Below are 144,179 nucleotides of genomic sequence, written 5' to 3' on the forward strand. Positions count from 1 at the left end.
TTGAAAAACCTTCCTAACCCTCTAGAACTTGCATAACTAAGACCCGACTACCTTGCGACCCTCACAAGTAACGCCATGACATGTAACATATGTAAGTTTAGCACGCCGCCTCATTTGACCCGAGGTGGGCCCTTTGTTCCCGGTTTTCCTTATTGATTTGCTTGATTTTCTTTGAAGCTGAATCCAAAAGAAACCTTTGATCCTTATTCCGTTATCAAATGGCAAGTACTATACTTATCCCAATAAGGATACTTCTATGATAATAATGATAACGATGACGTTAGAAAAGAGAATATGCCTACGATAAGTATGACTAGAATGATTCCATGACCAAGATTTCTAAGCGAAGGATTTGATGTGAATGCGAAGGTGACAAACTAGTTCTTGATCCTTATCTCTATTTCTTAGCTATGGCACTATGCTCTAAGGATTTCAACGCCTATGAATTGACGTCTATGATGCCTATGTTTTCATACTACACTTCTTCTAATACCATTCTTCGATGGTAGTCTTGCCTTAAAATACTCGTTCCTTCAAGGTAAGACAACGTGATCACGGTTATTCATAATGCAATCGGGGGCTACCGACCTTACGTCACTCCGACGTGGAACTGGTTTTCTTGGACTCTCGAGCGTGTTGTATGCATGTTATAAGTATATGTATGTGATAAAAGAACCAGAGTGCTATAGACGCTGATGTATGTACATGACACACGTATATGTATATGATGAAAGAGCCAGAGCGCTATAGACGCTGATATATGTACATGATGTATGCTTACATATATGGGAAAGATGGAGATAAGGGCAGCGCGTTATATACGCATATCCACCTGATCAGTTGGCATTATATGACATGATATCGTCCCGGACGCGGGATGCCTGGACGCGGGATGTGTATATTATGGTTAAATGGATCGGCTGCCGACGCCTCGGCAATATGATATGTCTTATTTATATATATATATATATGAACAAGGAAAGATCTTTAAGGGAAAGCTAAGCATGCATAGCGTTTTCCCAAGGGCATATATATATATATATATATATATATATATATATATATATATATATATATATACAGGTTATGATTCTACCCCAGGACATGTGCTATTACTCTTTTATGTCGTTATTTCCGTTCTATATTTTCCGTATGCTATTATTCATGCCTTACATACTCGCTACATTATTCGTACTGACGTCCCTTCTTGTGGACGCTGCGTTTCATGCCGCGCAGGTCAGCAGACAGACGACCTTGGTTCCTAGAAGCCTCACCAGCAGCATTTAGCAGCGCTCCAGTTGTTCCGGAGCCTCACTTCCTTGGTACTATTTTGTGTATATAAATCCGGGCACGACAGTACCCGACCCTTCCTATGTATATGTTTATTATGTCTAGAGGCTCGTAGACAGATATGTACAGTTAGATATGTTGTATTTTGGTATCTTAGCGTCTCTGTATAATGTGATAGCAACGCTTACTAGTCTATGTTTATGATGATGCTACTAACATTAATGTTCAGTAACACAAAAAAAAATAGCACGGTTCATACGGCCGCTGAGAAGTAAAGGTAAAATGATAAGATAAGGGGTGCTCGGTACAAGTATCGGGTACTCGTCACGGCCCCTAGTCGGGTCGTGACACTTATATTGGATTATATTGTAGTTGTTGCTATTGTTGTGTCATGACCCGACCAGGGGCCGTGACGGGTACCCGGGGCTAACCACCGAGCACCCCTCATTCTATTGCTTATCATGCTCATTAAACGTTCTTTTATCAAAATTATACTCAAATTATGAGAAAATCTTCTCTCACTCGGAAACATAAATACTTTTATATGCACAAGCCTTTTGGTCATTGAAATAATATATATATATATATATATATATACATATACATGGTAACAACCTCGTGAGACCATACCACCCACACTGCGTATCTACGAGCCTCTACTGGAGTGCTAGACCTAAGGACGGGACAAGACCCCCGTCATTCCCAAAATACATATACATGAATATACACAAAAGAATCATCATAAGCACCTCCGAACAATGGAGTGCTCTCAATCAGCTACTGGCTCCTACGAATCTGGATCAAGCTCACCTCTCTATATACCTGTGGGCATGAACACAACGTCCAAAGAAAACGGACATCAGTACGAACATTATACTGAGTATGAGAGGCATGAACAATAATGAAACATCAATGAAATGAAGAGGCATCAAATAAGGAGCAAATCCGTAACTGACTGTGAATCATAAAGAAACAAATCATGCTATCTTGCTATTACTCGTCATCATATCATATATGCATAAATGTATAAGTATAAGCTACCTGTCCATGTAGGTACGGTGTAATAATAAGTAACCTGCGTCCATGTCACGACCCAACCTCGTGGGTCGTGACTAGTGCCCGAGCTGGACACTCGTATGTACCTGTTAACTATAATCATCCACAACTAGCATAATACAGACTTATCAATACCAAGGCAAGACGTCGTCTCAAAACTGTCGCATTATTTAGACGTATCACAACAACCTGTCTCCTGGGGAGGTACAACTTTCAACAGACATTATAGTACATAAGCCGACAAGGCTTTCATAATATATAAGGGAAAGGGAACATCCCCGCTATAAACGAGCCGACAAGGCTATCATAACACATTACTTCTCAAAACATTTATATATATATATATATATATATATATATATATATATATATATATATATATATATATATATATATATATATTTACGCAAGCCGACAAGGCTGCCACTACGAATGGGAACGTCCCAAAACATAAGCCATATAGACACAACTGAACAACATCGATACACAACCCACACATATGTCTACAGACCTCTAAGAGTAAGAACAGTATCATATGACGGGACAGGGCCCCGCCGTACCCCTGGATAAAATACATATACACCACAGGAGATTTTGTACCAAAATCTAGGCTCCGGAACAAGGGAGCTCTCCAAGATAGCTGAATAGGACTCTTAAGCTGGCGGGTTACCAACGTGAGCATCTGTACCTGCGGGCATGAACGCAGCCCCCCGAAGAAAGGGGGTCAGTACGGAATATGTACTGAGCATGTAAAGCATAAATATAATAAACAGGATCATACTGAAGTGAGGAGTACAGAAAACCAGTACAATAACCAGAAAACCACAAGGCTTACCTTTGACTCATAAATCATGGTGTCAATAAATCATGGTGTCAATATCAGACTTAACTCGTTATGAAACTTAATGTCACCATTAGAGAATCATCCTGTTCATATGCATATGTATAACGTGTCCCGGCCCTATAGTGAGGGACTCGGTAAATAAAATCATATCATCATCATGTATATATATATAACGTGTCCCGGCCCTCTAGTGAGGGACTCGGTGAATAAGATCATCATGTGTCATCCTGGCCGCCATCCCCATATCATCATATCATCATGTCATCATATCATCATATACATATATATAACGTGTCCCGGCCCTCTAGTGAGGGACTCGGTGAATAATGCAGCGGATCTGTGCATGAAAACATGTCCTGGCCCGGGACTCAGTGAAAGATGTATTGAGGCATGCACGAGCAGAGTAGTGAGAAACCATATGCAAATTAAATCATATCTGAGACTCAATAGAATAATCAAAACGAATCATCATTTGAAAACTAAGACAATAGTCATATCAAATACCTTTCGAATGTCGCTGTGGATTATATAAAAATAGAACCTCAAGGATTATATACACGTATCAAGACATAATAAAATAGTTTCTGGAAATCAAGAACATTAGCCATCCTAGTGGCTCTTTGAATATCATTATGAACTATATTAAATAACGTCTCAGGGATCATAGACAGGTATCAAATCAATACGAGACAGCTTATGAAAGTTAAGGGCATTAGTCATTATAGAGCCTTTAGGAATAGAGACTTATACATACGATTATACTATACAACATATAGAAAGCTCGAGGGCAGTGGCTTAACTACTTTAAAAGTTCTAACATCAAGAAGTGACTAAGAATCATGAATTATATTCGGAACTTATGAATGGGATTACCCCAAAGCTCATGTCATTCATCACTTACATCTAGGACATGCCAAAAGAAAGAAGGGACAGCTTTACATACCTTGTAAGCCTCGTAGAGACTTTATTCCGTAACATGTCTAATGTTTCGACTTATAACAATGGTGATGCCTTTCGCTAGGTCAAGAATACATTGTTGCTTTCCTTTTTCCTTATGCACGTTGCTGACCTTCCATGAAGGGAAAATACGTTGCTGCTCCCTCACTTTTCCTCTTATAGAAACGTCCAAAAAAAATGCTAAGGAATTGCTGTTTCATTTGATTATGAAGTAGCTCCTTCCATTATAAAATTAGAGGAGACAAATATATGTATAGTCTCCACATATCCATAACATTACTGCCCTCACCTAATAAAATATAGGAACATAAATGTCAACTTTTTGCCCTTACACGTGTAAACCATCCTCTCACCTTTACGCCACAGCCCCCTTATGTGGCATGTATATAATTAAATTGCTGCCCACTTGTCCATGAAATATCTGGATTATGTCCACGTAATATTTATCCAATAATCTTAATTAATTTTGTAGTTCTCATCTCACAATTTAACTATGACCTGGATGAATTTAAATAAACTTAGGAGAGAATAACTTTTACCTTATATGCCAAGAACCACTCTTCTTCAATTTTACTTCCCTTCGAAGAAAGCCCGAATTCAACAACACGATGAAATAGAACAATGAGACCTAAGAGGTGTGTGAAATCCGAAATAAAATTGAACAACATAGTTGTGCACGTTCATGGAATAATGTTGATGTGTGCATATTTACACACTAATACGTTGCTGCCTCCGTAGTAGAACGTAGTACCATTATTTTTTTGTTGGAAGGTATATAATTTATGTCAAAAGAGAGATGAAAACGTTGTTGAATTGAGAAAACAAAGCGAGGCCCATTTCTTTTGTTTGCTGGTTCGTTCTTTTCCTTTAATGCAATATACGTATACAGCATCAATGCTGAAGCAAATTGTTTTGCTCTTTTCCATAAGTTATTCCAATATTTAATTGATTAAAAAAATACCACCTCTTAAGCCTAGCTATAATGAGGATGACAAATGTCCCTCCCTAACTCTTCTACTAGCCACCTAAGTTAATTAGTAGCCTATTTGTCATGAAGATTGGACGTGCTGCTCCTTGGACCAAATATTGGTCTTTATCCAATATTATTTATTAATGGTGATCATTCTCTTGTGAGACCCATGCCATTCAAGATATAGATTTATATTAACATCCTTACCCAAAGCAAATCTGCCACCAACTCATCCCATAAATTGTCACGTTCATGTGTTGTCCCTTTGCCACATGGATGAGGTTTTTCCACTCATCACTTATCCATATATGTTATTTATTTTGTTGTCTTGTACTAAAATTTTTCATTATTACACACGTAATTAATTTCTTGATCTCAATTCACTTAAACATGAACCACTTTTAACATACTTCATATATTCATTATTATGCTCATATGACATGGCTCTAGTCCATAGCCTTATTTGCCACACATAAAATATTATTTCCAGTCACCGTCGTCACACTTTTTCGTCTTAAATCATTTCGGGACTTCATTCCTTGTATACACCGAGTTCTTGATTTTTATGCTTGAATATTATCGAATTCTCCGAGTTCGGGTAATTTTACTCATATTGGACGATTCAATTTTCTAGTCCAAAAATACGGGATGTAACAGTCTAGGCCTCCCGCATCCGAGGTATAAGCTGCCCACTCTAGTGGTGTGTATATCTGCCTGACCATATAGGTACGGTGTAATATCATCATCATATGCTCATTATAATATACTCATCATAGTATCCTCATCATAATACATGCATGAAGACTCAAGGATAACTATACTTTATCGAGGTGACGTAAGGCCATGATCCCCCGATTTCATTATGGAACATTTATAAGTATCCTGCCTCACCTTGAAGGAAGGAGTATATAAGGTGAGTGTAAGCAATAAATGACATCATTGACGTTTTAGGAACATCATATCATGAACATCTAGAACTTCACTACTCTAACTCATTACCTTGTGTAGCTATTTATGAACATAGGCTCATATTTTCCGAAACTTAAGAGATTTGTGGAGAAGAAGGAAAGTCATACTATAGGATTCATGCAATAGAAAGAAAGGACTAGCCTCACATACCTTTGTCGTTTAACTATCCTATCACTTGATCATCCTCCAATGGCACATTTATACCTTCAAGAGAGAATTCGCATTAGCGTTAGTTAATTGACGATAAGAACGTTTTACTATTTCTAGGAAAAATTGGGTAGCATTTCCTTTGTTTCTACTACTTTTCCCACATTCTATATCAAATCCCAAACGTACATAACAACATTCACAATATCGCAATTATAGTTATAGCCCATCATCGCGTTTTATAGTTATAGCCCATCATCGCGTTTTCTCATACATAATACTTATTTCGTGGTCTAAGTGTCATTAATAACATATTCACAATCACAACATACCAACATTCATAATTCCTCCCAACTATTGTTCAATAATTACACTATTCACTCATTCATGACCCATTTTCTACCTCCTTCTACAATCCAAGTGTTACAACTTTCAAAACCTTAAATAACATGTAAATACTATAAAACTCACCTTGGATGATGGATGAACAACCTTTGAGTGGAACTGTCCCGATCCAACCCCGTAGGCCGCGACTAGTGTTCGTGCTGGACACCTGAACGTACCCGATAACCCAAACCAGCATATAAGCAAAATATTCAAATGTAAAAGTCAATTGGCGTTATTAATTATCACAGATTAACGGATAAAGCACAAGGAAGCCGATCAGGCTGTCACAGATCATACCAACCCAAATCATATGCAGAACCCACATGTATGTCTACAGACCTCTACAGAACACATCAGAATCATAAGACGGGACAGGGCCCCGTCATACCCCTGAACAACATACAAATGTACCATAGCAAGGACTGTACAAAACATAGGCTCCGAACAATAGAGCACTCCAAGATGGCAGAATATAGTCCTAAACATGCGGATCAACAAATCTGTACTCTGTACCTGCGCGGCATGAAAACGCAGCCCCCGAAGAAAGGGGGGTCAGTACGAAATATGTACTGAGTATGTAAAGCATGGAACGTAGTAAACAAAGTCATAATCGAAGCAGAAGATACAGAAAATGAACGGAATATCCAGATTAGCAAAGATGCTGATCATAAAGCATAAATAGTATTTGCAGAAAACGTATGTCATACCTGGTCCCACTACGGGACAAAATCATAACCGAAACAGAACGTACAGAAAAGTGAGTGTGATATCCAGAGTATCAAATGCATATTTTCAAAACATGAAGAGTGTGTACAGAAACATATGTCATATCATATCCGGCCCCTGCCAAGGGACTCGGCAGACAGAACGTGGCCACCCCCCGACGCTGGTGCCACAACACATAAGGATCAGAAAAGGGGAATAACCCCGTAACATAGCATAACATATTATGTCAGAATAGTGTACATGGCACAACATACTCCACAACCCATGTACATATATACCTTCCCCCTCACATCGATGCACGGCGAACAATGCAGTGGAAGACGCTTGAGAACATATCCTGGCCCGGGCTCAGTGTGGGAAACATTGGGGCATCCACGAGTGGAGTAGTGACAAACTAAATGCAATAAAAATAACACATATATTTCCAGAGACTCAACGAGGCATATCGAATGACAAATCAAATCAATGAAATCGGACGGAGTCACAGTAAGTGAATTTCGGATGTCATAAAGAGTTACGGAGGCATGTTTCTTTCTGAGATCGTTTCCAAGGTCCAAAACAATTTATAAAATTTAACGGGATATTTAAAACAATCTTTAAACAATAGATAGTGTAGTAGTTAAAACGTTTTCTCTAAAAGCCGCTCGAAGACCAGTCCAAAATACAAAAAGGGTAAAATCGGAAATAGTGGGCCCACCTCGGAACAAATGAAGCGGTGGGCTAGAATTACGTATTTTTAGGCTTATCAGGTCACCTACAAAGATCCTAGGGCATTCCATAACTTTCTAGGCAATTTGGGGAAATTTGCATAATTTTCCAACACTGGCTATTAGGGTTCACCAATCGATCAACATAGTCGTAAATGGGGGGTCCTACACATACGTAAATATATCACTACCATTTCTTTCACCATACATCTTCAATCACCTGTTCAAATTTTTACTCCAATTCCAGAGCTGCGCTGCTTTTCCTTCCTTTTTACCAATCTAATCCGTCTCAGCTCACGTGACCCCTATAAGGTTTCTAACCATTCCACACATCCTAATTCCCTTTAGGTTACCCCGAATTTCCTATTCGTCTCTTATATCTATGTTTGCCAAATATTTTGGTACATTTCCCAGGGGGTCACCCATCCCAAAATTTCTCTGGCCCTAGCACGCTTAACCTTAAAACTTTAATACATTTAGGTGCGTTAAGACCGGTATAATCACGTCAACTGCCCCGCGCGACCTTGGTCACGTAATTTAAGGAAAATCGGGGTCTTAAGAACTTTCAAAACGTTCTCGTAGCGGGTCCCACCCCGATTTAGAGGGGATTCTTTTACTTTTCTAACTATATAGTTACCGTGTCGCCCCTGTAAATCCTCAATATTTACCTCCATGCGTGTGTATATATATACTTTTAGACAGCTCACGGGTTTAGGTTTTTATTCCACAGATCCCATCTCCAACCAGTCGATGAGAACTGATAAAATGTTACAAACTAGAATCCGACGAACTTCGCGAAATCTCTTAGCACTTAACTCACATAATTACCTCCATATTTGTGTATATGTATATTTTTGAGTCGTAAACGGACCACTCAATTTCCACTGCCTGTCATACACTTTGTATTCTTCCAATTAGAGGAAACTTAATCGTTGGACATTTTTTGCCCTTCCACATATGCTGTCCTAAAGCAAAATGGGGTCGGAACATATTCCGGTTCGTTTAAATAAATTGCGAATTTGCTACTCATATATGCTTCCTCGAGATAAAATTTTCCAAATACGGATAATACTTCTTACGAATGACACGGAGGGTATCTCTCAAACTTAATCCAACATAATGAATTTACCCTATCGGTATCGACCTTCAAGACATGTTAAGAATTTATATCTCATCTTCCTCTTCGTATTTCTAGGAAAATTTGGGCAGAGGTTCCTCTGTATTTCTTACTATCCCAAAACCTGCCCACAGGAAATACCAACCATGCCTCACAGGGCCAACACATATATGTATATACATATCATATCATATCGCATCATAGCCACACAGGGCTGATAATTTCAAATAAAAAGTATAAATATGCCGAGGCTTACTTCACATGTCCAACTCGAACTGCACCTATTGCACTTTCCTGTTTACTTTTCATTACGATTTTAAACTTTATGTTTCAATCGTGCTTCAAATACCTTACCCAGCGTACGTCTTTCATACCATTGCTTACCTGTGTACTGTGTAGCTTCCAATATCATCAGTCACTGTCTTACGTCGATACCGTTCTCCAGCTGAAATCAGAGGTTAGTAAAAAGGAATTCATTTCCTACAGCTGGCTCTATGGCACGATCTAAGAATCAAAGAAAGGTAACACCCTAAATGTCCTGTAGCCTCCTGTTTATAGATGTGGTGCACAACACACCGATAAACAAGACTCTACGAGACATGGTCTGTAGACACTCCGAGGACGAACCGCTCTGATCCCCCTTTTGTCACGACCCAACCCCGTAGGCCGCGACTAGTGTCCGTGCTGGACCCCTGAACGTACCTAATAACCCAAACTAGCATATAAGCAAAATATTCAAATGTAAAAGTCAATTGGCGTTATTAATTATCACAGATTAACGGATAAAGCACAAGGAAGCCGATCAGGCCGTCACAGATCATACCAACCCAAATCATATGCAGAACCCACATGTATGTCTACACACCTCTACAGAACACATCAGAATCATAAGACGGGACAGGGCCCCGTCATACCCCTGAACAACATACAAATGTACCATAGCAAGGACTGTACCAAACATAGGCTCCGAACAATAGAGCACTCCAAGATGGCAGAATATAGTCCTAAACATGCGGATCAGCAAATCTGTAGTATGTACCTACGCTGCATGAAAACGCAGCTCCCGAAGAAAGGGGGGGTCAGTACGAAATATGTATTGAGTATGTAAAGCATGAAACGTAGTAAACAAAGTCATAATGGAAGCAGAAGATACAGAAAATGAACGGAATATCCAGATTAGCAAAGATGCTGATCATAAAGCATAAATGGTATTTGCAGAAAACGTATGTCATACCTGGTCCCACTACGGGACAAAATCATAACCGAAACAGAATGTACAGAAAAGTGTGTGTGATATCCAGAGTATCAAATGCATATTTTCAAAACATGAAGAGTGTGTACAGAAACATATGTCATATCATATCCGGCCCCTGCCAAGGGACTCGGCAGACAGAACGTGGCCACCCCCCGACGCTGGTGCCACAACACATAAGGATAAGAAAAGGGGAATAACCCCGTAACATAGCATAACATATCAAATGGCCATATCAGATCATATCATATCATGTCAGAATGGTGTACATGGCACAGCATACTCCACAACCCATGTACATATATACCTGCCCCCTCACATCGAGGCACGGCGAACAATGCAGTGGAAGACGCTTGAGAACATATCCTGGCCCGGGCTCAGTGTGGGAAACATTGGGGCATCCACGAGTGGAGTAGTGAGAAACTAAATGCAATAAAAATAACACATATATTTCCAGAGACTCAGCGAGGCATATCGAATGACAAATCAAATCAATGAAATCGGACGGAGTCATAGTAAGTGAATTTCGGATGTCATAAGGAGTTACGGAGGCATGTTTCTTTCTGAGATCGTTTCCAAGGTCCAAAAAAATTTATAAAATTTAACGAGATATTTAAAACAATCTTTAAACAATAGATAGAGGAGTAGTTAAAACGTTTTCTTTAAAAGCCGCTCGAAGACCAGTCCAAAATACAAAAAGGGTAAAATCGGAAATAGTGGGCCCACCTCGGAACAAATGAAGAGGTGGGCTCAAATTACGTATTTTTAGGCTTATGAGGTCACCTACAAAGATCCTAGGGCATTCCATAACTTTCTAGGCAATTTGGGGAAATTTGCATAATTTTCCAACAAAGGATACTTAAGGAGTTCAATCCTATTGAACAAAAATGCGACAATTTCAATCGCGGATTCCGATGGACAGCATATTCCCCGAAGCGTAATTCCAATCCTAGTACATCTAGGACATGCCAAGAGAAGAACCAGGATAGGTTTACATACCTTTTTCGCCTTTTACGTTTGCCAAAACTCAAATCCCGTTTCGACCAAAACCTACAAATGGTCATGTTTACCAAATATTATTTATAAAGCTTAAAATTTCAATCTTAACCAATACTTGCCTACAAAAATTTGGGCAGCATCTCCCCTATACATACAACATCCCCGAGATTTAAACTCGGCCAAAATAATAACAACCATACCAACAATAATACCCACAACATCAATAATCGACTAGAAACGCATTCTAGCATAAATAGTCTTATTTTCCAAATAATGCAACAACTCCCAATCCAACTTTGCACTTATAAATCAATATCAATATTTTCATGTTTACATACTAATTTAGGATCACTCAAACATAAACCAAGAACATTCCAAGCCATATATCCGATATTCAACAATTCCATCAATTTGCATACTTCACCCAAAATTCCTACATGTGCAAAAAAAATCATCTCAACACATTTTCTACTTACTAATTCATCTCCAACAACAATCTACACTTTAACAACTTCATTATCTTAATATCATAAAATCACATTAATGTGTCATAATTCTCTACATTCCATTTTCATGTCAACTTCACTCATATAATCTTCCTTTGCATTGTGAAGATCACAATAACACAACTAACATGTTAAACAAAATAAATCCAACATTATCTCAACAACATATACCACACGGCCAACATGGCTTCTTTCCAATTTCATCCAATTTTCATTCAACTTCCATTTCCAATACAAATTCCACAATAACCACAACTAGTATACAACTTAAAATTCAACTCATATTATCCATACAAAAATATACATATACGGCCACTTACACACATGCACTCCCACTTTGCAAACTTCCATCTTTTCATAAATTCTACTCATTTCCATATACTACCACACAAACAAACCTTCATAACATAATAACAAGGGATTAATTCTTACCTTTTTCTCCTTGATTCTTCACTTGTCCAAAGTGTGAGATTGAAGAAACTAATGCTTAATCTTCCAAAACAACTACATCAAGTTGTAGAGGGACCTTGATTTAGTAGGAATATAACAAGAAAATAATTTTTGGGACATGATTTTGAGGGGTGAATTTTCCCATGGCCAAGCCGAAATGCCTTCTTTTTTTTGTTCTTGTTTTTCTCTTGTTTTTCCTCCTATTCTTTCTCTTGAAAGTTCTATGGAATTTGGATGATTAAGTGGTCTTTTTTTCATTGACCACATGACTTAATTCCATGGGCTTGGATGCTTTATATGGACCATGGCCGAATGGCTCCTATTGGGCCTCTTCTTCTCCCTTTATTTTTCCATGGGCCTAATTCGGTTGGCCCCGAGTTGGCCTAGTCCGCTGACCTTTCTACCTTAAAACGTCCATATCTCCTTGTACCGACGTCACATGGGAACCCACGAACTATGGATGGAAAGCTAATTCAATTATCTACAATTTCTATTTCTTGGTATTTTTCCAAATTCCAAAATTATAATACCGTTTTTGCCCCTCAAAGTCAGGTCCCCCGAAAACGTTTTCTTAAAAATATTCGTTTGGAGGGCTTCCACTTTGATTTGGCCCAAGGGTACTTCATGCGTTGTGTTTAACTTTAAATATGTGATTCATATGACTTTTCATATGTTCAAAAAAAAAATCTCGGTGTGTGGGCCCCACCCCAGCAAATAATCTGACGTTCAAAAATACGGGATATAACAGGAACTTATCTTCTTGCACCAAAACCCTAACTTTCTTCTCTTGAGTTTTCTTAGCTTAGATGAACTTTTAATGGGTTTCATACACCTGATTTCATGGTTTTAGTGTAGTGGATCATGGATTTCCTTTGATTTCTTGTGGATGAATGATGAAGAGTGTTCTAAAATTTTCTTGAAGAGAGGAGAGTGGAATATGGAATGAAATAAAATGAAGGAGGGGTCCTTATATTAATTCATGAAATCAGTCCCGACAGAGATATACGGTACGATCGACAGATCGTCGATCGGATTGACGAGGCGTCGATCTGATCGTCGAAGTCATTAAATTTCTAGTGAGCAATCTGTCATTTCCTCTCATTCTACGGTGAGAAGGACAGTTTGTCGAACTGATCGACAGAGCGTCGACCCGTTCGACGGTATAAAGAAAGACTGTCGAACCCCCCTTTCGCAGAACTGCAGTGAAGTTTCATTTAACGAACTTTTCTCCCTTGCCTTTAACTTCTTTGGAATCTTAATTAGAATTTTTAAGTATCCCTTCTTACTTGTAGGGACATCATGTACACCTTAACTTATGTTATTCCCTTCGTTGCTCAGCAACCAAAAGTTCCGAGGTATAACATTCTTCCCCTCTTTTTGGAACATTCGTCCTCGAATGTTAAGTACTCGGGAATTCTACAAACATTTCACCAGAGTTTCCTCTGTAATATGGCGCTACCGTCCTATCACCACAACCCATAATAATTCTGCCTCACAGGGCTACAACACAATAAAACTCTAAGAAGGACTTACGAAAGCTCCCGAAGATGGGGAATATAATATCAGAGTAATGATGGAAATAGGGGTGTTCAGATACTCTAATTATTACACTTCACTTACTGCATACATACCTTATATTGTTGGTGTTTCATCTTCAACCTCTCCTAAGGGTTGCAATAAATGTGGATACTTGCATTTCATTTTCTCTTCCGCTTCCCAAGTCATCTCTTCTCGATTGTTATTCCGCCGTAAGACCTTAACTAAACCCACTTTTTTGTTTCGAAGTCTTCGTACTTGCCTGTCTAAGATGGCAATGGGTACTTCTTCATATGCTAATTTTTCTGTCACTTGCATATCATCTATCGGAACAATTCTCTTGGGATCTCCAACACACTTGCGGAGCATTGAGACTTGAAAAACTGAGTGAACTGATGCAAGCTCCACAGGCAAGTTCAATTCATTGGCTACTTGGCCCACCTTACGGATAATTTTATAGGGTCTAATGTAGCGGGGACTCAATTTCCCTTTCTTGCCAAATCTCATCACCCCTTTCATTGGCGACACCTTCAAAAATACCCAATCATCCACCTGAAACTCCAAGTCTAGCCGGCGGTTGTCCGCGTAAGACTTTTGGCGACTTTGGGTTGTCAGCAATCGATCTCGGATCACTTTGACTTTTTTCTACCGCTTGTTGAACCAATTTAGGGCCTATTAACTTTACCTCCCCTATTTCGAACCATCCAATTGGGGACCTACATTTTCTTCTATATAAAGCCTCATATGGGGCCATTTGAATACTGGAATGGTAGCTATTGTTATATGCGAACTCAATAAGGGATAGGTGATCATCCCAACTACCACCGAAGCACACATGCTCGGAGCATATCCTCCAAGGTCTGAATAGTACGCTCGGCTTGCCCATCAGTTTGTGGATGGAATGCTGTACTAAGCTTCACCTGGGTACCTGGACCTTCTTGAAAGGACTTCCAGAACTTGGCTGTAAACTGTGCTCCTCTATCTGTAATAATAGATAATGGAATACCATGAAGTCGCACAATTTCCTTGAGATACAACCTCGCATAATCTTCTGCTGAGTATGTGGGCCTGACTGGAAGAAAATGGGCTGCTTTCGTCAATCTATCCATGATCACCCATATAGAATCATACTTGCCTCGGGAACGAGGTAACCCCACAATAAAATCCATGTTGATTACTTCCCATTTCCAAGTAGGGATCTTCATTGCTTGCAATAAGCCTCCTGGCTTTTGATGTTCGATCTTTACTTGTTGGCAATTTGGACACCGTGCTACAAATTCTGCTATGTCTCCCTTCATGCCATCCCACCAATATATTAACTTGAGATCATGATACATTTTGGTTGCACCCGGGTGAATAGAATACCGAGAATAATGGGCTTCTTCTAGAATTCGACGGCGCAATTCTGCGACATTTGGCACACATAGCTCACCTCGGTATCTAAGAATCCCATTCGTAGAAACATCAAATGGAGACTCCTCTTTTTCATAAGATGTGTCTCTATAGTGGCTCAACTGAGGATCTTCATATTGCCGCTCCTTCACTTCTGTATTCAAAGATGAAACTGTAGGATTATTAATGCCAATCCCTGCACTACCCGAATCAATTACATGCACTCCAAGATTAGCTAATTGGTGGAGCTCATGAACCATCTCTTTCTTTTCGGGAGGGACTTCACATAAACTGCCCATTCATCGGCGACTGAGCGCATCGGCTACCACATTTGCTTTTCCAGGGTGGTATAAAATATTCACATCATAATATTTCAACAATTCTAACCACCGCCTTTGTCGCAGATTTAACTCCTTCTGTTTGAAAATGTACTGAAGGCTTTTATGCTCGGTATAGATGTCAACATGTACACCATACAAGTAATGTCTCCACATTTTCAATGCATGAATAACTGCGGCCAATTCGAGATCATGAGTTGGATAGTTCTCTTCATGTTTCCCCAGCTGCCTCGAAGCATATGCAATAACTCTACCGTGCTGCATTAATACACATCCTAACCCAATACCAGAAGCATCACAATACACGACATAACCACCTGACCCTTCTGGAAGTGTTAAGACTGGAGCTGAGGTTAATCTGTCTTTCAACTCTTGGAAGTTGCGCTCACAAGCATCGTTCCATTGAAATTTAGCCAACTTCTGGGTTAGCTTCGTCAATGGGGCTGAAATAGATGAGAAGCCCTCTATGAATCATCTATAGTAACTTGCCAATCCCAGAAAACTACGAACTTCTGTAGGCATTGTAGGCCTTGGCCAAGTCTTCCCAGCTTCAATTTTCTGAGTGTCGACTCGAATGCCATTATCCGAAATAACGTGACCCAGAAATGTCACAGAATTCAGTTAAAACTCGCACTTTGAAAATTTTGCATATAATTCTCGGGCTCAAAGAATTCCAAGAACAACTCGCAAATGATCTGCGTGCTCTGATTCTGTGCGAGAGTACACCAGAATATCATCAATGAATACTATCACAAACAAATCCAAGAGAGGCCTGAATACGTTATTCATTGAATTCATGAACACCGCCGAAGCATTAGTCAACCCAAACGACATCACTCGGAATTCGTAGTGGCCATATCTCATTCTGAAGGTTGTTTTGGGAATATTCGCTTCTGTAACTCTCACTTGATGATAACCAGACCTCAAGTCTATCTTAGAAAACCACTTGGCGCCCTGTAGCTGATCAAACAAGTCATCAATCCTTGGGAGAGGATATTTGTTCCTTATTGTCACCTTGTTCAATTGCCTATAATCGATGCACATTCGTAGGGAACCATATTTCTTTCTTACGAACAAGGCTGGTGCTCCCCAGGGCGATGAATTAGGTCTAATAAACCCTTTTTCAAGCAGATCTTTCAACTGTGCCTTTAGCTCTTTCAATTCTTCCGGAGCCATTCGATAAGGAGGAATATAAATAGGCTTGGTGTTCGGCAACACATCAATAGCGAAGTCAATTTCTCGTTCTAGAGGAAGGCCTGGAAATTCGTCTGGGAATACATCTGGAAATTCGTTCACTACCAGAACTGTTTGGAAAGTTGGCGACTTTGCCTCGGTGTCATGTACTCGGACTAGATGATAAATATAGCCTTTATCTATCATCTTTCTTGCCTTAAGGTAGGAAATAAACCTGCCTTTCGGTGATGCTGCATTACCCTTCCATTCAAACATGGGCTCTCCCAGAAATTAGAATCGAACTACTTTCAATTGACATTAGCATAAAACGATGCCAACCAATCCATACCCATAATTACATCGAAATCTATCATTTCCAGCTCAATTAAATCAGCTTTAGTTTGGCGGTCACATAACACAATTACACAATCTTTGTACACTTGTCTTGCTATCACGGGATCACCAACCGGAGTAGATACCTCGAAAGGTTTGATTGGCTCTGGTTTCACCCCAATACAACCAGCAACATATGGAGTAATATAAGAGAAAGTATAACCCGGATCTATCAATGCATATACATCATGGGAGAATATTGACAATATACCTTTAACCACATCCGGGGAGGACTCGAGATCATGTCGTCCGGCTAAAGCATATACACGGGGCTGAGCGGCACCTGAAGTAGATGCTACCCCTCTTCCTCTACCTCGAGCTGCTGACATCTGGGGAGTCTGGCCTACCGGGCGTACTAAAGATGAACCGGCCGCTGATCCTGTAGGCTGAGTCCCAACTCTACTTCTCATCGATGGGCAATCTCTCATCATGTGCCCAATCTAGCCACAGGCATAGCAAGCATCCAAACCTTGGCGACACCGTCCGCAATGTAATCTACCGCACTGACTGCACTGCGGTACTGGGGTCTCCTCCAGCTATAATCTCCCCCAAACTGAGAATCTGGGGCCCTCGAACTCTGACCCTATCCTGAACGAAAGGAGAGATCAAATATCCTACCCGTAAATCGAGGAAGTGCACTGGTCACTGACTGGCCGGAATGTTGGGAATAAGTTTGTCTCGATCCCCCTCTATAATCGCTACCTGTCGCCATGGATCTGGCCCTCTTGTTTTGCCTTCTATCAATGTCGCGATCACCCCTTCGCGGATGTCATTGTCCTTCTAAATTTTGGGCACGGGCTTGTATTCGGGAAATATCCATCCCGTCTTGCAACGAAGCCGTCAAACAATCTTTAAATCAGTGTGGCCCCAAGCCACTCACAAATCGATGTACCCGATCTCCCATGTTGGCCACCAAAGTCGGGGCATATCTAGCCAAAGAATTAAATTGAAGGCTATATTCCCGAACGCTCATATTCCCTGTCTTTATATTCAATAACCTATCCGCTCAAGCTCAGCGGACCTCGGGTGGCAAATAGTGATGAATAAAAGAATCTCCGAATTCATGCCAAACCGGAGGAGGCGCATTCTCTCCTCTTGATAATACCCAGTTATTATACCATAAGACTGCCACATCCCGGAGTCTATAAGATGCCATCTCTACGGATTCAGTTTCGAAGGCATGGACAATCCTCAATGTTCTTAGTATCTCATCAATAAAACCTTACGGGTCTTCATCCGGCTTTGACCCAAAAAACTCCGGAGGATTTAAACTCATAAAATCAAGAGCTCTGGTACTAGATGACTGATCACTTGGGCCTGCATTCTACCACTGTGCCTCGGTGGCAACCAACTGTGTCAATAACTGAATGGCCTTAGTCACTTGTTGACCCGAAGCAACCGGTTGAGGGATTGGAGCTGAAGCTCCTCCTTGTTCTTCCACGTTAGACGGGATGGAGGGAGTATTAGATAGAGCCTCATTATGTGACTCGCCCTCTTCTACATTCATGGGCGGCTCTCTTTCTACCCGCCTCTTTGTCGTAGTCTTGCCCTTCTGGGCGGCTGTAGCTTTTCCCTTTGGCGGCATTCTGAAATCACAACACACTATTAGGGAGGATAAAATCTTATACACGGCTCTATCGCACGATCTCATAAGAAGAAAGATGGTCATTTTTCCTAAATGCCTTGTAGCCTCTTGTTTATTAGCGTGGCGCGCAACATACCATAAACAAGACTCTACTAGACACGGCTCGTAGACACTTCCTAGGACTGAACTGCTCTGATACCACTTTTGTCACGATCCGACCAGGGGCCGTGACGGGTACCCGGGGCTAACCACCGAGCACCCCTCATTCTATTGCTTATCATGCTCATTAAACGTTCTTTTATCAAAATTATACTCAAATTATGAGAAAATCATCTCTCATTCGGAAACATAAATACTTTTATATGCACAAGCCTTTTGGTAATTGGAATAATATATATATATATATATATATATATATATATATATATATATATACATGGTAGCAACCTCGTGAGACCATACCACCCATACTGCGTATCTACGAGCCTCTACTGGAGTGCTAGACATAAGGACGGGACAAGACCCCCGTCATGCCCAAAATACATATACATGAATATACACAAAAGAATCATCACAAACACATCCGAACAATGGAGTGCTCTCAATCAGCTACTGGCTCCTACGAATCCGGATCAAGCTCACCTCCCTGTCTACCCGTGGGCATGAACACAACGTCCAAAGAAAACGGACGTCAGTACGAACATTGTACTGAGTATGAGAGGTATGAACAATAATGAAACATCAATGAAATGAAGAGGCATCAAATGAGGAGCAAATCCGTAACTGACTGTGAATCATAAAGAATTAAATCACGTTATCTTACTCTTAGGAACATCATATCATGAACATGTAGAACTTCGCTACTTTAACTCATTACCTTGTATAGCTATTTATGAACACACTACCAGAAATCGGACCTATAGCAACAGTTACTTTGCAACAGTTATAGAACTATTGCAATAGACCATCTATTGCAACGGTTATTTGTAACGGCTTTGCAACTGTTGCAATAGATGGTCTATTGCAACAGTTTACTTGCAACAGTTGTTAAACCGTTGCTATAAACGTTCTGTTGCAATGGTTAATTTACAAATGCCTCTGTTGCAACGGTTGACTCCCTCATTTTTGTTTTATTTTACATGTATTTATCTTTTGGTTATCCCTTTTCTTTTGTTTTTTAATTAGTGTCCGCTTCAACCTATCGACGTCTCTCATCCCCATTTCTCCTTTACCTCTGGTCTCTTTCTCTGTTTCCATCTCTCTTCCAGGTAGGAGCCTCTTTGCTTCGGCTTCTTCATAACCGAAAGAGTTTTTCATGTTTCAACATTCAACCAGCCATGGCAGCACTATTCTTTCAAAATTCCCTCCCATATCCTTTCGATTGGTAAAATAGAGTTGTAGATCTGTGCCAGCACAAGTTTTCGCATCATCTCTTTGTCAAGTGGAACAGTTCATCGATCTTGCCAATTTTCAAGTCCTTTTTCCTATTATCTTCCTTTCGTTTGATTTCATTATATCTTAGGGCTTTTGTTTTCTTCACATATGTGATAATTTAGGGTATTTATGGATTCATTTGATTATCTGTTGGTTCTTGGTTACGTTTAGTGTTTTACAGATTTTTGTAGAACCTTTTTAGGTTGGTTGTGCTCTTTTTTTTCACTCTTATTTCAGGGAAAATAGGCCTATGTTATTAGCAGCAACAAGTTTGATTAAGTTATGTTCCCACGTTTTCATGAAAATTGTGCTCCCTTAATTTTGTTTTACTTGACAGGTATTTTAGATAATTTTTAGATGATGTCTTTGCTTCCTTTGGCTGCCTCAGCAACCTTACGTGCTCCAAACTGCTTTTACTTGTTTCCATCCAACTGATAGGTGTTTTTTCTCTTATGCAATAACTTTTGGTTCTAGTTGTATTAGCATTTTTCCCTTCATTTTCTGTTTTAGTGTGTGGAGATTGATTGAACAAATTGAATGGAGGAAGGTAAACATAAGCAGATTCACAGTTTAATAAAATATGAGAATATTGTCTTAGTTGAGCCCAACTAGCTCGTATTGGGACTTAGTTGTGTTATTGGTGGTTTCACCAGATTCTGTTTTACTACATTAAGACCTACCTACTTTTTGCCCGTGATGCCGAGGTCTATTTGTCATAGTATCTTGATTCCATTTTTTTGAAGTTGAGCCAACTGTGAAAATGTGAGGAAACTTTATCAACTCTTACTAGCGCGGTAAAGTTGCTCTCAAGACATAACACTATGGTTTTTTGAGTTATTGGTAGTTTCACCACATATTAGCAAGTTGCACAAGGTCACTATCTAGTCTCTCCTTGGAGGTGAGAATAACCTTGGTATTCTCCTTTAAGGGGTATTTCTACATTTACCTTTCAGAAATACATTTGAACTAATGAAATTTGCGTCTTTTAGAAACCATCGTTTTCCGTGATTTCCCTATCTATTTTCACACACCATAACAGTTTTCAAGACTATTATGTCTATGCTTCACCTTTCTCTTCATCTGAGAACTAAAATTTTATCACAAGGTGTTGCGTACTATTGGGATTCAGGTCTTTTTTGCTACATAACTCATAAAACTTACAGAATTGTTTTGTCTGGCTGCATTAGCCATCTTGTCTCAATTTCTTAATGGTCAGTCCTGTATTTTCATCTTCTTTTCTATGCTTTCTAAGTTAACATGACCTCCTAAAGCAAAAGAATCAGAATTACACTTTTCTTGAAAATCTTAAATCTGGAATTTTGTATACACATGGTGTTTCCCTATTCTTTTCGATTCATAATATTTAATTAGATCAATTTAAGCAAGCTTTAATTACATGTATATAGAAGGGAGTTGGTGCTCTCTGTCTAATACATTTCATGCATTACCCTATCCCCACCTCCTTTAACATGTAATTGTTTTTGCAAATGGATAAAATATGGCAGGAGAACTATGCTAAAACTACACTATCATCAATCATCCATATCTCATATTGTAAGTTAAACTAGCTCTGAGATATTTTCCAGAGTGCCTTCTTATTTCACTCAGTTTGAGTTTTTTTCTTTTCAAGAGCTTTTTGTTTGGGAAAAGAATATGTTAAATATAGTTGAATGCGAAGACAAAGTGATAAAACTGAAGCCAATGCAGGTAAAACTGCGGAAATTAGAATCTATACCAAAGAATTACATGAGAAAAAATAAAAGTAGTCTTTTTGTACTAAGCTTGGAAAAGGTTTCACGAAAAGAACAGAATTATAGGAAGAAATCTTAAGAGTGCCTGCAATAAGCATATGAAACAAGCATTGTGGTAGATTGTGGTAGACTTACTAATCTGTAGTCTATTTGTCAAGTAGATAAACATTCTTATCACATGCAATGCTCTTCCAGGTACGGTCCTCCGAGTGTCGTCATTATGAGCAAGTTTTAGAGAAAACAATTATGACCTTTGGGTCTCTTCCCGTTAATTTCTTTCTTGATTTGCTACTGATTGGAAGCACATGAGAAGGATGTATTTGTGATGTGTACGATAAAGTCATAAAAAAGAGCTACCATTACTTGTGGGCTCGCTTTCATTCTATTATTTGGGACAAGTTCGGACCGAGAGAAGTTTGCCAAAAAAAAGGTGTATAGGTAGCATTTATGAAGTTATCTACCAAAACAATTGTTTGTTACAAAAAAAAAAAAAGGCAAATGGTAGCTATTCATGTCAATTAACAAGCACAAAATATAATGATGTGTAGTTATATATAAAGATACGTACTAGTGTGTGTTTCATTTGCAGGTGTAATTTTGTACTTTGGTGAAATTTGCTTTATTGTTATTCAGAGGAACACCTATTTTAGTTCCATATGTGTGTGTCTCTTTGGTGTACTTTTTATGACCTTGATTCTCGCCTAGACATGCAAAACTTTGACTTGGTTGAGTAAACACTTTGGCGATCAAACGTTTATGAACCAGTAACCGGTATAAATCTAGTTTAGTGTGGCTAGTTTATTGTACTTTATTGTACTTTATTGAGTTTGGTACTACTACTTGTATCACTTTGTCACCTTGTAGAATAGCTTGTTGCTCAAATTGTTCTTATAACAGATGTCTTAAAAACTATTTACTCTAATTAGCATGTAGAATCTATGTAGTGTTATAGATTGTGACTAATGTAGTTTTTTCTACAGAACGAGAACAATAACAAGGCAGAACAAGCCAAAATGTACTCACACTAGTAAGTGCTTTCGTCGATCTTCTTTTGCCTTTTCACCACAAATTTTTAGCTAGCTTGAGTTTAGTAGCTCCTCATTAAATTTTAATGAGTTCAATACTATGTGAAAATGTAATAACCTAGTATAAACAAAATTTCTGTAGACACTTACTTAGAGCTATAACTATTTAAGACAAAACTTCAAATGAATGGACAACAAAGCTATCAATTATTTATTGCTTAAGGACATTAGTATATAACCGTCGTTGTATACATTAGTAGAATCGTTGCAGAAAATTATCAGGAACAAATCTCTTTACCAATGCATTCTTATGTTGATCAAGATTATTAATGACTGCAAAGATTAAATATAGGTGAAAAAAAAAAGGATATGATGAAATACCTTATTTAATGTTAGGAATTTGAGTTACTATAAAGTTGGTTCAACTTCAGAATTTCTCGAATTTTTAGATTCTCATATCATCTTTTTTCTTATCGATTAGTGCAGATATTGAAGCTATAAGTTCTTTCTTCTTCCTATTTACTCATTGAAATTTTTACTTTTCATTATCTGTATTGAAGAAGCAAAGCACTTTCAGAGCATAACTGGACTGTGCCGGACAGGTTAACTTGATACTTTTTTGCATCTCCTTGTCCAGCGTGTGTATAATGTACTACTTCAAATTTTGGCAAAGTCCTAAGATACTCTTTTTTATCATATATGCAGAGACTGGTAGATCAAAAGCCAAATCGGATTAAGAATCCAGTATTGGTTGATCATTGTAAGACCTTCGGATGTTCAAGGAATTCTTTTTTCTTTTTGCACACTTTGCAAATTAATGTATGTTGACTCTTGAGTTGTATTATAAATTTTGCTTTTTTATATGGATAAAAATAGTTGGATTGGATTATGATTCTTTTTGATAAATATTATTTTCTTGGTTTATAGCTAAGTTCAGTGTATTCATGATTCTATTAGTATCATATTTAAGGGTGCATTGGTACTTTAAAAAGTAATTGTAATAGATTCCATCAAGTGCTGCAATTGTGTCATTTAACCGTTGCAATAGCTCTTAGTAGTTGATGCATATGTATCCTGAACCGTTGCAATAGCATCAATAATCTGTTGCGATAGCCTCAATATATCCTGACATAAAATGATATGACAACGGTTTTAAACCGTTCTATTACACTGAAGAACCGTTGCAGAAAACCGTTGCAATAGACCTATTACAACGCGATCAGACGTAACAGTACCCTAAACCGTTGCAGTAGGCCTATGGCAACGGTTTTGGTATCTATTGCAACGGTTTTGCCGCTGTTGCCGTAGGTCCATTTTCTGGTAGTGACATAGCCTCATATTTTCCGGAACTTAAGAGATTCATGGAGAGGAAGGAAAGTCATACTATAGGATTCATGCCACAGAAATAAAGGACTAGCCTCACATACCTTTGTCGTTTAACTATCCTATCGCTTGATCGTCCTCCAATGGCACATTTCTACCTTCAAGAGAGAATTCGCATTAGCGGTAGTTAATCGACGATAAGAATGTTTTACTATTTCTAGGGAAAATTGGGCATTGTTTCTACTACTTTTCCCACATTCTATATGAACTCCCAAACGTACATAACAACATTCACAACATCGCAACAACAATCATCAATCATCTACATTTACCACAATTCACCATTTCCCTTCAATTTCTCCACAATTATAGTTATAGCCCATCATCGCGTTTTCTCTTACATAATTTTTATTCTGTAGTCTAAGTGTCATTAATAACATATTCACAATCACAACATAACAACATTCATAATTCCTCCCAACTACTGTTCAATAATGACACTATTCACTCATTCATGACCCATTTTCTACCTCCTTCTACAATCCAAGTTTTTCAACTTTCAACACCTTAAATAACATGTAAATACCATAAAACTCACCTTGGATGATGGATGAACAACCTTTGAGTGGAACTTCTCTTCTTGCACCAAAACCCTAACTTTCTTCTTTTGAGTTTTCTTGGCTTAGATGAACTTTTAATGGGTTTCATACACTTGATTTCATGGTTTTGGTGTAGTGGATCATGGATTTCCTTTGATTTCTTGTGGATGAATGATGAACAGTGTTCTAGAATTTTCTTTAAGAGAGGAGAGTGGAAGATGGAATGAAATAAAATGAAGGACAGGTCCTTATATTAATTCATGAAATCAGTCCTGACCGAGATATACGGTATGATCGACGGATCGTCGATCGGATCGTCGAAGTCATTAAATTTCTAGTGAGCAATCTATCGTTTCCTCTCATTCTACGGTGAGAAGGACAGTTCGTCGAACTGATCGACGGAGTGTCGACCTGTTCATTGAATGGTCATTGCTCTAGCTCAATTCTATGGCACAATCGACGAAGCGTCGACCCGTCCGACGGAACAAAGAACGACCGTCGAACCTCCCTTTTGCAGAACTGCGGTGAAGTTTCATTTAACGAACTTTTCTCCCTTGCCTGTAACTTCTTTGGAATCTTAATTAGAATTATTAAGTATCCCTTCTTACTTGTAGGGACATCATGTACGCCTTAACTTACGTTAGTCTCTTCACCGCTCAGCAACCCAAAGTTCCGAGGTATAACATGTTAGGTGTTGTTGTTGTTGTTGTTAGGATGTTGGTGACCCTTGGTGGCCTTTGGGATGTAGTATAAACCGGGGAGGTGCTGCCCAATTTTTCGTATGTTATAAGATTAGCATAGTATGATAGTTGTGACACTGTTTGTTGACGATGATATCATTTCTCCTGTTGTAGATGCGAGAAGATTCTACCAGATTAATTATAGACTAAGGAGGGGGTCATATAGGTAGGTTAAGGCTAATCTATTCCTTCTCTTGGCATGACTCGAATGAAATGAAATGTAAATGAACGATATTCATAAGGACTCTACTCTTAGAAATACTAGAAACATATGTCTCTTGTTTCTAATCTACGATTTCTATTAAGATCCTATGGTCTATTGATTCACAAAGTATGTAATGTTGATGATGTTGATTATGTCTGTTGTTTCTAATCTAAGATTTCTATTAAGATCCTATGGTCTATTGATTCACAAAGTATGTCATGTTGATGATGTTGATTATGTCTCATGTTCAATGACCTTTAAACATATGCTATGTTGACGATGTTAGCTCCATAATGTTAAGCAGAGGTCCAACGACCTTACGTCACTCTGATAGGTACAAATTGTCTTCTTATTATTCATGCATTATATATATATGTATCTATTTTATGACACCGAGTCGCAGTATAGTCGGCCAGGTATGGCACCTATTGTGCATAACAACACTGCAGTTGGGTACGGTATGATGATGATGATACAACCCCATAGTGTGGTTTATATATATTTTTATGTTTTAAAACAAAAGCATACATGTCATACGCCCTCAGAGGCATTCAGATGTACAGGTTAACACTCATGTTATTTTCATATCTCTATCATGTTGTTTTCATGCCATACATACTTGGTACATTATTCATACTGACGCCTATATTACCTAGGGGATGATGCGTTTCATGCCCGCAGCTCTTGAGATACAGATTGACGGCTCACTCATTAGGATATCAGCTCAGCAGACAATGCTGTTGCACTTCAATTTTTCGGAGTTGCCTTGTGAGTCAGTATGGTTATATATGCATACGTATGGGTATGGCGGGGCCCTGTCCCGACCATGTTATGTCATGTACTCCAGTAGAGGCTTGTAGACAGTTATGTACAGTCGGATGTTGTATGACTTATTGACATATGTATTATTGCGTAGATGTATATGACGGCCCTGTCGGCCCATAGAGTATGTCCAGTTTGTTTATCTAGATAAGTCATTTCAGACTTGTCTTATTTTAGTCTATTATTTGAGAGTCAGTAGGTTATCTTATGGCAGCTCTAATGGCCCACCAATGCTTATGATTGTGTTAGGGATGTATGTCTAGTAATGCTCAGCAGGTAAGGCCAGGTGCCCGTCATGGCCCTCCAATCTGGGTTGTGACAAAAGTTGTATCAGAGCAGTTCTGTCCTAGGGTTGTCTACAAGCCGTGTCTACCAGTGTCTTGTTTATTGATGTGTTGCGCGCCACACTTATAAACATGAGGCTACAAGACATTTAGCTTGGTTATCCTACTTTCGCATTCTAGATCATGCTATAGAGCTGAGTCATATAATGTGGAGACTTTCGACCCTGACATTTGTTGTTTTACAGTTTGAAGATGACTTCTCCGAAAAGAAATACTGGTGATTCGAGGATTACAATGACGATAGGAGTAGGAGTGAGTTACTCTTTAGAGGATGACCCAAGTGAGGAGATACCCTTCATGAAGACGGACCCGTCCGAGATTCAAGACGAATCGGCACTACAGGTATCGTCGACTTTGATGAGTGTAGAGGAGCCAAGAATAGCTCTGATGATTTTACAGTGGACACCAAACACCGAACCAAACTAGTTCGGTTCGATTCGGTTTGTTGAAGTTTCTGTTCGGTTCGGTTTTTCGGTTTTCGGTATTTATGCCGAGCCCTAGCTCCTGCAAAGTTGAAAGAGGTGAAAGCGCAATTGAAAGATTTGCTTGAGAAAAGATTTATTAGGCCTAGTTCATCACCGTGGGGAGCACCTGTCCTATTTGTGAGAAAGAAAGACTGTTCCCTATGGATGTGCATTGACTATAGGGAGCTGAACAAGGTGACGATAAAGAATAAATATCCGCTTCCAAGGATCGATGATTTGTTTGACGAATTACAGGGTGCCAAATGATTTTCCAAAATTGATTTAAGATGGGGGTACCATCAAGTGAGAGTTAGAGAAGAAAATATTCCCAAGACAGCTTTCAGAACGAGATATGGCCACTACCAATTTCGGGTGATGTCATTTGGGTTGACTAATGCTCCGGAAGTGTTTATGAATCTGATGAATAACGTATTTAGGCCCTTTCTAGATCTATTTGTGATCGTGTTCATCGATGATATTTTAGAATATACTCGGTCAGAAACGAAACACGCAGACCACTTGATTATTGTCCTTCGAATTCTTCGGACTCGAGAATTGTATGCAAAATTCCCAAAATGCGAGTTGTGGCTAAATTCTATGACTTTTCTGGGCCACATCATTTTAGCTGATGGAATTCAAGTTGATGTTCAAAAGATCGAGGTTGTGAAGACTTGGCCGAGGCCTACAACACCTACAGAGGTTCGAAGCTTTCTAGGATTGGTAGGTTACTATAGAAGATTTGTGGAAGGGTTTTCCTCTATTTCAGCACCATTGATAAAGCTAACTCAGAAATCAGCAAAATTTTGATGGACTGATGCTTGTGAACGCAGTTTCCAGGAATTGAAGGATAGATTAACCTCAGCCCCGGTCCTGACACTCCTAGAAGGGCCAGATGGTTATGATGTGTATTGTTATACCTCTAGTATTGGGGTAGGCTGTGTGTTGATGCAATGTGGTAAAGTCATTGCCTATGCTTCAAGGCAGTTGTAGAAACATGAGAAGAATTATCCAACTCATAACCTCGAATTGGCTGCGGTTATCCATGCACTAAAGATGTGGAGACACTATTTGTTTGGCGTTCATGTTAATATTTATACAGATCATAAGAGTCTCCAATATATTTTCAAACAGAAGGAGTTGAATCTTCGGCAGAGGCGGTGGTTAGAATTATTAAAGGATTATGATGTGAGTATTTTATACCACCCCAGAAAGGCGAATGTAGTAGCTGATGCACTTAGCCGAAAATCAATGGGAAGTCTATGGGAGGTTCCTCCGGAGAAGAAAGAATTAATCAGTGAGCTTCATCAGCTAGCTAGCCTCGGAGTTCGTCTAATTGATTCAGGCAATACAGGGATTGGAATTCACAACCCAGTTATTTCATCCTTAGATATGGAGGTGAGAGAGCGCAAATATGAGGACTCCCAGTTGAGTCACTATTGAGATACAATTCCCGAGAAAGAGAAGTTGTCATTTGAAATTCGAAGTTTCTACAGAGGGAGGTCTTAGGTACCGACACAGGCTATGTGTTCCAAATGTTATAGGACTACGTCGTCGGATTCTAGAAGAAGCTCATTATTCTCGATATTTCATTGACCCAGGAGCGACAAAGATGTATCACGATCTCAAACTAATGTATTGGTGGGATGGAATGAAGAGACACAGCAGAATTTGTAGCTGAATGTCCGAATTGCCAAAAAGTGAAAATTGAGCATCGAAAACCAGAAGGATTGTTACAAGCCATGGAAATTCCAGCCTGGAAATGGGAAGTGCTCAACATGGATTTCATTATAGGGTTGCCTCGTTCCCAATGCAAATACGACTCCATATAGGTGATTGTTGACAGACTCACAAAATCAGCTCATTTTCTTCCAGTCAAAACCACATATTTGGTAGAAAATTATGTGAGGTTGTATCTTAAAGAGACTGTGCGACTTCATAGTGTCCCGGTGTCCATTATTACTGATAGAGGATCACAATTTACAGCTAAATTCTGGAAGTCATTTCAAGAAGGTTTGGGTACGCAGGTAAGGCTTAGCACAACTTTTCATCCACAAACTGATGGAAAAGCTAAACACACTATTCAGACCTTGGAAGATATGTTGCGGGCATGTGTGCTAGACTTCGGAGCTAGTTGGGATGATCACTTACCGCTTATTGAGTTTGCGTGTAATAATAGCTACCATTCCAGCATCCAAATGGCTCCGTCTGAAGCCATATATAGAAGAAAGTGTAGACATCTAATAGGTCCGGAGTTGATTAAACAAGCGGTGGGAAAGATCAAGGCTATCCAAGACCGATTGTTGACAGCCCAAAGTTACCGAAAATCTTGTGTGGACAACCGTAGGTGAGACTTAGAATTCCATGTTGAGGATTTGGTATTCTTAAAGGTATCACCGATGAAAGGCGTGATGAGATTTGGGAAGAAGGGGAAATTAAGTCCTCGGTACATTGGACCCTATATGATTGTCCACAGGATAGGCCAGGTAGCTTATGAACTGGACTTACCCCCAGAACATGAACCAGTCCATCAATTTTTCCATGTATCAATGCTCCGTAAGTGTGTCGGAGATCCTACTAGGATCGTGCCAGTAAATAATGTTCAAGTTACGGAAAACTTGACTTATAAAGAGGTACCCATTGCCATACTAGATAGGAAAGTACGGAAACTTAGAAATAAAAAGGTAGCCGCAGTTAAGGTTTTTTAGAGGAATTATAACCGAGAGGAAAGGACTTGGGAAGTGCAAGAAGACATGAATTCAAAATACCCGCAATTTTTTCCACCCCCGGAGGAGATTCAGGACGAGACGCAATTATCATAAGGTATGTGATGTTTTCTTTTTAGTGCTTTCGGTCGTGTGTGGCCATGTTTTCTTGCCATTGTACTGTAGCCCTATGAGGCATTGTTATTATGAGCTATTGTGACATGATGGTAGTGCCATATTACAAGGGAAACTCTGGTGAGATTTCTGTAGGATTCCCAAGAACTTAACATCCGAGGACGAATATTTTTAAAAGGGAGGAGAGTGTTACACGTCGGAAAATTTCATGTCGTTGCATGATGAATAGACTAACGTAGGGTAAGATGTATATGATGTCCCTACAAGTAAGAAGGGATACTTAATGACTCTAATTAAGATTCCAAAGACATTCGAGGCAAGAGAACAAAGGTCGTTGAAGAATGTAAAGTATAAGTCATGTTTTGGAAAGGGTTTGCAAAGTAGCGAGCTAATATTGATTTAATGACGTCTTGAGGAAAGGTTATAACGATCCTTAGGTTGTTAATGAAGTGCTAAACAAGTGCTAAGAAGGTTCCATAAGGATTGGAGATGAAACGAAACGATGGAAATAATTTCATAAAAGCGGAGCTATACGACCACTTATACGGTCCGTAAACTTTATACGGTCCGTATAAGGGTCCCTATAACCCAACAAAAAAACGAATTTCCCTGGTGGTGAAATACGGTAACTTATACTGGCCGTATAATAGTATACGGGCCGTATAAGGGTCCGTATAACTCCCGACGGGCTGAATAATTTCCAAGTATAAAAATGTGTTCCCACTTCTTATTTCTCACTTTTCGACAACTACACACTTCCTGAAATCTCTAGAACTTTCTATACCTCCTATTAACATAAATCCAAGGCAAATCAAAGAACAAAATCATCAATCCAAGGAAATGAAGTGTAAGGAAGCTCTCTAGGGTTGCTAGAAGTCAAGGAATCTCTTTGAATTGAAGCTAGGTTTTCTTCAAGTGAAGAATTTCCATCCAAAACCCATTCCTACACAATAAAAGGTGAGTTTTATGATCATTTCATTTTATTTAGAATATTGAATGGTTGAAAGACTTAGATTATGGAAGAAAGTAGAATATGGAGCTCAAATGTGAAAATAATGATATTCTTGAATACTAGTTTGACATGAACTATAACTCTTGAGATGTTATGAGTATAGTCTTGTTTTAAATGGTATTAATAATATTGTAGAAGCATTATATGAGGATGAATGCGGTGTTGTATTATGGCCACGGTTATGGATGATCTTGAGTGAAAATTTTGAGAACTGAATAATGTCGAACTTGTCGAAGTTATTGATTATGGTATTATGAATGTTGTTATTGATGTTTGGGAGCTGTTATATAATATGGAGGAAGTTGTAGAAACAAAGGAAATGCAGCCCAATTTTCATTAGCTTTAGCTTAAGCTTAAGTATGTTTCCGATTATCTAATTCTAGTACGAATTCTCTTGAATGTAGAATCGTGAACATTGGGGGAAAGCGTTTAATTGATAAAGTTGGAGAGACGTAAAGGTATGTGAGGCTAGTCCCTTCTTTGTCTAAGGCATGATTCTTGTAATATGACCTCTTTTATCTTTCCATAAATTTCTCATACTCCGAAAATTTTAAGCCTATGACTATTAAGAACTATTCATGAGATAAAGATAAGAGCTATGTTATGAATATGATAATGATGATGAGTCTGAGTCTGAGTCTAGAGATTCTAGAGCCCAGGATGTGATATTCCTATTAAGCTAATGATCCTTATATGATTCCTTGATATTATTCATTGTTGCTAGACTCACCTTATAATACTAGTTCCTTCAAGGTGACGCAAATCACGACTACTCCATAATGGAATCGGGGGTTCTCGACCTTACGTCACCCCGATAGAGTTATTGTTTGTACTTGAGTTCTAATGCATGTTTTATGATAAGTGTATAATGATGAGATTACACCGTGCCTCGATGGCCGGCCATGACACCGCGAAGGCGGGCGGTTTATGATTACACCGTGCCTAGATGGCCAGGCATGACACCGCTAAGGCGGGTGGCTTAAGATAACATCGTGCCTAGATGGTCGGACATGACACCACTAGTGGGCGGCGTGTGATAGTTACCCGGAAGCGGGTTAACAATGATAGTATATTTGATATGCATAACATGTGTTTTCCTTTAAAAGTTAGCAGGTTATGTCTTCGCCCCATGTTTCATCGCTTCTTTATTATGATAGTATTATTCATGCCTTACATACTCAGTACACTTTTCATACTGACGTCCTTTTATTTTTGGATGTTGTTTTCATGCCCACAGGTAGATAGAGAGATGGTGTAGACTCATAGGAGCTTATCTTATCACGGGATTCTCAGGAGCACTCCACTACTCCGGAGGTGCTACTTATGGTCATATTATTTTATGTATATATTTTGGGTATGATGTGGCCCTGTCCCGTCCTGATGTCACAATGCTCTAGTAGAGGCTCGTAGATATGGATGCGTGGGTAGTTGATGTCTTATGGATACATCAATGTATATTCCGGAATATCATTTTTGCAGCCATGAGGGCTTATGTACATTTATGTATTACCTTGGAGATTATATGTGTCCAGGATAAGTATGATGACTAGCATAATGAGTGGTGCTCGGTAGTAAGCTCCGTGTACCCGTCATGGCCCCTAGTCGGGTCGTGACTGTTACGGTTTACTCGAGTTAGACTTTGATTAGTTGATTGTATATGTCATAGAATTTATGGGGGAAAGCATGTGTAGGTCTTCGGACATGGAGTTTGGGTGATAGTTGCTAGTTGTATGATTAATTGTGTGAAGTGATTCTCCATTGTTGAGGTTGATCAACTTAAATTGTATTCTTGAAACCATTTAAAGGTGTCACGACCCAAACTGATGAGTCGTGACGAGTGTCTGACCTCTAGAGACCAAACACCCCTAAATATGTATCTGAACCATACTGAACATCATGGGTCCATAAATGGCATAAACTAATCTCATAAAAGGAAACATCAAGACTCTGTACAATTTGTATATACACATACATACTGAAGAACAGCGCAAGCCAGCTAGGTTGATACATATACTGTACACAAACGAATAGAAGCCGACAAGGCTACATCATCTGACTAATACATACAATTGTCGACAGACCTCTACTGGAATGAAAGCTGTAGAAAGGATGGGATAGGGCCCCGTCATACCCAAATGCATGTACATCAAAAAAGGATAGCATACCAAAATAAACTGCAACTCCGGTTCAAATGGAGCACATTAACCACTGCTAGATCTAGAGGTCCTACTTAGCTGGACCACCTTTCTGTCTACCTTTACCTGCGGGCATGAACACAGCCCCCCGAGCAACGGGGAGTCAGTACGGATAATGTACTGGGTATGTAAGGTGTAAGAACAACAATATATATATATATATAAACAAGAATCGTGAATAATATCTGAACTCATAAACTGAAATGACTATATAAGTGTATTTGTATGAACTAGTATTTGTTTGTATCTGCATAAAACTGTGTAACTGACAATTCCACTGTGGCGCATAATATGCATGCTGATGCCTATCAATGAAGGTCATATATATATATATATATTTGTGTGTGTGTGCGCGCATATATAACGCTTCATATATGTGCGTATATAATGCCTGTTTCTTTTCTCATATCATATCGGCCTCTCTACGACCATCATCATATACATTGCTGCGGTACTTGTAGCCTGATTCTCATATCATCATCATAGTGGTAATGCGTATATAATGCCTACATCTCTTCTCATACTTTACATATATCTAATATTCGAGTATATAACGCCTTCTGGTCACGAGTCAATGTAAATAAATACAGAATGAATGTAATGCATGAATAAACTATATGCATAGAACTGGCTACATAAGACTAGACCCATGAACAGAAGGATCACCCATAAACGGGGTACATGAACATCAAAGACTGAAGTACTTCTAATGCTTCTAAGAGTAGAGTAATATGGAAGCTCGCTTACTCGCATGTTGGATCATATCATAGGATCATGCCAAAAAAAGGAAATAATGGCCATAACATACCTTGACATATATCGAATCGCCCAACTTCTACCCCTTGAACTTGTAACTCTACAATTAAGATAACATAGGCCTCAATTAGACTATTTACCTCGCTCACTAACCATCCTCAAATATGTGTAAAGCTTAACGAACTGACAATAATTTCCTTTGTAGGCTGACAACTCTTCAACTTCTAATGTGATCCAACATCATCCGCAATACCCACAACATAATGACAACATATATATATATATATATATATATATATATATATATATATATATATATATATATCAAAATATACTTAAATCCATTTCCAATCATCTCTCAAAATACCCCAAATCACTATATTACCCTTCATCAACTTACCACTTCCATAAGTATCGAAAGGCTTATGATTTCAAGAATTACTTCAACTCCAACTTCCTAAGCTTCACCACCTTGATGAAACCCTTGAATCAACCTTCTTCTTCACAAGCACGGGTTCACGGGGCTCGAATCTTACTAAATCTCCACTAATATGGTAGGAAATGTTGGGAGAGAAATATTAAGGGTTTTCTCTAATTTGGAAGCAGGAAAAATGTGAAATAGGGTCGTGAACCATATATTAATACTCGGAATTAAAAAGGCTACAACAGTCCGGTTCGACGAGTGGGTCGACATCCCGTCGATATGTCGACGGTCCGTTGACCTGTGCCTGCAGATTACCAACTGCGAAACCCCGTTGACGCCGCACATCGACGGTCCAATGACCATGTCGACGACCCGTCGACGATGACTGGTGTCTGCAGATTTTCTCAGATTCAGTTCAGATCATGTCAATTCTATTCGCCCAACTTCTAATCCTACAAATTGCCAGGAATACCTGCTGGTACTCTTGTATACGGGGCAAGACACTTTCTACCTCCAAACGCACGCTCGAGTCTCTATTCCAAGGGCATACCCGACTAGGAAACCATAGGTTCTACCACTACGAAAATGAGGGGTGTAACATTCTTCCTCCTTTAGGAACATTCTTTCTCGAATGTTCGAACAATCATGGGTTATAAAAATTTTGGCAGAGTTTCCCCTGTACTTATACCAATCTGTCCTGCACACAAAAACCCAAAATATTTCCACGTAGGGCCACATACTATAATATTTAATACTAGGGCCTCACACGACCAATCACGCTAACGGGAATGAAATAATACCTGCGGGAGATGATGCCTCAGACTGCATCTCGTGTACTGCTGGGAACAAATGCGGGTACTTAATCTTCATTGCCTCTTCCGCTTCCCAAGTCACCTCCTCAACATTCCTTTTCCTCCACAAGACTTTAACTGAGGCTAAATCCTTGGTCCGCAACCGACGGACCGGTCTGTCCAATATAGCCACTGGAACTTCTTCGTAGGATAACTTCTCAGTCACCTGGATATCATCCACTGGTACAACTCTAGAAGGATCTCCGATACATTTATGAAGCATAGATACATGAAGTACAAGATGTACCTACTCAAATTCAAAAGGAAATTCTAGCTCATATGCCACCGTGCCCATAATATGAATGATCTTATATGGACCAATATATCGAGGGCTTAACTTACCGTTCTTGACAAACCTCATCACTCCCTTCATAGGCGAAACTTTTAGGAACACCCAATCGCCTATCTCAAACTCTAGCTTACGCCGCCGATTATCCGCATAGGATTTGTCACACCCTAACTCCACTAGGGTGTGATGGGCACCCAGCCCCACATCCGGAGCCGAGCGAACCCACAGACCTTTAGGGCACACATAATCTTATTAGACTTTTAAATCAAATAAAGATAAATTACATAATAAACTCTCAAAATATTCTTTTTCGATGCTTTCCAAATCAAACAGAATTTGTGATCATATAGAATTTAACACATAATAAAGAATGACATATCGGCTCATGAAGCCGATTACACAACTGACATACTGTACCCACGACTCTGTCTGCAAAGTCTCTAACATCAATCCAGAAAAAGCATAACATACAAACTCTGACTCGGCAGCACTCCAGGAGCAAATGGAGCTTGCCAACTCTGCTCGGACATCCTCTATAATAACTTCACATCATCTGGGTGTACCTGCGCGGCATGAAACGCAGCCCCCGAAGTAAGGGGGTCAGTACGGAATATGTACTGAGTATGTAAAGCATGAGATACAATAAACAAAATCATAATCTGAACAGGGAGTGCAGAAAATAAGTGCCATAGCCAGAGTATCAAAAATGCTTACTCATAAAACATAGATAATGCATGTCAGAACATATGCCATATCCGGCCCTATTATGGGACTCGGTGAACAGGACGTGGTCGCCACCCCATCACTGGCGCCACAACACATCATACTCCAGAGTAGGGAATAGCTCCGTAACATATCATAACATATCAGATGGTCATATCATATCATATCATCAAATATCAGAATATATGTACATGGCACAGCATACTCCACAACCCATGTACATGTCATACCTGCCCCCTCACATCGAGGCACGGCGAACAATACAGTGGAATACGCGTGATAACATATCCTGGCCCGGGCTCAGTGAAGGAGGCATTGAGGCATCCACGAGTGGAGTAGTGAGAAACTATATGCATCCTAAAATATTTAGAAAGACTCGATAGAATAATCCGAACGACAGGTCATTTCGAAAAGAAATCAGACGATAGTCATAGTACATACCTTCCGGATGTTACGACGGATTATGTCAAAGAAAAATTTCTGAGATCGTTCGTACATATCAAAATATATCATAGGATTCAATGGAATAGTTAAAACAACTATCGTTTAGTAGTCGGAACAATAACCAAAGGTTTCTTTTAATTATAGTACGGAAATAGGTCAAATAGAACAATACAAGAAGGTTTCGGAAATTGTGGGCCCACCTCGGGTCAAGTCGAGGTGGCGTACATAAATTACGAACATTAGGCCTTATGAAGTCATCTACGAACGTTTCAAGGTAATCCGATTCTATTTGTAAAAGTTACGGACGTTTTATGGCACAAGACTCTTTTAGAAGTACAAAGTGTTTAAGATATTTTTCATCAAGCATATCAAAGCATAAAGTTCATAATTCAATTACATTGAAATGAATAAGGGTCGTAACTATGCTCGGATTTCTAAGAATGGAGTTTTCCCCAAGACCCGTATCATAGCCTATTAGGACTAGGACATGCCAAAAGAAAGGAAGGTAGAGCTTTACATATCTTATTCGCTTCTTACGCTAATCCAAACTCAAGTCCCGATCTTCCCAAAATCTACAATTGGTCACAAATACCAAACATTAACCATAATCCCTCAGGAGTTAGATCTTAAAGTAACACTTTTCTACAGAAATTTGGGCAGCATCTCCCCTATCGATTCAACATCCCCGAGACTTCAACTCGGCCAAAACATCAACAACAATACCAACAACCATACTAATAACATCAACAATCAATCCAATTTGCATTCTAACATTAGTAATCCTCTTCTCTACATGGTTCATCAACATTCAATTCGACTATGTACATTCAAGCTTATATTAACGCTCACACATTCGTTACTAATCCAAGATCATTCAAACACAATTCAAGAACACATTCAAATAACCTACACAATATTCAACAATTCTACCAACATACCATACTTCACCCGAAAACTCCCCAACTTCCCTAGGAGCAATTTCAATGCATTTCTTGCTCCCAAATTCATGAATTATCCCAACAACACACATTTTAACAACATTATTCTCACAATTAAAGAAACGGCACCAAAGTTATGTTGGCTTCCAAATCAGCCCGTAACAATTCCAACATCAATTTGAATCATCAAATTCTCATTTTCATTATAGAATACATATCTACAACAATCAAATTACTACATAGAAATTTGTTCATCTTTCCTACACAACATATACACCTCACGGCCAAACCCCAACATGCATGATTTCATGGTTTCCATCTATTTCTACATACTACAACATAAACAAACCCTTCATAACATATAAAAGAGAATTAAATCTTACATTTTCTTCTCAACTTCTCCACTTAGCTAGAGTTGTGATTTTGCAACAAAGAGCGGTTTTCTTGTTTCAACACTTATACCACGTTGAAGAGGACCCTTGAATTAGTAGGAATACTAGAAGAAATAATTTTTTTGAACAAGATTTCAAGGGACTAAATTTTGTCCTCCATGGCCGAAACCCTCTACTCTCCCTCCTTCTTCTTTTCCTTTCTCTTAAGTTGTGGGGAAAGATGAATTATCTAGAGTTTTCTTCCATTTATTCATATATATAATTCCCATAAGCATGTGAGGGGCACATGCCCTCTCTAGAAATTTCTTAAAATAAATAAATATGACCATTTGTTTTGTTATATAAACTTTGGTCCATGCAAGAATTTTCTTGAATGCTTGTGAAATTCCCGTTTTGCCCCTAGTCTTCCACAATATTACCGCGGCCCATTTTCCGAATTTCTCTTTTTTCCCTTAGCCTTTCTCAATATTTCCATACTAATAATAGTCATAAATAATATTCATAACAACTTGTACATTAAAATAATTTTTGAAAATGGTCTCGCCCTTAACTTTCCACGACGACTTTGAAATATCTAAACGTACAAAATACGGGCTATAACATCCTCCCCCCTTTAGAACATTCATCCTCGAATGTTCAATTGACCTTATGGGGTGTCATAATACTTCGGGGGGGCCCTTTTTCTTTTTGCCTTTGTCCCTATCCCTTTTTAATCTTTCATTCCGATTATTTACCCAAAACATATGTACGTATCGTTTCTTTGCCAATTATTATCCTTCGCAATCCAGTCGCGCTTATGGTGACTTATGATCCGTATTCACCTAACTTCTTAGCTCGTAACATCTCGAGTCCTTACTACAACTTTTCTTTATTTCCTTCTCTCACATTTCTCGACATAAGTACACTTGTTTTTGATCTCTTTGTATTGGCGCGCATCCCATCCTTCATTACTTCTTGTTGGATCTCCGGTGTGGATTCCCTTCCAATATGATCGCGCCTTGCTTCACCTCGATAGTTCATATGATTTCATAGCGTATATCTTCATGTTCCGTATAATTAATGGTCCATGAGATATTTTCTGATATCTGACGAACTCTTTCATTTCATTCATAGACACTGCGTTCTTTCTTTCTTTTAAAAATTTCCAGATTACCAATTGTTGATACTTCCGCTATAATATTCGTTCCCGTCCGAAACATCCTTTGAATCTTATCATTTTCTCCCTTATCCTTCCTGCATTCAGCTTGTAGCCATTTTCTTGCTATCTTATTACTCTTACCGCACGTCGCTGCGCACTTAGGTACGGTGCAAATTTGCCCGATAAGGGGGATTCGAATCATGACGTAAACATAGCATAATTCATGTTAGCATGAAGAATTCGCTTAAAGTATCCTCCAACCTTTCCTTTATGTCGGCCTTACGGTTCACTCATTGTTAATTCATTTCTACTCCTTTCATCTATTCTCTTGGTATGCCGATACATTTAAGCTCCGGCCTCGAGCTAATAGATTTCCTTTCTTAACGCTTGAAGGTGTTGTGATTCCGTTCTAAGTCCAATATAATATGGTCTCTCCCCCCCCCCCCCCTTTATAAGGGGTTCCTCCTATACCAACGGTCTCCGAGTATCCTCGTCCATGATAATTACCTCACTCCTCGTCTTTCTTTCCGATTCTGTGCATAACAGATCAGAACTTCTTACCCTAGATTTTTCTTTTACTCTCTGTCTATATCATCATTCTGTCCATATTTCCGTACTCTTTCACCCATTTAATCCTTTCACCCATCTAATTCACATACTCGTAGGTCTTCTGAATGCTAAAACGGCGGCTATTATTACCAGTAACCTCAACAAATGGCAAGTGTCCATTCTTGCCACCTCTGAAAGCAATGGCACGGACTCACAACTTATCCTCTAGTGTCTGGATAACACGCTTATCCTGTCCGTCAGTTAAAAGCTAATGCTGTGCTAAGACTTACTTGTGTCCTCAATTCCTTCCAAAAAGATTTCCATAAGTTACTATACACTAGGACCTCTGTCCGACATAATAGATGTGGAAACCTTGTGAAATCTCACTACCTCCTGGAGGTATAACTTTACATAGTCCTGATCGTCTTGCTTAAACCATTCTATAATTTCCCCAATTTAGCCTTTCATACTTTAGGTATATTACCTTGTATCACTCTTTTGTCTTTGATTCAAACTCTTCCATTGCCCTTTTCCTGCGATTTTGCTCTTAACATTTCTGTATCGTATCCAGAATATCATAAATATATTGTTGTTATTGGACCCTTATGTCACGACCCAGCCCCGTGGGCCGCGACTGGTGCCCTACTGGGACACCCCAAACGAACTCACACCCAGATCATCATAATCAGACTCGTCCAAACACAATGTACGATACTCAAACTCAACATCGTAATCAGACATCTACCGAACACTCATCCTAAGCAGTCGCCCGTACAAATCAAACAAATCACAAATCAGAAAAGAGGCGGAAAATACATCGCCAAATTTTCACACACACACATCCGAAGGGTGGCGGAATGCACATCGCCCCCAGAAGCATACACATACATACACAATCAGAGGCCGACTTGGCCATAGTAGTGTACGGGCCGCTTAAGAACACAAAACTGACTCACATGCGAACACACCGGACCCACGACCCACAAATTTGACTACAGGCCTCTAAACAAAATGGAACATAAGGACATAGGACGGGACAGGGCCCCGCCGTACCCACTCATCCAAATATACAGAATACAGACACAACCAAAAGATATGTACCGAAAGTAGGCTCCGGATCAAGGGGAGCTCTTCAACACAGCAGAATGAGTAGCCTAAACTGGAGGACCACCCAAACGAGCTTCTGTACCTGCGGGCATGAAACACAGCCCCCGAAGAAACGGGGGTCAGTACGGGAGACGTACTGAGTATGTAAAGCAGAAGGTACCGAAATTACAAACACAGCTAGAGTCAGAAAGAACAAACACACCAACATTGTAAACAAAGCAAACCTGCGCGGGAGGCGAACGTACAAATGCAAATCAAATCATGTATAGGGTATAGGAACGTGGTCACCCCCTGACGCTGGTGCCACAACACATCATAACTCCAGAAGTTTTCAAATCTCCGTACAGTCTCCAGACACATCATATCACACACACATCATATCATCAGAACATATCAAATGCCATATCACATCATAACTCCATAAACGGTAACCGACCCTATGGCGAGGCCTCGGAAACCGTGACACATCATAACTCCCGAATATGTTATAGTGCGCACAATCACAAAGTCGGCCCAGGTACCGACGAGCGAAATCATAGCAGACAGCACGAACAGAGTAGTGCAGAAACCATATGCATATCAAAAATAATTTATCGAACTCAACATATAGTTTACATATAAGTATACACTGACACCAAGAGGCTCGAAGTAGGAATCGGATTGATAAAAGTAGGCATATAGAGGTTACGAAGTTCCGAGCTGTCAAATTCGTAAGAAAACTGTTCATGAGTCACTCTTTCGGAATTCTCACATCATCCAAAGTACAGAACGTGCATTAATGGCACAGGAAGTTTCCAACGCATCCTTGGGTCATAAACAAACAGTCGCAGATTAAAACAGACACAAACGAATCAAACAAACCGAATAAGGGGAGCCTCGGGGCTCGCGGGCCCACCTCGGGTCAAATTGAGGCGGCGGACACTAATCGCAGGTTTTTGGCTTCATATAGTCATTTACAAAAGTTTCGAAGAGTTTCGGACTCAACAGCACAAGTTATGGAGGTACGAGCGTTCTTTTACCCAAATGGGACCAAAAGGTTTCAATCGCGCTGAATGAATAGTGCTTGAACTTGAACCTCGATTTCCGAGAGCAAAGTTATTCCCGAGATTCTGAAATTTACCTAGTAGGTCTAGGACATGCCAAAAGAATAAGAGGTAGGCTTTACATACCTGGTTGGCGCCTTACGCTCCTCAAATCGCAGTTCCCGTTTCGTCCAGAAACTGCAAATGGTCACTTTTACCAGTTACTATTCATGAGAATTAACATATTCATCTTTGGGGCTAAACTTGGCTACCGAAATTTCGGCAGCACTTCCCCTATAAATCAAACACCCCCGAGACTTAGCTCGGCTCAAAATACAACAACAACAACAACCCACACATCATTACACAATACGAATCACAATCAAACACACTAACTTCACAATTGCACCTTATTTCATAAGTTGGTAATCCTATTTCCAAACTTCACAATTTCAACTTATATCCACATTATTGTATTCATTCATTCAAGATTATTCCATTACATAACAAACAAGTTCCAAACCACATGCAAGCATCCCCAAAGTTCACTACTTTCCAATTTTCATTCAAACACCAAAAGTTACGACGAACGTTCTAACTTGCGTCGTTTCATTCCAAATTTATTATCATCAACCATAAACCTTATTTAAGGTCTTTAGTGTCATAAATATACTATGATATACACCAATATCCCAAAGGTATACATTTTTCCGATAACGTCCGAAATCATTTTCTAACACCAATTCAATTCTCCAAACATTCATTTACGATACAAATGTCATAACAACGCATTATTCAAACTAAACAAGATAAAACTCCCACGTCTTATACTACATGGAACTCACGGCCAACATACCCCTTTTTTTTTTTTCACACACACGTCATGCACAAACACAACCCCAACCCACAATCTTCACACTAATTCAATCACCAACACATACATATCCATTTCATAACATTAAAACATAAAAATCTTACCTTTTTCTTGAGTTTCCGACTTGCCGCAAACGTCGCTCTTTCTCCGAACTACTTGTATCACGTCGGAGAGCGTCTTGAGCACTTCACCACTATGTAAAACTCAAGATTTTTGAAACAACAACAAGGCTTGGATATTTTTCTTTCTTTTTCTCTCTAGTGGCCGAAACCCCTTTTCTTTGTGTTCTTTGATTTTTGATCTATTTTCTTGATAATTCCAAAGGCAAGTGGATATATATGGACAAAGGGTCATGTGCTAAGCACATGACCACTTAAGATGGATCTTAGGCCATGTTTTGGGCCGGCCACCATGGTCTCTTTGGGCCTAAATTCTTGGGCCAACCTTCTTGGTCCAATTCTTTAAAACTCCCGCTTAGAAATTCCCGGAACTAATTTCCGAAATTCCAAATTTACCCTCGGCCTTCCCCGAGGTCTTGCCATCAATGATTTCATAATCAACATGAGCATAGCAACTTGAATCAAATTATTTCCTCAATACACACAAGTCTTATTTATTTCTTGATTTCCCGTTATACGAAAATACGGGACATAACATTCTCCCCCCCTTAAGAACATTCGTCCCCGAATGTTAAATCGACCTTATGGAGCGTCATACTACTCCGGGAGGGTTCTCTTGATAGTTGTCCCTTATTGATTTCTCCGACATGGCTGCTTTACCAATACTAGGGCAGATTTTTTTTTTTTTTCACATCACCGACTCAAATACCTTCATAATACATTTTCTCATACTCTACGTAATCACCGAACTCTGCACTATATTCTTGTAAGGGACGGACGCTCTCCAAACATCATCGTCAATATCATCTTCTTTTCACACTCCTGAGTTTCCTTACCACATAGTCGTAATCTCACTTTACTTCATATCAGACACTTCATGCCAAACAAATTCAGAACTAAAACCGGACGGATTCATAATCGGAGGCAGACATACTCAACCATGGCGGACGGATTCGTAGTCATCATCGAAGGTACGGAAGCATATCAGACACATCTGAGATCGGAGTCAGACGTACAAAGGAGTATCGGACGCATTCGTAAGCAGAATCAAACACACGAAGGTATACCAAACAGATTCACAATCGAAGTCAGACGTACGGACTCATATCGGACAGATCCGAAGTCGGAATCAAATATACAGGGTTGTTTCATACAAAGTCGTGACCAGTCAAACCGAAGTGCATCGAACACACACGCGGTCAAAATCAAACGCGCCGAAGCATATCAGATGAATTTATATCCAGAGTCAGACCCACAGAGGTGTGCCAGACAGAAACGGATTCAGAATCAAACGCACAAAAGGTTCATCGAACAAGAACGCAGTCGAACTCAGAAATATAGAGGCGTACTAGGTAGAGCCTCATCGGCATCGGAAGTGCAGAAGCACTAAGGATAGAATGTCAATTTGGGATTAAATCATTTATATTAAGGCTCCAATAATTCATGAGAATTTCCCTTTATTTGCAAACTCACCCCTCAGTCGTCACACAATTTACCTTGCGTCTTACGTATCGACTCCTTCAAACATTCCAACTACTCACACTGCTTATCCTTTATTTATCACAGTATTAGTTTCCGGGGCTCGGCTCTTAGCCCTCATGGCCCTGAATGGAAATCATACACACACACATACACATACACATACACACGTTTACTCATACCTTACTGGCGAGCATCTCTGACTGTTATTCAAATTCGTTCAATTTCCCAAGCGGTGTCATACCCTTTTCTTTTTGCCCATTTAGTCCGCCTCGTTCCGCGCGACTCTCGAAAGGGCACTAATTATTCCACACACATTCTATTTATCTTTGGTTACCCCAAATTCTCATTTACATTAATCATACTTACACTTGTGCAAAATTTTGCATTACTTCCCAGGGGGGTCACCCATCCCAGAATTGCTCTGGCTTGAGCACGCTTAACCCCGAATCTTTTACGTATTTTAACGCGTTAGGGCTGATATAATTTCTTCAATTGCCCCGCACGACCTTTGTCACGTAATTTTAGGCCAAACGGGGTCTTAGCAAATTTTTTTTGGAAATTTTTCGTAGCGGGTCCCACTCTCGGCTAAGCCGTACCATTACCTTGTCGCCTTTCTGAATTCCCAACATTCACTTTCATACACATATACATATGATCACAACTAACCCACGAGTCTAAGCCTCCAATTAATCGATGTGACCCGATAGGAATGCCACCGTAAGGTGTTCTCTGGCTACCGTCAGAAGAAAACTAAAGCCCGATAAGTATCGCGGGGCCTTTTGTACCTAGTCTACATATTTACTTCTATTTTTTCTGAAAAAATTTGGGCAGAGTTTCCTCTGTATTTCTTACTATCCGAAACCTGTACACCAGAAATACCAACCACGCCTCACAGGGCCAACACATATGCACACACATACACATCATATCACGTCGTAACGCAGCCACACAGGGCTGATAACTTCAAATGAGAATTATAACGTCGTCGACACTTACCACACGTGCCCAACTCAAACGGCATCGGAGGCACTTTCCTGTTTACCTTCCTCCAGAATTTCCAAAATCACTCGGACGGTGGGGACATTTAGTCACCCTTACCTTGGGTCACTAGATCTCTAATTCCTTTAAATTTTCGTCGTCTTCATAGAACAACGTTTCGCGAATAACATACACATATAGAAAATTCTAAAAACTCATACACTTATAAATAATCAATATCGGGTCTGACCTGGGGAGCTGCCGTGAGAGGTATGTCCACTATCATCCACGTTTGTCTGCTCCCTGGCTATCTGGTCTCCATTATCACTTGCATCTGAATCGGAGGGGTACGGACGATCAGACAAATCCCGGCTCACCGGTGACCCCGGCCAAGAACCGGAGAAATCCATAGCACTCTCCGAGGTGGCCGGGCTATCAGGGTTCTCCCTAATGACAAGAGCTGGCGCATATTTGAAAATCTCCTCCTGCGTCATCCCAGAAGAATGCTCCGATGGGCCTGCCTCATCACTATCCTCCTCCGCGGAGGTAAGAAGCTCCGGAGGGGTCATCGCCAGATCCTCCGAGATATCTGTGTCGTAGCCATCTTCCACGGGATCCTCCGCCCCAGGGATCGGGGACTCTGGGGGAATCGTAGAGGGGTCCTCCGACGGATCCGTATCGTAGCTATCCTCCGGGGAATCCTCCGAAGGATCCGTCTCAATCGAGTAACTGGGGCCCTGGCTACTTGGCCCTGGTGACAGCCTGGGGGCCTTCTTGGCACCCCCATCCTCATCGTCGGAAGCCGTCCTCTTCATCCTTCACCAACCTACAATCACCTGCAGGAAGAGGGTCAGAATCATTTTTTCCCCAAATATCGACACTTCTGCTCCATGGAGCCTTGCTGTAGGCACAGCAATTCGCAAAGGAGAATCATCCTAATCATACAGCTTTGTCGCACGATCTAAGAATCCAAAGAAGGGGTAACATCCTAAATGCCCCGTAGCTTCCCGTTTATAGATGTGGTGCACAGCACATCGATAAACAAGACTCTACTAGACACGGCCTGTAGACATTCCGAGGACAAACCGCTCTGATACCACTTTTGTCACGACCCAGCCCCGTGGGCCGCGACTGGTGCCCTACTGGGACACCCCAAACGAACTCACACCCAGATCATCATAATCAGACTCGTCCAAACACAATGTACGATACTCAAACTCAACATCGTAATCAGACATCTACCGAACACTCATCCTAAGCAGTCGCCCGTACAAATCAAACAAATCACAAATCAGAAAAGAGGCGGAAAATACATCGCCAAATTTTCACACACACACATCCGAAGGGTGGCGGAATGCACATCGCCCCCAGAAGCATACACATACATACACAATCAGAGGCCGACTTGGCCATAGTAGTGTACGGGCCGCTTAAGAACACAAAACTGACTCACATGCGAACACACCGGACCCACGACCCACAAATTTGACTACAGGCCTCTAAACAAAACGGAACATAAGGACATAGGACGGGACAGGGCCCCGCCGTACCCACTCATCCAAATATACAGAATACAGACACAACCAAAAGATATGTACCGAAAGTAGGCTCCGGATCAAGGGGAGCTCTTCAACACAGCAGAATGAGTAGCCTAAACTGGAGGACCACCCAAACGAGCTTCTGTACCTGCGGGCATGAAACACAGCCCCCGAAGAAACGGGGGTCAGTACGGGAGACGTACTGAGTATGTAAAGCAGAAGGTACCAAAATTACAAACACAGCTAGAGTCAGAAAGAACAAACACACCAACATTGTAAACAAAGCAAACCTGCGCGGGAGGCGAACGTACAAATGCAAATCAAATCATGTATAGGGTATAGGAACGTGGTCACCCCCTGACGCTGGTGCCACAACACATCATAACTCCAGAAGTTTTCAAATCTCCGTACAGTCTCCAGACACATCATATCACACACACATCATATCATCAGAACATATCAAATGCCATATCACATCATAACTCCATAAACGGTAACCGGCCCTATGGAGAGGCCTCGGAAACCGTGACACATCATAACTCCCGAATATGTTATAGTGCGCACGATCACAAAGTCGGCCCGGGTACCGACGAGCGAAATCATAGCAGACAGCACGAACAGAGTAGTGCAGAAACCATATGCATATCAAAAATAATTTATCGAACTCAACATATAGTTTACATATAAGTATACACTGACACCAAGAGGCTCGAAGTAGGAATCGGATTGATAAAAGTAGGCATATAGAGGTTACGAAGTTCCGAGCTGTCAAATTCGTAAGAAAACTGTTCATGAGTCACTCTTTCGGAATTCTCACATCATCCAAAGTACAGAACGTGCATTAATGGCACAGGAAGTTTCCAACGCATCCTTGGGTCATAAACAAACAGTCGCAGATTAAAACAGACACAAACGAATCAAACAAACCGAATAAGGGGAGCCTCGGGGCTCGCGGGCCCACCTCGGGTCAAATTGAGGCGGCGGACACAAATCGCAGGTTTTTGGCTTCATATAGTCATTTACAAAAGTTTCGAAGAGTTTCAGACTCAACAGCACAAGTTATGGAGGTACGAGCGTTCTTTTACCCAAATGGGACCAAAAGGTTTCAATCGCGCTGAATAAATAGTGCTTGACCTTGAACCTCGATTTCCGAGAGCAAAGTTATTCCCGAGATTCTGAAATTTACCTAGTAGGTCTAGGACATGCCAAAAGAATAAGAGGTAGGCTTTACATACCTGGTTGGCGCCTTACGCTCCTCAAATCGCAGTTCCCGTTTCGTCCAGAAACTGCAAATGGTCACTTTTACCAGTTACTATTCATGAGAATTAACATATTCATCTTTGGGGCTAAACTTGGCTACCGAAATTTCGGCAGCACTTCCCCTATAAATCAAACACCCCCGAGACTTAGCTCGGCTCAAAATACAACAACAACAACAACCCACACATCATTACACAATACGAATCACAATCAAACACACTAACTTCACAATTGCACCTTATTTCATAAGTTGGTAATCCTATTTCCAAACTTCACAATTTCAACTTATATCCACATTATTGTATTCATTCATTCAAGATTATTCCATTACATAACAAACAAGTTCCAAACCACATGCAAGCATCCCCAAAGTTCACTACTTTCCAATTTTCATTCAAACACCAAAAGTTACGACGAACGTTCTAACTTGCGTCGTTTCATTCCAAATTTATTATCATCAACCATAAACCTTATTTAAGGTCTTTAGTGTCATAAATATACTATGATATACACCAATATCCCAAAGGTATACATTTTTCCGATAACGTCCGAAATCATTTTCTAACACCAATTCAATTCTCCAAACATTCATTTACGATACAAATGTCATAACAACGCATTATTCAAACTAAACAAGATAAAACTCCCACGTCTTATACTACATGGAACTCACGGCCAACATACCCCTTTTTTTTTTTTCACACACACGTCATGCACAAACACAACCCCAACCCACAATCTTCACACTAATTCAATCACCAACACATACATATCCATTTCATAACATTAAAACATAAAAATCTTACCTTTTTCTTGAGTTTCCGACTTGCCGCAAACGTCGCTCTTTCTCCGAACTACTTGTATCACGTCGGAGAGCGTCTTGAGCACTTCACCACTATGTAAAACTCAAGATTTTTGAAACAACAACAAGGCTTGGATATTTTTCTTTCTTTTTCTCTCTAGTGGCCGAAACCCCTTTTCTTTGTGTTCTTTGATTTTTGATCTATTTTCTTGATAATTCCAAAGGCAAGTGGATATATATGGATAAAGGGTCATGTGCTAAGCACATGACCACTTAAGATGGATCTTAGGCCATGTTTTGGGCCGGCCACCATGGTCTCTTTGGGCCTAAATTCTTGGGCCAACCTTCTTGGTCCAATTCTTTAAAAATCCCGCTTAGAAATTCCCGGAACTAATTTCCGAAATTCCAAATTTACCCTCGGCCTTCCCCGAGGTCTTGCCATCAATGATTTCATAATCAACATGAGCATAGCAACTTGAATCAAATTATTTCCTCAATACACACAAGTCTTATTTATTTCTTGATTTCCCGTTATACGAAAATACGGGACATAACACCTTACTCCTCTTATCAAGTGCTTACTCACTTTGCTTGCTTAACGTACAAATATTCATAAGTTGCATAACCATTCTTGCATATTCGTATAAAGTGTATTCGATCCCAGACATATTATTTCCATCTCCTGGTTTATTCTGTTTTACACATCCCGTTCATACCAAAGTTCGTTCTTTCTATATTGTTATATTCCTTTCCCTTCCTTTACTCACCCCTTCAATTTTTATTCCTTGGTCACTTATAAGCCGTACTATCATTAACGAATAACTCTATAGCCAACATCTTGGCCTTTAATCCACATAGTATTGCTATCCTTTGTAACATCCTCTTAAGTTAGTTGTTATCATCCTCCTGTCATATCCCAACTTTAGGATGTTCCCATAGCATTATCTATTTATATTCCCTTCTATGTCTCCATTTAAAGTTTTCAAACTCATATGATTCTTTTCCAATATACTTAGCGTACCGTACCATATCCCCGACTCATATCCAATTTGTTATGCCCACCTCGAGTGCTTCCTTTGGTACTCTTTTTCATTTCTCTCGTCTATGTCTATTTTTCCTTCCACGAATTCCATTTTCAATTATTTTTGTTCTCACATGTTCCATTCTTCCATCGACTAATCCGTTAGTATATCTTTTCTACTTTCATCCTTGACCCTTCTTGGGTTTCCTCCTACACGAGCACCTTTCTTTTCCTTTTTCCCATTTATGGCATCGGCCTTCAAGTTCATGAAATTTTTGCCTTAAGCGTACAAGCCCGTCTTATTCTTAAGTCATCCTTTTAAGAGAGCGATTCCATGTCCGAAGCAACCACATTAATATAGCTACACATTTATTCCCTTATATACCCTTCAAGGGCGTAAGTCTCTTAACATCGTCGCAAGACCTAAGCATTCTTTCTCTTACCTCACGTTCCTTGTCGTGGTCACTATTCCCTTAGTCCCACTTACTTAAATCGGTTTTTGGGACCTCACACACTTCTGTTTTGTTTCATATTACCATACTTTATCCTTTTCGCGTACCTTCCTTTGAATTATTCAAATAATCTCATACTCTTACCGGTATTTTCTCTCGAGGTTTTCACTCACTAAGGTTCCCTTAACTCTCATCTCTTCCCGACATCTGATCTCCTTGCCTTCCACTTACTCACACTTTTCCTTTCCAAATATTGTTGCATTAAAATTTTCAATCTTAACCTGTGGTAAAAATAATATCAGCTTATCTCGTAGCACTCGTACCATTTACCTTTGTCGTTACTTGGACTTCGGTATCCTTATTCAATTTGGGGTCTTCCATATCGTAGCACCGGTCGCTGGACACATGTGTCCACTGATACAATCACAGATGAAATGTCGTACGCATTCATATATATACATATAATTATTATCAACTAGCCCACAAAACACTTCCAAACGTCATTCAAGCCTATCCTAATTCCAAGTTGTGGCGTACTTTCTGTCTCTCCTCTAGTCTAGCCTGTCGCGTGCTGTGTGGCCTTTCATGGTCTCCAACCATCCCGTATACTCTAATTTCACTCAGACTATCCTAGCTTTTCATTTGTCTCTTATGGCCAAATCTTTGGGATTTCTTGCATACTTCCCAGGGGGTCACCCATCCTAAAATTGCTCCCACCTTAGCACGCTTAACCTCGAAACTTTGGTGGAATCCGGTGCCTTAATGCTGATACAATCGCGTCCGCTTTCTTATATGGCCTTTATTACATGATTTGAGGCCAGTCGAGGTCTTACAGGTTCCGAGGCATTTTCGTAATACGTCCTTCTTTGTACAATTACTATTTTACCCTTTTCAATTCCCAATGTTCACTTTTTCACTTATGTGTATGATTATTGCCTGTCCTGGGCTTCTTGATTACTGATGGTGGCAGACATACCTTCGTCGCCATTACCTATAAGTACTCAGGTACCCGTATGTCCAGATTTCATCTCGCCATCCGTACATAATAATCTACAGCACAACTGATTGTTAACTTTCTCTGAATCATACAACAGACCTTGTTCTTACTAACCTCAAATTTTATCCCTTTTAACCCTTCGGACTGTTAATCATCTTTCTTAAAATCGTTCTTCACGTCGTCCCCAAATCTGTAGCTTCTCTAAAATGTCACCTCCCACTTATCGTCTATTTACGATGTTTCCTTTCCATGCTTCTTCCTGTTAGGTATACCTAGTTGAATGACCACATTTTGAAAAATTTGACCGAGTCTCCTTTACCATCCTTACTATTCAGAATCTGTACGCAACAAATATCAACAATACCTTACAGAGCATACAGCTATATAACACATTCCAGCCATCCAGATCTTCCAATTTTAGATAACAGAACAAATACATCAAGACTTACCTTTATGTCTTTCCATGTTATCCCGTACCTTCTCCCGTCGTATGTAAAGCTCATATAAGGAATCTCATTCCCTATGGATTGTCTCTATCGCACGATCTATGACAGAAAGAAGGTCAACAATACCTAGATGCCCCGTAGCCTCCTGTTTATAAATGTGGCGCGCTTCACAGCATAAACATGACTCTACTGGACACGACTTTGCAGACAACCCCTAGGACAGACCTGCTCTGATACCACTTTATCACACCCTAACTCCACTAGGGTGTGATGGGCACCCGGCCCCACATCCGGAGCAGAGCGAACCCACAGACCTTTAGGGCACACATAATCTTATTAGACTTTTAAATCAAATAAAGATAAATTACATAATAAACTCTCAAAATATTCTTTTTCGATGCTTTCCAAATCAAACAGAATCTGTGATCATATAGAATTTAACACATAATACAGAATGACATATCGGCTCATGAAGCCGCTTACACAACTGACATACTGTACCCACGACTCTGTCTGCAAAGTCTCTAACATCAATCCAGAAAAAGCATAACATACAAACTCTGACTAGGCAGCACTCCAGGAGCAAATGGAGCTTGCCAACTCTGCTGGGACATCTTCTATAATAACTTCACATCATCTGGGTGTACCTGCGCGGCATGAAACGCAGCCCTCGAAGCAAGGGGGTCAGTACGGAATATGTACTGAGTATGTAAAGCATGATATACAATAAACAAAATCATAATCTGAACAGGGAGTGCAGAAAATAAGTGCAATAGCCAGAGTATCAAAAATGCTTACTCATAAAACATAGATAATGCATGTCAGAACATATGCCATATCCGGCCCCATTATGGGACTCGGTGAACAGGACGTGGTCGCCACCCCATCACTGGCGCCACAACACATCATACTCCAGAGTAGGGAATAGCTCCGTAACATATCATAACATATCAGATGGCCATATCATATCATATCATCAAATATCATACTATATGTACATGGCACAGCATACTCCACAACCCATGTACATGTCATACCTGCCCCCTCACATCGAGGCACGGCGAACAATGCAGTGGAATACGCGTGATAACATATCCTGGCCCGGGCTCAGTGAAGGAGGCATTGAGGCATCCACGAGTGGAGTAGTGAGAAACTATATGCATCCTAAAATATTTAGAAAGACTCGATAGAATAGTCCGAACGACAGGTCATTTCGAAAAGAAATCAGATGATAGTCATAGTACATACCTTTCGGATGTTACGACGGATTATGTCAAAGAACAATTTCTGAGATCGTTCGTACATATCAAAATATATCATAGGATTCAATGGAATAGTTAAAACAACTATCGTTTAGTAGTCGGAACAATAACCAAAGGTTTCTTTTAATTATAGTACGGAAATAGGTCAAATACAACAATACAAGAAGGTTTCGGAAATTGTGGGCCCACCTCGGGTCAAGTCGTGGTGGCGTACATAAATTACGAACATTAGGCCTTATGAAGTCATCTACGAATGTTTCAAGGTAATCCGATTCTATTTGTAAAAGTTACGGACGTTTTATGGAACAAGACTCTTTTAGAATTAAAAAGTGTTTAAGCTATTTTTCATCAAGCATATCAAAGCATAAAGTTCATCATTCAATTACATTAAAATGAATAAGGGTCGTAACTATGCTCGGATTTCTAAGAATGGAGTTTTCCCCAAGACTCGTATCATAGCCTATTAAGACTAGGACATGCCAAAAGAAAGGAAGGTAGAGCTTTACATACCTTATTCGCTTCATACGCTAATCCAAACTCAAGTCCCGATCTTCCCAAAATCTACAATTGGTCACAAATACCAAACATTAACCATAATCCCTCAGGAGTTAGATCTTAAAGTAACACTTTTCTACAGAAATTTGGGCAGCATCTCCCCTATAAATTCAACATCCCCGAGACTTCAACTCGGCCAAAACATCAACAACAATACCAACAACCATACTAATAACATCAACAATCAATCCAATTTGCATTCTAACATTAGTAATCCTCTTCTCTACATGGTTCATCAACATTCAATTCGACTATGTACATTCAAGCTTATATTAACGCTTACACATTCGTTACTAATCCAAGATCATTCAAACGCAATTCAAGAACACATTCAAATAACCTACACAATATTCAACAATTCTACCAACATACCATACTTCACCCGAAAACTCCCCAACTTCCCTAGGAGCAATTTCAATGGATTTCTTGCTCCCAAATTCATGAACTATCCCAACAACACACATTTTAACAACATTATTCTCACAATTAAAGAAACGGCACCAAAGTTATGTTGTCTTCCAAATAAGCCCGTAACAATTCCAACATCAATTTGAATCATCAAATTCTCATTTTCATCATAGAATACATATCTACAACAATCAAATTACTACATAGAAATTTGTTCATCTTTCCTACACAACATATACACCTCACGGCCAAACCCCAACATGCATGATTTCATGGTTTCCATCTATTTCTACATACTACAACATAAACAAACTCTCCATAACATATAAAAGAGGATTAAATCTTACATTTTCTTCTCAACTTCTCCACTTAGCTAGAGTTGTGATTTTGCAACAAAGAGCGGTTTTCTTGTTTCAACACTTATACCACGTTGAAGAGGACCCTTGAATTAGTAGGAATACTAGAAGAAATAATTTTTTTGAACAAGATTTCAAGGGACTAAATTTTGTCCTCCATGGCCGAAACCCTCTACTCTCCCCCCTTTTTCTTTTCCTTTCTCTTAAGTTGTGGGGAAAGATGAATTATCAAGAGTTTTCTTCCATTTATTCATATATATAATTCCCATAAGCATGTGAGGGGCACATGCCCTCTCTAGAAATTTCTTAAAATAAATAAATATGACCATTTGTTTTGTTATATAAACTTTGGTCCATGCAAGAATTTTCTTGAATGCTTGTGAAATTCCCGTTTTGCCCCTAGTCTTCCATAATATTACCACTGCCCATTTTGCGAATTTCTCTTTTTTCCCTTAGCCTTTCTCAATATTTCCATACTAATAATAGTCATAAATAATATTCATAACAACTTGTACATTAAAGTAATTTTTGAAAATGGTCTCGCCCTTAACTTTCCACGACGACTTTGAAATATCTAAATGTACAAAATACGGGCTATAACAGGATTTCTGTCGACGCTGAGCCGTTAGCAATCTTTGTCGAATCACTTTCATTTTATCAACCGCTTGCTAAATTAATTCTGGGCCTACTAACTGATTCTCCCAGACATCAAACCATCATATGGGCGATCTACATCTCCACTCGTATAAGGCCTCATAAGGAGCCATCTGGATACTGGAATGGTAACTGTTGTTATAGGCAAACTCGATAAAAGGCAAATGATCATCCCAACTGCCTTGAAAGTCAAGTACACAAGCTCTAAGCATATCCTCAAGGATATGTATAGTACACTCCGCCTGTCCATCTATCTTTGGGTGAAATACTGTACTAAGACTCAACTGAGTCCCCAATACATTCTGAAAAGAATTCCAGAAATTAGCTGTAAACTGTGTTCCCCTATCTGAGATAATGGCTATAGGAACACCATGAAGTCGTACAATTTCCCTGAGATAAATCTTCGCGTAATCCTCGGCTGCATAAGTAGTTCTCATAGGCAGAAAGTGGGCTAACTTTGTGAGCCTATCAACTACAACCTATATGGAATCATACTTCCGCGGAGTACGGGGCAAACCTGTAATGAAAACCATATTAACTACCTCCCACTTCCATGACGGAATCTCCATAGCCTGTAATAGACCTCGGGGCTTCTGGTGCTCTATTTTGACCTGTTGACAATTTGGACACTGGGCAACAAATTCGGCTATATCTCTTTTCATACCATCCCCACCAGTAAACTTTCCTTAGATCACGATACATATTTGTTCAGCCTGGATGAATAGAATAGCAGGAGTAATGTACCTCCCCCATAACCTGCTGACGGAGTCCTGCAATATTAGGAACACATAACCTACCTCGATACCTGAGCACTCCATCACTTGTAATCACAAAAGGTGTCTTTTCTTTCTGACGTATTGTCTTCTACTACCGATGATGTCACTGCTGTGTCTTGAACAGTAACTCCTGTATCACCTGAATCTATCAAGCGAACTTCAAGGCTAGCTAATTGATGAAATTCACGGACCATTTCTCTTTTCTCTAGCGACACATATGACAAGCTACCCATGGATTTACGACTAAGGGCATCGGCTACTACATTAGCTTTCCCAGGATGGTACAGAATATCCATATCATAATCCTTTAGCAGCTCTAGCCATCGCCTTTGACATAATTTCATGTCTTTCTGCTTAAAGATATACTGGAGACTCTTATGATCAGTATTGATATCAACATGGACACCATAAAAGTAGTGCCTCCATATCTTCAAGGCATAAATCACTGCTGCTAACTCAAGATCATAGGTTGGATAATTCTTCTCATGCTTCCTTAACTGCCTGGAAGCATAAGCAACAACCTTACCATTCTGCATCAACACATAGCCCAATCCAACACCTAAAGCATCACAATATACTATATAGCCATCTGTTCCTTCTGGAAGAGTCAAAACTGGTGCTAAAGTCAACTTATCCTTCAACGTCTGAAAATTCTGCTTCCAAGCATCTGTCCATTGGAACTTAGCTGATTTTTAAGTCAACTTAGTCAATAGGGCAAAAAGAGAGGAAACTCTTTCTACGAACCTTCTATAGTACCCTGCCAGGCCTAAGAAGCTATGTATCTCTGTTGGTGTCGTGGGCCTTGAAAAACCCTTCACAACCTCAATTTTCTGGGCATCCACTCTAATGCCTTATTCTGAAATGACGTGACCCAAAAAAGCCACAGAGTTCAACCAGAACTCACACTTACAAAACTTGGCATACCACTCTCTTCCTCGAAAAATTCCAAGCACTGTTCATAGGCGTTCTGCATGATCAGCCTCTGACGGCGAATAAACCATAATATCATCTATAAACACAACCACAAAAAATATAGAAAGGATCTGAATAAACGATTTGTCAAATCCATGAATACGGCTGGGGCATTAGTTAGCCCGAACGACATAACACGAAACTCATAGTGTCTATATCTAGTCCGGAATGCCGTCTTTGGAATGTCTTCCTCCTTCACCCTAACCTGGTGGTGCCCCGATCTCAAGTCTATTTTCGAGAAATATTTGATGCTTTGCAACTAATCAAATAAATCATTAATCCTCGGGAGCGGATACTTATTCTTTACAGTGAATTTATTCAATTTCCTATAATCAATGCACATTCTCAAGGAGCCTTCCTTCTTTCTTACAAACAACACCGGCGCTCCCCACAGTGATGTACTAGGCGTAATAAAGCCCTTCTCGAGCAAATCATTCAACTGCTCCTTCAATTCTTTCAACTTCGCAGGTGTCATCCTATAAGGAGGGATAGATATTGGCTGAGTGTCTGGAAATAGGTAAATAGTGAAATTAATCTCTCTCTCCAGGGGAATGCCTGGAAGCTTATCTGGAAACACTTCTGGAAACTCATTAACTAGAGGAACAGACTGAAGAGTTGGTGACTCTGCTTGCACATCTTGAACGCGAACTAGGTGAAAAATATATCATTTTCTGATCATCTTTCTGCCTTAAGGTAGGAAATAAACCTACCCCTAGGCAAAGTAGCATTGTCCTTCCACTCTAGGACTGGCTCGCCTGGGAACTGAAATCGAACCATCTTTGCTCTACAATCAACTTTAGCATAACAAGAAGCCAACCAGTCCATGCCTATAATAACATCAAAATCAATCATATCTAACTCAATCAAATCTGATACTATGTGGCGGTCACAACTATAACCACACAGTCCCGGTATACTCGCTTAGCTATAACCGAATCGCCAACTGGCGTAGACGTCTCAAAAGGTTTAATCAACTCAGGCTCTATCCCAAACTTGCCGGCAACAAAGGGAGTAACATATGATAAAGTGGAACCTTAGTCAAGCAGTGCATAAACAACATGGGCGAAACTGATAATATACCTGTAACAACATCAGGAGTTGTTTCGCGGTGCTGTCAACCGGCCAATGCATATACCCGGTGCTGAGGACCGCTCGAGCTGGATGTTTCACTCCTCCCTCTACCTCACCCTACTGGTGTCTGAAAATCTTTCCTTGAAGGGCGCACTGCAGAAGAAGAGCCAGCCACAGACCCTGTAGGCTGAACCATATCCGTACCAACCCTCATCGGGCACTCCCTCATCCTGTGTCCTGACTGACCACAAGCATAGCAAACATCTGAGCCCAACCAACACTGACCAGTATGTAACTTGCCACACTGGGCACACCGCGGCAAAGGGGGCCTCATCTGGCCTGAATCCGGTCTGTACTGAGAGCCTGATCCTCTAGACCTCTGGCCTGCTCCGGAATAAGAAGAACGATCAAACCTCGGACCTGAAAATCGTGGAGATACACTCCATCTGAATGGAATGAATAGTGAGATACTGCTATCTCTGTCCTCCCCTTGACACATCCCCAATATCTAAATACCTTGCCTTCTTGCCATGGCTCCGGTCACGGTCTTTCCTTTGCTGACGCTTGCGGTCCTCTAAATTTTGTGCATATGCCTGTATACGGGAGATATCCATGTCTGGCTATAATGCAGCAGTCATACAAGCATCTATCAAATGTGGCCCTAGACCAGCCACAAAACGGTGAACTCTGTCCTGCATCTCAGCCACTATGGCCGGAGCATATCTGGCCATAGAATCAAAATACATGCAATACTCCTTGACACTTCATACTGCCCTGCCAATATGTAGAAATCTATTTGCTTGGACTCTCCTGACCTTAGGAAGTAGATAATGGCGAATAAAAGCATCTGAGAACTCTCGCCATATGGCTGGAGGGGCATTCTCTCCCCTAGATAACTCGAAGGACAGATACAACTGTACTGCAATATTACGGAGCCTATACGAAGCCAATTACACAGACTCGACCTCATCCGCCTGCATAACCCTTAAGGTTCTCTGCATACCATCAATAAAGTCCTGGGGGTCTATATTTTGCTTTATCACTGAGAAATCTATAGGACCTAACCCAAGGAAGGGCTTAACCCTCGAACTACCAGTCCTATCCGCCAGGTCAACACCAACTCCCTGCCGCTGAACCTGAGCAGCTACTAATCTAGTTAGTAACTGTATAGCATCCCTCACATCCTAGCCTGGTGCATCCAACTGAGGAACTAGGGTCGGTGCTGGAGGCGGGGTACTTGATATCTTAGATGGCCCCTCACTATGAATCTCATCCTGGGCCCTCGTAGCCTGCCGAGTGGGGCTAGTGGAATCACCTGTTGCTCTCTTGCCCTTCTGGGCAACTATAGCTTTCTTGCGGGGCATCGCTGAAATCAGAACAATTCATCAGAAGCGAACGCTTCACACATGGCTCTATCGCACAATCTAAGAGAGAAGGAATGACATCATCCTAAATGTCATGTTGCCTCTTGTTTATAAGTGTGGTGCACAACACACCCATAAATAAGACTCTACTAGACACGGTCTGTAGACAACCCTAGGACGAAATTGCTCAGAACCACTTCTGTCACGACCCAAACCGATGAGTCGTGACGAGTGTCTGACCTTTAGCGACCAAACACCCCTAAACATGTATCTGAACCATACTGAACATCATGGGCCCATAAATGGAATAAACTGATCTCATAAAAGGGAAACATCAAGATTTTATACAATCTGTATATACACATACATACTGAAGAACAGTGCAAGCCAGCTAGGCTGCTACATATACTGTACATAAAAGAATAGAAGCTGACAAGGCTATATCATTTGACTAATACATACAACTGTGTACAGACCTCTGCTAGAATGAAAGATGTAGAAAGGACGGGATAGGGCCCCGTCATACCCATATGCATGTACATCCAAAAAGGCTAGCATACCAAAATAAACTACAACTCCGGATCAAATGGAGCGCACTAACCACTGCTAGATCTAGAGGTCCTACGGAGCTGGACCACCTGTTTGTCTACCTGTACCTGTGGGTATGAACGCAGCCCCCCGAGCAACGGGGAGTCAGTACGGATAATGTACTGAGTATGTAAGGCATACGGACAACATATATATATATACAAGAATCATGCATAATATCTGAACTCATAAACTGAAATGACAATCTGCATGTATTTGTATGAACTAGTATCTGTCTCTATCTGTATAAAACTGTGTAACTAACAATGCCACTGTGGCGCATAATATGCATGCTCATGCCTATTAATGAAGGTCATATATATATATATATATATATATATATATATATATATATATATATATATATATATATATATATATATATATATATGCGTATATAACGCCTAATATATGTGCGTATATAACGCCTGTCTCTTTTCCCATATCATATCGGCCTCTCTGCGGCCATCATCATATACATTGCTGCGGTACTTGCAGCCTAATTGTCATATCATCATCATAGTGCTATTGTGTATATAACGCCTATATCTCTTCTCATACTTTACATATATCTAATATTCGTGTACATAACGCCTTCTGGTCTTGGGTCAATGTACATAAATATAGAATGAATGTAATGCATAAATAAACTGCATGCATAGAACTGGCTACATAAGACTGGACCCATGAACAGAAGGATCACCCATAAACGGGGTACATGAACATCAAAGACTGAAGTACTTCTAGTGCTTCTAAGAGTAAAGTAATATGGAAGCGCGCTTACTCGTTGTTGGATCATATCATAGGATCATGCCAAAAGAAGGAAAGAATTGGCTTAAGATACCTTGATGTATATCGAATCGCCCAAATTCAACCCCTTGAACTTGCTAGTCTACAATTAAGATAACATAGGCCTCAATTAGACTATTTACCTCGCTTACTAACTATCCTCAAATACGTGTAAAGTTTAACGAACTATAGACAATAATTTCCTTTGCAGGCTTACAACTCTTTAACTTCTCATGTGATCCAACATCATCCACAATACCCACAACACAGTGACAACACACATATATATATATATATATATATATATATATATATATATATATATATATATATATCAAAATATACTTAAATCCATTTCAAATCATCTCTCAAAATACCCCAAATCACTATATTACCTTTCATCAACTTACTACTTCCGTAAGTATGCTCTCTCTACTTAAAATCACTAAAACTGTTGATAATTAACTCAAATACAAGGGTAGAAATCATTCACATACCTTGAAGGGCCTAAGATTCCAAGAATCACTTTGACTCCAACTTCTTAAGCTTCACCACCTTGAAGAAACCCTAGAATCAAGCTTCTTCTTCACAAGCACGGGTTCACGGGGCTTGGATCTTACCAAATATCCACTAATATGGTAGGAAATGTTGGGAGAGATATATTAGCATTTTTCTCTGATTTGGAAGAAGGAAATATACGAAATTGAGTCGTGAACCATATACTTATACTCGAAATTATTAAGGCTACAGCGGTCCGGTTTGACGAGTGGGTCGATGACCCGTCGACATGTCGACGATCCGTCGACCTGCGCCTGCAGATTACCAGCTGTGAAACCCTATCGACGTTGCACAGTGACGGTCCGTCGACCTTGTCGACGACCCGTCGACGATGATTGATATCTGCAGATTTTCTCAGATTCAGTTCAGATCGCGTCAATTCGATTCACTCAACTTCTAATCCTGTAAATTGCCAGGAATAGCTGCTGGTACCCTTGTACACGGGGCAAGACACTTTCTACCTCCAAACTTGGGCTCGGGTGTCTATTCTATTGGCATACCCGACTAGGAAACCAAAGGTTCTACCATTATGACAATAAAGGGTATAACAAAAGGGAGGTGTTCATACATACCCTTCAGAGACGAATTGAGATAGCTATATGTTATATTATTATTAAGCAAATAATTTGTGAGTGTTATTTGATTATACTCAATTGGTGTTGACTTGATACATATTCTTGAGCAATTCTTGTGATGTGATTATGAGACATTTATTGATGATGATTGGGATAAGACATATACATCTCTTAAGGCACATTTGATAGGGGGTGACGATGTAGCCCAATTATGAGCTCGTGGTCTGTGGTTCGTTCTGGAACGAGTGGTACATGGAAATTATGGGTCCCCTGTAGATCATGGCTATTTGGGAAAAACATTACCATTTAGCATATGCATACAGACATGGGAGATGCTTTCATTTATCGCATTACATTTGGCCTGTCTAGCGGTGTTCTTTATTGATGATTGGTGACTGATTTCTTAGTGAGGACTGTTCGAGGATACTTGTTGTGGTTTCATGTTTGTGGTGCCTGTCTGCCTATTCCATTTATTTTATGTATGTATGCATGATACTAATCTTAGTCGGCCTATGATACCTACCAGTACGTGTTGTTATACTGACCTACACTTGCTGTACTTTGTTTAGTGCAGATTTTGAGCCAGAGACATCTTCCAGACCTCGCATCTAGTTGAGGTTGTTCGTTACCAAGATTAGTGGGTGAGCTCCTGCCCGTGCCATGTCTCCTGAAGATCTTTCTTTATTTCAGATGTCTATTTTCATCCAGACATTTTGTTTATTTTAGAAAGTTGTCTCTTCTCTTTAGACATTGTTGGTTAGAGTCCTTGTACAATGACTTTAAGATTTTGGGGATGTAATAGCTAGATTTCCGTCGTTGTTATTTATTTATATTATTGTTAGACCTTTTTTAATCATTTATTCGTGAGTAATGTTTCATAATTGATTTATGTAATTAAATTAGCTTAATAATGGGTTAAGGGATTGGTTCGGCCACTATAGGACTAGTGTGGGTTCCACTCGCGTCTATTTGGGATGTGACAAAGTTGGTATCAGAGCCAGGTTCATTGATCTTGCCATACAAGGACATGTCTAGTAGAGTCCTGCATATCGGTACGGAGACGTCAGTACTTATCTTCGGGAGGCTATGGGACACTATTAAACTTCAATTTATTTCATTCTTTCGTGCTACTTGATTCCAATTTGTATCTGGATGATTCAAATTGGTATCTGACTTTTCATTCTAATCTCTCAAAGATGGTGAGGACTCGTGCGAGTGTAGTAGCGAACGCAACACCGGAGCAGGCCGCAACTCATGGTGGAGGAGGTCAGGCCAGGGGCCGTGGCAGAGGTAAGAGCTAGGGAGCCGCAGCACCAGCAATGGGCGGGGCTTCTGTGGCTGGATAGGATTGTGCTAGGACCCCGAGCCTTAGATTATTCAGAATGAGGCAATAGAGTTCGCAGCAGCACCAACTCAACCTGATATTATTATTGCTTAGTGCTATAAGATGTTATGGTCCAAATGCTGAACCTATTGAATTGTTTAGCAGAGGTAGGAATGTTACCAGCAGTAGTAGGTAATCAGGGTATGAGAGCAGGTGGTCCAGTTCAAGCCCCAGTTCAGGCGCCAGGGGCACAACATGTTGCAGCTGTGGCTCCATATTTAGATGAGGACCCAGACCTGAGTTATTTCCTAGGCTAATGGGAGGACCTGTGATGATAGGTGTTGAGCACGATTTATTTTGGAGGTTCACTAAGATGAAGCCTCTAAAGTTTTATGGTACAGAGGTGGAGGATGCCTATGAGTTCATTATTGGTTGCCACGAGAGGCTCCATAAGATGGGGGCAGTTGTGGAGTATGAGGTAGAGTTATTGACTTTTCAGCTCATGGGAGATGCCAAGTTATGGTGGACGGCGTTTGTAGAGTGTAGTTCAGCGGATTTGCCTCTGTTGATTTAGACTCAGTTCTACCAGATTTTTTTGAGAAGTATTTTCCTCGTACTTTGAGGGACAGGAGGCGTGATGAGTTTAGTAATATTGAGCACGGTAACTCATCTGTTGCTGCTTACGAGTCCCGATTTGACTCTTTGGCTCGTTATACTCTCCAACTTTTTCCTACTGAGGAGGAGAGGGTTAGATGTCTTGTGAAAGGGTTGAATACTGCCCTTCAGTTGTCACGCCCCGACTAGGGGCCGTGACGAGTACCCGATACTTGTACCGAGCACCCCTTATCTATCATTTTACTCTTACCTCTTAGCAGGCCGTATGAACTGTGCCATATGTTTTTTTTTTTTTTGAACATTAACATTAGCAGCGTCATTATGAACATAGACTAGTAGACTTCGCTATCACTTTACATAGCAGCATTAAGATGCCAAAATACCACATATCTAACTGTACATAACTGACTGTGCATATCTGTCTACGAGCCTCTAGACGTAGTACATTTATACATAGAAAGGGCCGAGTACTGTCGTGCCCGAGAATACATACACAAAATAGTACCACTGAAGTGAGGCTCCGGAACAACTGGAGCGCTGTAGAGTACCGCTGGTAGAGCTCCTAAGGATCAAGTCCACCTGTCTGCTGACCTGCGCGGCATGAAACGCAGCGTCCACAAGAAGGGACGTCAGTACGAATAGTGTACCGAGTATGTAAGGCATGGAAGATAACACAAGCAATAACATAGTGTATAATTAATAATATCATGGAGTCATAGGACATAGAAAATAGAACTTATATCATGCCATGTATTATCATATCGTATCATATCGTATCATATCTTATCTTGTCTTGTCGTAGCATATCGCGTCATAGTATATCGTGTCATAGTATGTCAGGCTATAGTATATCATATCATAGTACATCATATCATAGCATAGCATGTTATAGCGTGTCGTGTCATAGCATAGCGTGTCATAGCATGGCTTACCATAGCAGAGCATGTCATAGCGTATCATAGCATAGCATAGCTTGTCATGTCATGTCCTGTCGTGGCAGATCATAGCATCTCATGTCATAGTATAGCTTACCATAGCATATCTTATCATAGCATGTATGGTCATGACACGGTAGGTCATATCATAGCGCCGAATAATGTCGGCTCACCCACATAGCGCCGATATGCACCGGCTAACCCATATATCCCGCGTCCGGGATGATAAGCAAGCTGATCAGGTGGTAGTGAAACATATTTACCTTCCCATTCCCCCATGTATCCCTTCCCCCCAGCCCAGGTTCATATACATAGCTTGCATATATGTACTTTGTATGCATATACACATCTTATATGCGTACACATATTTTTTTGTATTCATATACATAGCTTGTATACATATACGTGTTTTATATATATCTATCATATAAGCACACAAAGGAGCCCAAGGAAAAATCATGTAGCCATCGGAGTGACGTAAGGTCGGTGACCTCTGATTACATTATGGAATACTCGTGATCGTTCTTGTCTCACCCCGAAGGAACGAATATTTTAAGGTGAGATGGTCAACGGAGAATAGTATTAAAGTAAACGTAGAATGAAATCGTGGGCGTCATAGATGACAGTTCATAGACTTGGGAGTCTTTAGAAAGTAAAGTCATAGCTAGGGGATATAATTAAGATTCAAGAATTAGTTTATCATTTTCCTATTCACATAGAATACTTAGCTTAGAAATCTTAGTCATGGAATCGTTCCGGTAGTACTTATCATAGGCATATACTCTTGTCTAGCATCATTGTTGTCATTATCATCATGGAAGTATTTTCGTTAGAGTAGTCATAATACCTATCCTTTGGTGACGAAATCGGGTTCAAAGGTCCCCTTTAGATTCACTTCAAGTAAGTCAGACAAGACTATAAGGAAAATCCGAGAATAACGGGCCCACCTCGGGCCGGATGAGGCAGCGTATACTATTTGCATGCGTTACATGTCATAGCATTACTTGTGAGGGTTCTAGGGTACTCGGGTCCCATTTATGCAAGTTCTAGGGGTTTAGACGATCTTTCCATCATTTTGCACACTTTCTAGTTCAATTGTATTGAACAAAAAGGAGAAAACTTTAGGTGCGGGTTTCGGGGAATAGGGTTGTCCCCGAGGCTCGTACCCGACTTATTACACCTAAGACATGCCATAGAAAGAAGGGTGAAGCCTTACATACCTCTTTCCGCTCCTTTTGCTATTCCGAATTCAAGCTGCAAATCCGCCAAAATCTGCAATTTGGTCACATTTACCCAAACTTTCATTAAGGTATTTAGAGTTGAAATCTTAAGGTAATACTTGGCTACCGAAATTTCGGCAGCACTTCCTCTGTAAATATACCATCCTCAACATTTAACTTAGTAAAATTCTCATCAATCACAATCCGGGAATTCAAACCCGGCCAAACTATCAATATAAATTCAACAACCACACTAGCGATTCACATATTCCATTCAAGATACATGATATCAATTTACTACTTTCTTCAAAACCCCCGAAATCCAATGAACACAATCTCAACCTTATAATATATAATCCGACAACACCATACTAATATCATTACATGCCATTCATGCAAGAACATTATTTTTAATTTATACAATCTTCCAACTACCAACACTTTACCAAGGTTATCAAATCTTTACTTGCAATATAAAATCCACAATATAACGACTAAAATACTAAATAAACTTGCTCACTATCCCTTCACAACTCAACACACATGCACGGCTACATACACACTACACACTACACGGTCAACCTCAATAACATCATCCAATTTCCATCTTTAACATAGCATTCACCACAATAATAACCAAACACTAAATAAAATAATTGAAGCATGCTTACTACACATGCATACATGTGCACGGCCACATACCATATTCCTTTCCTTCATGAATTTCATCCATTTTAGCATACTACAACACATATAAACCATTTATAACACATAAAACAAGATCAAAACTCACCTTTCTTCTTCAACTTCTCACTTGACTACAACTTGGCAACTTGTATGATTATGAATTTTTCTTTCTTCAACAACAACTCCACCTTGTTAAGGACCCTTTAATTAGTTGGAAATAATTTTTGGAGGGATTTTGTCAATTTTTCTTGGCAATTTTTGCTAGGGCCGAATGGCCTAATTGTTTTTCTCCTTCTTTTCTTTTCTCTCAAAGTCTTGAAATTTCTAGAGAACTTTAGGGAAAAGATGACTTAGTCATCTCTTATTTAATGAATTAAACCCCCTTCATGGGCTAAGCCCACACCATGGCCGGTTGGGCCTCCCTTTCCTCTTAAAAAAATTCAAGCCCAATTATATTTTGGTTAGTTCTTGTAATTTATGAAAATAATTTTTTTTTTCGAATTCCAAATTTACCCTTCGTCTTCTTCCATATTCCCAAGAGTCATATTGCAACTTCCCTTTATGCTCTTGACCCTTCTCATTATCTTCACTTCTAGGTTTTTCATAAACAACTCATGTGCCAAACAAAATAAAATGTGGCCTTGCTTGTTGTCTTCCCGCGATTGTTTTGAATTATCCGATTGCATAAAATGCGGGATATAACATCAGTTGTTGGCTCTTCAGCTTGTGAACAGAGGTTGTTCTTTTCAAGATGTTATGGATCACGTGAAAACTTTTGAGGGTGTCCGTCAGGATGGCTACAACTGCAGAGAAGGAGGTCCGAAAGGGTGGTAATTTCAGTGGTACATTTTCTAAGGGCAGGGATCCCAGAGTTACTCGGGTCGTCAGGTTTAGCAGACTATGTCGACTTCGGTTGGAGGATCATCTAGAGTCGTTCAGTACTCTATCAGCCCGGCAGGGGGCTCTCAGTCATTTTTTTCCATATCATGGATGTTTTTCTACTTTTTTGGTGTCAGTTCAGAGGCCTACTCTTGATCGTGCCTGCTTTGAGTGTGGCAAGCAGGGGCACATCGAGAGGTTTTGTCCTAGACTCAGACAAGGTAGCCAGAGTGGTATGTTTTAGGCTTCCAGGCCCCAGTTGCTCTAGCTAGAGGAGGCGGATCTTCTGGTGGGAATCGTAGTCAGACTGGGCGGCGTGGTCACACGACAGGTAGAGGTGGCGCTCAGCCTATCAGGGGCGGTTATCAGTCTGGTAGAGATGGATATCATTCTGGTAGGGGTGGTTCTCAGACAATTCATGGGGGTCATGGAGGTTATCAGGCTAGTGGTGGGCATGCCTATTTCCATGCTATGCTAGGCAGGCCAGAGGTTGAGGACTCAGATGTAGTTATCACATGTACTATCTCAATCTTTCACCGGCAGGATTCTGTACTATTTGATCTAGGCTTCACGTTTTCATATGTGTCTACTTACTTTTCTAGGAGTTTTGATATGATTCGTGACTTGTTTAATACTCCTATTCATGTGTCTACACCGATTGGAAATTCTTTGGTTGTAGATAAAGTTTTTCGCTCTTGCACTGTTACAATTATGGGTTATGGTACCTGGGTAGACTTAATAATTTTAGACATGGTTGATTTCGATGTTATTCTGGATATGAGTATATTAGCCCCCTACCATGCGATTCTAGACTGTCATGATAAAACCGTCACCTTAGCTATGCCGGGGTACCTAGACTTGAGTGGAAACCTCAATCTCTCCCCAAAGAAAATTATCTCTTATGGTCGTGCTAAGAAACTAGTTGAGAGAGGGTGTTTGGCTTATTTGGCATATATTCGTGATATTAATGTTGAGATTCCACCACTTGAGTTAGTTCGTGTAGTTTGTGAGTTCGTACCGGTGTTTCCTACAGACTTACCTGGTATGCCACCAGACCGTGATATTTATTTCTGCATTGACTTAGAGTCAGGGACTCGCCCTATTTTTATCCCTCTATATTGTATGGCTCCAACACCATTTAGAGAATTTAAAGAACAACTTCAGGACCTTCGCAGTACGGGTTTTATTCCTCCGTGGGGCGCTCCTATGCTTTTTGTGAAAAAGAAAGACGGGACTATGCAGATGTGCATTGATTACTGCCAGGTAAATAAAGTCACCATCAAAATAAATATCCTACTCCTTGCGTTGATTATCTGTTCGACCATAATGGCCCTGCTGCTTTTATGGATTTGATGTACCGAATTTTTAAGCCATTCTTAGATTCTTTTGTTATTGTATTCATTGATGATATATTGATTTATTCAAAGAGCAGGGAAGATCATGAAAAAATCTAAGAGTTGTCCTTGGGTTGCTGAGGGATAGGGAGTTGTATGCTAAATTCTGTAAGTGTGAATTTTTGCTTGATTCGGTGTCCTTTTTAGGGCATGTGGTTTCGAAATAGGGGATTAAGGTTGATCCCAAAAAGATTAAGGCCGTCAAATATTGGGCTAGGCCCATATCAGTGATAGATATCCGTAGCTTCGTGGGTTTGGCTAGTTACAACCGTCGGTTCGTGAAGAGGTTTGCTTCTATTGCTTCATACTTGACCCGTTTGATGCAGAAAGATGTACCTTTTTAGTGGTTCGATGAGTGTGAAGAGATCTGTCAAAAGCTCAAGAATTTTTTTTACTACAACAACGATTCTTGCTTTGCCCGTAGAGGGTAAAGATTTTATGGGTTATTGTGAGGCTTCTCGTTCGGGTTTAGGTGCTGTGTTGATGTAGGATAAGAGAGTTATTTCCTATGCTTCCAGGCAATTGGAGATTTATGAAATGAATTATCCTACTCATGACGTAGAGTTGGCAACAATGGTGTTTGCATTGAATATTTGGAGGCACTATATTTATGCTGTCCATTGTGAGATATTTACTGATCATCATAGTCTGCAGCACGTGTTTACATAGTCGGATTTAAATTCTATGCAGCGGAGGTGGATGGAGTTGTTAAAGGATTATGATATTACTATTTTATATCATCCTGACAAGGAAAATGTAATGGCAAATGCCTTGAGCAGGAACTCAGCTAGTATGGCAGCCTGGCTCGTTTGATCACTTCAGAGCATCTGTTGGCCATGGAGGTTCAGACTCTGGCTAACAGTTTGGTGAGACTTGATTTATCCAGTTCTAGCAGAGTATTGTCTTTTATTGAGGCGAGGTCATCTCTTCTAGACAATATTAAGGCTAAACAATGTGATGATCCGAGTTTATGCAAAATTTGGGACAAGGTAATGAGTGGTGAGGCTAAGGAGGCCGTGATTAACAAAGAGGGCGTGTTGAGGATTAAGGGGCGTGTGTGTGTTCCTCCAGTTGATAACTTGATTCAGACAATTTTAGAAGAGTCCCACATTTCTAGATATTCTATTTATCCTGGTTCTACCAGGATGTACCGTGATCTAAGGCAGTATTACTGGTGGGCTAGGATGAAGCGTGATAAAGCTGATTATGTTTCGAAGTGTTTAAATTGTCAGCAGGTTAAGTACGAGCACCAAAGGCCCGGTGGCACTCTTCAGAGGACTCCCATTCCTGAATGGAAGTGGGAGAGGATAGCCATGGATTTTGGGGTGGGTCTTCCAAAGACCTTTGGTATGTTTTATTCGATCTGGGTCATTGTTGATCGGTTGACTAAGTCTGCACATTTTATTCCGGTCAAGCTTACTTATAATACAGAGAAGTTAGCTAACATCTACATTCGTGAGAATTTTAGACGGCATGGTGTTTCGATTTCCATAATCTCTGATAGGGGTCCTCAGTTTACGCCATATTTTTGGAAGACCTTGCCGTCTGAAATATGTACTCGATTGGATCTTAGCACAGCTTTCCACCCTCATACAGATGGTTAGTCCGAGCGGATGATTCAGGTCCTTGATTACATGCTTCGAGCGTGTGTCGGTGGTCATTGGGACCAATATTTACCATTGCAAAGTTCACTTATAATAATAGCTGCCATTCGAGTATTGATATGGCTCCATTTGAGGCACTTTATGGGAGGAAGTGTAGACCACCAATTGGGTGGTTTGATGCGTGTTAGGTAAGACCTTGGGGTACTGATTTGTTGATAGAGTCTCTAGATAAAGTCAAGGTGATTCAAGAAAAGCTCTTAGTAGCTCAGAGAAGGCAAAAGGATTATGCGGATCGAAAGTTCCGGGATCTTGAGTTTATGGTTAGGGAACAAGTGTTGTTGAAAGTCTCACCCATGAAGGGTGTGATGATATTTGAGAAGAAAGGTAAGCTTAGTCCTAGATTTATTGGCTCGTTTGAGATTCTTAATCGTATGGGGGAGGTAGTGTATGTGTTAGCTTTACCCCCAGGTTTGGTCGGTGTTCATCCGGTGTTTCATGTCTCTATGTTGAAAAAGTATCATGGTGATGGGTCCTATATAATTCTTTGGCATTCGGTTTTTTTAGATGACAATTTGTCATATGAGGAAGACCCTATTGCTATATTAGATAGGGAGGTGCGTAAGTTGAGGTCGAAAGAAATCGCGTCAGTTAAGGTCCAGTGGAAGAATCGTCCTATTGAGGAAGCCACTTGGGAGACCGAATCTGATATACATAATAAGTATCCCTATCATTTCGCTGAGTCAGGTACCTTCCCCCTTGTTCCCTTCCCTTTCGTCCATTCGGGTACGAACGGTTGTTCAACAGGTATCTGATGTAATGACCCGCTTGGTCGTTATGCGTGCTTTAACCATTCTATCCTTGCTAGTACTTTTCCGAGGCTAAAAATGAGCGGACTTAAATAATTTGGTTGTGTTGTATGTTCTGTTTTGTGACTTGCAAGTGACTCTGTGATGTGTTTTTAACTTGGTTTGTTTGTTGGCTTGTGTTCATAGGGCCTTAGAATGATTTTGAGAGACTAAGTATAAAAATATTGGAATTTCTGTGCTCACTGGTTCACAACGCCTCACTGCAACGATGATTCTACATTGCAGCGAGATCATTGCAGCAAAGACTGGGTTTGCTGCAATGAAAGGTGGGAAAATCCCAGATTTCGTTTCAGCGAAGGCCCCGTTCGCTGCAACGAGTTTCTTACAGCGAGACTTTGGTCTCTGCAATGAATCCCACTTAAGTCTAATGACGATTTTAAGTATTTATTTCGTGCCCAGACTTCTCATAATCCCCAAAATAGTTCCCAAGAGCATAGAGGCAAATTTCTAAGGCTAGGGCCCTATTCTCCATCAAAGGTGAGCCATAATCACTAACTTTCTTCGCTTAATGTTCATATTAGATTCTTATTTCAATCTAAAGACCCTTAACAGGAATTGAAGAGTAGAACGCAAATACCAAGAAAACCCTAGAATATCAATGGGTTATTATTTATTGTTTTTTAATTGTCTAAGAGTAGAGATTATCACTTCCTAGGATGAGAACTGGATATTCAATGATGGAAATTTCTTGTTGAAACCTAGGGTTCCAATAAAAATAAGAACTTTGGCTAAAATCAGATTTGTAGGGTTGAATTGATTATAGAACTCATAAATGGAGTCGATATGATTGTTGAGACTAGAATTAGGAAGAATATGTTCCTAAGGAAAGTGAACCATTGATTAAGGGTAGAAGTGGAGGGGTTGTCTTCCCCAAATTGGTATTATTGAGTTAATACTCCATTACTTACTTAGCATTATGATTTCTAGACTTTGAACGTTCTGACGCATTGCGAAATAAAAAGACTGTTGCGAAGTGATTCCACTGCTCGAATCTGCTTTAAGTTAGGTTACGGTTTACTTGGGTTAGACTTTGATTAGTTGATTGTATATGTCATAGAATTTATGGGAGAAAGCATGTCTAGGTCTTCGGACATGGAGTTTGGGTGATCGTTGTTAGTTGTATGATTAATGTTACAACTCGAAAAAACATTCGCGTCATGTGTGTGGTGAGTAAACTACATAAGCTCGAAAAGGTCATGGAACCCTTATAAGGTTGAAGAATACTCTTACGAAGTGTTAAGCAAGCGTCTAAAGGTTCCAGGATCAAGAAAATCTAAGAAAATAAGTTTGTCAAAAATTTGGGAAAAGGTTGACAGAATTTTGGGTCAATTGTGGAGGGATATATCTCCTAGTATATTGGGAGTTTTAAGGTTTTTCAAAATCCTAAAATGAAGTTCGTCGAGTCTAGTTTCCAACGCAACAAACCGCTCGTCGATACGACATCAGAGTAGAGAACTATGAACGTTACAAGTTAGGTTGACAGGGGAGAAAACGTGCGCTACAGTAGCCGCGCTGCTACAGTACCGCTACAGTGCCACGCTATAGTACTATGGGATGTTTTATGGCATATTTTGATATTAATGATGATGCTGATGATGTTAGTATTGTTGTTGTTGTTGTTGGTTGTTGGCATTATGATTTCCGGCTAGAAATATAAACAAGGGAGATGCTGCCCGAATTTCAGCAGATTTTAAGGGATTTATTTTGAAGGCTTGAGGAAGCACATGACGATAAGCCTAATAATAGTATGAATGATTTTATATGTAGATTACGAGACTACGAATGATCTTATGTAGATTGCAAGACAAGAAGTAAGTTGGAAAGTCGAGAAGTAAGCTTCCAGGTATGTTAAGGCTTTCTCTTTCTTTCTTTTTGGCATGATCCTATGATATCATCGGACAATGAATACTCGAGTCCATATTACTCTACTTTTAGAAATATTATGAGTATACCCGTTCTTGATGATCCTGTACCCCTTTCTTATGATTGTTACTTCTGTTCATGGGTCCTAACTTTGTATCATGAAAATGTTAGTTTATGGTTATGCATTGCATTCATTTGCATACAGGCATATTGACCTGTGACCAGAATGCGTTATATACGCGTATATTGTGTATACTATATATATATATGGGGTATGGGAAAAGGGGGAGGCGTTATATACGCATTACCACCTGATTAGCTGGTGCACAGTGATCATGATTATGATGCCCGAAGGGGCGATTATGCTATTATGCCTGAAGGGGCCATTATGCTACTATGCCCTAAGGGGCCTTTTAAATAGTCATACATATAGATGCATTCATACAGATATGTTCAGATAGTTAGATATGTAGATACATTCATACTGATATGTTCAGACAGTCAGTCAGTTTAGTTTATGACATTCCGATTGTCTTTATGACTCCTATGTGTATGTTACTCTTATGCCTTAAATACTCAGTACATTATCCATACTAACTCCCCTATTGTTCGGGGGGCTGCGTTCATACCTGCAGGTTCAGATAGCCAGGAAGACAGATCGCATCATTAGGTTGCTTCTTCAGCTTCATAGTGGAACACTCCGCTCTTGTCGGAGTTGTCGTCTTGACCAGGTATGTGTCCTGATGATATGGGCAGGGTGGAGCCCCTGTCCCGTCCACAGCATGTCCAGTAGGTCAATAGAGGCTCATAGACACTTATATTCAGTTAGACAGTGTGGCCCGCTCAGCACATGTTTGGTTACATAGTTTTATCGGGTAGCCTTGTCGGCATGTACCCCGGTTCAGTTTAGTGATGCATGTATATATATCTTTTGAGGGCTGTGACCCTCCAGTTTATGATATCTATCCGTCAGCAGATCATGTTGTGAGCGCCCTTCGGTGGCCTAGAATGAGCATGAGCAGTTATGTTATGCATGTTTTGTGGCATCTAGGAGGTTAGCTTCTGGGTGTCCATTATAGCCCTCCGGTTGGGCTGTGACAAAAGTGGTATCCAAGCAGTTCAACCTAGGGTTGTCTATGAGCCATATCTGGCAGAGTCTTGTCTATGGGTGTGTTGTGCACCACACTTATAGGCAGGAGGCTTTAGGATATTTAGGATGGTCATCTTTCTTTTTGATCACAGATCGTGCAGTAGAGCCGATGATCGGAAAGATCGTTCTTGGTACGATTTTTTTTAAATTGCAGGATTTTATTGGAGAAGGGGACAAGTTCAGTTAAAGGAAGCATAAGTAAGATTCCGAAGGTGGACATGAGACTCGTACTACCCGTTTTTAATAAGGACAAAGGGGCTTTATTTCCACATATATCTGACCTAAGTTCTCCGATATCTTATTTACAGGTATGTGGCTCATTCTATCAGAACCAATTGTGTTTTATATGTGTATCACCTAATCTCAGGACATCATAAATCATTTGTTACTCTGGTGCTTCAAAATGTTTGATGGTGGATTTTTCTTACGAGTAATTATAATCAGGAAATCCTTATTATGGACATGGATTTTGAAGTCAGAATTGAAATTTTAAGTCATATAATTTATGTGCTCTCAGAGGGATTTCTCAGGGATGGATACAGAAGTTATAGTAGAACTAAGCAGATGATGTGGTATTTCATCCCCTATACTTATTAGTAGTATTAGATTGAAGCACTCTGGGCTTATAGTATATTGGCCTTTAAGAGGAAAGAAATAGAAAAGAAGTCGAATAAAGGAATAAGGCACCAATGATAGAAGGTGTAGTAGATACGAGTAGATGAGATTTGCGAATACCTATGGAAAAGGAGTGTGGTATGTAATCATAGAAAAGGATACTGGATCATTTGTATTAATAGTGTATGTAAATCAAGGCTTCATAGACCAAAAAGCGAGGAGTAGGATCAGCGAGTGAGTTAATTGGTGAATTTGAGGTCCTTGGCAAGGACTAGATTATAGAATATATCAAATTTTGATTAAGGATTACAAGATGGTTATAAGGTAGCGTGTGGGAGTAATGGTTAAGGACAACGTCTTGAAAGAGTGCGAGTTTTGTGATATGTAAAGAACTAAATCATTGAAGGTCAAGGAGCGAGTCATGTGTTGTGTCAGAGGATATGTTCTAACACAGGATATCGAGTAAGATATTAAGCGGGACACTATATGAATATATGTGAGTAGCTTATAAAGTTTATAGTATGTTTTCCAAGGTATACAGACCGGAATGATATGGTTTATAGAAGAAATTGGGTGCAGACCTTCAAAGGCACTCAAGTCATGCAAAGTTGTAAAAGCACCAAGGAATAAGTTTATCTCCTGTCCTAAGATCGGGAAGATGAATCAGAAACAAGTATGCATCTCATATGATTGGAGTTCATATTATGAAAGTCAAGTTATCAACCTCCCAGTTTACCTTTATGGATCATAAGTTTTAGGGATGTCAGAGGGAAACCCCAAGACTTCCTCTAAGTAAAGGATTAGTCTTGCTAAACAAAAGTATTGTCAAGTGCGCAGCCAATATTTACTTCGCCTTATACAAATGATCCCTACGAAGTTGTAGACAATAAAGAGTATTTGAAGGATCAGTTGAATCAGTTTGGGTTATAAGGAAATAGGATAGCTCCTTGCATATGTACAAGTGATTGAAAGCAGCTAAATAAGATGATAGCTAAGGATGAGCAAGTATGATTAAGGGTTGACGGTTTGGTTTCCTAGCAAAGAATGCTCCCTTAAAGATGGACATGAGCTCCAGTTATTCCCAGATAAAGGTCAGAGGAAAGGCGTCCCAAAGATAACTTTCAGGATCAGGTAAGCTACCTCATGTTTTGAGCAACGTCATTTGGAAGGACTAAGGCCCCAGCAGTATTATGGGCTTGATGAGTAAGTGTGTTTAGACTTCTCGAAAACCTATTCGTAATAGTGTTCCTAGATGATCGTGGGGTTACTCTTCCTCAAAGTCAGAGCATGTTGTTCGTTACGTGCAGACCTATAGTTCTTAGGATTAGGAATTGTCACCTCAGAAGCTTTTCCAAATCAAACGGTATAGTGCTTATAAGGTTAGAATTAAGGAGAGTTAAAGCTATACAGAATTGCCCAAAGGCTTGAAAACTCATAGAAGTCGGTGATTTCTTGGACTTAGAAAGTTATTATTGGAATTTTATGAAGGATTTTTCCCACGTTTTGTGCCACTGATAAACTGGCTAAGGAAACAGCCAGATTCCGGAGGATTGATAATTGTAAGCCTAAGTTTCCAGAAGATGAGTAACAAGTGAAGTTTCAGCATCAAGTGTAACATTCCTAAAGGGACTGGATAGCCATATCATGTGTTATGATGATTCAAGCACTGAGTTAAGTTATGGATTGATACAACGTGGTGAGATTATAGCTCATGCCTCAGGATAGTTGTAAAGGTACAAGAAGAATCATATGACCCTTGATCTTAAGTTAGTTATAGTTATGTGTACAGGAAAGGATATATTGGGATAGCATCGATAATAATTATATAAGTACTCTATGAGATTTTAGCGCACCCTTACTAAAGGTAGTTGAGTTTAAGACAAGGTCAATAAATAGAATGATGGAAAGACTCCGATGATTATGAAAGTAAATGGAAGCAAAGAAATTCGCTAATCTTCGAGCCACAGATCTAGAGTAACTCAGTTTATGTTAAGATAAAGAGGGAATGTTGAGGACTTGTGAGTTCAGCATTTTGTCAGTATCAGAATTGATTAGTAAACTTAGATTATGGCATCTATCTGGGGCATAGCCTTATTAAGTCAAAAAAAAAAAAAAGAGAAAGAAGTGTTCGTCTAATTCGATGTCAGCTCATTATAGGATTACGGATCCTTAAGGGAGGAGCTATCTTTATACATCCTACGAACTGGAATTATACTGAAGCAGATTATCCAACATGATCAGATTGACGACTGACGAAGGGAAAAGCTTATTGCCTCGTTATGCTAGGCAGTAGAGAATAGCAAGGACATACATTAATACTACTAAGAAGGGAATGAGGAAAGGCATACCAAACATCATAGTGCAACGAAAGTTAGATATCAGAAGCTCAGTAAGTTATAGTAAGTCATTGGGATTCCAAACCATTAATATAGATTACCATGTTTACCGCGAAAGTTTACCGCAGTTATGGAAAATTACCGGTAGGCCTATGGAATTAGCCTATTCCCTGTTCATTCGGACTACTTTTACAGCAGGGGACTACGTAAATCCTATGTCAGGCAGGGATAGTATGATGTGTCCATTGCTTATGTCTGTCATTCAGATAAGGGAAGCGCAGATTATAGCTCGCTCTAGAGGGATTTAGAGTACTCTAGATAAGTCTTGCTTAAGCTGAGCATACCGTGAGATACTTAAAGATACGCCACAAGTGTGCGTGACAGATTTCAAAGGTAACCGAGACGACCCCTAACGCTTATCGAGATCATTATTTCAGTATTCAGATGAATCTATACAAGGCTTGGACCAGATTTATTTATTATTAATAGCAAGCAGTAGAAGGATCGAGGATTCCCAGAACCGACGAGAGTTCCCTACCTATATCAGACTATGCACTCCGGGGAGTACCATCTCAGAAGAACGCGATGAAATTCAGAAAGAAGAGAAAGCTTAGCCTTTGATATTTTGAGCCTTACAGATTATACACAAGCCAAAGAATTAAAGCCCTAGAGTCAGTGCCCAAGATTTATATGTCAAACTAGAAATTCTTTCAGAATTATGCCAGTTAATGATAGTCAGATTACAAAGCAGGTATGTGCAGTTACTGCATGAGAACATTTCAGCGCTATACTTGATAGCCAACTCCAAAGATTTAGATTAAGAACAAGAAAGTAAACTTGAAGTCTTATAAAGAAGTCGAAGAGTAATGAATAAGGCTGAAGATTCCAGGATATGGACTGGAACTATTGGACTATGTAAGGTTATTAAAGAGAAAATTCCGTGTTATTCGTAGAGTCTGCAAATGGCCTACAGGTTACCAAGAGGCATGAAACACTCCTAGGGTTGTAAGGTCTCTGAAAAATCGACGAAGGACATAGGTGAGTTATAAGTCTTGTGAAAAGGTTAAGAGGTAAGACGAAGTGAATGATACATCTTGAAGGAATAGCTTATAAAAGAAGACTGAGGTATGACTAAGTGTTCCAATATGCAAGATATAAAAGAAAGAGGATAACCGAAAGGAATTGAAGAAGGTGAGTTCATTGAAAGTTCACATTAACATCCCCTATAAGGTTTATGAAAAGGACTTGAGTTAATTCGACATTCGAGGACGAATGTTCCTAAGGGGGGGGGAGGATGTTACACCTCGATGAAATTTCCGCGTCATGTGCGTTGTGAGTAAACTCCATAAGCTCGAAGAGGTCATGGAACCCTTATAAGGTTGATGAATACCCTTGCCAAGTGTTAATCAAGCCTCTAAAGATTCCCAGATCAAGCAAATTGAAGAAAATAAGTTTGTCAAAATTTTGGGAAAAAGTTGATAGAATTTTGGGTCAACTTTGGAGGGGTATATCTCCTAGTATATTGGGAGTTTTAAGGTGTTTCAAAATCCTAAAATGAAGTTCGTCAAGTCTAGTTACCAACGAAACAAACTGCTCATCGATACAACATTGGAGTAGAGAAGTATGAATGTTATAAGTTAGGTTGATAGCATAAAACGCGCACTACAGTAGCCGCGCTGCTACAGTAACCGCTACAATACAGCTACAATAACTGCTACAGTGCCACCGACTTTACCCACCCATAAAAGGGTCAAGACCCCATTTTGTTGCTCCAAAAATAGATCCTAAAGCCCAACACACATATAGGGGCAAATATGTCATAAAAAGTGAGGGTTTGAATTGATTTTTGGCTAATCAAGGCTCGGGTAAAGCATAGTTACGATTATAGAATTATTTTACGGTGGATTTTAGGCTTGGATTAAAGGTAGATATTTAAGATATTGTTGTTTTAACAAGAATAAGGTATGAATCTGTCCTTATTAATGTTACTTTTGGTTTATTCATGAAGATTGAGTGATTAAAGGGTTGTATAATAAAGTTGTGGGTTGAGAAAATTGGATAAACATCATGTGGGATGTTTTATGGTATATTTTGATATTGATGATGATGTTGAAGATGTTAGTATTGTTGTTGTTGTTGTTGGTTGTTGGCAATGTGATATCGGGCTAGATATATAAACAGGGGGAGATGCTGCCCAAAGTTTGGCAGATTTTAAGGGATTTATTTTGAAGGCTTGAGGAAGGACATGATGATGAGCCTAATAATAGTATGAATGATTTTATATGTAGATTATGAGACTACAAATGATCTTACGTAGATTGCAAGACAAGAAGTAAGTTGGAAAGTCGAGAAGTAAGCTTCCAGGTATGTTTAGGCTTTCCCTTTCTTTCTTTTTGGCATGATCCTATGATATCAGCAGACAATGAATACTCGAGTCTCCATATTACTCTACTCTAAGAAGTATTATGAGTATACCCGTTCTTGATGATCATGTACCCCTTTGTTATGATTGTTACTTCTGTTCATGGGTCCTAAACTTTGTATCATGATAATGTTAGTTTATGGTTATGCATTGCATTCATTTGCATACATGCATATTGACCCGTGACCAGAAGGTGCTATATACGCGTATATTATGTATATTATATATATATGGCGTATGTGAAAAGGGCGAGGCATTATATATGCATTACCACCTGATCAACTGTTGCACGGTGATGATGATTATGTTGCCGAAAGGGGACATTATGATACTATGCCCGAATGGGCCTGTTTGATGATGGAATATGGATCGGGCCGTACGTTCCTCGGCACTATGACCTATGCATTGCATAACATACGCCCTAAGAGGAATTTTCAGTAAGCGGAGATATACATATGCATTCATACAGATATGTTCAGATAGTCAGACATATAGATGCATTCATACAGATATGTTCAGATAGTTAGACATATAGATGCATTTATACAGATATGTGCAGACAGTTAGTCAGTTTAGTTTATGACTTTCAGATTGTCTTCATGACTCCTATGTGTATGTTACTCTTATGCCTTAGAAACTCAGTACATTATCCGTACTGACTCCCCTATTGTTCGGGGGGCTGCTTTCATTCCCACAGGTTCAGATAGCCAGGAAGACAGATCGCATCATTAGGCTTTTTCTTCAGCTTGATAATGTTACATCTCGGAAAAAAAATTCGTTCATGCTCAGTGAATAGACTGACGAAGGGCATGATGTATGTGATGTTTTGATAAGTAAGAAATACCATTTGATAATTCTAAATGAGATTTCAAAGACATTCGAAGTAAGAGAAGAAAGTTTGCCAAGTGGAGGCAAGACATACGAGATGTATCGGAAAGGATTTACGAGTAACGAGTTAATGATGATTTAATGATGCTTTGGAGGAGAGTTATAACGTCCCTAAGATTGTTATTGAAGTGTTAAACTAGTGTTAAGAAGGACCCATAAGCCAAATATGGGCATAAGCCATCCAAAAGGACGATCTAAGGAAACATTTTCGGATGATCTGACTTGGAGGGGCCAAAACGCCATTATAAGTTTGGAATTTGGAAAACACTAAGAATGAAAGTTGTAGATAATTGAAAGATCTTTCCAACCATAGGTCGTGGGCCCTCACACGATATTGGGATCAGGAGTTATGACCTTTTTACTGAACGAAATGACGCGGACAACTTCGAAAGAAGTTGTGAGTTCCACGACCATGTTTCACGGTCCGTGAAACTTTCCATGGACCGTATACTGGTCCGTGGAATGCCCAGCAGAGATGATGATTTCCTGGTGGTGATCCACGACCAGATCCACGAACTATACAATATTCCACGGATCGTGAAAGTGTCCGTGGAAGTCCCGACGTATGGAATAAGTTCTGATTATATAATGATGTTCCCACTTCATTTATTTCATTCCCACACTTTTATATCTCTCTCAAGACTTCTAGAAAATTCCACAATCTTCATCCATAAGAACTCAAGAAAGATTGGTGATTAATTTCATCAAAGCAACAAGAATCAAGTGGAAGAAACACATTAAAGTTCATCTAAGACAAGGAATCCAAGTAAAGGTGAAACTAGGGTTTTGCTCAAGTGAAGTGTTTGCACTCAAGGTTCATTCCTACACCATATATGGTAAGCTTTATGGTATTTACATGTTGTTTAAGGTATTTGAAAGTTGAAACACTTGGATTGTAAAAGGATATAGAAAATGGGTCATGAAAGGGTGAATAGTGTCATTTTGAGTGATAGCTTGAATTGAGTTATGATTATTGATGTGTTGTGATATAGTTATGTTATAAATGATATTAAGGACATGGGATAAGCATTATATGTGAGAAAACGTACTAGCATACTATGACCATGATTATGGGTGAATTGAGGTGGAATTGTGAAACGAGGGTAATGTAGATGAATGAAGATTGTTGGTTACGATATTGTGAATGTTATTATAAATGTTGGGAGTTGATATAAAATATGGGAAAATTTATATAAACAAAGGAAATTCTACCCAATTTCTCCAGCTTTAGTAAGCACGTTCGTGTAATTGATTAGTTAATGTGAATGCAAATTCTCTTGAAGGTAGAAACGTGAGCATTGAAGGAGGACAACCAAACGATGGAAATTGTTAAATGAAAGAGGTATGTAAGGTTAGTCCTTTATTTCTAAGGCATGAATCATATGGTATGAATCCTCCTATCTCTCTATGATTTTCCTACATATTGGGAACTATGAATCTACGAGTATAAAGAACTTCATATGAGATAAAGAAAAGAGATACGTTACGAATACGACGATACCGATGATGAATCTAAGTCTAGAAGTCATAAAGCTCATGATATGATATTCCTACGAAGCTAATGATCCTTATATGATTCCTATGATAGTATTTTCCTTACCTTTCCATGACCTTCCTACCTTCCGGAAAACTAACAGCCTATGTTCATGAATAGCCATATGGGATAAAATAAGAGGTATGTTACGAATGCAATAATGGTGATGACGAGTCTAAGTCTAAGGATTTTAAGGCCTATAATATTATGGTTCTACAAGGCTAATGATCCATATTACGATCCATTGATGTTGTTCATTGGCTACACTCACCTTTTATGCTAATTCCTTCAAGGTGAGGCATAATGCTTATGAATGCTCCATAATGGAAGTGGGGGCTCTCGACCTTATGTCATCCCGACATTGTTATAGATTGTTTATAAGCTATAATACATGTCCTATGACCAATGTTCCGAAAAGTTACGAGTCTATGTTCATAGAGGATTTCACATGCGATTAAGGTAAGAGATATGCTATAGATAGTCCATGGTAATGATGAGCCTAAGTTAGAGATTATAAAGGCTATTATGCGATATTATTACGAAGTTCGTGCTACGAATACGATGCGATTCTCATAGATTGTCTTTAAATCCAAATGTATGCTCCATGAAAGGTTATGATAAGTTTATGAGACATATGTGATGATAATGATGACGATGTTGATAGTGATGATGATAATGATGACAATGATAATAGTGATGACGCTAAAGATATTTATGAGCTTTTATGTATATATATGTGCTTTTGTATGACTATTATGAAACCCCGAGCTTATAAGGCCGGGTAGAAAATGTATATATTTATGTAACGCGCGCACACCTCTGCAGTCGGGTACGGATAACACTGAGCCTTGGTAGGACCAGGTAGACACAACACTGAGCCTTGGTACGGCCAAGTAGACATAACACTGAGCCTATGTAGGGCCAGGTAGACATAACACCGAGCCTTGGTAGGTCCAGGTAGACATAACACTGAGCCTTGGTAGGGCCATGTAGACATAACACTGAGCCTTTGTAGGGCCAGGTAGACATAACACTGAGCCTTGTTATGGCAAGGTAGACATAACACTGAGCCTTGGTAGGGCCAGGTAGACATCACACTGAGCCTTGGTAGGGCCAGGTAGACATAACACTGAGCCTTGGTAGGGCCAGGTAGACATAACCCTGAAGCCTTGGTTGGCCAGGTATGTATATGATATAAATATGTATATGGTATGATTATATATACAAAATATGTATGAAAAGCCCGGAAAATATGTAGGTGATATTGTCGAGCCACTACGTGGCCGAAGGGGGATAACGTTGATGTGTATGAGCAGATACGGTACTACGACGATGAGTTATATGACATAATGATGTATACGCTATGATGATTCATGAACGACGATTATGTATATATGATATATGTATGAAATGTATTCATCCCAAAAGGTCGTGCAGGTTTTGCCTTCACCCTATGACTTACGATTTCTCTATCATGCTTATTTCATTCATGCCTTACATACTCAGTACAATATTCGTACTTACATCTGTTTTCTTTGGACGTTGTGTTCATGCCCACAGGTAGACAGGGAGACGGCGCAGACCTTTAGGAGCTATCATCAGATTTACAAGAGCACTCCATTATTTCGGAGGTGCTAATCAGATTTATACTTTTGTGTATATATATATATATGTATATGTATTTTGGGCACGACAGGGTCTTGTCCCGTCCATATGTGTAGAACTCTAGTAGAGGCTCGTAGATACGTATATGTGGGTAGTATGGTCTCACGGTGCTACTATGGTGTATATGTTATTATTTTGATAGCCGAAGAGCGTATGTATGTAAAATCAATTATGTTTTCAAATGAAAAAAAAATGATTGTCTTATGATTATGAGTTTATGAGTGGTAAAGAAGTGTATGATGACTATGAAGAGTAAGGAAATGAGTGGTGCTCGGTGGTTAGCCCCGGGTACCCGTCACGGCCCCTAGTCGGGTCGTGACAGATAGTGGAGCACTCCTCTCTTGTCGGAGTTGCTGTCTAGACCGGGTATGTGTCCTAATGTTATGGGTAGGGCGGAGGCCCTGTCCCGTCCACAGCATGTCTAGTAGGTCAGTAGAGGCTCATAGACGCGTATATTCAGTCAGACAGTGTGGCCCGCTCAGAACATGTTTGGTTACATAGTTTTATCGGGTAGCCTTGTCGGCTTGTACCCCGGTTCAGTTTAGTGATGCATGCATATATATATTTTGAGGGTTGTGACCCTCCAGTTTATGATATCTATCCGTCAGCAAATCATATTATGAGCGCCCTCAGGTGGCCTTGAATGAGCATGAGCAGGTATGTCATGTATGTTTTGTGGCATCTGGGAGGTTAGCTTCTGGGTATCCCTCATAGCCCTCCGGTTAGGCTGTGACAATTAAATTGTGTGAAGCGATTCTCCATTGGTGAGGTTGATAAACTTGAATTATATTCTTGAGACCGTTGAAAGGGACGCGTTCATTTATACCCTTCAGAGATGAATTGAGATAGCTACATATTATATTATTATTGAGCAGATTATTGTGAGTCTTATTGTGACTTGTGTTATTTTATTATACTTCATTGGTTTTGACTTGATACGTATTCTTGAGCTATTCTTGTGATGTTATTATGAGGCATTTAATGATTGTGTTAGGGATGGGACATATACATCTCTTTAGGCACATTTGGTAGGGGGTGACGATGTAGCCTAATTATGAGCTCGTGGTCCGACGTTCGTTCTGGAACGAGTGGTACATGGACACCATGGGTCCCCTGCAGGTCATGGCTATTCGGGGAAAACATTATTATTTAGCATGTGTGTATATACTTGGGAGATGTTATCATTTATTGCATTGCTTTTGGCCTGTCTAGCGGTGTTCTTTGTTGATTATTGGTAACTGATTTATGAGTGAGGACTGTTCGAGGATACTTGTTGTGGTTTCATGTTTGTTGTGCCTGTCTGCCTATTCCATTTATTTTATGTATGTATGCTTGATACTAATCTTATTCGGCCTATGATACCTACCAGTACGTGTTGTTATACTGACCTACGCTTGTTGTACTTTTTTTAGTGCAGATTTGGAGCCAGAGACGTCTTCCAAACCTCACATCTAGTTGATGTTATTCGTTACAAAGAACAGAGGATAAGCTCTTATCTGTGCCATGCTGCCTGAAGATATTTCTTTATTTCAGATGTCTATTTTCATCCCAGACATTTTTTTATTTTAGACAATTATCTCTTCTGTTTAGACATTGTTGGTTAGAGTCGTTTTACGATGACTTTCAGATTTTGGGAATGTAATAGCTAGATTTTCACCCTTGTTATTTATTGATATTATTGTTAGATTTTTTTTTAATCATTTATTCGTGAGTAATGTTTTATAATTAATTTAAGTAATCAAAATTGGCTTGATAATGGGTTAAGGGATTGGGTCAACCACTATTGGACTAATGTGGGTGTCACTCACGTCTGTTTGGGATGTGACAAATCTTAAGTGGAATCTATGGTCAGACGATGGGTTAAGATTGTGAATATGTTGCTAGAACGGTGGGAAAAAATGTTATGGTAATAAGCCAATGGTATGATTAAACACGAAAGGTATGTATAAGACGTAGTTCGATCAAGAAATTATACCTACAACATTACGAATAATGGGTGTTAAGGGGAATCAGTAAGATATGAATGACTTGTATGTAAGGGTAGGTAGTATAGTAGGAGGGGATGAGTGATGACACCATGTGCGATTATTGTTGTAATAATGTTTTTACACCCTTGAGAGTGGTATTGATATATTATATGCAAATTCTGTTAAGATAACTTTTGGAGCATTACCAATAAGACTTAAAAAACGAGAGGTTTTGATGGAAATTTTCAAATAGCAAACGACTGTGTTTATATTGTGAGTGGTTAGAAACCTTAGAAGTTTTTTTTATTAATGATACATTGATATGATTAGATAGGAGTTGTAATTTCTCCTCGAGGTAAGACATGGAAAGGATACATATATGTTTAAATATGACAATTGAGTGTAAATATGCAAATGATTTATGAGCAGAAAGAGGTAAATCGGGAATTTAGAAAGAGCGAAAAGTATAGGTTATAAGGATGATGATGTTTAATGTCTAAAGGTGATATGAGACGGAATGCCAGATTCGCCAGAGGATAGTTATTGTATCGAATGTTAAAAGGGATATGATTAGTCGGAAAAGGTAAAAGAATGATGTACGTTACTCAATAAACTATCGATGAGGGCCTTCTTATCGAGTAGATTGTATTGGCAAGGATGTAATACAGAGATATGAGTACAAGGGTATAAGAATCATGAATTGTTTTGAAGGAATGTATAAGACAAAAAGTAGAAATAAGGAACGGAAAATTATCCTCCAGAAGTTTTATCATAGCAGGATTATTGAGTTAGTAATGCAGGGCTGAATAGCTAATGAATGAAGCGAGAAAGGTTCAAAAGAATTATCCTTATATGGGGAAATTAATGGGTTCGAGGTTGCAAATTGATATAAGATACGCCCTTCATTGATGCGATGCACATGTAGTCTTAAAGAGTCCTGTCAGAAGATCAAACATTTATGTGACGAAGAAGAGAAGGAACGTTAACAATCAGGGCGAATTTTTGAGAAAAGAATCTTGTGCTAGATACCATTACAGTGATTGGATGGGTGAGCGAGTAATAGAAGAAATATGATTACTGGAAAGATAGTAACGCAAAAAAAATCATGAAAATCTTTTCGATGAAATATTAGGCCCATGCACAGCCAGTACGTCTATAAGAGTATGTGACCTTTTATATGTATATGCTACTGAATGGATAAACTCAGAAAACGCACAACTACATTTAAGATTAGTCGCGCAATCGCTGGGAGTATGTACTTGCAGGAAAAAGGGAAGATAAATGGAATGTTAATATAGAGTATTGGGTTACTACCTTAGAGGGGGAAGACCAGACAACAAGTATTGGATAAGAAGTATGCTTTGTAAAGATGGGAAGATAGTAATAAACAGGAATTGAGAACCACCTCAAAAGGATATTACACAAGCAGAATGATAAGGTGCAAGAACGATCTAACGATAGACGTAGCCAGCCAGCCATATGCGTGACTAGGTTAAGGTTCGGAGATAGAACTCCAGAGAAGGATTTACTCTAAGTTACAAGATAAATGTATAATGAGAAGTCCAATAATGAAGGAACGAAGAAGGATTAGGCATGATGATGCTCGAAGTAAAAGATCGATTAAGATATAAATATAGGGGATACAACCACCTTGAATTGGTCGTACTGATACGAAGTCCCAGTATCGCACGACGGTTGGGAAAGCATTGTTGAGAAGAGTATCCGAGTTAGAAACTAGTAACGTCATTGTTGAAGGAAAGATGCAGAGTTGACAATAGAAGAAGGATGAAACAAGTATAAGTTATACGAAGGTAAACAAGTGCTTCACGGTGAAATTTTCTATATTTAGGATAGTCTAAGACGATGTATGGTAAACACGTATGTTAACGTGGAAGCAAAAGCTTATAGATGATACGAGAACTTCAGGCACAAAAGATTCAGAATGTAAGGGAACTAAAGTCGCGTAGCAAGTGAAATGGAATAAGATAAGCCTATATGAAGAATTAAAGGTCAGTAACGGAAATGAAGAGGATAATAAGGAGTAAATTCACGTAAGACGACTTGATTGTATTAAAATGAATAAGGATGGATCTAACACCAAAATGGATACATTTAGTAGCGAAGGTAACAGAAGGGGATGGAATTATATACCGCAGAAATTATAGAAGTACGAAATGCTTGCTAAGATCAGTATAGAGATTCAACTGATGAAGCGTAGCGTAGTAGAGAATAGTAATAGATAAATATGGCATATGTCGGAGAACCTACAGAGTAAAGGCATAGCACACCGAATATGGAATATCTCCAAAAACCAAGGTGGAATATTAGAAAAGGTATTCAGGAACGGAATATCTCAGCAGGGTGGATGAATAACAAATTTTAAGATATCAGGATCGACTATATGTTAAAAGTAGCAAGGTTATATGATCTACTCAGAGGTAACAAAGATGTATCATGACTTCACAGAGTGGTATTAGTGGACCGATATAAAGAAAATATTGTAGGGTTCGCGGTTCGTTAATAAATAGTCAGAAGCCTAGAAGGCCAACGTAACATATGGACATATCATTACGGAATGGAAGTATAATCAGTATGGATTTCATAATTGTAAAGAATCATGTGAGTTATATAATAAATTGTTGAAATTTCATACAGAAGGAATTCATGAGATTTGGTAAGAAGGACAAGCTTAGCCCTAGATATTTTAGCTTTCACAAGATTGTACGCAAAGTGAGCCAAATGGCCTACGAGTTAGATCTACCCTCAGATTTGAAATATGTACATCCGGTATTTCATATGTCTATGCTCCGTAAGTGTATTGGGAATCCTGGTAGAGTTGCACCAGTAGATGATATTTGGATTAGAGAACAATTATCGTACGAGAAGGTTCCTACTACCCTCTCAAATCGCCAAGTTCCAAGTTCGTGGATTGAGAACCAGAGATGTAGCCTCGGTAAAAGTACTATGAAAGAATGTGAATGTTGAGGAGATGACTTGAGAAGCTCAGAAAGACAAGAGATCCAGATATCCGCACTTCTTTGGCTCCCAGAAAAGATCAAGACTGAGACATCACAGCCTTCAGATGTGTACCATATTGTTAGTTAGTATTATTGGTTGTGTGAGGCCATTGTTTCTATTGATTGTTGTGGCCCTGTGTGACATTGCATTGCTTGGTTTGCTGCATGACCGGTTGGTAGTAGTACAGTTATAGAGGAAACTCTGTTGAAATTTCTATAAGATTTCTGAAGATTTAACATTTGAGGACGAATGTTCCTAAGGGAGGGAGGATGTTGCACCTCGCAAATTTTCGCGTCGGTTGTGTCAAAAGTATACTAACGTAAGCCCGGGGAGGCCGTGGAACACTTATTAGGTTAAGGAAGAATTTAACAAGTGTCAAGAAAGTATCTAACGGTTTTGGGATCAAGCAAATCGAAGAAATTAAGTTTGTCGAAACTTTGGGAAAACCTGAAAATATTCTAGACACGATTTTTGGTCCAACTTGAGGGAGGTATATCTCCTAGAATATGAGGAGTTATGGAATGCATAACCTATGTAAAATGAAGTTCAGAGAGTTTTCTTTCCACGGCAACTAACATATCACAAATCCGAGAAGTACAGTGCAGGATACGGCCCGTACAAAAATATACGATTTTAAGTACGCATCGTATTTCTTTGACGGTGGCCGACATATGAAGCTTATAACTCGAGTTGTAGACGTTTTCCCTCATTATTTTCAACCAACTCTCGTCCAGAAAACCGCCAAAACCCTTCGCTTCATAACCCTATGTTTCCAAGGCCAAAATCAAGTGGAAACAACCAAATCTTCCATCAAAAAAATTGGAAACTATAAGAGTAGCAAGCCTATGGCATTGTATAGTGATTGAAGGTGAAGTTGAACTGATTCAGCCACGGTTCTAAGGTTATATGCACTGCTTAAGGTATGTATAACACCCCTTTGTTGTGTTTTATCTTCATTTGATGTTGGTAAAGTTGTTTGAGGCTAAACACCGCAAGACTACATCGAAATAAGCTAAGTTAAGCCACTGTTTTGTAGGGGCTATTTTGAATGTTTAAATATGACTTCTAATGGTTGCAAATTGTGGATTATAACTTGAATAAATGGTGACTACGGTTATTGGGATTATTCATCTGTTAGTTGGAAAAAATAATGGAGAAAAAAATATATGAAAACTACGAATAGAAAGTAAAGGATGAGGCGTAGGAGTATGGACTGTTTTGGAATACATTTTAAGGATATTTTGAGATAAATATGATATGGTAAATATAAAAATAATGTTATGAAGGGTGTGGACTAAATTATGAAAGAAGAATTGGTTTTGAATTACGCTTTGTTATTCGTTAAACAAGCTTGCCGCTCAATATGATTATTAAAGTAATCGAAGAGGTTTATATTGGGTTATATTGTAGTTATTGCAATTGTTGGGTGTTGTTGTTGTTGTTGTTGTTGGGCTGTTGATGACCCTTGGTGGACTTTGGGATGTAGTATAAACAGGGGAGGTGCTATCCGATTTTTAGTAGGTTATAAGATTAGCAAAGTATGATAGTTGCCACAGTGTTTGTTGATGACGATATCATTTCTCTTGTTGGTAGACGCAAGGAGATTCTGCGAGCTTAACTGTAGACAAAGGAGGGGATCATACAGGTATGTTAAGGATAATCTCTTCCTTCTCTTGGCATGACCCAAATGAAATGAAACGTGAACGAACTATATTCATAACGACTCTAGTCTTAGAAATACTAGAAGCTTATGTCTCTTGTTTCTATGCTAAGGCTCCTATTGAGATCCTATCATCTATTGATTCACAAAGTATGTCATTTTGATGATGTTGATTATGTCTCATGTTCATTGACTTGCTATGTTGACGATGTTAGCTCCATAAGGCTAATAGGGGGTGCAACGACCTTAAGTCACTCCTATAGGTCAAATTGTCTTCTTATCATTCATGCATTATATATATATATTATGACACCGAGCCGCGCTATAGTCAGCCAGGTATGGCACCTATTGTGCACATCACTGTAGTTGGGTACAGTATGATGATGATATCACTTAATGATGATGATGCAGCCCCATAGTGTGGTTTATATATATGTATATGTTGTTAAAACAAAAGCATACATGTCATACGCCCTCAGAGGCATTCAAATGTACAATTTAACACTCTTTTGTCTCATGTTAGTTTTATGTCTCTATTATGTTGTTTTCATGCTTACATACTCGGTACATTATTCGTACTGTCGCCCATTTTTCCTGGGGTATGCTACGTTTCATGCCGGCACGTCTTGAGATACAAATTGATTGCTCACTCAGTAGGATATCAGCTCAGCAGACAGTGTTGTTGCACTCCACTTGTTCCGTAGTTGCCTTGTGAGTCAGTTATGTACAGTTGGATATTTTATGGCCTTATCGGCTTACTTATGTATGATTGTGTAGACATATATGACGGCCCTGTCGGCCCGTACAGTATGTCTAGCTTGTTTATATAGATAAGTCCTTTCAAACTTGTCTTATTTTAGTCTATTACTTTTCTGAATTAGCAGGTTATTGTAACATCCCGTAAATCCGAGTTTGGTGTGAATGTGTAAAACTCTAGTGTTAACATGATATTACATCTATATGAATCCATTCTTGATGAATTCGGGTGGAAGATGGTCGTTTTGAAGTCAAACCAGCAATTGAAGTTCTTAAGGGCTCTTAACTTCGCCTAAGTTTTGGTAGGTCTGTCTTCTGTGCGATTTTCGTGAAAATGTGTTGCGAATTTGAAAAAAATTCCATGATAAAAGTTGTAGATCGTTGAAATATATTTCCAAGGGTAGGTCGCCCAGCCTGAGAAAAGCTATGTACAAAATGTTCTGTCTGTTTTACTGAAGGGCACAAAAGCTGGAGATTTCACCCAAAGTACGCCCAGAAATTACGGGCCGTACTTTAAAGTACGGGACGTCCTTTTGGACGTAATTCTTCCGTTCTTCACTGGTTTCGGCAACCTAAGTACGGGCTACAAGTACGGGACATACTTCAAAGTACGGGACGAACTTATAGGCCGTACTTTCACCGTTTCTGGCAGAAATTTTGGGTTTAAAATGGGTATGGTCTTATTTTATTCCCATTTTTTTTCATCCTTCCAAACCCTAAGCATGAAAATCATCCCTCCAAGTCTTCAAATCAAAGGTAAGAACACCCTTAACATTACAAATCTATTCTAACATCAAAACAATGATTCTTACCATGATTCTTGTGATCTAAACCTAGGGTTTGCAGCATAATTCTTCCTAATGTTATTCAAGCTAGGGTTTGAGTGTTCTTCATTAGAAAAGTGAACTGTTAAACTTTGTTTAATAAATTAAGGTATGCCTCTTTTAAAAATCATTTTTGACAATAAGGATGATTTGTATGTCTCTCTTTTTGTAAAGTTATTTTAAATGAAAATCACTTTTGAACCTATTGCTGGGAGTACAAATTTTATTCAAGATTATTTTATGAATGAAAGGAAAATTAATCTTTTCATGTTTCTTGAACTCTAATTCATGTCTAAATAGTGATTAATGTGTGTGAGGGGACAAACCCACATTAAACCTAGATTGTAACAAACCCTATGTATGTATAAGATATTATGAAAGTTTTCCTCTATGAGAGATGTCTAATAATGATGGTGAAGAGTTAGTAATGACATTTTCCTTGATGAATTGGGACATGGAAATCTTTTGTAAAGAGGTTATAAGTTTTTAAAACATTGATTGAAATGACATAATCTTTACGATATGGCATAATGAATCTTAATGTTGATTGATGGTGTGACATACCTTGAGACAAATTGTGAATCAGCTTCTGTGCTATGAACTTTGTTGTTGTGTTTGGCCTAGCTACTCGGGAGGAAGGGTAGCCACAATGGATACTAGTGTGGTAATTGCCTAGCCATTCGGGAGGAAGAGTGGCTACAACCGGTTTCGCTACTCGGAGTGCGTTTAATGCCTAGCTATTCATGAGGAAGGATAGCCACCGAGAATTCCATATTCCGGAGTGGTACGTTGTGACAAGGGAACCTCTACGGTCACCCCTTCAATATGCTTGATATTTGGGCCTGTATTGGCATGTGTGACATTCTTATTTTGTCATGAATTTGTTGTCGTTAATTATGATCAATTGAAAGGCATATTTGAAGTTCTACCTTGATAAGAGGCCATATAATCGGTTTTAATAATTCTTATTGAGATACACAAACTGAATAACTGCTCTTACATTAGTTTCACATGATTTTCAGGACTAGTTTCTTTATGTATTATTTTACTTTATTTTCGTATTACTTATTGTTCTCGAGGCACTCACTGAGTACGAAGTACTCAGGCATACCATTGTTGTTTTTGATGGTATGTTAGGTAACAGAGAAGAGCAGGTTCTTGATACTCCAGGCGTTTAGGAAGGACTTGATGTTGCAGCTAATTTTGTGAGCCTACACATTCGTTCGTGGGACACCCTATTGATTTATTTATTCATTACATTAGTTTTCCGAGCTGCGTCCCGATGAGTTAGACTATTATTCCTTTATCTTAGAAGCTCCCTAGTATACATTTGTGGGTGTTTGTTGAGTTATTGATTATCTCTTGGGCACGTTGTTATGTTTGACAAGTATAGATAACTAAAGACTTCCGCTGATTTTGTTCTTATATGCATGATTTGTTTACCTTTTTTTTATAAACTGTTGGAGGCGAATGTTGAACCCAGCGGGTTCAAGTGTTATTATTGTATCGTTTGGGTTCTTCCGATGTTGTTCATGACGTCAGATGCCGGTCACGTCTAGGGTGGGTTTTAGGGCGTGACAAGCTTGGTATCAGAGCCTAGGTTTAAATACGTCCTAGGATTATTGTCGGTGTCTATGGAGCTGTGTCTAGTGGAGTTTTCCTTGTGCAGCCTGATCACCTGTATGAATGAGAAACTTCCAAGACATTTATAGGTGTTTCCTATTATTCTTGATTCTAGATTGTGCTGTAGAGCTTAAAGTCCTTTTAGGATCGTTCTAATTCGCTCGTTAATTCGTGATTTGCAGAAATGGCTCTGACGCGATCCAAAAATGGTAACCAAGGAAGTCCTGTGGGAGTTAACCAAAATCATGGGGGCGCAAATGCTGGTAATGGAAATGATGCTGGAAATTGTCACGACCCAAACCGATGAGCCGTGACAAGGTGTCTGACCTCTATCGACCAAACGCCCCTATTCTCATAGCTACATCTTACTAATCATCAAGGGCCCACAATGGCATAAACTGATCTCATAAAAAGGGAACATCAAGACCCGATACAATCTGCATATACATGCACAACATGCGGAAGAACAGTGCAAGCCAGCTAGGTTGCTACATATACTGTACACAAAAGAATAGAAGCCGACAAGGCTACATCATCTGATTACTACATACAACTGTCTACAGACCTCTACTGGAATAAAACTGTAGAAAGGACGGGACAGGGCCCCGTCGTACCCATCTATATACATCTCAAAAGGAAGGCCTACCACAATAGACTACAACTCCGGATCAAATGGAGTGCACTGATCTATGCTGGATAAGGGTCCTACTAAGCTGGACCACCTCTCTGTCTACCTATACCTGCGGGCATGAATGCAACCCCCCGAGTAACGGGGAGTCAGTACGGATAATGTACTTAGTATGTAAGGCATAAATACAACATGTATATATGTATAGCAATCATGAATAAGATCTGAACTCATAAGCTAAAATGACTATCTGCATAAATCTGTATGAACTAGTATTTGTCTGCATCTGACTGAATCTGTATGTCGGGAAGTATGGACATGCATATATATGTATCCAGGAGTTACACACTTCATTGTCACATCGCAGGCCACACCTTCACCCCCTGTCAAGTGTGCCTTCCTCATGTATATGCTACAACATCATAAGCCACTCATGGACCACTCATAGGCCACACCTTCACCCCCCGTCAAGCGTGCCTTTCACATTTAAAACGTAATATCATAGGTCACACCCTCACCCCGTGTCAAGTGTGCCTTTCACTTTACCCCTAAGAACTGGAATTGAATGCATAGTACAAGTAAACCTGAATAACAGGATTCTCAAACAATATAATAACAATTTGCCTCTCATGGGCCTTACTGAACTCATACTACTAGGACAGGAAATCACAAGATCTCTATATGGGGAAATATCATATCCGGGGTACGGGAACATCAAAACTGTATTTCTCTTAGAACTTATAAGAATAGAGTAATATGGAAACTCTCTTACTCGTTTATCGGTTCATATCATGGGATCATGCCAAAGAAAAGAAGGGAAAACCTTATCATACCTGGAGATATATTCAATCGTCCAACTCTTATTCCTTGAACTCGTAAGTCTACAATTAAGATACATATGCCTTCATTAGGCTATTCACCTCACTCACTAATCGTTATAATTACAAAAGGGCTTAACAACTATGGACAACATATCCCTTGAAAACGTAGAAACCCTCAACTCCTAATTCCACCCAATCTCAACTACAATATCAAGGATAAAATTAATGGCCACACTCTCATAACAAGACATACCCAAACACATCCCTCATCATCTCTTGACATAACCCCAAAACCACTATTTAACCTTTCATTGACTTATCACTTTCATAGCTATCTTCTCTTCATATGAACCACCAAAACTCTTAGAAACTAACTTAAATACAAGGGTAGAAATCATTTACATACCTTGAGGGGTCAAGAATCCCAAGAATCACTTCAACTTCCTAAGCTTCCATTCTTGGAGAAACCCTAGAAAGAACCTTCTTCTTCACAAGCTCGGGTTTACGGGGTTCGGGTCTTATCAAATCTTCACTACTATGCCATAAATGTTGGGAGAGCAAAATATTAGGGTTTCTGATCTGGGAATGAGATAAATAAGACATAAATTCATGGACCATGTATTTATACTCGGATAATTAAATGCTTCAGTGGTCCGGTTTGACGAGCGGGTCGACGACCCGTCGACGTGCTCGTCGTCCTGCGCCTGCAGAATGTAGGGCTGCGGAACCCTATCAACGCCGCACAACGACGGCCCGTCGACAGTTTCGACGACCCGTCGACAGTTTCGATGACCCGTCGATCTTCACTGGTGTCTGCAGACTTTTCCAATTCGGTTCAGGTCGCGTCGATTCGATTCGTTCAACTTCTAACCCCTAGTTCACCAGGAATTCCTGCTGGTACCATTGCACATGGGGTAGGACAGTTTCTATCTCCAAAACTCAGGCTCAGATCTCAATTCTGCACCTGCTTAGTCTGGCGCTTATTCCCATGCTAGTGTGCCTTCTCATAGGCAAGGACAGAAAATAATAATAATAATAATAATAATAATAATAATAATAATAATAATAATAATAATAATAGTAAGTTTTCTCAAGGAAGTAGTCATCCGCCAGTGTGGGAAGATCGTATCTGTCATCACTGTGGTATAAGGGGGCATCTTAAGAGCGAATGCAGAAAGTGGCTACACGAGATGGGTGCTATGTCTAATCAAAAGAATGATTCGCCTGCTTCTGCATCTCCTAAAAATCCGCCTGCTGGTAATGCTATCAATAATTATCAGAATGCTCGTAATAATGGCAAAGGAAATGAAGTTGCTAATACTTCTGGTGGAGGGACAACTCGACTTTATGGGCTGACTCGTAAAGAGGGTGGTGAGGCTTCTGATGCTATGGTTACAGGTATCCTTACCATCTGTTCTCATGATGCTTACTCATTGATTGATCCGGATTCAAATTTATCCTATGTGACCCCTTATTTTGCTCTAAATTTGGGTATAAAACCCGAACTTTTGTGTGAACCTTTTGTTGTTGATACGCCTTATGGTGTTCCTGTTATTGCTTCTAGAGTGTATAGAAATTGTGTTGTTATGATCAAGGGATGTGAGACCATGGCTGATTTGTATGAACTTGAGATGGTGGATTTTGATATAATTATGGGAATGGACTTGTTGTCCGCATGTTATGCTAATGTGGATTGTCGCCATAAGCTAGTTCGCTCCGCCTTTCCCGATGAGCCTGTTATTGTGTGTGAGGGTGAAATTGCTAAGCCAAAGGGTAGATTTATTTCCTATCTTAAGGATCATAAGATGATTACTAAGGGGTGTATTTACCATTTGGTTGTTGTTAATGATACAAAAGTTGTAGTACCCGAATTTACTTCTGTTACCATAGTCAGTGATTATCCCAAAGTATTCCCCGAAGATCTTCCTGGTGTTCCTCCTGATAGAGTTAATGATTTTGGGATTAACGTTATCCCCGACACCCAACCTATTTCTATTCCACCTTATCGTATGGCTCCAGCGGAACTAAGGGAATTAAAGGATCAATTGAAGGACTTATTGGATAAGGGTTTCATCCGACCAAGTTCCTCACCTTGGAGTGCTCTGGTCTTGTTTGTTAGGAAGAAGGATGGTTCCCTTAGAATGTGTGTTGACTACCGTCAGCTTAATAAAGTGACCATTAAGAATAAGTATCCCATGCCTAGGATAGATGATCTGTTTGACCAACTTCATGGTGCTAAGTTCTTTTCAAAGATTGACCTGAGATATGGGTATCATCAACTAAATATAAAGGAGGAGGATATCCCGAAAACTACTTTCTGTACGCGTTTTGGGCAATTTGAGTTTCTAGTCATGTCCTTTGGGTTGACTAATCTTCCTGCTACATTCATGGATTTGATGAACCATGTGTTTAAGCCTTATCTAGACCGCTTCATTGCTGTGTTTATTGATGACATTTTGGTGTACTCTAAGAATCGTGAGGATCATGCTAACCATTTGAGGATAACTTTGACAACACTTGAGGAGAACAAGTTGTATGCAAAATTCTCTAAGTTTGAATTCTTGCTTGATTCTGTGGCTTTCTTGGGTCATGTGGTGACTAGTGACGGCATTAAAGTAGACCCTTAGAAAATTTCAGCGGTGAAGGATTGGCCTAGACCTACTAGTGCGACTAAAATTCGTAGTTTCTTGGGTTTGGCAAATTATTACCAAAAGTTTGTGGAAGGTTTTTCGTCAATAGCCTCTCCACTGACTAAATTGACACAGAAGACTGCTAAGTTTCAATGATCCAAAGCTTGTGAAAAGAATTTCCAAGAACTTAAGACAAGGTTGATTTCGGCTCCTATTTTGACGTTACCATAGGGGTCTGGTGGATATGTGGTGTATTGTGATGCTTCTAGAATTGGTTTGGGTTGTGTATTAATGCAGAACGGTAAGATGATTGCTTATGCTTCACGTTAGTTGAAGAAGCATGAAAAGAATTATCCGACTCATGACTTGGAGTTGGTTGCTATGGTATTTGCTTTGAAAATTTGGCGTCATTATCTGTATGGTGAGCATTGTGATGTTTTTACTGATCATAAGAGTTTACAATATTTCTTCAAGCAGCAGAGTTGAACCTCAGGCAGAGGAGGTGGTTGGAGTTGTTAAAAGACTACGATTTGAATATTCTATATCATCCTGGTAAGGCTAATGTGGTTGCTGATGCTTTGCGTAGGAAATCTATGGGCACGTTAGCTTATTTGCGTGCTCATGACATGCCCATGGGGAAGGAGATTCGAAGGCTTGCCAGTCTTAGGGTTAGGCTTGATGAAACTGAAGAGGGAGAGTTAGTGAGAATCACTCCATCACGGTCTGACATTATAGAAAGGATTAAATCCAAGCAATATGATGATGAACTTTTGGCAAAGCTGAGAGATGGAGTGGAAAGGGTTGAGTACACTTCCTTTACTGTGGGTACTGGTGATAGTGTTCTGCGGTTGCAAGGACGATTGTATGTTCCTGATGTTGATGGTCTTCGATAAGAATTAATGATGGAAGCTTATAGTTCTAAGTATTCGGTTCATCCAGGATCCACCAAAATATATAAGGATTTGAAACAACACTACTGGTGGAAGAGCATGAAGGTTGATATTTCTAACTTTGTGGCTAAGTGTTTGAACTATCAACAGGTGAAGGCCGAACCTCAAAGGCCTGGAGGCCTGGCGCAGAATATTGAGATTCCGCAGTAGAAGTGGGAGGAGATCAACATGGATTTCATTGTGGGGTTACCTCGCACAAAGGCCAAGTTTGACTCGATTTGGGTTATCGTGGATAGACTCACAAAGTCTGCCCATCTTCTCCCTGTGAAGGCATCATATACCGCGGCGGAGTACGCCAAGTTATATCTAAAAGAGATAGTTAGATTGCATGGTGTTCCGACATCGATTATATCTGACAGAGGTATGCAATTTACTGCTCATTTCTGGACATCCTTTCAGGAAGGGTTGGGAACTAGAGTGAAATTGAGCACTGCCTTTCATTCTCAAACTAACGGGCAAGCGGAGAGAACTATTTAGACTTTGGAAGATATGCTACGAGCCTGTGCAATCGATTTTGGAGAAAGTTGGGATGAACACCTACCTTTGGTGGAATTCGCTTACAACAATAGCTATCAAGAAAGTATTAAGATGGCTACTTATGAGGCTCTTTATGGGAGACGTTGTCGGTCTCCAATTGGTTGGTTTGAACAAATAGAAGTAGAGTTGTTGGGCCCAGATTCAGTTCATGAGGCGATCGAGAAGGTAAATCTTATTGTGCAGCGGCTGAAGATCACACAGAGTAGACAAAAGTCTTATACGGACATGAGGCGTAGGGAATTGGAATTTGCTGTTGGTGACAAAGTTTTCTTGAAAGTGTCACCTATGAAAGGGGTAATGCGTTTTGGCTGAAACGGCAAGCTTGGTCCTCGCTATATTGGTCCTTACGAGATTACGAAAAGGGTTGGGAAGGTAGCGTACGAGTTGACATTACCGGTTGAGATATCCATGGTTCATCCGGTGTTTCACATTTCGATGTTGAGATTGTACAAACCTGATCCTTCCCATGTGTTGAATCATGAATAGATTGAAATTAATGAGGCATTGTCTTATGAAGAAGAGCCAGTTGATATTTTAGATCGTCAAATTAGAAGATTGAGAACAAAGGATGTAGCGTCGGTTAAGGTGTTATGGTGAAACCATAACACTGAGGAAGCTACTTGCGAAGCAGACGAGGACATGAAGAAAAGATATCCTCACTTGTTCCCTACTACAGGTATGTGTTGAACCTTTCGGATGTATTTTCCTGTAAAAGTTTATAGTGAAGTACAAGTCTCACAATTGTGTTTAGGCTTGAATGATGCATTCGTTATATGTTTAGTTGTATGTTATCACTGAGGATGTTTCACCGCGCTAGAAGAACTCTTGAAATTCTGAAATTTGAGGTTTAGTAAAGAATCCTAGGCCATGACTTTCATTCGGGGACGAATGATCTTAAGGGGGGGGGGGATAATGTAACATCCCGTAAATCCGAGTTAGGTGTGAATGTTTAAAAAGCTAGTGTTAACATGATATTATATCTATATGAATCCATTCCTGATGAATTCGGGTGGAAGATGGTCGTTTTGAAGTCAAACCAACAATTGAAGATCTTAAGGGCTCTTAACTTCGCCTAAGTTTTGGTAGGTCTGTCATCTGGGCGATTTTCATGAAAATTTGTTGCGGATTTGGAAAACCTTAATGGTGAAAGTTGTAGATCTTTGAAATAGCTTTCCAACGTAGGTCGCCCAGCCCGAGCAAAGCTATGTACAAAAAGTTATATCCGTTTTGCTGAAGGGCACAAAAGCTGGAGATTTCGCCCAAAGTATGCCCAGAAAGTATAGGACGTACTTTAAAGTACGGGACATCCTTTTGGGCGTACTTCATCTGTTCTTCACTGGTTTTTCTAGCCTAAGTACGGGCAACAAATACGGGACGTACTTCAAAGTACGGGACGTACTTGTAGGCCGTACTTTCACCGTTTCTGGCAGAAAATTTTGGTTTATAATGGGTATGGTCTTATTTTGTTCCCATTTTTTTCATCCTTCCAAACCCTAAGCACGAAAATCATCCCTCCAAGTCTTCAAATCAAAGGTAAGAATACCCTTAACATTACGAATCTATTCTAACATCAAACCCATGATTCTTGTGATCAAAACCTAGGGTTTGCAGCATAATTCTTCCTAAAGTGATTCAAGCTAGGGTTTGGGTGTTCTTCATTAGAAAAGTAAATTGTTAGAGTTTGTTTAACATATTAAGGCATGTCTCTTTTAAAAATCATTTTTGACTGTAAGGATGATTTGTATGTCTCTCTTTTTGAAAAGTTATTTTGAATGAAAATCACTTCTGAACCTATTGCTGGGAGTATAAATTTTATTCAAGATTCTTTCATGAATGAAAGGAAAAATAACCTTTTCATGTTTCTTGAACTCTAATTCATGTCTAAATAGTGATTAATGTGTCAGAGGGGACAAACCCACATTAAACCTAGATTGTAACAAACCCTATATATGTATAAGATATTATGAATGTTTTCCTCTATGAGAGATGCTTAATAATGATGGTTATGAGTTGGTAATGACATTCTGCTTGATGAATTGGGACATGGAAATCTTTTGTAAAGAGGTTATAAATTTTTAAAACATTGATTTAAATAACTTAATCTTTATGATATGGCATAATGAATCTTAATGTTAATTGATGGTGTAACATACCTTGAGACAAATTGTGAATCAGCTTCTATGCTATGAACTTTGTTGTTCTGTTTGGCCTAGCCACTATAGATCCTAGTGTGGTAATTTCCTAGCCTTTCGAGAGGAAGAGTGGCCACTACCGGGTTCGGTACCCAGAGTGCGGTTAATGCCTAGCTATTCGGGAAGAAGGATAGCCACCGAGAATTTCATATTCCGGTGTGGTGCGCTGTGACAAGCGAACCTCTACAGTTACCCCTTCGATGTGCTTGATTCTTGGGCCTGTATTGGCATGTGTGACATTCTTATTTTCTCTTGAATTTGTTGTCGTTAATTATGATCAATTGAAAGGCATATTTGAAGTTGTACCTTGACAAGAGGCCTTATAATCAATTTTAATAATTCGTATTGAGATACACAAACTGAATAACTGCTCTTACATTGGTTTCACATAATTTTCAGGACTAATTTCTTTATGTATTATTTTACTTTATTTTCGTATTACTTATTATCCCCGAGGCACTCACTGAGTACTAAGTACTCAGGCATACCATTGTTGTTTTTGATGGCATGTTAGGTAACGGAGAAGAGCAGGTTCTTGACACTCCAGGCGTTTAGGAAGGACTTGTTGTGCGGCTAATTTGGTAAGCCCACATATTCGTTCGTGGGACACCCTATTGATTTTTTTATTCATTACATTAATTTTCCGAGTTGCGTCCCGATGAGTAAGACTATTATTCCTTTATCTTAGAAGCTCCCTAGTATACATTTGTGGGTAGTTGTTGAGTTATTGATTAACTCTTGGGCACGTTGTTATGATTGACTAGTATAGATAACTAAAGACTTCCGTTGATTTAATTCTTATATGCATGATTTGTTTACCTTTATTTTATAAACTGTTGGAGGCGAATGTTGAACCTGGCGGGTTCAAGTGTTATTATTGTATCGTTTAGGTTCTTCCGATGTTGTTCATGACGTTGGATGCCGGTCACGTCTAGGGTGAGTTTTGGGGCGTGATAGTTATCTCATAGAAGCTCTAATGGCCCACCTATGCTTATGATTATGTTACAGATGTATGTCTAGTGGTACTCGACAAGTAAGGCCAGGTGCCCGTCATGGCCCTCCAATCTGGGTCGTGACAACAAAGAACATTAGCTGCGAGGTTCAACATTTCTATAGGGAAGCTAATCAATTCGCAGATGCACTAGCCAAATAGAGCATCATTTATGAAGAGCTATTGATTTACTCGCAAACTAATCTCCCCTCAACAGCTATCGGGCCTTATAGTTTGGACAACATTCAAATGGCATCACTACGGCATAAACAAATGAGGATACGGTCCAGTTGATTCTTGAAGCTTATTTTTTTGCCTTAACACACTGGACGTTTTGTATATGTTATGCAGAACTTGTAAAGTTTTGATTTAGACAGTTTATTCTCCAGCTTGTTGTGTAATTTAGAGTTGGACACATTTTCCCCTTACTTTTTGTAATCCCTTGTTGGTGTTCTAAAAGTTTACACCACCATACGGCATAATTGTTTTTAAAAAAAGTATCGTAAGGAGATTGCTTGACTTCATGCTGAGCCGGTTTTATCACATTGGACGGAGGGGCTTGTTTTGCGACTACCTCCTAGAAGTCATTTTAGAAAGGTTTTAGTCTCGAATAGCAGGAATGATGGCCATCATTTATCGAGTTGGTTAAAACAATAGCCAGGGCCCCAACACTAAGACGATGCCTTATGAGAGTGGGTATGGACGCAAAAAGTAGACTTTCAGTTGGATGGTTTGAAAATCAGGAAAACGGGGTAGTATGGGTCTTGCTTAGTTCTTAAAGCAGTAAAGAGAGCGAGCTTGATCAACGGTCAAATAGAAGTAGTCTAGAGCGTGCGAAAATCATGATCAAGGGCTTAAGGCCAGAGGTTGGAGTTTGAGGTGGAGATCTGGAATGTTCAGGCAAGATGATCGAAGAAATCAAAACAGGTGAAATTCCATGGTATTCTGAGCCATATTATGTCATTCAAAAGTTGGGGCAATTAATCCATGAATTAAAACTCTTTCGAGGTCAGAATTCGGTTATTCGGTACTCTACATATTGTTGTTATGCGAATATATCAGAGATCCTTGCCAAGGTGCTTCGGTTGAAGCTATACAGAAGGTCAGTTACTGTGTCGGGATCAGCCTATTCGCTAACCTCAGGTTTAGAATGTGACATCGATGGAAATGTCGTGAAATAACAAGAACACCAATGAGATGACATAGGAAGTCGAAAATAAAATAAGGTCCAAAGTACTTTCGTTTATACCAAACAGAAGGTAATGATAGTTAGAAGATAGAAACAGAACGAGCTCATAAGGTAAAAGATGGCTTAGTCTATTCTCATTTTTGGAAGGGAAGTATATGAGATTAGCGTGTATGCTATGGGCAAGTAAGGCGACATAGCACAAGGGATGGACGTTACTATTAACAGGATTGGGGTATCATTTGCAACGAATTACTCATTCCATATACCCCAACATTTGAGGATGAACGTTTCTAAGAGGGGGAGGGGGAGAATGTTACATCCCGTTTGTCCGTATGCTAATTCGCGCCGGGAGTTAAGGACATGGAAGCGTTCGGGCGAAAGTGTCGTAAGATTTCAAGTGACGCAACTACATTGGCCCCAAGGTTAAGGAGGTTCATAAGCATGATTGGTAAGTATGGGAAGGTTTCAGGTAAAGCAAATCGAAGAAATTTAAGTTCGTCGGAATTCAGGGAAAATTAGGTAGAATTCTGGACAACATTTTGGCCCAAATTTCAGGAGGTATATTTCCAAGTATATAAGGAATTATTGGATGCATAACCTATATAATTTTAAGGTCAGAGAGTTTTCTTTCCAATACAAAAGAAAGTTCACAAATCAGAGAAGTACTGTGCCCGGTACGACTCATACAAAAATGTGGTGCACATTGAGGCAGTGGGTTTAGTATATATAGGTGATAAGGCTGAAAATTTTCATTCCAACTCACCCCCAAATTGACTCCTCCTTATCTTTAAGTATCAACTTTCTCTCTCTCTCTCTCTCTCTCTCTATATATATATATATATATATATATATATATATATATATATATAGAGGAAGAGAGAGAGAGAGATCATAATCCTAGAGAAATCTATGCAAGTTGGGTCTCGGATGTTTGTAAACATTGCAGGATCATCGTTCTTACATTGGATGTGGTTTTGGACTAAAACAAGCTGGGATTGGGTCTTGTTGAATCCAATTCAGGTAATATTCCATCACCTTTATTTGGAATTTGGTGTATCTAGCTTGGGATTTGAACATGCAAATGAGAAATCCATGAATTCAACACTTGAATTTTGAATTGATTATGATAGCTTATTGGGTTTGTTAGGAAAGATGTAATGATGGATATAGCTAGAAAATGGAGTTGTAAAACTGATTACCTTGTAATTATAGTCAATTATAGCTCATAAGAAAAAAGGAATAGCCTTATGGAGTGTAAACCGAACTTGTCGTTCAAGGTATCGACCTATTGACCGTAAATTAAGTTATATGAACTTCAATAATGGGTTGTTATTGTGGTCCTCATGGATCTGGAAAATGTAAAAAATACAGGGGAAATGCTGCTCGAATTATCGTAGAAATTACCCGTCACTTAGATACGTAAAAGTAGGCTAGGAAAATTGTTATAAAAGCATTATTCTATAATTATAGGTCGAGATTGAAGCATAACAAGCGGGTTGTTGTGGCAAGAAAGTGAAGCTTCATAAAGGTATGTTAAGTCTTCTTCATCTCCTTTGTTCTATGGCATGAGTCTAACTACACCGATATGCAAAGGAACGTCCCAAAACAAACGATTCTACTGTACGTCTGGTAATGTCCATATTCCTTCCTTCCATATTATGTAAAGTAAGCTAGATGCTCACATCTTGATGTTTACGCGAAATCCTAAAATCATGAAACCCTATGAAATCATATGTATTTATATTCCTGTATCTTGCCAAGGCTTCATGATGTTCATGTTAGCTCCATAATTCTTTCGGGGGATAGCAACCTTATGTCACTCCAAATGGCTTGGTATTGCTAATTCATGTGTTTCATGCATCATGTATATACATATATGTATATGTATAATATAGCATCTCGGGCAATAACCTACGGGCATGGCACTAATGTGCGCTATATATGTATATTATAACACCCAGGCTACAACCGGCGGGCATGGTATTAGTGTGTAATTACACCACTGCAGTTGGGCATGTTATATGATGAGATGAGCCCCAAAGAGCGGTGTATATGATATGATACTAGCCCACAGAGGCCTATATATTTATATGTATATGTAAAAGAGTTTGCATGCATAATGTACACCCTCAGAGGAATCCAGGTTCTAGGTTGTTCCTTACTCATGTTATCATTATGTCATGTTTATCCTGCCTTACACACTCGGTAAAATTTTCGTACTGACTTTCCTTGCGGGGATGCAGCATTCATGCCTGCAGGCCCGACTCCTAAGATTGAAGTACCCCATCAATAGGTTGCTCTAGTTCAGCGGTCGACTCGTGAGTTCCACTACTTCCAGACTGGCTTTGCAGTCATTTTGGTATGCATTGTATATATGTATATTTTAGGTATGGAGGGGCCCTGTCCCGACTATTATGTCAGTTAGATGCACTCTTAGAGGTTCATAGACATGTGTCCTGTGTACAGGTTTCTTATATATAGCCTTGTCGGCTCATGACTAGTATGTATAGCTTTTGGTATGGCCTTGTCTACCTTGTTATGACTTATGCATCCTTGTGGTGGCCTCCTCGGCCCGTGTACATATATGTATGGTTATAGTCCATGCTTCGTAAGTTGATGATGGTTGACAAAATTTTTACTCGACAGTGCCATACATGTAGGCCTTGTCGGCCCAGGTGCTGTGAGAAATGTATGACCGATATTACATATAGGCACTTAGCCTTATGGTCGGGTGCAAACCATGCCCCTCCGGCTTGGGGTGTGACATCATTGATAACATTTTGGTGTATTCATGCAACAAGGAAGATCATGAGAAGCACTTGAGGATTGTACTTTGATTGTTGAAGGAAAAGGAGTTTTATGCTAAGTTTTCTAAGTGTGAGTTTTGGCTCGATTCTGTAGAGTTCTTGGGAAAAGTTTTGTCTAAGGACTGGATTCTGGTGGATCCCAAGAAGATTTGAGGCAGTCCAAGATTGGGCTAGGCCCACTTCAGTGAATAAGATTCGAAGTTTTGCGAGTCTCGCCAGTTATTACCGTCAGTTTCTGAAGGGATTTTCTTCGATCGCTTCCCATTTGACTTGTTTGACTCCGAAGAATGTGCCTTTTTAGTGGTCTGATGAGTGTGAGGAGAGCTTCAAAAAGCTCAAGACTTTGTTGACCTTGGCTCTCATTTTATCTCTACTTGTCGAGGGAATGGATTTCACCGTGTATTGTGATGATTCATGTATAGGTTTGGGTTGTGTTTTGATTCAGGATGGTAAGGTTATTGCCTATGCTTCGAGTCAATTGAAGGTGCATGAGAATACCTACCCCACTCATGACTTGGAGTTGGTAGCGGTACTTTTTTCTTTGAAGATTTTGAGGTACTACTTGTATGGACTCATTGTGAAGTTTTCACCGATCATCGTAGTCTTCAGCATGTGTTCACTCAGAAGGAATTGGACTCCAGATAGCGTAGATGGATGGAGTTTCTCAAAGACTATGATTTGACCATTTTTTATCATCCAGGCAAGGCCAATGTGGTGGCGGATGTGTTTAGCCGAAAGATACTGAGTATGGGTAGTTTGGCCCAATTGGTGTTTGAGGAGAGATCTTTGGCTAGGGATGTTCAGACTTTAGCAAACGGGATGGTGAGATTTGATATTTCAGATTCAGGTAGAGTTTTGAGTTGTGTTGAGGCGAGGTTGTCGCTTTCGGATCAGATTAAGGCACAGCAGTTCGAGGATGCTAAGTTGTGCAAGATTAGTGATAAAGTTTTGAGTGGAGAGGCCAAGGATGAAATTTTGGATATTGAGGGGGTTTGAGGATTAAGGGGCGTGTTTGCATTCCTCGGGTTGGGGGCACGATAAAGTTGATTTTAGAGAAGGTGCACAGTTTGAGATATTCCCTTTACCCTGGTGCTACCAAGATGTACCGTGATATGTGACAACACTATTTATGGGGTAGAATGAACCGTGATGTTGTCAAGTTCGTTTCTCAGTATTTGAATTGCCAGTAGGTTAAGTATCAGCACCAGAGATCGGAGGGTACGCTTCAGAAGATGCGTAGTCCAGAGTGTAAGTGGGAGAGGATAGCCATGGATTTTGTGGTTGGTCTTCCCAAGACCTTGGGCAAGTTTGATTGGATTTGGGTTATTGTGGATAGGTTGACTAAGTTTGTGCACTTCATTCTGGTTTAGATGACCTATAATGCAAAGAAGTTGGCCAGGTTCTATATCCGAGAGATTATTCAATTACATGTAGTGCGTATTTCCATTATCTCCAATAGAGGCACTCAGTGCATATCACATTTCTGGAGGACTTTGTAGGCCGAGATGGGGACTTAGTTAGATCTTAGTACTGCTATTCATCCTCAGACGGATGGCCAATCTGAGTGAACGATTCAGGTTTTAGAGGATATGCTCCGAGGTTGTGTTATCAACTTTGGGGTCATTGGGACCAGTTCTTACCTTTGGTAGAGTTTGCGTACAACAACAACTATCATTCGAGTATCGACATAGTATGTTTTTGAGGTGAGACCTCGGGGTACCAATTTTTTCATGGAGTCATTGGATAAGGTGAAATTCATTCAAGAAAAGCTTCTAGCGGCTTAGAGTAGGCAGAAGGAGTATGCGGACCAGAAGGTCCGAGATTTACAGTTCATGATAGGTGAGAAGGTTCTATTGAAGGTTTCGCCTATGAAGGGTGTGATGATATTTAGGAAGAAGGGTAAGCTTAGCTCGAGGTTCATTGTCCCATATGAGGTCTTTCGTGGTGTGGGAGAGGTAGCTTATGACTTGGCATTACCTTTAGGTTTGTAAGGTGCTCACCCAGTATTTCATGTGTCCATGCAGAAAAAATAACATTTAGACGGGTATTATATCATTCAGTAGGATTCAGTTCTATTTGATTAGAATTTGTCTTTTGAGGAGGAGCCGATAGCCATTTTTGATAGGTAGGTTTGAAAGTTGAGGTCAAAGGAGATAGCTTCGGTGAAGGTTCAGTTGAAGCACCGTCCAGTCAAGGAGGCTACGTGAGAGGCCGAGGTTGATATGTGTAGTAGATATCCCCATCTTTTCACCTAGTCAGGTACCTTTCTTTTGTTTCATTTCTTGTTCATTCGAGAAGGAATAGTTTATTAATTGGTATCTGATGTAATGACCCATTAGGTCGTTATGTACGTTTTGACTATTTTACCCAAGTCGGCCCACTTCCTGAGGTTATCGGGCTATTCTAGTGAAAATGAAAGAATTAGGATCTTTAAGTGAAAATGTTTGACCAATAATTGACTTCTAGGAAAATAGAACTTTTTCGAAATTTCATCGGTTCCTTGAGGTTCGAAGGGTCTTTTATGACTTGGTGGGGTGGTTGGTTCGATTCCCAAGGCTTTCGGGGGCGTTTTGTGTACTTGGTTGGAAACTTGAGTTTAGCCGTTTAGGGGTTGATCGGGTCAAGATAACCTCTGTTGGAAATTCTGAGGGCGCGGGTGAATTCGTAGCGTCATTTAGAGTTAGTTTACATAATTGGTTTGTGTCCGAATGAGTCTTGAGATTTCAAGGCGTTGGAGTAAAAAACCAAAAAATTTTGTTTAAGTTGTTGGTGGTGTTCTCTTTCGCGAATGCGTGGAGAGGTCCCGCGATCATGAGGAGGCGTGTGTTTTTAGTAGGTCAGTCGCGGTTCTTCGCGATAGCTGGCCATGGTCTTGCTATCGCGATGGGCCTTCGGGTCGGGTTTTCTGTCAGCCTTCGCGATTGCATGGTCTCGGATCGTGATCATGAAGAAGGCACTGTAGCGACAGGGGATTTATTCCTAGAATCCGAGAGTTTATTCCTATTCCCAAATTCTAAGTTCTTGAGTGTGTATTGGGGAGTTTTCAAGAGGCTTCTTCTAATCCAAGCTTTGGGGTAAGTTTCTAATCCTAGTTTTGTGCTTTTCATTTGATTCTTGTCGTTATTTAGTGGTTGCAATCATGTTGGGTTGAGGAATTAGAAATATACAAACCCTAGGTTGGAATTAGGGATTTTTGGGATTAAAAATTGAAGGACAAATTGCGGTTAGAATTACATGGAATTAAGGATATTGACTATTTAGATTATTAATGTAATTTTACCCTTAATTTCTAGTTTTTCCCTTGAGGCTCGTTAGGGGTATTTCGGGATTTTGGGTTAACTTTTGCACCCGGTTCCTTTTGTGAATAATTGAACATTCCGTGATCGTTACTTACTTAGAATTTGGAAGTTGTTAGACTTCAATCGTTCTGAGGTGCTTCGGAAGGAAATATCTCAATTGGATAGTTCGTGGTACCGGTTTAGCATTAAGGTAGGTTACAACTTACTCTAGTTAGACTTTGATTTGCGACACATATATGATTGTGTAGTATTGACGGGGAAACCATGTTAGGTCTTCGGACATGATGTTCGGATTGATATACAATTAGGTTGGTATGATTTCTGATTATGTGGGCTTGTCGCCGTTTTTTTACGCATTGTTCACATGTGGTGTAATTGATTACGTGATTGGAGTTGTTGGATGTGATATATTCATTATAGTGATTGGAACTCGATATTAGTCCGTTTCTATGAGTGTTGTTGGTTTATGCAAGACCTGATATGACTTACGGTGTTTTGTGATCCCATAGCATATTCATTGATTTCATGGATTTCTTGCATTTATACACCTCATGCATTCATTTGAACCAATACATATTGGTTCGGAGTGTGCACTACACATATATATACATACTGGATAGGGGTGCTCGCCACACATATATACACATATTGGATTGGGGTGCATGCCACACACACAAACACACACACACACACACACACACAGATATATATATATATATATATATATATATATATATATTGGATCTGGTTGTACACCGCAACAAGGTATATGGACCTCGCGAGTCCCCCATAGGCCATGACTATTGAGACGTCGAGATTCTATCCGTAGCATGTGTATACAAGTTTGAGTATTGGCCATTGCAATGCATGACATCCATCTAATTGCATTGGATGTATTATCATCCATTCTACATTGATCTACTGAGAGTGGGTTGTGGTTGTGTTGTGATTTCCTTGAGAGTTAATGGGACTTGAAAGACTTGTTTAGAAGCTTCACCTTAGGCTATGATTCAGTTGTGTGATATTCTGTAACTCTGAGTTATTATTATGTGTCGATCTGTTTAACTGTTAATTTTATGCCTTATATGCGTGAACTAATCTTAGTCGACCTATGATGCTTACTGGTACATTGTATACATATACTACCTTGCTGCACATTTTTTTAGTGCAGAGTTAGAGCCTGGATCATCTTCGAGACCCCATTTCTAGCCTCGAGGCTATTTGTTGCCGTGATTCCTAAGGTGAGCTACCTACCTGCCTGCAGCCTGGAGTCCATCCTATCTGTCTATTACTCTTCCACTAGACATCGTTATTTGTATTTCAGACATATGTATTTACTCTTAGACATCATTTGGTTAGTTGTTCTTGTACGGTGACTTCAGTTTTTGGGCATTGTATCATGACTTAGTATCTTCCGCACTTATGTATTTATGCTATGACATAGACTTATTATGATTAATCTTGTTATTTATGTTGATTCGTAATTTGGATATGAAATGAGTTAAGGGGATGTTTTACCCACCAGGGGGGTCAGTGTGGGTGCCATCATAACGATAATTTGGGTCGTGACATTAATGCCCTCTGATGCCATATTATTATTGGTCTACAGCGACTCTCGTTCCACATTTTGTATCCTACTTAACTGCAACCTCTTTCTTCAACCAATTACATATGCATGAAAGTATTTACTATTCCTTTATCCATCTTTAAACCATTTTATTCCTGCTTTTCGCTTCTAGTATTCTTCCTTTAGATGTAAAAACTTCCTGTTTTCTGCCAGAACTTTATGTAAGCTCTCCCTGTTTTGCTAAGAATCGGAGACCTCGAATTGTCCCTCTTACACCTATATAACTTCTTCTACAATGGCTATCTTATAGAAAATATTACCATATGTGTCCTTACTCTACTTGGCAATTGCTTTCTTCACTTTTGTTAACTTGTGATGAAAAACCAGTAATGGATTTCCCACAAAATCTGGTACCCAATGCTCCTCAACAAATGATTGAAAAGTCTCATGCTTAGTCCAAAAATTAAAGAATTTAAAAGGCTTTACTGTTACTTCTGTTGATTGTAAACATTGTACTACTAGAGGAGAATGATCTGATCTTTTTTAATCAAATGATTGACATTGATATTAGGATATATGTCTAAGAACATTTGATTGCTCAATACTCTATTCATTCTCTTGAAAATGCAGGCTTTTCAGTTCTCCGATTCCACCAAGTGAAAGTGAGTCCCTTATATCCTATATCATATAACTCACAATCATTGAGACAATCGGAAAAGTCTTCAGTTTCTTGAAAATATACAGGAAAACAGCCAATCTTTTCCTCCATAGATAAAAGCCTATTGAAGTCTCCTCCAACCAACCATGGTCTAGTGTTTGTTCAGCAATATTACATAATGATTTTGATAGCTCCCTACTATCAGTAACATCACATGATGCATAAATAACTGTGATCAGTACTTTATCACTCAAAGCTTGATGTTGTATCTTGACAGTTAAATGTTGTATGGTGTCTGCCAAGGTATTAATCTACTATTTTTCTTTAGCAAGCAACCAGATCTTACCTGAATAATTAGCCAATAAAGTGTGATGGTCTAACCTCCTCCTTTATCTCTCAATACTTGATGGATCTTAAAAAGACTCCATAAGTCCAATTAGACAATACAGGTTACTCCTATTATTAGTCAATCTATCAAAAGCTTGCTGAGTGTTGACAAGTCTTATATTCCATAAGAGAATTTTATTCATCATTGATGCTTGGCTTTTGAGGCTGCAAGCCTCTTTGGTAATAGTATGACATGAGCTATGATCTCCTCATTTTCTTTCCAATCTTTTGATTCAGTATTACTACCCTTTATCAAATTGATTTTTTTTTGGAGATACTCCATCATCATTTGCTACCTGTTGAATATTCTTCTCTATAGATTCATTCTCTCTATCATCTCCTCCTTTCTCTTGAAATGGTATTTGTGTCTGAACATGATTGATGGTGGCTTGCTTAAATATTTCTCTTGAAGTTATATTAGTGTCTGAACATGATTGATGGTGGCTGCCTTAAATATAGTTAAATCGTCATGCTTAGTTGTATCTCCATCCTTTGGTTTTTCAGTGTTGGCTCTACCCCCTTTATCCACTAATTCCACTGGATCTCCAGTCTACTTGTCATTGTCATGTTCACTTGATTATCCTTTTTATTTGTCTTCAGTTAAAGGTTCTGTCCTTTTTTCTATAGCCTTTTCTTCATCAGCATTCTCTGCCTAATTCACCACATCTCCTATACCTTCTATTATGTAATTTTTCTATCCTTTTTTTGGGTAGCTGCAGCTCAATGATGAGCTTATAATGAAGTTTTTATGATTTGAGAAATAATGTACCCAATAAAAATCAAGGGAGATATAAAGAAGGCATTTTGTCACGCCCTAAACATGGGAAGGCGGGGCCAGCACCCGATGCATTACTTGACCCTGAGCGTACCATCTGTAACCCATGAACCCTGGACATATATACAACCAATCTAGGCCGGCATGGCCAACTGTAAAGAAATCATAATATCACAGGCCGATAAGGCCAAGTTCGGTAAATCTATAAATGACGACATCTCTCCAAAATGAGATCATTCCAACACATATATACACACATATTTGAATGGGCCGACAAGGCCATCATATGTCTCTGTAAACAGCAAAACCCAAATCAAGATATAAACAAGGGACGACAAGGCCACCATATTAACATACAGGACATATCTTCAAGCTTCTAAAGAGAACATAACTGTCCTACTCATAATGTCGATATGTACACAAAAGACTCCCAAAACTCTGGACCTAGTAACTCCAAATGAAATGGAGCTTACCAACCAAGCTGGTACTCAGAACATCTACTGTGGAGGCCTGTCTGTCTGTCAATCAGGACTTGCAGGCATGAAATGCAGCCCTTCCGGCAAAAGTGATGTCACTCCGCTTCTGCAGGATCGCGGAAATCAGAATCATTAAATTCTTGTTTTCCCCAAGTTCGAGCCTCATTTACTCTTATCACATTTTAGATCTAGGGAGCTTAGTGTAGGGCTATATTGGACGGTTTCTCAAGTATGGCCATTGGGGTAAGATTCCTATATTTGTACTACGACTTTATCTTGGGTTAGTTAGAGATTTCCATGTTAAAAATCATGTTTGGGATGGAGGATTTTATGACTTATAAAACCTAAGTTGGAAATGGAATTTTCTTGCAAATCATGGGTTGGTTGGGAAGATTTCCTCGTTTTGGTTTGATAAAACTTGGGTGAAACTGAAGCTGAACTGATATAAATAAATAACTGAGAATAAAACTCTGGGATGCAATTACCCGCATTGACTTAACTCATATGAATATAATAGTATAGCTAGCCGGCCACATAGAGGGCTTGGTGTATATCTTACCAGCCGTAAGGCCAGGCATAACTCACCAACTCATAATGTCACAACCCAAATTCCAAGCCATGAAGGCACCTACCCCCACCTGGTAGGCGAACCATCCATAACCGATTTAGCCCATTTTAACAAGTATATTATGCGAAAAGAAAATAATGGCATCTAAGAATCATAAACTAAGTGTCATAATCATAAATATGCGGAATAATTACAACCACCCTAAACTTGGTGTCACTAGTACAAGAACCACTAAGAAACTTATACAAGTCTGAGATAATAGCTAATACATTGTCTGAAAAAAGGAGACGGGAATAAGTAAATGAAAAAGAAGAATTTGGTACCACAGATCAGCTAGCAGCTCACCCCGAATCTTCCAAGACAAGCTCCTCAACGATTGATAAAGCCTCAAGCCATATTAGTTCTAGGGACAGACTCTGCACACCAAAAACATGTGCAGCAACTAAAAAGTGGGTACAGGAAATCAACATGTACTCAGCAACATCGTTGACCGACCTTAACGAAAACGGAGACGTGGGTTGGCCTACCATTACTACTTCCACACTTAACCACTATTAGTCCACGTAAGTACACGACTCCTTAGACACCCATATTTCTATGAAAATAAATGTCACCAAAATCCGAAGGTAAAAACTGTAATTCTAATACAAAATTGGGTTCAATTTAGTCAAAATAGTACTCTACGAGTTTAGGAGAGTCCAATGATACCCATATTGCTATACATTGATTCGGGATCCAAAACTGAACCCAAAAAGGTAACCCCGAGCCCTCAAGGTTAAAATTGGAATGTTATTGAAAAATTGGTTTACACATATCCTAATTAGTCTAAATCCAGAAAACCCATTCTAAAAGCCATCATCTTGATCCTTAAATCCATGATTTACCACTTTTCAACTTTTGGGTTCAAAACAACAATTTTCTCCAACCAAACACGGATAAAAATGATAACCAATGAAACCACTCTTGAGGAAACATAAAAATAAAGGTTAGATACTTACCCCTTCATTTAGACGAGAACAACGCTGTGAAAATCACCTCAAACGGAGCTCTAAAACTCAAAATATGCTAAAATTACTAAATATTTTAGATCAGTCCATTTTTTTTTTTAAATTAAAACAATCCGCATGGTGTTGATTGTGGTTTATTTAAAATAAAACAAGTTCTGTACAAAAGCCAATAGAGAAAAAACTATCCTAGAGCAACAATGGCCAAAAGTGCCTCTCAACTGGAAACTATAAAATGAAACTTGGAAATGACTAAGCTGTTGCTGCAAGTCTAATCTTGGGTTGATCCCATTACAAGTCACATCAAAAGCTCTCACCAGGTGCCGTGGAATCAAAAACCATCAGAAGAATCCTTCAAACTTGGACTAAGCGGTAGCTGTATTATCCATTTTAAGGAACAATCTCTATATGTTATAAGAATCACCAAGTGGAAAAGATCTAAGTAGCAACCACCCCATATCCTATGATGATAATGAATATTGAACTATAAGTTAATACCACACACTGGATAGAATTTTACTAACAACTCAGTTATAGAAGTGATGCTGATATTAAAACTTTGTTTCCAACCTTGTTTTTCTGCAATGTTTCCTACCTGATACGCAGTATACTTATCATACTGTGTATTAAAGCATTGAAATATCAATCTAGTTCTCTTGCCTTGAGTATTTTGAATCTAAAGCATAGCATTTGCATTTTATCAGCATTCAGAATCCCTTTAGCTTCAACTAGCAGCTATTCAAAAGATGAGTATTAAACTATTCCTACAAACTGAACAACCATGTTAGTAAAAGTATCTACTAGTGTGTTGCCTTCTCTATACACATGGACTATTTGTATGATACCCTTCTTTCTCCATTCCTATATCATATTCACATCCATAAAAAATTTCGAATGCATCTCCCACTCTTCATCAAGAAATTTTTTCATTAGTAAAGAGTTAGTCTCAACTATAAGAGGAAGCAAATAAATTCTAACACAATATGCAACTCCTTCCAATACTGCTTTTGCTTCAGCAACAATGCATGAAGATTATGTGATCTAGCATGCCCATGCATACACCAAATCCTCTTCATTATTTCTAATATAAAAGGCAGTAGAGCTTTGCCTAGAGCTGCTCTTATAAGCTCTATCAGTGTTGTACTTAAACCATCCAACAGGTGGACATCTCCATAACATAGTTTTACTTACAATCTGAGGTTTGTATTCATCCAGAAATTGCACTAGAAGTGTCCAAGTATTAGGGAGATTCAACAAGGGATATTTAGTCCTTGCCAACTAATATAGATTCATGTTTATCTCATATATCACTCTACTTTTTGACATTATCCCTCCATGTACTATTGTATTTCTCCTTTTCCATAATTGCCATATAATGAAAGCAGGAGCAGCCTGAGTTGTTGGTTTATGTTTAGGATCACATTTCTTGACCACCATTTAAAGACTGCTTGATTAATCTACACAAAGGGGCCTTGCATACCTAAAGCAGAAGCAAATATGTGCCACATATCTGATGCAAACTCTCCTGTTAGAAACAAATATGTCATAGTCTGTTGTTAAGGAAATGTGCAACACTTGCATATAGAAACAATGTTTATTCCTATTCTAGCCAAAATATCATCCACTGGTAATTTCTGATGCCACACTCTCCATAAGAAAAAAGAAATCTTGGAAGGTGGTCCTTTTGTCCATATCAACTTGTGGAACCAAAACTGTTGTTTCTCTGCCTTAACAATTCCCAAGCACTATTCATAAAGAATTTTCCAATACAGGTTAACATCCACCATGCCTTATCACTTTGCACCTGTCCTTCCTAGATAATCATTTCACAAATCAGTACAATTTATATACTATCCGGGCTTTTTTTAAAAAAAAAAACCCAGAAAACTAGCAGCAAAACTTTTAAGTAAATTGGTCGAATCTCCCTTATACGATGACAAAATATGACGATTCTTGTTGCTATAATTCCGAAATTACTTCCCTTTATCAAATTAATTTGTTTTGGAGATAGTCCAGCATTATTTTCTCTATAGATTCATTCTCTCCATCATCTCCTCCTTTTTTCTTGAAGTGGTATTTGTGTCTCCACATGATTGTTGGTGGCTTGCTTAAATAATTAAATCATCGTGCTCAGTTGCATCTGCATCCTTTGGTTTCTTAGTGTTGGCTCTACCCCCTTTATCAACTAATTCCACTGGATCTCTAATCTACTTATCATTATCATGTTCACCTGATTATCCTTTTTATCTGTCTTCAGTTAAAGGTTCTGTCCTTTTTTATACATCCCTTTCTTCATCAACATTCTTTGCCTCATTCACCATATCTCCTATACCTTCTATTCTGAATTTTTTCTATCCTTTTTCTGAGTAGATGCTGACTCAATGATGAGCTTATAATGAAGTTTTGATGATTTGAGAAATAATTTACCCAATGAAAATCAAGGGAGATATAAAGAAGGCATTTTGTCCCGGCTTAAACTTAGGAAGAAGTTGCCGGCACCCGGTGCCTTACTTGACCCCGAGCGTGCCATCTGTAACTCATGAACCCTGGACATACATACCAACAATCTAGACCGGCATGGCCAACTGTAAATAAATCATAATATCTCAGGCCGACAAGGCCAAGTTCTCTAAATTTGTAAATGACGACATCTCTACAAAATAAGATCATCCCAACACATATCTGAACGGGCCGACAAGGCCACCATATGTCCCTGAAAGTACGAGGTGTAACATCCTTCCCCCCCTTAGAACCATTCGTCCTCGAATGTTGTAGCATGTGAGCTTACGATGCTATCATTAATTTCTTGAAATGGTTGTCCTCCTTCAGTTGTTGATCTCCATGCTCTTATACTATGGGCTCATTAGTCTTCTTTCATATTCCCTTAACTCTCTGTCAAACTCACCCATTAATTTCATATCCTCATGTCCCCATGCATGTAACCGGTGGTCAACTGATATACAACTATCGTCCTGTTCTCATTAAGGTGGTCTCGGCTCATGATCGCTACGGCTCTCCGCCGATCTTGCGAATATTCTTAATTGTTGTACTCTTTTGCCTTGCTTCTTATTTCTCTACTAGTTGACAAACTCTCTTATTCAGATATGGCACCCTTCCTCGCTTGCTATTTTAGATTATCCCTTTTTGTACTAGTCGACCTTATATACATGCCATATCATCTCCTTTTAATTCCTTGGTTGGAATCCTTAATTCCTTACAATATCATCATAGTTCCACTATCACGACCCAACCCCGTAGGCCGTGACTAGTGCTCGATCTGGGCACCCAAACCCCTCTATCAAATGCATTCAAGTAAATATCAGAAGCCGACAAGGATATATTCCAAATGTAGATAATTTCCAAAAAAATTTCGGCAGAGTTTCCTTTGTTTTACAGACTACCCAAAATAACCCTGTACACAACAAACACCAACAAGGCCATACAGGGCTAACAAAGCAACGTATAAACATATGCGGACCGGCCGCCTCGGCGTATGGGATCGCCCAAACAACATATACACATATCCGAACAGAAAGACCATAACCCACAGACATGTCCACAGACCTCTAAACTGACCGACAGAATCATATGACGGGACAGGGCCCCGCCGTACCCAAATAGTCAGATATACCGAAATATATATATATATATATATGGCAAAAGATATATATACCAAAAGTGGACTCCGAATCAAAGGGAGTACTCCGAAATAGCAGAAGTGGAGCCTACAGTGGTGGATCACCGGCGTCTGTACCTGCGGGCATGAAACGCAGCCCCCGAAGAAAGAGGGTCAGTACGAAAGATGTACTGAGTATGTAAAGCATAGAGTACAGAAATATAGGCCACAACTGAAAGCGAACAGAATACAAAAGAGAGAAATGCCGGACAGTATATCAAAATGTTTATCAAAATCATATATACATAATGCAAACAAAATCATGCAAAGCTCAGGAACGTGGTCACCACTCCGACGCTGGTGCCACACACAGCATAACACCAGAAGGTTCAAATCTCCGTACATCCCCGAGCACACACATATCAGCACATCATATCACCAGTCATATCACAGCATAACTCCAGACGGAACCCGGCCCTATGGCGAAGTCTCGGGAACCGTAACACAGCATACGGCCAAATTTATCATAGTACGCACGAATCATAACCGGCCCGAGAACCGGTGAACGAAGTCATAATAAGGCACGAGCGGAGTCGTGAGCAAACAATGCAATTGTATATCAAAATAGCCTTTCAAAACTTGAGTACTTCATAAGTCATTTCATTAACCAAAGTAGTCGGATAATTAGTTAGTACGGAAGTTTATTTCGCAAAAATGCTTCCAAAGTGGTACGTATGGCTCACAACATAGCTTAGTATATCATAGTAATCAAAACATTATTTCATAGAGGACAATTTCAAAATCGAAGGTTCTTTATCGAAACTTATCCAAAAAGAGAGCCTAATAGAACGAATAAGGCATCTCGGGGTTAGCGGGCCCACCTCAGGTCAAGTCGAGGTGGCGAACATAATTTACGGACCTTTAGGGTCTATGGGATCATACATAAAGGTTTCGAAGTAATCCGATCACATTTACATAAGTTTCGGACGTTGATTGCTTTCTAGCCAAAATAGGGTCATTAGGCTTCAATTGGATTGAATGAATAGTAGCCGTTTTCCAATTCGGATTTCGAGGAGCAGGATTGCTCCCGGGGTTCCGATATCAACCTAGCATACTAAGACATGCCAAAAGAAGAAGTGGGTAGCCTTACATACCTTATAAGCGTCTTATGCTCACCCCAAACTCAGATCCCGTTTCGTCCAGAATCTGCAAATGGTCAAAGTTACCAATTAGAGATTTTAAGGCTTAAGAATTCGCTTAACTTCATTTTTGTCTACCGAAATTTCGGCAGCATTTCCCCTATATATATAACACCCCCGAGACTTAGCTCGGCTCAATATACATCAACACAACAACCCAAACATCACAAACATCATAAACCATAGCTAAATCACCTTAACTTCAATATTCTTCCTTACTATATAAGTTGACAACTTTCATTCAAACTTCACAATACCAAACTAATGTCCACATTATTGTATTCATTCACCCATTCAAGGTTATTCAAACACATCCCAATTATGTTCCAAACAATATACATAAGTTCAAGGAGTTCGTTACTTTCCATATTTCATCCGAATCGTCGACAACTACGACGAACATACTAGCTCGCATTGTTTCATTCCAAATTCATTAACAACAACCATAAGTCACATTTAAAGTCTTAATATCATAATTATACAAGGATATACACGAATATACCAAAGTCATATACATTCCCATAATAATCCGCACCACTTCCAATACCAATTCAGTACGTTAAACATTCGTTTACGTTATAAATGCCACAACGACCCAACTAATCAACTAAACAAATCAAATTCACCTTGCCTTCTACTCCTTATAGCTCACGGCCACAACACCACACACACACACATCCACGATTTCATACACACACCAAAACTACGAAGTTCTCGTCTATTCTCAATCCTTATCATATTCATACCAATTCCATAACATTAAAAGGGCAAAATTCTTACCTTTACTTGAAATTCCGACTTGTCGCAAACGTGCTCCTTTCGCCAAACTAATTGTATCCCGTTGAAGAGCGCCTTGAGTACACTACAAATATGGGAGGAACAAGATTTTTGGATCAAACACAAAGGCTAGAAAAAAATTTCTTGTTGGAAAGTGGGGTTCGGCCGAGAGGTGCTCTTTGTGCTCTTTTTTTTTGTGTTTTGTTATGGTTTTTCTTGAAACTTCTAAAGGGCTCATTGTTATATATCTTGTTTAGTGGTCACATGTATATCACATGACCATTAAAAATGGGTTGGGCCTTGGCCTCTTGGCCGGCCACCCCAAAGACTTGGGCCTCAATTTTTGTTCAATTTTTTTCTTAGCCCAATTTGTTGAAATCTCAATTTTTATAATTCCCGAAACTAATTTCCGAAATTCCAAATTTACCCTCGGCCTTCCCCAATGTATTTACACCAATAATTTCACAAATGACTTAGTCATATTAGCTAAAATCAATTTATTGCCTTGTAACCCACAAGTCTTAGTTATTTTCTCAATTTCCAATTATGCGAAAACACGGGACATAACATCCACCTATGGTAGCGCTTAGATGATTTGCAATGGCATTTCCTTGCTAGTGACTTATTATTCTCAGTGATTATTTTATTTCGCATTGTCCATCCAGACTTATTTTCAACACTAACTTCAACACAATACCTTAAATACTTGTATATAATACTTCCTCGTAGCTAGATTGTACTCATGATATAGTAATAATCACAGTTCAAGCTAATTTACGACTCGAGATATCATCAAATTCATATTTGAACTTTTCCTTCAATTTCTTCTCCTCCCATCTTAACAAAATTAAAATATAACTCATAAACATGGGACAAAAATAAAATCTTACTTAATCATAATTGTCACGACCCAACCGGAGGGCCATGATGGGCACCCGGTGCTAACCCACCGGGGTAACTCTTATCATACTCTCATATTCATATCTAGGTGATCCACAAGGCTTACTCATAATTTATATGCATCAATAGTGTTAATCTCGTTGGGCAACAACACATTTATATCATCATCAATAACAATGCCCATATCCATATATACAAGCCGACGAGGCTATCAAAATGATATATAAAATACAAGTCGATAAGGCTAAGGACATCTAATCATACACAACTATCTACGAGCCTCTAAGAAGAGTATGTCACATCATATAGGCGGGACAGGAACCCGCCTTGCCCATGGGTATGTACACAAAAGAATAATACCAAAAGTTGTAGCTCCGGAATGAAATTGAGCTTCTCTATGTAGTCCCTGAGTGAGAAGTCTATAGATGAGTCCTGTCTCCCTGTCTCCCTGTCCACCTACGGGCATGACGCAGCGTCCACAAACAAAAGGACGCCAGTACGAATAATGTACAGAGTATGTAAAGCATAATCAACATCATAATATGAGCATAGAAGACAGCACAAGAAATAGAATGGGATGGGGGAATCGGGGAGTAGTAGAGCCATCATCATAATTACTTACTTGTCTTTCATAGGGACCTTCTACCCAAGTTGTTCAACAAATAAACATTCTTAATATTATGTAATAAGTATGAAAAATAACCTTTTATCTCATAAGAATGAGCTTTGGAGCAAGCTATCAACTTATGTGAAAACCCTAGCTTCAATATCCAAAGAATCCTTGGAGTTTATTAACCCTGGCAAGACTTCTAGCACATGGGTATCTTGATCCTTGCTTCTTGATATTTAATATCTCTTGGATTTGGCTTGGATTAGTTTATGGAGTGGAAGAGAGGGTTTTTGGAGAGCTTAGGATCTTATTTGGTAAAATAATATGTCTGAATGAAGTGGAACGAAATATATAAAGCGGAACTTAAACTCCCATCGGGCAATTCTGCGCCCATTTTGATGGGCCGTAAAAATTCCTACGGACCGTCAAAATGGTCCATAGAACTGCCCAGTCAAATATGGGTCACTATGACCATTTGACGCTGGGTTGTCAATTTGACGGACCACAGAATTTTCTGCGGGGCGTCAAAATTCCAGCGGGCCGTCAAATGGTCCGCAGAAATTTTCTGCTCAGATAGTCCATCGTAGAATGGCCATAACCTTTTGCTCATACATCACATTGACGAGCGGTTTGTTGCGTTGGAAACTAGACTCGATTAAATTAAATTTGGATAAAACAAATGCATCAAAAATCCACATATTCTAGGAGATATGCCCCCACAAATTTGGACCAAAATTCTGTTCGAAAATTTTGCCAAGTTTTACTAAATTCCCACAAACTCAATTCCTTTATTTGTTTGTTCTTAAATCCTTCCATAGCTCAATTCATTGGCTTAAACCCCCATAACCATAATATGGTAACATTTAATCTCATATATCCTAAGGTAACTCCTGTTTCCGCGATTAGGACAACTAACACCTAACGAATCTCCACGGACGAAACTACGAGGTGTAACATTCTCCCCTCTTAGAAACATTCGTCCTCGAATGATAGACTCTTAGGGATTCTACAAAAATTTCACCAGAGTTTTCCCTATAATATGGCACTACCATCCGGCACAACAACCCAAAATACATCACCTCACAGGGCTATAACAGCACGACAATAACCATAGCCACACACGGCCAATAAAACATCAAGAAAACATTACATACCTGAGGTTAATGGAATCTCTGCCTGAATCTCTTCTGAAGGTGAAAATAAATGCGGGTTCTTGGACTTCATGTCCTCTTCGGCTTCCCAAGTCATTTCCTCTCTATTATTATTCCTCCATAAAACTTTAACTGAAGCTACCTCTTTGGTTCTGAGCTTTCGTACTTGCCTATCTAAAATGGAAATGGGGACTTCTTCATAAGACAATTATTTAGTAACTTGAACATCATCTATTGGCACAATTCTAGAAGGATCTCTGATACACTTACGAAGCATCGATACATTGAAAACTGGATGGACTGACTCCAAATCCGCAGGTAGGTCTAATTCATAAGCCACTTGGCCTACCTTGCGTACAATCTCATAAAGTCCAATGTACCGGGGACTAAGCTTGCCCTTTTTGCCAAATCTCATGACGCTCTTCAGTGGCGACAACTTCAAGAATACCCAATCTTTCACTTGGAACTCTAAGTCTCTTCGACGATTATCTGCATAGGTTTTCTGACGACTCTGAGCTGTTAATAATCGATCCTGTATAAGCTTGACTTTCTCTATAGCTTGCTGGACCAAGTCTAGTCCTATCAATTTGGTCTCTCCTACTTCATACCACCCAATTGGAGATCTACACTTTCGCCCATACAAAGCCTCATATGGGGCCATTTGGATGCTAGAATTATAACTATTGTTATACGCAAAATAAATCAGTGGTAAGTGATCATCCCAACTACCTCCAAAATCCAATACACATGCTCGTAACATATCCTCAAGCGTCAGAATGGTACGTTCAGCTTGCCCATCCGTCTATGGGTGAAATGTCGTGCTAAGGCTCACCTGAGTCCCTAAACCTTCTTGGAAAGATTTCCAAAAATTGGCTGTAAACTGAGTCCCTCTATCGGAGATAATAGAAACTGGAACACCGTGAAGTCGCACTATCTCTTTAACATAAATCTTTACATAATCTTCTGCTATATATGTAGTTCTGACCGGTAAGAAATGAGCTGACTTCATGAGTCTATCCACAATCACCCATATAGAGTCAAGCTTATGTCGAGAACGGGATAAGCCTGTAATGAAATCCATATTAATTACTTCCCATTTCCAAGTTGAAATTTCTATAGCTTGCAACAATCCACCTGGCTGGTGTTCAATTTTCACTTGCTGATAGTTAGGACATTGAGCTACGAATTCCACTATATCTTTCTTCATCCCATTCCACCAATATATAGATTTAAGGTAATGATACATTTTCGTTGCTCCTGGGTGAACAAAATAATGGGAACAATGGGCTTTTCTCAATATTTGGTGGCGTAATCCTGCAACATCAGGAACACATAAACTGCCTCGGCATCGGAGAACTCCATCTCCAGAAATCTCAAATGATGACTTCTCCTTCTGAGGGAGTCTATTTCTGCAATGAACTGGCATGGGATCTCGTTTTGACGCTCTTTCACTTCCACTACTAGTGACGAGACCGCCGCATTTTGAATGATATCTCCCATACTACCTGAGTCCACTACTAGAACTCCTAGGCTAGCTAAGTGCTGGAGCTCACGAGCTATCTCTCTTTTCTCTGGCTGAACATCACATAAACTTCCCATAGATCTATGGCTAATAGCATCAGCCACTACATTTGCTTTCCCGGGATGATACAGGATGTCAACATCATAGTCTTTCAACAATTCCAATCATCGCCGTTGTCGTAAATTAACTCTTTTTGCTTGAAGATATACTGAAGGCTCTTATGATCTGTATAAATATCAACATGGACGCCATACAAATAATGTCTCCACATCTTCAAAGCATGAATAATTGCAGCCAATTCAAGATCATGGGTCGGATAATTTTTCTCATGTTTCCACAATTGTCTTGAAGCATACGCAATCACCTTACCATGTTGCATCAACACACAGCCTAACCCAACTCCTGAAGCATCACATTAGAAAACATAACCTTCTGATCCCTCTGGAAGTGTCAGGACTGGGGCAAAAGTTAATCTATCCTTTAGCTCTTGAAAACTACGTTCACAAGCATCTGTCCATTGAAACTTAGCTAATTTTTGGGTTAGCTTCGTGAGTGGTGCAGAAATAGAAGAAAATCCCTCTACAAATCTCCTGTAATAACCTGCTAAGCCCAGAAAACTACCAACCTCCATAGGTGTTGTGGGCCTTGGCCAAGTCTTCACCGCTTTAATCTTTTGGGTATCTACCCGAATACCATCGGCTACAATGATATATCCCAGAAAGGTCACTGAGTTAAACAAAAACTCGCACTTAGAAAATTTGGCAAATAACTCTTGAGTTTGAAGAACTCCAAGAACGGTACGCAAATGATCCGCATGTTCTGCCTCAGACCTAGAATATACCAGGATATCGTCAATGAACACAATCACAAATAAATCTAAGAAGGGCCTGAACACATTGTTCATCAAATCCATAAATACTGCCGGTGCATTAGTTAGCCTGAATGACATTACCCGGAACTCCAAATGGTCGTATCTGGTTCTGAAGGATGTCTTAGGAATATCTTTCTCCCTAACTCGCACTTGATGATTCCCGGATCTCAAATCTATCTTTGAAATCCATTTGGTGCCTTGCAATTGGTCAAATAAATCATCAATCCTTGGAAGCAGATATTTATTCTTGATTGTCACCTTATTTAGCTGCCGATAGTCAATGCACATTCGCAAGGAGCCATCTTTCTTTCGCACAAACAACACGGGTTCTCCCCACGGGAAAGAACTAGGCCTAATAAAACCTTTTTCAAGCAAGTCCTTCAATTGCTCCTTCAATTCTTTCAACTCTGCGGGAGCCATTCTATAAGAAGGAATAGATATGGGCTTAGTATCCGGTAGCACATCTATAGCGAAATCAATCTCCCGCTCTGGAGGGATACCTAGAAGCTCTTCCGGGAATACATCCGGAAACTCATTCACCACGGGGACAGACTGAAGAGTTGGCGATTCAGCTTCTACATCATGAACCCGAACTAGATGGTAAATACAACCTTTGGCGATCATTTTCCTTGTCGTGAGATAGGAAATAAACCTACCTTTGGGGACGTAGTATATTCTTTCCATTCTAAAACTGGTTCTCCCGAAAATCGAAAGCGAACCATTTTTATTCTACAATCAACATTGGCATAGCAAGAAGCCAACCAATCCATGCCCATGATAACATCAAAGTCCACCATTTTTAACTCATGTAAATCAACCATAGTACGATGGTCCCAAATCACAACTACACAATTTCTATATACTCGGCTAGCTATTACCGGTTCACCAACTGGTGTAAATACCTCAAAAGGTTTGATCGACTCCGGTTTGACCCTAAACTGACCCGCAATATCTGGAGTAACATCTGACAATGTGGAGCCCGAATCTATCAAAGCATATACATCATGAGAAAATACTGATAATATACCTGTGACGACATCGGGAGATGACTCAAGATCTTAGCGTCCAGCCAAACCATAAATATGATGCTGAGGACCACTAGAACTTGGAGCTATCCCTCTACCTCTACCATGGCTAACTGACGCTTGTGAACCTTGCCTCATAGGGCGTATCGATATTGAAGACCCGGCTGCCTATCCTGAAGGGTAAACTTTACCCCTACCACCAATCGAGAGGCAATCACGCATGATATGGCCTGGCTGACCGCATGTATAGCAAACCTCTGAACCTAGTCGACACTGGCCCCAATGTAACTTTCCACATTGGGAACATCATGGCACGGGTGGCCTAGCCTGACCCGAATCACCCCTGAACAGGGAACCCGAAGCTCTGAAACTATGACTCGACCCGGAATAAGTAGATTTGTCAAATCTCTGGCCTGTAAATTGTGGAGGCGCACTAGTCATAGAATGGCCTGAATGCCTAGAAAACTGCTGTCTTGTCCCGCCTCTAAACTCACTTGTCGGACCCGATGATCTAGCCCTCTTGTTATACCCCCTATCATGCTCACACTCACTCCTTTATTGTTGTTGGCTTTCTTCCAAATTTTGGGCATGGGCTTGAATGCGTGAAATATACATGTTGTCCTGAAGGGACGCAGTCAAGCACCTATCCATCAAATGTGGTCCTAGGCCTCTCACAAATAGGTGCACTCGGTCACCTATATCCGCTACCATGGCCGGAGCATACCTAGCCAAAGAATTGAAGCGGAGACTATACTATAAAGCACTCATACTTCCTTATCTAAGATTTATGAACTTATCGGCTCTAGCTCGCCGAACCTCTGGAGGTAAGTAATGTCGGAGGAAGGCATCCACAAATTCTTGCCATCCCTGTTACATCCCGTGTTCTCATGCGTTGGAAAGTGTGCAAGTTAAATGATATTAGTAACGGACACGAGGTTATTCCCCAAGCTTATAGGTGGTTAAAGTAATGGTACACATGTATCGTAAGGATGTGAAGTTAAACCAATCAACAAAAAAACAACAAGTTTTGTCGGGTTTAAAATTTATTCGAATAAAATACTGTACACGCTATAATACCTCGTGTTTTTGGACCAATAAATAGAACCGTCCAACATGAGCAGTTTTAACGAGGCCGTAGGATTTGGTTATATTCAAGCACGAAAATCAAAAACTTGGTGTATATGAGGAATGAAGTCCAAAAATAATTTAGGCCTTAACAAGTGTGACCACGGTGATTGAGAATAATATTTTGTGTGTACCAAAGAAGACTATGGACGAGTGCTATATCACATAATCGTGGCAATGAGTATATGAAGTGTATTAAATAATTGTTATTAAAGTGAATTGAGATCAAGAAATTAACTATGTGTATAATTGGTTAAAGGTTGGATTTTAAGTGGAGGTTTAGAATTAAATAAATTAAGCTAATGCCACCTCTCCAATACGTGGAGGTAGCTAAAATAATGTGGCAGCACTACATTGTATAGAATGATGAGTCAAATGCACTTGAAAATGCATAATGCCACGTAGAAACAAAGAGGCAGCAACCTTGGACTTTGGTACTTTTCATACAAATTACATACGGAAAAAAAATAGTAAACATATAGCATAAAACCATTTTTATCGTACTAGATTCATTTTGTAAAGAAAAGGAAGAAGAAAAATGTTCCATAAGATTTGGATGACTTGTTAAGTGTACATTTCATCTCCACTTTCCATATTAATTGAAAGATAAAACTATACGAGGCTTATGGCTATGGCTGCTACGGCCATGGAAGATTATGAGAAAAAAAAATATTTTCTTACTTTAAATCAATTCCGAGGTGATTTACAAGTTCAAGGAGGTGATAGCAACGTTGGATATTGAATCGGGGAAGAAGAAATTGCGAAATTGGAGAAATTAAGGGCAGAAATTCCTCCGAGAAAATTAAGGTAAGATTTTCTTGTTTTATGATGTAATTGTGATAATAGTGTTGTAATGGGCGGATTAAAATTGGATTGGACGAAATTGGAATTAAGAAAATATGGAAAATATGCCGGAAATCGTATTTGTTGTTGTTGTAGGCATGTGGACTGTTTCGGCCATGTTGTTGTTGTGTTATTGAGCGGATTTATTTATTTAGGGATAGGAGTTGATGTTATGGTTGTGTTGATGTCGATATACTTGAGATGTTTGAAGAAGGAAGCGTATGAATACGAGGCGTATATGGGGATATTTTTATGTATACCTTTGGGAGTTGGTGATTTGAGTTCAAAGGGATTCATATTAAATTGTTGTTATTGCTGCTATATGTTGTATTGTTGGTATTTCTATGATAACAGGAGAATAAGTGGAAATTCAGGTTAGGCAAAAATATAGGGGAAATGCTACCCGATTTTCGTTAAGTCCTTAAATTAATGAAAACCCTAATCGAGGAAGTATAAGTTAAAGAATGAGTCCTATAAGCGATTGGTTACAGATTTATGAACTAAAAAGTATAGTTACTAATGATAACGTTACTCTTATATTAAATAGGCTAAAAGAGCGACGAGGCGAACAGATTTATGAATAGTCGCGAACAGGTATGTAAAGCCAATCCCTTCTTTCTTTTGGCATGTCCTAGATGTAAGTAAGATATGATATGAGCTTTGGGGTAATTCTACTTACTAGTTCCAAGCATGACTCATGATTTTTATTCGTTTCTTGATATTAGAACTTTCAGGATAGTCGAGCCATTGTCTCGAGTCTATTATATGATTGACTAATATATGATGTATAGAAGTTCCTATTCTTAAAGAATTCCATAATTTAGAGGTGTCCTTGACTTTCATAAGCTATCTCATGTTAATTTGATACATGTATATGATCCCTGAGACGTTCCTTGTTATAGCTCGTAATGACATTTAGAAAGAACGTGATATGGTTAATTCCTGATACTTGAAAGCTGATTAGTCTACTTATCTATTGAGTCTCAAAAGATGATTTGTATGTATATGGTTACTCACTACTCTGCTCGTGCTTATTGTTACATCCTTCACTGAGTCTCGGGCCAGGACATGTTTTCGTGCACAGATCCACTGCATTATTCACCGAGTCCTCACTAGAGGGCCGGGACACGTTATATATATGTATATGATGATATGATGACATGATGATATGATGATATGGGGATGGCGGCCAGGATGGCACATGATGATCTTATTCACCGAGTCCCTCACTAGAGGGCCGGGACACGTTATATATATACATGATGATGATATGATTTTATTTACCGAGTCCCTCACTAGAGGGCCGGTACACGTTATACATATGCATATGAACAGGATGATTCTCTAATAGTGACATTAAGTCTCATAACGAGTTAAGTCTGACATTGACACCATGATTTATGATTCAAAGGTAAGCCTTGTGGTTTTCGGGTTATTGTACTGGTTTTCTGTACTCCTCACTTCAGTATGATCCTGTTTATTGTATTTATGCTTTACATGCTCAGTACATATTCCGTACTGACCCCCTTTCTTCGGGGGGCTGCGTTCATGCCCGCAGGTACAGATGCTCACGTTGGTAACCCGCCAGCTTAGGAGTCCTATTCAGCTATCTTGGAGAGCTCCCTTGTTCCGGAGCCTAGATTTTGGTACAGAATCTCTTGTGGTGTATATGTATTTTATGCAGGGGTACGGCGGGGCCCTATCCCGTCATATGATACTGTTGTTACTCTTAGAGGTCTGTAGACATATGTGTGGGTTGTGTATCAATATTGTTCAGTTGTGTCTATATAGCTTATGTTTTTGGACGTTCCCTTTCGTAGTGGCAGCCTTGTCGGCTTGCGTAGATATATATATATATATAGATATGTTTTGAGAAGTAATGTGTTATGATAGCCTTGTCAGCTCGTGTATGGCGGGGATGTTCCCTTATATATTATGAAAGCCTTGTCGGCTTATGTACTATAATGTCTGTTAAAAGTTGTAACTCCCCAGGAGACAGGTTGTTGTGATACGTCTAAATAATGCGACAGTTTCGAAGATGACGTCTTGCCTTGGTATTGATAAGTCTGTATTATGCTAGTTGTAGATGATTATAGTTAACAGGTACATACGAGTGTCCAGCTCGGGCACTAGTCTCGGCCTATGGGGTTGGGTCGTGACAAAAGTGGTATCAGAGCAGTTCGTCCTCGGAGTGTCTACAGACCGTGTCTAGTAGAGTTTTGTTTATCGGTGTGTTGTGCACCACATCTATAAACAGGAAGCTACAGGACATTTAGGATGTTACCTTTCTTTCATATCTAAGATCGTGTGATAGAGCCCAGCCATAGGAAATCAAATTCCCTTTACTAACATGTGATTTCAGCTGAAGAATGACATCAACAGATGAAAGCGACCGATGACATTGGAAGCTACACAGCACGCAGGTAAGAAATGGTGCGAAGGAGGTATGTCGGGTAAGGTAAGAATAATGGAATATGATCGAAATATAAAGTTGAAGGATAAAAGCGAAGGTAGATATGAAGATATAACAGGACAGGTCGTTAAAGAATCAGGTATGTCCTGAGGTGCGATATGACAGGTAAGTCCCGACACCTTTGTAACTTTTATTTCGAATTGGGAGCCCCTGTGTGGCTATGATATGATATGATATGTGCGTGTATATTTTGGCCCTGTGAGGCATTGTTTGTATTTCCTGCGTGCAGGTTCTGGGATAGTAAGAATTACAGAGGAGACTCTGCCCAAATTTTCCCAGAAATAGGGAAAAAGAAAGAGAATCAGACATAAGTTCATAATATGTTTTGAAGGTTGATACCGACAAGGTAAATCTATTATGTTGGACTAAAGAGTTAAGAAATACCCCCCCTCCCCCCCCCCCCCCCCCCCACGTCATCCATAAGAAGCATCATTCTCGTTTGGGAGGCCTTGTTTTGAAGAAGCGTATATGAGCAGCGAATTCGCAATTCATTTGAACGAACCAGAATATGTCCCAACTACACTTTTCCTTAAAAAAAAAAACTCATGTTGTAGGGCAAGAATGTCCAGCAATTAAGTTTCACTTTATGGAAAATTACAAAGCATATAGCCAGTGGTTTGTGGACTAGATAATTCATTCACGACTCAAGAATAAACCTAGAGGTAAACCATGTGAATCAAGCACTAAAAGTCCTGTGGTGCTTGTCGGATAAAAGTTTTCTTCTGGTGGTGGTTGGAGAATGCTTCATAGTAACAATTTATTAATTCTCCATTAACTAATTGGAGATGGAATTTGTGGAAGGAAAGCTCAAACTTGTGGGCTGTCTAGGATCATGTATTTCATATATTGTCGATGAAATGCTAGGACGACTCGGAAGAGATTGCGACCCTAAGGGATACCTTACAACGAGTTTACAGTTAAAGGAAGTAATAGTATGATTGAGATAGAAGTACAAAGAAAGGAGAATTATGACAAGTTATGAAGATAGTAGTAAGACAGCTTGTGAGATACTAAGGGTAAAATCGATCAGAAAGGGTGAAAGGTCAAGTACGCCTAGTCCGTAGAATGTAATTAAAAACGTAGTAAGAATCGCGAATAAGATTACAAAGTGTTATGTTATAAGATGGATTACGAATAGGATGTAATGTGAATATCATTGGGATTGCTATAAAAATGAGTAAAGCCTAGCAAGGGAAAGGATACGATATGATTACTGTGAAACAGAAAAGCAAATGTAAAACGAATAACAAATACTCACAAAATTCTGTAGGGAAAGTTCAGAGTCAAGGTCAAATGGTAACAGAAGCGAAACCGAGTAGAGGAAAGAAGAGGACTTAAAAGAAAAAGGGAGATAAGAAGAAAGTGATTAGCATTGCAGTATAGCGATACGTTATGACATGTATAGCTTGGGAAACGAGTAATACAAGTGGCAGAACTGCGAAAGACCAATCTAAAGAAAGATGAGCAACGAGAAAAGAATGAATGCCAGAAATGACTGGTATGGTAAGGAAAAATAGAAATAAGTGGAATATGTTTTGAAAAAAAAGGGATATGTAAAAGTGGTGTTTTCGGAAGAATACAGAGGTAGCATGAGATTCTTCATGCACAGAGGATAAGATGGGCACAGATTGGAGAAATGAAAGGAATACTAAAGGAAGCACTCAAGACAGACGTAACTAATTGAGTATGAGTATGGGACGCGAGGCAAATATATGATTATGAACTTAAGATGTAGTACGACTGAAAGGTGACAAGACAAGACCACTATTAAAAAGAATTTGACACGATTTTAAGCAAGTTATAAGTTAGCGCTGAGTATACGACAAGGATGAAAGAGCATGAAGCATAACGAAGTACTACGTGTATGTGACTTCACCTCGGAAACAGTAAAATCCTTAAAGGACAAGGATTATGGGTTTGCGAAACAACTAATGAATTGTGAATTTATTAGAAGAAACAGATGATATCCGTTGAGGTAAAGATGGTGTTATAAGGTAGCTTGGAACTCTTATCATTAGAAAATAAGTGGTACCGAATGGAGAATTTGAAATGACTATAAGCACTAGCTAATCACTGATCGGGATAAATGGAATCTGTCTTTGGACAAATTTCTACATTAATTACATTACTCGAGATGATATTTTGTACTGTAGATCAAGAGTTCTCATCGCCTCGTGATTGTGTTGGAGTTTCATACATGGGTAATCTGAGTTATAGATGATATAAAGGGAGACATGGATATGGTGCAGTATACCAAATGTATTGGAAAAGAATCATATGAATTGGAAGATTGGAAATGGGGACATAAGGTAGAATATAAATAGATAATGACGTGGGTACACCCTAAAAAGGGGAAGCGGATGAAAAACAAAATGCAAGTGTAAGATGCAATCCACTGACACTGCAACATGTTTAGTGTAAATTCTTAAACTTTAAGTGAGATCCCTTGCTAAAACAAATTAGTGTGACTTGAAGGCCAACAATAAGCGGATAGAAGCCAAGATGGTATTTGAGACAGTGCTGAGGATTATTGGTAAAGACCTTGGATAATATGACATCAGAAGGTGGATGCTTATAAAAAGGAAGAATGCGACAAGAGAATGATAACGAGTAACTTAAGGGATATTATAAATAATAACAATGCTATACTGGATTAGAGGTTAAGACGTTGGCAATGGGGTTGCTTGTTAATGATATTATGACTTATAAGTAGCAAAGAAGAAGGGATAGGGAATCTCCTATAGTAGAATATGAGGAAATTAGTACTGAGGGAAAAAGCCATAGTTGAGCCTTGATATCAATTGAAAGATATAAGACATGAATGTAGGGTTTGCATAAAGACTAGTGAGGCGACGCTAAGGTATTTCTCGGGCTGATTTGAGCACCTACACATACTCTTGTAAAGATTGCAATATGGCGCGTGATAGGAAAACTAAGAGAAAATTTAAGTAAAGGGGCAATAGAAGAGTTTGAAGTAAAGATAAAGACACGACACGAGATAATATGCCTAAAATGTTACAAGTTGGATTAAGGGAAGTTGAAAAATGGTTTAACCGAGACGGTCAGAACAAACGGATTACTGGTTACGTGGTGACACTAAATTTATATGTCAAATCAAGAGGAATTCTTTCAGAATTATACCAGTTAATAATAGGCAGATCACAGAGCAGCTGTGTGAAGTTATAATATGAGGGAACTCTAGCACTATTTGATAGCCAACCCTAAAAGATCGAGATCAAGAGCTGAAAGCAAAGTGACAGTTAAGAACCTTTAAAAGAAAGTCAAGAAGTGACACATGATGCGAGAGATTCCAGAACATGGACTGTAACAGCAGAGCAATGCAAGGTTATTGGAGTAAAATAATGTTACACCTTGGGAAAGGGTCTGTGAAGGGTCTATAAGTTACCGGAGGTATGAAATACTCCAAGAATCGTAAAGTCTAATAAATCGACGAGAGACGTCTGTGCATTATAAAATCTTATATGAAGATTAAGAGGCAAGATGAAGTGAACGATATATCTTGAAGGAGTAACTATAAGAGAAGAAAGAGTCGAGTGATGACTAAAGAGCACCATAAATAGAACTGGACGGTATACAGACAAAAGAGAGAGTAACATTTCAGCAGAAGAGCTCGCAATAAAGGGGACAGTAAAGCTAACGATGTGGAATTATTACCTTCAAAAACAAGAGCAAGAGGAAATGTTACGGGAATGGTTATTTGGAGATTTGGAATCCTTTGAAGGGAATCGACCGACGAAACAGGCATGTGAGGGGCATAATTCAATAAGAGAACACTTGAGGAAGTCTTTGGAAGGCAAGGTTAGCTTAACATTCGAGGACGAATGTTCCTAAGGGGGGAAGGATGTTACATCCCGTGTTCTCATGCGTTGGAAAGTGTGCAAGTTAAACGATATTAGTAACGGACACGAGGTTATTCCCCAAGCTTATAGGTGGTTAAAGTAATGGTACACATGTATCGTAAGGATGTGAAGTTAAACCAATAAAAAAAAAACAAGTTTTGTCGCGTTTCAAAATTTATTCGAATAAAATACTGTACACGCTATAATACCTCGTGTTTTTGGACCAAGAAATGGAACCGTCCAACATGAGCAGTTTTAACGAGGCCGTAGGATTTGGTTATATTCAAGCACGAAAATCAAAAACTTGGTGTATATGAGGAATGAAGTCCAAAAATAATTTAGGCCTTAACAAGTGTGACCACGGTGATTGAGAATAATATTTTGTGTGTACCAAAGGAGACTATGGACGAGTGCTATATTACATAATCTTGGCAATGAGTATATGAAGTGTATTAAATAATTGTTATTAAAGTGAATTGAGATCAAGAAATTAACTATGTGTATAATTGGTTAGAGGTTGGATTTTAAGTGGAGGTTTAGAATTAAATAAATTAAGCTAATGCCACCTCTCCAATATGTGGAGGTAGCTAAAATAATGTGGCAGCACTACATTGTATAGAATGATGAGTCAAATGCACTTGAAAGTGCATAATGCCACGTAGAAACAAAGAGGCAGCAACCTTGGACTTTGGTACTTTTCATACAAATTACATACGGAAAAAAAATAGTAAACATATAGCATAAAACCATTTTTATCGTACTAGATTCATTTTGTAAAGAAAAGGAAGAAGAAAAACGTTCCATAAGATTTGGATGACTTGTTAAGTGTACATTTCATCTCCACTTTCCATATTAATTGAAAGATAAAAATATATGAGGCTTATGGCTATGGCTGCTACGGCCATGGAAGATTATGAGAAAAAAAATATTTTCTTACTTTAAATCAATTCCGAGGTGATTTACAAGTTCAAGGAGGTGATAGCAACGTTGGATATTGAATCGGGGAAGAAGAAATTGCGAAATTGGAGCAATTAAGGGCAGAAATTCCTCCGAGAAAATTAAGGTAAGATTTTCTTGTTTTATGATGTAATTGTGATAATAGTGTTGTAATGGGCGGATTAAAATTGGATTGGACGAAATTGGAATTAAGAAAATATGGAAAATATGCCGGAAATCGTATTTGCTGTAGTTGTAGGCACGTGGACTGCTTTGGCCATGTTGTTGTTGTGTTATTGAGCGGATTTATTTATTTAGGGATAGGATTTGATGTTATGGTTGTGTTGATGTCGACATACTTGAGATGTTTGAAGAAGGAAGCGTATGAATATGAGGCGTATATGGGGATATTTTTATGTATACCTTTGGGAGTTGGTGATTTGAGTTCAAAGGGATTCATATTAAATTGTTGTTATTGCTGCTATATGTTGCATTGTTGGTATTTCTGTGATAACAGGAGAATAAGTGGAAATTCAGGTTAGGCAAAAATATAGGGGAAATGCTGCCCGATTTTCGTTAAGTCCTTAAATTAATGAAAAACCTAATCGAGGAAGTATAAGTTAAAGACTGAGTCCTATAAGCGATTGGTTACAGATTTACGAACTAAAAAGTATAGTTACTAATGATAACGTTACTCTTATATTAAATAGGCTAAAAGAGCGACGAGGCGAACGGATTTACGAATAGTCGCGAACAGGTATGTAAAGCCTATCCCTTCTTTCTTTTGGCATGTCCTAGATGTAAGTAAGATATGATATGAGCTTTGGGGTAATTATACTCACTAGTTCTAAGCATGACTCATGATTTTTATTCGTTTCTTGATATTAGAACTTTCAGGATAGTCGAGCCATTGTCTCGAGTCTATTATATGAATGACTAATATTTGATGTATAGAAGTTCCTATTCTTAAAGAATTCCATAATTTAGAGGCGTCCTTGACTTTCATAAGCTATCTCATGTTAATTTGATACATGTATATGATCCCTGAGACGTTCCTTGTTATAGCTCGTAATGACATTTAGAAAGAACGTAATATGGTTAATTCCTGATACTTGAAAGCTGATTAGTCTACTTATCTATTGAGTCTCAAAAGATAATTTGTATGTATATGGTTACTCACTACTCTGCTCGTGCTTACTGTTACATCCTTCACTGAGTCCCGGGCCAGGACATGTTTTCGTGCACAGATCCACAGCATTATTCACCGAGTCCCTCACTAGAGGGCCGGGACACGTTATATATATGTATATGATGATATGGGTATGGCGGCCAGGATGGCACATGATGATCTTATTCACCGAGTCCCTCACTAGAGGGCCGGGACACGTTATATATATACATGATGATGATAATATTTTATTTACCGAGTCCCTCACTAGAGGGCCGGGACACGTTATACATATGCATATGAACAAGATGATTCTCTAATGGTGACATTAAGTCTCATAACGAGTTAAGTCTGATATTGACACCTAAGCCTTGTGGTTTTCTGGTTATCGTACTGGTTTTCTGTACTCCTCACTTCAGTATGATCCTGTTTATTGTATTTATGCTTTACATGCTCAGTACATATTCCGTACTGACCCTCTATCTTCGGGGGGCTGCGTTCATGCCCGCAGGTACAGATGCTCACGTTGGTAACCCGCCAGCTTAGGAGTCCTATTTAGCTATCTTGGAGAGCTCCTTTGTTCCGGAGCCTAGATTTTGGTACAGAATCTCTAGTGGTGTATATGTATTTTATCCAGGGGTACGGCGGGGCCCTGTCCCGTCATATGATATTGTTGTTACTCTTAGAAGTCTGTAGACATATGTGTGGGTTGTGTATCAATGTTGTTCAGTTGTGTCTATATGGCTTATGTTTTTTGACGTTCCCATTCGTAGTGGCAGCCTTGTCGGCTTGCGTAGATATATATATATATATATATATATATATATATATATATATATATATATATATATATATATATATATATATATATATATTTTGAGAAGTAATGTGTTATGATAGCCTTGTCGACTCGTGTATGGCGGGGATGTTCCCTTATATATTATGAAAGCCATGTCGGCTTATGTACTATAATGTCTGTTAAAAGTTGTAACTCCCCAGGAGACAGGTTGTTGTGATACGGCTAAATAATGCGACAGTTTCGAAGACGACGTCTTGCCTTGGTATTGATAAGTCTGTATTATGCTAGTTGTAGATGATTATAGTTAACAGGTACATACGAGTGTCTATCTCGGGCACTAGTCACGGCCTATGGGGTTGGGTCGTGACAATACCGGGGGAGGTGCATTGACTCCCCGTGAAGCCATCGAAACTGTGTACCAATGAACCGCGATATCCCTCAATCTATAGGATGCTAACTCCACCGATTCAATGTCTGAAGCATGCATTAACCGAAGTGTCCTCAACATCCCGTCAATAAAATTCTGGGGGTCCTCATCCGGCTTCAACCCAAAGAAATCCGGAGGGTTCAAGCTAATAAAGTCACGAGCCCTTGCACTAACAGCCCTATCACCTTGCCCTGTACCTTACCGCTAAGTCTGGGTGGCAACCAACTGAGTAAGTAAATGAATGGCCTCTTTTACATCTTGGCCTAAAGCGTCCGGTGGAGGAGCTGGGGTTGCTGGAGCTAGGGCTGAGGCTCCCTCTTGCTCCTCAGAAATAGGCACTTAGTGGGAGGACTGAGATTGAGCCGCATTATGGTACTCACTTTCATCCCGCTTTCCTGCCACTGTCTTGCCCTTTTGGGTTGCCGTAGATTTTCTCTTTACAGGCATTTCAGAAATACATAATACACGGTTAGGGAAAAAGAAATCCTTTTATCATGGCTCTATCGCACGATCTTAAGAAGAAAGAAGGTCATTCATTCGTAAATTGCCCTTAGCCTCCTGTTTATAAGTGTGGCGCACATCACACCCATAAACAAGACATTACTAGACATGGCTCGTAGACACACCGTAAGACAGAACTGCTCTGATACCACTTTCGTCACGACCCAACCGGAGGGCCATGACGGGCACCCGGTGCTAACCCACCCGGGTACATCTTATCATACTCTCATATTCACATCTAGGTGAGCCACATAGCTTACTCATAATTTATATGCATCAATAGTGCTAATCTCATTGGGCAACAACACATTTATATCATCATCAATAACAATGCCCATATCCATATATACAAGCCGACGAGGCTATCAAAATGATATACAAAATATAACCCGATAAGGCTAAGGACATCTAATCATACACAAATATCTACAAGCCTCTAAGGAGAGTATGTCACATCATATAGGTGGGGTAGGACCCCGCCTTGCCCATGTGTATGTACACAAAAGAATAATACCAAAAGTTGTAGCTCCGGAATGAAATGGAGCTTCTCTATGTAGTCCCTGAGTGAGAAGTATATGGATCAGTCCTATCTCCCTGTCCACCTGCGGGCATGACGCAGCATCCACAAACAAAAGGACGTCAGTACGAATAAACATCATAATATGAGCATAAAAGACAGCATAAGAAATAGCATAGGATGGGGGAATCGGGGAGTAGTAGAGCCATCATCATAATTACTTACTTGTCTTTCATAGGGACCTTCTACCCAAGTTGTTCAACAAATAAACATTCTTAATAGTATGTAATAAGTATGAAAACTAACCTTTTATATCATAAGAATGAGCTTTGGAGCAAGTTATTAACTTATGTGAAAACCCTAGCTTCAATATCCAAAGAATCCTTGGAGTTTATTAACCCTAGCAAGACTTCTAGCACATGGGTATCTTGATTCTTGCCTCTTGATATTTAATCTCTCTTGGATTTGGCTTGGATTAGTTTATGGAGTTGAAGAGAGGGTTTTTGGAGAGCTTTGGATCTGATTTGGTAAAATAATATGTCCAAATGAAGTGGAACGAAATATATAAAGTGGAACTTAAACTCCCGTCGGGCAATTCTGCGCCCATTTTGACGGGCCGTATAAATTTTGCCAAGTTTAACCAAAGTTCCCACAAACTCAATTCCTTTATTTGTTTGTTCTTAAATCCTTCCATAACTCATTTCATGGTCTTAAACCCCCATAACCATAATATGGGAACATGTAATCTCATATATCCTAAGGTAACTCCTGTTTCCGCGATTAGGACAACTAACACCTAACGAATCTCAACGGACGAAACTACGAGGTGTAACAATAATTTCTTTCCAATACGAGTATGCTTCCCTCATTATGTCCTTTGCTGTTGTCACGACCCAAATCGATGAGCCGTGAAAAGTACCCTACCATTGCTGGCCAAGCACTCCTGTGCCTGTATTCACTTCTCAATGACTATCTTGGGCCCATATACAATCTATAACTGACCTCTACTATCTCCTGAACACTCAACATAAAAGACACTGAAGTGGGAGCTCACGACCAACACATACATATAAACATAAATATCGAGAGTAACAGCACAAGCCAATTGGTCGCTTCATATATACAGTACAACAAAATAAGTGCCGATGAGGCTGCATAACAACACGACTACATATCACTGTCTACAGACCTCTATAGAATACAAACTGTAGAAGGATAGGACAAGGCCCTGTCGTACCCATATATGTACGTAACAAGATGGCATACCAAACAGACTGAAGCTCCGAATCAATAGAGCGTACCGACTGCCGCTGAGGAGAGGTCCTACTGCTGTGAATCGTTCGACTGGCTACCTGATCCTGCGGGCATGAACGTAGCATCCACAAGAAGGGACTTCAGTACGAGTAATGTACCGAGTATGCAAGGCATAAATAATACCATAAGATCATAGTAAGAGACGTAAAACACAACATAGAGTAAGGATATAACCTGTACCTCTATTTGCCTCTTAAGGCGGATATCATGCATGCTAACTTTACCTGTTGGAACAATATAAAAATATTTACAAGTAAACTGCCCGACCATACAGGTACGGTGTAATGCTGCCCGGCCATTTAAGCACGGTGTGATTATCATTAGCCCGCGTCCAGACCTCCCGCGTCCAGGGTAATCATAAACTGCCCACTGCAGTGATGTGTCTGCCCGACCGTCTATAGGGCGGCGCAGAGTTATTAAAATACATACGCAGTTATAAGCATGCATGAGAGCCCAAGTGAAAGCTATAACTCTATCGGAGTGACGTAAGGTCGGTAACCTACGATTATATTATGGAATAATTATCACTCTATCACACCTTGAAGGAACAATTAATAAGGTGAGGCCAACAACAATGAATAAAATTGAGAAAGTTAGGAAAATAGCTCAATATTCTCATAAAAATATCGATCTCATACCTTGAAACATTTATCTATAAAAACATCATCGTACTCACTGTAGAAAATATTCTCACTCTTAACGTCATCATTATCATAGAAAACATCTCATCTTCTTTACCCTTATAAATCATACCCATCTTTAGCATTATAAGAAAGTCTTGGAATCATGAATCTCTAACTTTTGCGTATAAGGACATTATGGAAAACATATATGGAATCACAACATAAGAATCCTGCCTTTTGAAGGAAACGGACTAGCCGTAACATACCTGTTCCACCTCATATTAGCTACGCTTATTTGTCCAAGCTCGCAAGTCTACATTTAAGAGGATTTACACTAACGTTAGCCTCTTTATCGCTCACTTGTACCAAGATTCAAATTATACTATTCTATATTTTGCCGAAAATCGGGCAACATTTCCCTTGTTTATATGCCTAGCCCGAATTCTCAATTCACTAACCAACAACAACAATGAAAATACCAACATCAATAGCATCATTTCCAACACCAAAGTATTCCATAAAATAGCCCACACGCTGTTTCCCACCTTTCATAACCACTCGACTCAGTATACAATTATTTAACCACGCTTTCTTCGTAAATAAGCCGGTATTAACATAAATAGGAAGAGATTCATACCTTTCTCTTGGTAATATTGCTATATATTCACTCCTCCACCTGGAGCTTAAGCCACAACGCATCAATACACAATTTTGTAGTTGCAACTATACGCCATCGGGATCGGGATTTGGGAATTATACCTGGTTTTGGGATAAAAAGTTGATGTTGGAAAGTTGCAGAATATTTTGGATGTTTTGGGGAGGTTTGGGTGTATTTAGTGTGAAAAAATGGGGCCTCCTCCTTTTATAGAACCTGGACCGACTTAATTTTCCTTGGACGCGTTCGCGCTGGCTTAGTTTTTTTCTGACTGCACCTTCGTTCAGTAAAAAGATCATAACACTTGATCCAGATATCGTGTGAGGTCCCACGACCTATGGCTAGAAATATCTTTCAATTATATACAACTCTCATTCGTGGTGTTTTTCCAAATTCTGAATGTATAATGACGTTTTGGCCCCTCCAAGTCAGATCATCCGAAAATGTTTCCTTAAATCGTCCTTTTGGAGGGCTTATGCCCATATTTGGCTTAAGGGTCCTTCTTAGGACTTGCTCAACTTTCCATGTAGTACTCATATATCTATTTATATGTCCTTTATAAAACTCCGGTATGTGGGCCCCACTTAGCTTGCAGTAACGAGGGCTTTTCATCTAGTGCCATATGAACCAATTCACCCAATATAGTCTCCAAATGTCATATATAGGTTATTACTACATTCTTATAATATAACCTTCATCCCGAATCTGGGCTTTATCAGTGCGTTCGCGCCTCGTGGTGGTGTGTTCGCGCTTTGTTGGCCCTTGGCCTCCGGCGCGTTCGCGCCACTCCCTGGCGCGTTCGCGCAGACCATTTTCTGGCCTGCCAACCTGACTTGTAACGTCCATATCTCCTTACCCCGATGTCCTATTGAGAAGCAGTTTGTTGTGTTGGAAACTAGAATTCCCGAACTTCACTTTAGACTTTTGTTTCACTTCAAAACTCTTAATATACTAAAACATATTCTTTCTTCCAGTTAGACCAAAATTTCCGTACCAAACCTTGCCCAACTTTCCTTCAAAGCCTCGGAAACTTAATCTCCTTAGTTCACTAGTTTTCCGATCCTCCTATAATCTGTTACGCGAACTCGGACTCTTATAATCGTAAAACGAGCACCTATGTTCTTGCATCTTCTCGACAACAACTCTGTTTTCTGTAATTGAATAGCTAATACCTAACTAATATCAACGTACAGAAACTACGGGGTGTAACATCCTTCTCCCCTTAGGAGCATTCGTCCTTGAATGTTGCAGTATTGCCAACCCACAACACTATCTTTGATTCCTTAGAATCGTTATTCTTCCCTTAGAGCCCGATTACCGTTTACATAGACTATAACTTGGTGCAGTCTCTTCTCATCTTCCCTTAACTTTTTCATTGCCTTCATTCAGCTTCTTTCACTTTTTTGTCTTCATGTACATGGTCGGAAATTAACTAGCATCTTGCTCTCATTTTGTCTCCATTATTATATTCTTGACTTATCATGCCATAACTATTCATCGGCCCGTAAGTATTTCTCTTTTTCTCGTTCCTTGTTTCGTTGTTAGTGACCCACTACCTTTCTCATAAACGGTGTCCTTTCTGTGTTTATCCCTTCGGCACCATCTCGGACTACTCTATTTTTTAAATATCTGTTGGTCTTGGATATACACTATACTCACTGCTTGTAGTTCATTGGCTAGCTTCATTAGTCCTTACATCCTTGTCACCATCTCTCTTACCCTTACATTCCGAGTGTTTATCCAACATGACCTTATCGCTAGTGGGCATAATGGCTGTGTTCCTTAAACTATTCTTCGCAGTTCCTTTCCAAGACCACTTCCATCGATCCAAAGTACATGTATACATAATGGTTCTTCACCCTTTACTA

The sequence above is a fragment of the Lycium barbarum genome, chromosome 8 (assembly GCF_019175385.1).
Source record: "Lycium barbarum isolate Lr01 chromosome 8, ASM1917538v2, whole genome shotgun sequence".
In the NCBI taxonomy this organism is placed as follows: domain Eukaryota; kingdom Viridiplantae; phylum Streptophyta; class Magnoliopsida; order Solanales; family Solanaceae; genus Lycium; species Lycium barbarum.